At 41.3% G+C, this 141,199-nt stretch overlaps 1 protein-coding gene across 6 annotated transcripts; it reads left to right on the top strand.

The window, feature by feature from the left end:
* The first annotated feature begins 21,264 nt into the window (after positions 1–21,264).
* Positions 21,265–73,118, top strand: RAPTOR1 (Regulatory-associated protein of TOR 1). 6 transcript variants are annotated; one of them, XM_087379069.1, is made up of 25 exons: positions 21,266–21,739; positions 21,978–23,155; positions 34,631–34,733; positions 41,147–41,229; positions 41,316–41,474; positions 41,635–41,751; positions 41,895–42,055; positions 52,607–52,761; positions 52,839–52,983; positions 53,115–53,190; positions 53,534–53,635; positions 57,645–57,728; positions 57,818–57,928; positions 58,026–58,379; positions 58,499–58,688; positions 58,787–59,443; positions 59,668–60,006; positions 60,473–60,596; positions 69,595–69,716; positions 69,861–70,006; positions 70,183–70,284; positions 70,376–70,461; positions 71,491–71,563; positions 72,015–72,355; positions 72,647–73,118. In XM_087379069.1, the coding sequence occupies exons 2-24, from the start codon at positions 22,826–22,828 to the stop codon at positions 72,351–72,353; spliced, it is 4,158 nt and encodes a 1,385-aa protein (XP_087235195.1). In that variant the 5' UTR covers positions 21,266–21,739; positions 21,978–22,825; the 3' UTR covers positions 72,354–72,355; positions 72,647–73,118. The 6 variants fall into 6 exon arrangements, with proteins under 6 accessions (XP_087235197.1, XP_087235195.1, XP_087235194.1 ...); XM_087379068.1 differs by having other exon boundaries at positions 72,622–73,118; XM_087379070.1 differs by having other exon boundaries at positions 57,863–57,928; positions 72,015–73,118.
* Positions 73,119–141,199: the final 68,081 nt, after the last annotated feature.

Here is a 141,199-nt window from a genome sequence, read left to right as displayed (position 1 = left end):
AACAAGCTAGTTCAATTGATGATAACAAGTAGATCAATTATTTGTACTTAGTAGGCTTGCAAACCCATGTGAGCATTATTGGAAACTGGTGGAGGATTTTACTGTACCACGTCGAATATACAATGGAGCATCAAAACTGTCATATTTGGAAGATACTAGATAGAAACAAAAACTCATGGGATTCGATGATGTAACAATGCACATAAAGAGGCAAAGTCAACTAAACTAGTTTTATATTCTTGCTTAGGTCAGCATTATGTAGCATGATCAAGCAAAAAGTAGGACACATATTCTTTGTCTAAACAAAGGTATAATTTATTACCTTATCAAAATGACTCATGAAGCAATATGGCTATAGCATCTTCTAGGTGAACTTGGTGTAGTAGCCCAAGGGGAATCTATTAGAATCTTTTGTGATAACATGAGTGGCAAACCCAAAAGATCATGGAAAGATAATTCCTATCATTTCAATTGGCATCAAACCAACAAGGTAGTTTGACATGTCCATTGTCTCTTTGAAGATCAATCGCTAGACCTATTCACCAAGGCATTGCCACAAATGGAAGTCATGCATATGGAATTCAATTTTAATTTAGAACCCTTGGCTAAATAATAAAGGATGTTACTAGCAAATTTCTCAAAAAATTAATCATATGAAATTCTAACTCTACTATGGGATATTATGTCATGCAAACCTAAATGCAAACAAAAGCTAAGGGACATTGTTAATGGATAGTATAATATAGTTGGGAATTTGTACCAATATCTTTAGAATCATTGTTGATGGATAGTATAGAGTTGGGAATTTGTACCAATGTCATTACAATCATAGTAATTAGAACCACATGCAATCTTCAGAGCTATGCATTTGAGCAAAGTCAAGATAAGTCACAAGACAACAAAGTGGCAGTTAGAGGCTCTCATTTTTTTTGTATGCTAATAATAGGAGTCTACTTCAACATAGCAATTATGATTAAATAAATTTGTGGATTGATTATGTGCTAGTAATCATATGACAAATTGGAGAGAGTATAACTTAGAACTACATCTACACAAAAAATGACAAAGAAAATATTATAATTGACAATGATACACCACATGAATTGAAGAATTTTTTATTAAATATACTTATCTCACTTTGTTAAATGATATAGAATGATTAAGGATCTTCTATTTGACATGTATGGATGCACTCTCAATGAACTTGATAATCTCAACACCATCATTGCAAAAGGTGAACCCTATGAGTGGGTACAATGACCCTAAGGATATGTGGAGCAAGAAGAAATCTCTTATCCCTTTCCCTTTTTCTTGCTCCTTCGTGTTGAGATCCCTTACTATAGCTCACGTCTCACCTTAGGGCTTAATGCTATAATTGAAGAAGCGTGATGCTCAAAGACCAATGAGCAAGGTCCTGAACGATCGAATAGTCTTCTTGCCCTAAGCCGATAGGAAAATCTAAGGGCGACTACTTACTCCTATGAGATCTTTTAACCTTCTCTATTAGTGGGCCTGTCATCTCAGCATCTGGAGGCTCTAAGAAGAACACCTAATGAGGCATGCTAACAACTGAAGGAGTGATGTTATAACAATGTACCAAGATCTATAGGCCTAAACAACCATGTGGGTTGAAAACAATTTTGTGTGTATTGGAATCCACCCTTTATGATTGATTGTACACTATAGGAAGTGTCCGATATGGCTACCCTTGCAAAAGGTGCCACCACCATAGTAGGATGGTGCATATTCATGATGTATAAACCATGGAAATTTGACTCATGCTACACATACTATTTAAAGTGAGATCACTAAAGCTATAGATGACCAATGCACCAGATTTGATAAAGATAACTACCCGTTATGTGCAATGTGTGTATATTCCTATAAAAGGACTCACACAAAACACTCCAAAGTGTGGTAAGTTTGATGAAGATAGCTACCCATTTTGTGCAATGTGTGTATATTCCTATAAAAGGACTCACACAAAACACTCCAAAGTGTGGTAAGCTAACATATGCACAAATAACAAAGAAAGGAGAAAACATATATTTAGATATCCATGAAGTAAGTAGGCCTACCATTCCTTTCATTGCCATGAATATCTAAAATTATCCATGGAGTAAGTAGGCCTATCATCCCTTCAATTATCTTGAATATCTATTATTATTGTAGTGAAATTTGGACTATTTCTTATGAATGTTGGACATTTGAGTGTATTTTGTTGTATGATAATTACAAAAATGATGACTTTGGCTTCAGCTTGTGTCACTTTTACACATGCATCCTCTCAAATCTTCTTGCAAGTACCATACAAACACTTAGCGCCCTATTTTACTCTTAATTCACTCTTAAATATCTACATCAATATGTTTAATTTATGGGCATAGATCTCATACAAATGTGGCTACCTATTGATTTTCTATTGTGTGTTATTCTCCTTGGCTTTTGTGGATTATAATCATGTTTCTAAATTATTGCCCATGAACTATAATCTCTTTGCTCTAACGTACCACCTTTGTAGCATATTTGCCCTTTCTCGGATTTAAGGCTACATTAATTAACCAATTTAATGATAGTAGTTATCAATCACTGACTCCTTCTACATGAAATCCATCCTTGGGCTTCCAGAGAAAGCAATCATGCTCTACATCTTCACACAACTCTTAAACAAATTAGCTTTCATGTCAAAAGAGCCTTAAAATTCTCAAGAAGCCTTATGTATGATCTTTGATGCTCTCTAATCGCTCTCTTGACATAATTTTAAAAAGTTTCTCTTGCACAATACTCATAAGAAAAATAACGCAATCAAATCTTTGGATCAGTATATCTCTAACTCCAAGGATTCGGTCTTAAGAATTTCAAGAGTTGATTGCTCAATATAATTTGTAGTGGAAGACTTTACGTGAGATTTTAACAAGGAATTGATAATATGAAAAAGAAAGGCGTGTGATGGTGAGAGGTCATCCACATCCATACGCAAACATGAGAGGATACACACACACACACACACACACACACACACACACACACATAATAATTTTGATTAGTAAATATATCTCACACACACACACTTATTTCTTTACACACACATGCGTGCATGCGCATGTATACTTCCCCAACTATGAATTATTATTTTATGTATCCCTTGTGAATATCTCCCCTTTATACTCTCTTTTTAACCATCCCACACACCAAGCATAGTAATCCTCCCATACCTCCACCAATCCCTTCTTAGCCCATGCACTCATTTGCTCCTTACTCCACTTGTGACTTAAACTTTTTTTTAAAAATTATCTAAGAATGTCTATATCATAAAGCGATAACAAATCGGGGAAAACAAGCATTACCTGTCTACTTAAATGTAACTATGATGTTATAACACCTAGTTTGTTTGGATGGTGGCAAGTAAGTAGACCTGACCTCAGAACCTAAACCACTTGAGGATTCGACATCTGTTTTTAATATTGTGTTTGTGAAACTCAATATTTTTAAAAATTCTTAATTTTGGTGGAAATTTTTGCAAACTCTAGTTGTTGCATTTTGCAACTCAGATGTCTCAAACATTTTTTTCTTATATGTTCCCCTTTTTTTACTTTTTATTTGATGATGCAATTAATTTTATGGCTCAATTATTGATGGGACTTTTTATTCTACATACACACACACAAGGAGAGAGAGAGAGAGAGAGAGAGAGAGAGAGAGAGAGAGCAAGTGGATGCCCTCACTAAGTTAACTATACATTTTAGTTGTTTAACACTAAAGAATAGGTCAGATTTATGAATCCATATAGGGTTAAGGTCTCATGACCTTATGGTACTGTTAAGAAATAATATTTTGATGCCATCATTTCATATATGGTGCTAATATTAATGTAGTCGATATAACACAACATGCAAGAGGAAATTAAATAAGGAAGTCTCCTACTTATCTTACTTTGGAAATGTCAAACATGGTAATGGTTTGATGTGGGAACACGAGACCGTGAATTTCTTCAAGTCGATGGAAGACAATAATAGCAAGTCAGTTATGGAAGGTAGAAATGGACCTTTTTCATGGGAAGCAAAGCATGAAACAACACACAACAAACGATGTCTTAAAGGGAATATCAAAGGTAGCATAGGGAGTTGTGTGAGAGCTAATAAAAAGAAACAGAAATGAACAACAAAAACTATATGATAAGATGATGATGGATGATGGGGAATAGACATGGCTCAGACAACCAAACATGGATCCATGGTTGAGCTTGTGGGAAGTACTCAAGTTTACAGAGTGGTCATGTAATAATATTAGTCCTCATGGAAGTATATGTTAAAGAGTCCTCATGTGGATACCACCTCAATCATGTGGATAATTTTCATATATCAGGCACATTTGTGGCCTTGAAACATTATCTATAAGGTCATCTTGTGCCTATTAAGAGAGGATGGAGCTAGTTCTCTATTTTTCAATATAATTTGGTCATGTCTAGCATACTCCTCTGTAGTGGCATAGGATGGTTGAGGATCCCATGCACTAGGGAAAGAAGTAGGAGCGACAATAAATAATCCTAATGCCTATATTATGAACCTCATAAACCTTGTGGGATATCATGCTCCACTTATCAGACTTTGGACCATCTAAAGAACAAATCCCTCATTGTAAAGCTACATGGCATTTAATCAATCCAAGAGTCTAGCTGAACAATCAGTATACTATCTTTCCCTTCTCTTTCCTTGACTCTCTCACCTAAAGTGGGTCAGTTATAGATACCCATTGATAGGATCTTCACCATCACTAAAATGCTCTATTAGTGCTATGGACAATAATGACTTGCTCTACCTTACTTATTTTGCTTGATTCTCATACTGAACTTTCGCCAACTATCACTAAGTCTTCAAGGAACATGGGCCCGGTCACCATGTGCTTGGATACTACATATATTGAGCTTCCCAAAACTCAATTAAAGATTCCTCACGTGGATACCACCTCAATTTATTGTGCAAATATTGCTTTGAACGGTTGCTTTTAGATATTTAACAACAATTCTTTAATTTTAGATGATTTAAGGGCTATTCATATGCCACACTAGGGTTTGACAATGTATTTGTGTGGGGATATTGCATTCCATGAAATGATGCACCAATGAGGTTTTAGTTTGCTTTCCACTCTGATGTGGTTATCCAAATAGCTCACACACATACCCATGCACGTAAAAAGATCTCTCTTTAAATGAACAAAAGCAAATACACATGCACAAACATGTATAAAAGGATAAAGATTATTAAGGTGTGAAAGTACAATTGATATCTACGATAGCCACAAGGTCTCTACAAGCATCCATGTCCAACTCTAAGCCCATAGCACCTAGATACACAAATAAACCTAGAGAATCATCCTCCTCAAACACAAGTTTTAGACATATTCCCTCGCAGGGAAAGGGGTAATTTTTTCTTGTCTTTTCCCTAGTTTGTTAATACCATGAGCTTTTGCAAGGGATTCATTGCATCCCATCCAAGGTGTGATTAGAGCAAGAGATCAAGTCCATGGTCAGCTGAGAACTAACCTCAGCTATCCAATCCAGACACATTCAGAATGGGAATATCACAGTCAACTTCCTAGAGGCAAGGATGGTACAGGGGAGGTGTTGGATTATAGGAAACCCCCAACCTCCAATGGTTAGGGAGAATACCCAGAAATCATTATCGAGAAACAACACCTCATCAAGGCACGTCAGCTGGTATGACTGCCACTAAAAGTTTGAGCAATAGCACAAGACCATCAAGGGGCCAAATACAATCCATCCAATCTACTAGATCTTCAATAGAGCCCCCAAAGCATCTTCTATACTTGAAAAAGTGGAAGAGGAAGGATCACGTGGTTCATCAGTGGGGCATTCGCTCCTAAGTCATAAAATGATTAGGGAGAAACTCGCATGGAACCAAGCCATAGGAGAGGACAACATTTTCTTTTATGGCTTCATAGAGCCACAACTGCCAATGAGACGATGAGAACCAATTATATAGCCTGGAGATATGGTTGGATTAGCTGCATTCTTGTCCATGGAGGTTAAAGTTCCCATTACTGCTTTGCTACAAGGAAACCCTCCTCCTTGGAGGGATCTCTTTGATTGGATGAATGGACAAATGATCACCCCTAAGGATACGCCACCTGAGGTAGCAAAACCCCCTATTGGAGCCATATCTTCTCAAAGTACCAATCAATAAGCTAGGCTAGTACTTTTAAAGTGATGATATAAGCATGGTACTCCCTATCAAATACTAGGACAAGAATGCTATGGAAATCTTAGATGGAAGGGCTGGGGTGAGCATAGTCACTAAACAGTGCTGGACCAAGTGGGGATGATCTAAGATGGAAAGTATAAATCTTGCGATAAAGTTAGCCAATGGATTCTATAGCTCAACTGCTAGGAGTAATGGGAGATTTTTAAATCAAGACCTTTGGGCTTACCTATCATGTATGGATTATGGTTATGGATTTCCATGACCAGTCGGCGGCGGATGGCTATAATATTATATTGGGAAGACATTTCTTGCACGTTGTAGGATTGGTCCATCACTGGAGCTTAAACTGAATATATCAACGTAAGGATGAGTAGATAGTGAGGATCAACCATGAAACTTAGAAAGCCGATCCCATGTCTGATAACTCATTTACAATTAAGTCAGACAGATGGCTACAATATTGTATTGAGAAGACATTTCATTCACACCTAGAAGATTAGTCTATGCCTAGAGCTCAAACCAAATATATTAACATAAGGACAAGTGAGGGATGAGTAGCTTGTCAGGATCGACCTTCAAACTTGGAAAGCCCAAGTCTAGTAACTTATTCACAACAACTGAGTTTGTGAATGTGCTCTAGGTCTATAATGAAAATGATGCAGAAGAGGACCGGATGAACATTAGTTTGCTCCATTGCAAGAACCTGAGCTCTCCCACAAATACATGCACATCCTTGCAACCATAGACGTTCCTAAGAAAAGAGGAAGTCCAATGGCTGCTGATGTGAGCGCACAACGAAAACCTACGGGAAGGTAGAGAAGGAGCAAAATAGGAGCCAGTAGTTTTGGTGCATGCAAAACACCCTAATCTTCTATGTCATCCATATATATATGTGTGTTTGAGTATTATACATAGCTGGGGTTAAGATACATGGGCCTTTAACCCCAAAAACCTCCTAGTCAAAGGCCAATGTGCCTTTAAGAGAGAACAACCAATGGACATACTATCCAATGTGCCTTTAAGGGAGAACAACCAATGGACATACTATCCAATGCTCGTCAATACACGACAATACTCAAACCCCTCTCAAACTACTAACTAGGTAGACTCTTCATCAGCATATTTGTAGGGTTATCATCTGTATGAACCTTGACAAGCTCTATGCGCTTGTCCTCAAGTACCTCCTTTATAAAATGGTACCTAACCTCAATGTGTTTTGTCTTTGCATGAAAGACTGGATTTTGTGCTAGCTGAATAGCACTCATGGAATCACTATGCAATGTCGGTATGAATCCCCAAATCTCCCACTAGCCGATCAAGCCATATAGCCTCCTTGCAACCCTCTGTGGCTGCAACATACTTGGCCTCTGTGGTAGACAATGCAACACACTTCTATGTGCAAGACATCCACAACACTGCAAAGGTGAACACATAACTAGAAGTGGATCTCCTACTATCCACATGCCCTACATAGTCTGAATCTGTGTACCCAAGTACATGCATCTCTCCTCTACCAAAGTAGATACTTGGTACCTTTCATGTACATCATGATGCACTTAACTACCTCCCAATGCCTCTTTTTTTTATTAGCCACATACTGGTCATCATGGCCCTCTCCTCATCTGATTTGGGATTATCTACCTGACTCAGTTTCACATATGGAGGCAATGGAGTCCTTACTGCCTTCCCCCCCCTCCATATTGAAATGTTGTAATACTTTTGTAACATACACCTTTTGTGAAAGCCACGCGTGATGCGCATACCAAGAATATGACCTACAGGTCCCAAATCCTTCAAGTCAAAGGCTTCATGCAACTTGGCCTTCAATGCATCCAACTCATAAGTGTTCTTGCTAGCCAATAGCATATCATCCACATAAAGTGCTAGGAGTATCAAGCTATTATCCTTAGCCCTTTTAGTGTAGAGGCAGTGATTAATCACACTTAAAACCCTGGAACCGAATGAAAGCATCAAACTTTTGATACCATTCTCTAAGCGCTTGCTTAAGGCCATAAAGACTCTTTTTCAGCTTGCAAACCAAATGCTCTTTGCCCTTTTCTTCAAAACCTTATGTTTGTACCATGTAAAGTTCCTCATGCAGATCCCTATGCAAGAAAGTTGTCTTAACATCTATCTGCATAAGCTCCATATCCTTTACTGCCACAAGTCCAAGAGGCACCTAAGTGTGGTCATCTTCACAACAGAGAGAAGATCTCATCAAAGTCCACACCCTTCTCTTGCTTGAATCCTTTAGCAACTAAACGGGCCTTGTACTTAGGCACATCATCACTTGTGACCTTCATCTTGTAGACCCATTTACATGGCAATGCTTTCTTTTCATGTGGCAAAGAAACCAAGTCCCAAGTCTTATTATTAATGAGTGAATTCAATTTTGATTGCATAGCATACTCCCACTTATGTTGATCCTTGCACATCATAGCCTCTCTGTAGCAAGAAGGCTTCCTGCAATTAGTATAAGCATCATATAGTCTGCCCTTGGAATAAATCTATCAGGTGGTCTAGACATTCTAGTTGATCTTCTCAATGGAATTTTAGCTTGCTGTCCCACCTGCATATCAGCCACATTTGGCTCATCATTTCACAATAGATGATTCATCATATGCCCTTGATTGTGTACTTGTGGGAGTACCTAATGGCACCATTTCTTGCACATTCGGTGCATGGACAACTTGCTGTCTATCAACATATGCAGGTGGATTCACATCCTGGAAAGTGATTCTCCTCATTTTCCACATCCCTCATGGGTGTCTTATGCATCTTTTTCTCATTGAACACCACATCAGGGCTTCGTATTATCTTCTTTGCTTTTGGATCCCAAAGATGATAGCCCATCTCTCCACTTTCACCATAGCCCAGAAAAACGCATTTCCTAGACTTAGGATCTAGCTTCTTCAGAAGCTCTTTTGACACATGTGCATATGCCTCACACCCAAATAGGCACAAATGAGAGTAAGAAGGCTCTTGCCAATCCATGCCTCTTCAGGAATACCACCATCTAAACTCTTACTAGGTGTTCCTTGTTTTTAACAGCCAATATAATTTAAATCATAACTCGGATGCCAAAACTGTAAACAATAAAATTGTAGGCAATTGATAGCTTTAAAAATTTCTAGTTTATTGCAGATCCAAATTCCTTATCAATTCTCTTATACTAACTGCTGAAAATAACCTCTTGCTCATTTTTTCCAGCGTGTTGTTATAAACTATCGAAACTGTAAATCATGGGCATACAAGGCATCATAACTTTTCTTGAAAATCTCGGATTAAAATTCTTTCAAAAGTAAGATTGTAGCTTTTTTAATGGTCTCAAACTCTCCAATCCAGATCCAGACCAAATTCTTCATAGTTGGAAAGATATTCATGTCTGAAGTAGGCTTCATAGGCTGCAGACTCCAACTTTTTATTGTTTTGCAAGTCTGATAACTTTTGACAGATAATCTAGATCAAAAAACTTCCCAAAACAAAGTTGTAGGCCTTAAAATAGTCTACACTTTCTTTCTTTAACTTAGATTCTGAATCCTCAAGGTTTGAGAGATATTCTCTCCTGAAAGTGACTGTTCGCATAGTTTGCAGCACACAAAAATCATCATAAAATTCCTCTCAATTCACTTTGCAATCTCCCTCTGCCTTAGCCAGTCATGACCATAATGCATCGGTAACCAATGCATAGAAAAATGAGCAACCAATACTCTCCTGCACCCGAGCAAGGATGCACAATATACAAGCACAAATCCTGCAAAATGTCCTGCAAATCAGAGAATGCTCAACTCCCAATGCATAAACACATCACTAGCAACCTCGTGGGCATGAAACCATGAAGTGACAACATTTGGCACTCGTAGTAGCAAAGTTCCCTTAGAAAACAAATCGTTTTTTCTTCCCATGGTTGAAAACCAGTGTAGCACAAGTTGAAACCGATGTATAGCAGGTCGTTTTTGCTCCCAGAGAATGACTATATGACTTCCCCCTCTTAAAACAAGCAACAAATTGTCCGGAAAGATGGGGCAGCCTATTGTATACACCTCAAATAGTAAAAACGACCTAGAATATGTCAAAATAGAGCTCCCACAGGCAACCCACAGGGAGTAGAAGATTCCACGCAACAACTACGGGTGAAGATAACCCTTCTTGGGCTAGAAACAAACTCTAGGAAGTAGGCAACAAGCTGAAAATCACTGCTATAGCAAGAAAAATGAGATCCCCTTCCTCCGTTTTGAAGCCACAAGCGAATAGAAGCTCTCTCACAAGCTTCCAAAGCAATAGGGAAGCAAAGGGTGGTAAGAAGGCAAGGAACGATAGCTATGATACTAGAATGAAAACCTATGGGAAAGGAGAGAAGGAGCAAAATAGGAGCCAGTAGTTTTGGTGGGTGCAAAACACCCTAATCTTCTATGTCATCCATATATATATGTGTGTGTGTTTGAGTAGTGTACATAACCAAGCTTAAGGTACAGTGGCCTTTAACCCCCACAGCTTATGATTCCAAGGTGTTCGGGACTATGGTCCCCTTGAACATGAGCGATATACTGAGGGCACCTAAGGAAGGGATAGGAGTGAGGAAGGATAAGTCCAACCTCCATTGGTTGAGATATGTTGGTGTTGTCACTGGGCACAACGTGTTCTCCTCCAATTGAGGAGCCAAGTTGGATAGAAGCGCCCCCACAAAAGGCTAATTGAAAATTCTTCCTTATAAGCTAAGGCCCCGTCGAGGGACAAGGCCCCAAGGGCCAAGAACAAAAAGACTTCTCCTAAGGAGAAGCAATCCATTTTGATGGTCTTGGATGATGACAAAGAAGAAAATATTGAATTACATCCAAGTCCCGAGGCATTTTAAATCCTACACGAACCAAGATCAAAAAATACTCCTACAGCAAGATAAGAGGATGGTTTAGGAGGGAAATCAACAAGGATATGATGGTTTGAACGAGGTCAAGGAAGTAAACCTTGCACCCTGGGATGAGGACCCTAAACCGGTCTACATCGTTGACATAGGTTAGGAAGAGGCCTTGATTGCCGTCCTCTGAGAATATGAAGATTGCTTTGCCTAGAAGTACATGGATATGAAGGATGTGCCTCTCGAGTTCATTCAACACACCATACCTATTATGGATTATGTTAGGCCGGATATAATTAAATGCTTATATAAGGGTTGAGTAATTTTGGCATAGCTATAAATAAATAATCTATAATAGCCCGTATGCAAACATTTATCAAAGGCAAGCTGAAAATTTGCAAAGCAGACCTCCAAAATGAAAAAAATCACAGGGAGTGCATCCAAAAGAGTCTCAATTAGGCATTGGATTGTGGACAAGAGACATTTAAAAAATAGGTGGAAGCAAAGATGAATCTCAAGGATCTCCAATCAAAATATGAGATGCTACTCAAAGAAAGATCTCCATAGCAATAAACATTTAATAAAAGACTCTCGAATCTCGCCATAGACTATGAGCAAAAGGAAAAGGCACGGCAAGAAGAACATCTTCGGAACATGAATGCCTTCAACAGGAGCTAGAGGAACAAGCAAAGGAGCTGCAAGAAGTCATCCAGGAGCAAGACGAAGCCAAAAGACAAAATCACATACACAAGCCTAGGGAAGTCACATACCAAGAGGTCCTCAACAACAAAGATACCCACCTAGCTAGAGCCGCCCGCAATCTGAACATGGCCATGCAATCCATGGGAACCCTTCTCAACCTTGACCAAGAACTTGAAGATCGAGAATCATGGCCTACCAAGACACATCAAAATGGACTCGATACACTGTTGCTAGTCCCTAAGCACACCGAGCACACAACTCAATTTGTAGCATAAAGCACTCACTCTCACCATTTTAGATCACCACATTCACCTCAATAGGCCCATTCAACCATACCATTTCATTAAAGTTCCATCCCTCATTGATGTAAGTACTTATAATGACAATTTTCTAAGGCAACCTGAACCTTGATGAGGAGAAATGTTTGGACTTGACCACCAAACTACACCCGATCTCCTAAACTACCTCGTAAACCCTCTCCTCATTGAGCAAGCCCTTGATTGGCTCAACGGTGAGGGTAGACTTGTAGTGGAGACCAATAGGAACCAGTCAGCTCAAGTTGACCTCCCTCAATACCACTCCTTAGACGTCGTCATGTTGTATAACAATATAAATAGCTACATCACTGAATCAAGAGAGAGTGGCATCATCACTTTTGATGACTCCCATGTTGCATACCCTGAGGATGAGTTGCAACTTGCGAAGGCAACTTTTGATTCTCTTGGTCCCAATCCTCGAAAGTCCCTCCACAATTTGATGATGAAGGGGACGAGCAGGATGAGCCACCTCAAGCTCATGATAGTGACAATAACAGTTTTGATGATAACCCACCACCACCTTTTGATCCACCATCATCCACACCCACTAGTCCATCTACACATGCACCCACCGCCGCACACATGGGGACAACAGCAAAACTAGATCAAGCTAGCCTACTGAGGCCTTCGGATTGTCAAGGTCTGACAAAGTGGTGCAGCTCCAGGAAAAGCTCTGGGCCCTTCAATGCAAGTATCAAAAAACCAAAGATAAGGCCCATTACTACAAATTGGAAGCAAACGGATGCCTCAAGCTCAACCATGAAAAGCTCCTTCATCTTGAGCAACATCAACGCAACATCAACTTTGGCATTCTTCAAGTCACATGTACTCTCACAAAGAGATTACGTCTTACTTAGGAGTTGCTGAGCCAAAAGGAATAACAGATTGCACTCCACAAGTCTTGCCTGGAGGGCAGCTTGCAGATGTCAACCTCCTCCACACCCTAGGACCCTGCCCCACAATTGCTAAACAAGGACATATGGATTGCTGCTACCAAGGACTTAGCTGTACTCCAGATGGTCCATCGCACACCATTGGACTCTTTATTTTTCCATACTCACAACCTCTTTACTTACGCACAATGTAGTATTTGTTGGAGATAAGTGCACACTAAGTGTACTATTTCCTTAGTCTACATTTGTCTAAATCTAGTCTAGTCTTTGTGTCTTGAGTGTGTGCCATGTGGCACCTCTACAATTATCCCATAAGCACTCTTGCTTTATGTCTTGTAATTTGGCCCATATATTCATGGGTCACATCATTGCAATCCATCTATCTAGCTTGTGTCTTGTCTACACTCTTCTCAAGGTACTTCTTTGTCTTTCAATCTTGTTCTTATTTTACTTCTAGTTTTCTAGTTTCTAGTTCTTGCTTTATATTCCTACATGGTATCAGAACCATGTAGATCCCTCTTCTCTCCCCTCAGTCTGCTGTAGCCATAGCCGCCTCTTCTCAGATTTTTGCTCCGCTCAGCTGGTCGCCATCTCCATCTTCTGCCCGTCTTCTCCACGCTGCTGCCGTTCTTGTTCAGGTTGCCGCTGTAGATCTGCTCGCCTCTTTCTACCCTGCCATCTCTCTGCCAGATCTGTACCACCACATCACGCCACCGCTTCTCTTTGCCAGATCTGCACACCATTGCGCTGCCAGATTTGCTGCGCAGTTCCGCTCTCTGCCAGATCTGTGCGCCAGATTTGCTCTTGTCCCTACTGTCGCTCCCGCTCCTACTGTCGCTCCTGCACCTGCATCAACGAACGAACAATTCGAAGTGCAGCCAAGACTGTCCGTACGACTGTACGGAATCCATACCTGCACATTTGTATCTGCAACAGGCTGTACCTCTCCAGCTGTTGTTCGTGATCTGCACCATCTTCACGGAGATCTGCGCCATCTGTTCATGACTGCACGGAGATCGCCTGAGAGCTACCCACGTCTTCCCTATAGCATTGCTTTGGAGCTCGCACTGCCTGCACCTCCTGGACCGTGCCTCTACCTCTGCCTGGGATTAAGGTACTGTGCATTGCCTCTTTCAGTCTGCTGAGCAGTCTTTTCTTTTGCTAGTTCCTCCTGCTTCGATGTGCTGTCACATGCTATGGCCTTGACAAAGTGGTGAGAGAACCAGCTTCTTGGATCTCTCCTTTCATTTATTTCTGCAATATTGTAAGGGAATAGACACTGCCCTTGCATCTTAGTAAGAGGTAAGACCTTCCCACATGGCATCTTCTACTCACACTCTCATGTCTATTGACAAATTTAATGGGTCCAACTTTCATACTTGGCAAATCAAAATTAAGTGCCATCTTATGAAAGAAGGTCATTGGGACATTGTTCACCGTGCTGCTCCCAAAGATCCCGACATTGAGCAAGTTGTCACTGCCAAGAACGACAAAGCCTATGCTATCATCTTGCTCGGTCTTGGAGATGATTACATTCATCACATCTCCAACATACAGTCTGCTCCTCAAGCACGGATCACTTTGGATACCCTTTTTGGACCCCGATCTAAAAACTCTAAGATTGCACTTATGATCTCATTCTTTGATCTACATATGTAGCTCCTGATCTACATATGTAGGAAGGAGCTACTATAGCCTCTCATGTCAATTATCTTCGCAGTCTTATGGTTCAGCTTGCATCAGTAAAGTCTCCCATCTCCGAAGATATTGCTATTGCTGTGCTTCTCAAAAGCTTACCTGACACCTATGCTACTCTTGTCACTACCTTCAAGTATCACAATAATCCTTCTCTTGAAGGTTTCATCAATGCTCTCCAAGAGGAAGAAAGAACTCAACAACGAAAGGTAACTGACACTGCATTTTTAGCAAAGAAAGGAAGTTCTAAGGTAAGAAAGCCTTGCACCCATTGTGGCAAAACTAATCATATGGAGAAGGACTGTTTCAAGGCTCATCCATGCACCATTTGTGGCCGTGATAATCACCGGGAGAGGGACTGCTACTCTAAACCCTCTACATCAGTCCCTACATCTACCTCAACCCGTGTTGTTGCAACATCTCCATCAGCAGATCCTGCTATTCCTTCCTCATATGATGAGAAGTGTGCTTTCTGATTACTTCTATTTCTTGTCTACCACTTTGACCACCGATGATGTAGGTCAAGGGGTTCTAGTGTCTTGGTCTTTCTGTTTGTCTACAGTCAGTCTTCTGTCTATCTAGTCTTGTCTGTCTGTTTGTTTGTCTATCAATCTGACTGTGTTTTGTTTTACATCCATCTTGTCCATACCCTTGTGGACCCATATGAGGATATCACTTGAGGAGGGGTGTCTCAGGATCTTTGTCTGTCATGTCTTCTATCTTGTCTCTTAGTCTATCAGTCTTTATGTCTGTCTTCTAGTCTTGTCTTTCTGTCTTACTCCTAGTGTCCACTTAAGGAGGGTGTTGGAGATAAGTGCACACTAAGTGTACTATTTCCCTAGTCTACATTTGTCTAAATCTAGTCTAGTCTTTGTGTCTTGAGTGTGTGCCATGTGGCACCTCTACAATTATCCCATAAGCACTCTTGCTTTATGTCTTGTACTTTGGCCCATATATTCATGGGTCACATCATTGCAATCCATCTATCTAGCTTGTGTCTTGTCTACACTCTTCTCAAGGTACTTCTTTGTCTTTCAATCTTGTTCTTATTTTACTGCTAGTTTTCTAGTTTCTAGTTCTTGCTTTTAGATTTCTACAGTATTGACTAATTCTATCTAACACCACCATTTAATTACTCTTTGGCATAACACAACTCCTGACACCCATCCAATTATCCTGATGTGTCCTATTTTGTGGCGGGAAAGATGACTCTAACAGATTATACTTGTATATACAAATTCTTATGCGATCCCTTGGTTCTCAACTTTTGAGGTTGGTGTAGAGTCTAGTTAGAGTCATCCAAATTTGATAGAGAGCCATTTTTGGAATTATAAAAACCTAAACAAGTGCTTGACTTCCCTCCTATTCTAGATTCCCTAACTAAAGGTCTTGGTTGGTTAGTTGGGGAAGGTTGGAAGCTTGCATCTATGGTGCATGACGGACATAAAAGTCAACGTTATTACATGTACCCACCATAGGGCATTCTTTTTCTACACTATAAAATTACAGAAAACCTCCGCTTGGCTCTTGACATGGGCATATGTGATTTTGACACTATTCATGTAGCCTATCGATGACTTAGGAACAAAAGGATTGGGCTGCCAATAGATTTGTTTCCTTTAGAGTAACTGATGCACCAAGCACATCACAACTCTCTCACATAGGTGCACCTACTGACCCACCATAGTCATCTAGAGTACAGTCCGCCTAGTAAGTGGAGCAACGACTCCCCATCTTTCTTGATCTCCTTCAGCAAATACAACAGTTCCCTTGGACATTCCTATGGAGGAGAAGGACGACGAGGTACCTATCGAGCCTGTAGAGTAGATCCGCCACCCATGTTCCGGTTCCTGGACCACCACTGGAACTAGGATGTCTTTTTTACCCGACCATTTCACAAGTGGGTAGACCCGCAAGCCTATCAGAGGCACCTTCAAGCAAAGAAGGATGTACCAGAAAAGTACCAAAGTATATGGTCCCTCAACAGAAACATACGCATGGGATTCAAAGATTGACGAACACGTGACCCATCTGGCACTCGAGGAGGATACAGAAAACCTGATCTAGAACCAGTTCCCACCCTAGCCATGGAGCTAGGACTTCAGCCAAATTGACGCATTCCGTTCCTTCTGTAACTCATGTACTGCGTTATTTATTGCAAAGCCCCATTGGCCCGATGAACTGACCTCATGTACATGGAGGCCCTATTTACAATTTTCCATTCTTTGAGGGCATACATACATGAAGGACTTCATCGAATAGTACCAGATGAGGCAGTCATGGGAGCAAAGAAAATTTTTTGATTGCTCATCATTTTGCTAGAGATGGAGCCTTCACTAGAGGAGCGGCAACAAAGTGTATATACAAAGATTGCATTCGACCTGCATCAAGGGCCAAATCTGAATATCATTGTACGGATCTCTTTCTGGTTACACAATCTGTAGAGTTTCCAATCCCAAACATTCAAAGATATTTTTAGAACCCATTTTTGGAAACCACACGTGGCATTTTGCCCCGTTGGCAACACCACCGCGCACAAAAGAATTGCAGACTGGGTCGCAAGTTACAATCTCTTGTGACTTCCAGACGCCTAAGAGCTCCAGAGGATTGGATCTACTTCATGAAGGGGGGCATGTTAACTCTATTTATGCCACCGCCATATTTTGTACTATTCTACCACTATGTTGTAAGCCATTAAGCATGAGGAGAGGAAGGACTTGTAGCTAAATTGGCCCAAGAAGGGGTAAGAATAAGGACCAAAATAGTGGTAGAAGGGGATTAGGGTTTGTCCCTCCCTTCAAAAGGTGCTATTTATAAAAGGGAAGATCTTTGACTTGGGTCTTCATTGTTGTATGCACACTTTGGAATACAAGCTCTCTTGCTTCCTTGCCTCCACTTGGACTTTTGCATCTTGTGTTCTCATTTACGTTTGCCTTCGTTTGGTTGCCACGCCTATGTCACCGCTATATAAAGCCTCCTATTAAAAAGATGCTCCTCCGTGCACTAACCTACCATGTTACACATTTATGAGTGACCCACTCGTGTTTAGTATGCACTATAACATTGAGACTAAAGGAAACTTGCAAGCCATAAGGATTAAGCATCCTTAGAGCCTCATTGAGGCTCCATAGTTTGAAGTTATTAAAGGCTTTTGCTTGTAAAACATCTTACATATGTGTGTTTCCACACGTATATGGAATTCGATATCCAATTGTGTAAATGCTCATTGGAAGGTTTATGCGACCACCCTAGGGCTCTTTTATGTGACATCCTTTAATCTTATGATGATTTATTGAATTACAACACGTTGTAAAGCTACTTGTTAAGCAACCCCTTAATGCAAACATATTTGCTATTAACACAAGCAATTGTAAGGGTTTCAATTCCAAGCCAACGATTATGCTTATATATGTATATGACAAATAAAAATATTAGATTTAGACTCTTAAAATGCATAGTTAAGTAACATTGGGCTACATGGATATTATGAACATTGTATTATATAATTGATCTTCATTTTGTTTCAAGTTAGAGCATGAGCTCAATGTATAATTACTCTTGCTTTTACACCGTAATGACATTGGTCTAAAAGCTTTCCTCAATTGGAACAGGTTATATAGAAGTCCAACTTCATAGTGGAGAGAAGTTAAGTCTCTTTTGGGTACTATATTCTAAGGGATAAAAGTAACCAAGTTGCCATTTTATAAGCCTTTGGATATTTCGATGCTAGATGTCCACTTGAGGGAAAGTTGAGAATCTTTTTAGATTTTAATTCTACTTTTGAGATGCGAACATGTATATATTTATACAGCTATATAATAGGTAATACATAGGAGAAGAATAGAAATACACACCTCTTGGAAATAAGTTTCAACTACTACAACAAGTTTCTAAATATATGTAGATAAGTGATCATAGGTGATATCTATATATTGGGATTTGAAAGAAGACATACATATGCCAGCTTTAGTACTTAATAATATTAATGATGCATATGTATTAGCATAATTGCAATTGGGATTTGGATGTCTTGCACTAATTAGAATAAATTGTGAAGCTTACATTATAAAAATAGAGCTGACTACTAGATTAAAGACAAACATGTTACATAAAGACACATGTTTGGGTGCTATAAATTAACGAGGTTGTATAAATTACATGTGTAAAGGATGGTAGTAGTCATTCTTGAGAGCCATAACAAAGCAATATGACGGAGTACAATAATCAACAATAAAGGTTCAAAGACTTACTAGATAAGTTACTTTCTAACCAACTTATTAACGAGAAGCTACTTTCTAACCTCCATTCTTGAAGGATTTGCAACAATGCAAAAGTCCCAATTGAAAGATGTTTCTCATAACAAGTAACCTAAATATGCATTGACATCACTTAGGTTTGTAAGAATGGAAGGAGATTAAAAAAATACAAGGTCCATTTCCATCGAATTGGTAAATTCACATCATCATGGATTGTCTTCTAACATTATGAGGGTGATAGGGAAGCTAACTTAAGCAGTGCAAGATCACCCTTTGACCCATGGAGGGGGTTTTCGAACAAAGTGCGAATTTGAATAACCAAATAGGGTAGGTACTATGTTCCATTACATATAGCATATAAGTGAAATTCAATTACCACATGAAAGTAGAGGCTTTAGTCTTCCACCCCTTAGCTCTACATTTGTTTATTTTTTTGTGTACTTAAAAGGAATGTTCAAAAAAAGGCGAGGATTTACTATGAGGACGAACAACTAGGATGTGAAATGAGCGTTGGGTGTGTGGGCATGTCAATGTAATTGAAAATGGACTAGTTCAAATGAGACACTCAATAAGGAGAGAGAGAGAGAGAGAGAGAGAGAGAGAGAGAGAGAGGTCCAATGCTGCATGTGACTATTAAACCATAAACCATACCTATTAATAAGGGTCAACATTATGGTAAGCTACTTGTAGACCTAATTTTGGTGCTTTCAAAAACATCCACTTGTTTTGTCCGTACAACCCATGTGTGTGATTGAGAGAAGACAAAGGAACTTTAAAAGTCACAACGCGCAACCATATTCTTCCATAAGTAAAAGGCTTGTTCTCTACAGAGTTCTCTCTATCCATACAAACTTTTGCTCCTCAATCTTGATGGGAGAAGTGTGGGTTGAATCCGCTTCGATTTTTGTTGTCAATGTTAAAAAGACACGTCTCTCTCTCTCATTCGTGCCACTGCATTTATCATAAGCATCCTCCCTCTCTCTCTCTCTCTCTCTCTCGTTCTCTCCCTCCCTCTTCCTCATAGTTGGTAGTGGTTTATAATGATGTCTCTCTCTCTCTCTCTGTGCGGCCTCTCCCCCTCCTTGTTGCCTCTCTCTTTGCCTCTTGACTCTTACCACGAGTTTAGAAGCGACACCTCTCTCCTTCCCCCTGTCATGCTTACACACCTCTAATATACGTCATTGGTCTTGCAAACTAATTCGCCATGTGCTTGAAAGAGGCCAATCCCCCTCTTCGAGCTCCTTTCTCTCTCTCTTCCTCTCTGTCTTCCGCAATGTCATATGTCATGGCCAATTGGTCTCCCAAACGTGATTCACCATGTGATATAAAAGGGATGTTGAATTATTGCAAGAAGGGGCGTTTGCCGACGTGGAGGGCACGCCCCTTGGGTCAATGCATGCCGCACGTGCGGAAATGACGTGGAGGGGCGGTGGGGCCTGGTATGCGCTGGCACGGCCACGCGGGCGGGCGACGTGGACGTGGGTGAGCTGGCAGGGGCGGAGGGTGGAGGCCAGCTGGCGAGGCGCGTGGCCGACCCACTGAAAAAAAGAAAATAGTAAAAAATTGGCAGGCCCTTTTTTTGGGTTTTTTCTTTTCGGGGGGGGGCTATTTTCCACTCTCTAGAGGGGGTGCCGATTTTCTCTCTCTTCGGGGATGGCTGCTTTTGGGGGTGGCGAAAGGTGGTGGGATGGGGAAGACGAGCAGCCGAATCTGTGATTTTTGGCGATTTGGGTCTGCTTCCGGTGGCGCTGGAATGCTTCCTGCACAAAGGGTTTGATCGAGCTCCGTCATAGCCAGCCCACCGAACTCGATCGGAGCTCCCTCTTCTCCGAGCGTCTGTGTGTTGTCCGTGAGCGAATCTGTGCGAGCCAAAGCGAGAGAGAGAGAGAGAGAGAGAGAGAGAGAGAGAGAGAGAGAGAGGGGTCGTGAGCGAATCTGTGCGAGCCTAAGCGAGACAGGAGGGGGCGGCGGGGGGAGGACAGTTTTCATTCCTGTGAAGCAGCAGTGGCGAGAGAGAGAGAGAGAGAGAGAGAGAGAGCGCTATAGACCCTTGGGCATCATTGCTTGGAGAGAGGGAGATAGAGACGAGACTAGCTTGCTGTCTGCGGAGTGGCGAGCAATCGCGGAAGGGGGAAGAGAGGCTTGGACCTGGAGCATCATTGGCCAGCAATCTCGAGAGAGAGAGAGAGAGAGAGAGAGAGAGAGAGAGAGCAGAGAGAGTCTTGACACCTGTGCAGCACTAGCAACAAGCCAAGGGACATAGGAGAGGGAGGCAGAGAGAGAGAGAGAGAGGGGGGGGGGGGGGGGGGGGGAAACCATGACACCTGTGTAGCAGTAAAAAGGGAGAGAGAGTTGGGATCAGAGTGCTGGAGCAAGCAGAAGGGTGAGCAAGCAAAGCAAGCAAGCAAGCAAGCAAGGAGAAAGAGTCAGAGAGAGAGAAGAGCTCACTGAGAGAGAGAGAGAGAGAGAGAGGGAGAAAGGAGCCTTGGCAGTTGTGCAGCAAGCAAAGCTTTAAGGTCCTGAAGGCCTTAGGAAGGAAGAAGAAGCAAGCAAAGCAAAACCTGAACACCTCCCCCCCCATCTTCTCTTTTGCTAAACCCTCCTCCTCTGCAGCAGCAGCCCTTCTTCTCCCCTGCCTTTGCCACCCCCTCCTAATCCCCTGCTTCAATCCCCTCCCAATCATCCTCATCCCTCTCCTCCTCAGCCCCTCCCTTCCTCCTCCATCACCTTCCGCATCAGCTTCCCCATCCCCCCCCTTCCTCGATCCAATCACCCCCCCCCCCCCTTTGCTTCGCATTTCGTATGTTTCTTCCCTCCCCGCAATTTCTCCCTCTTGGGTTTCTTGATACTTCCAGAGATCGAACCGCCTCAGCGCTTGTCCATCGTGTGCTTGCCAATGCGATGCCTCGTCGTTTGTTGCGGGTCTTCCGTCGTTACTGTCATTGAAAATTTTGGGTCTCGGATATTGCGCAGCGATTAGTGCAACTAGATTGAATACGGTCTTGTGTTCTGAAACCGACATGCATCTTTGGCTCTAGGTACCGTTTCAAGACGCTGAGCCTTCCCCTTCAGCTTCAGAGGTGGCATGGAAGTGGACTCCGACTCTGAAAGTTGTAGCTAGTAAAAGCACTGGGCGTGTGATAAACGCTCCAACGCGTTCTGCGGAGGCCACCTGAGGCCTTTGAGTTGGTAGATTGTTCCTATAAAGGGGATCAAGATCTCGCTCAAAGACGTCACGCCAGGGTCCGTTTCCTCCCTTGTTACTGAAACTTGAAGCTGTTGGCAAATTCAAGTGAACCTTAAAGCGAAACCCTGCTTCCGAAGTTTTCCATACTTAATTTGGTCACTGAGTCTGTGTATCTGGAATTGGAGGACGGTGTCCTAATTTGCGGCACTTTGCCGGCGAATGTTGGTTAAAGATCGATTTGAAAAATTTGGAAGACCACTTACGGCAAGGTTTGAGGATATCTACTCTGTCTGCGGAAAAGTTCAGCTTGTTCATACGCTGGCACGAATGCTCGACTCGTCAGAAATTTCTATACAGGACCTCTATGAGATGCACTTTATTTCCTCGACTGAAGCATGGCGATCTGGAGATTGCAACTGGTTGGAAAGTCGTCTCTGAACAGTCGACAGTGGTTTGTGGGTATGGCTTTCCCGACGTTTCTTTGTAGCTTCAAAGCAGACCAGTACGACTTCTGGCGATTACAGATGATTCTTTCTGAATCTATCCATTTGGGAAAGACGTGAGACTGACAGGTTGAGGTATCCGATATGAGTTTCAATTACTGATTCTCTTTTCTAAGTGTTTGGGCGTGTATGGTGAAACAAAGTCAAATGATTACCGTATCTTTAGGCTCACTTGACTCAAAGAGGAGCAGTCCAGATGGCACTGGGGGATTTTGTGGCAATCAAACAAGGTTATGAGGAGGGGATCATGGCAGGACGGCAGATGGGATTGCAGGCGTCACTGGCCTCAGTGCCGAACAACTTTGAGGATGCTATTAGGAGGGTTCAAGGAGAGGGTGCCGAGGCAGAACAAGACACTGGACGAGAGACAGGTGTTAGTGGACGAGAGACAGGTGCTAACACAAGCATTGCATATTTGCCACAAACTGTCTATCTCAGTGACTTGCGATGGGATGCCTGTGAAGCTTCAATGTCAGCAGGACCTGCCGAGAGCGGTCTGGTGTCAAAATGGAGAATGAAGGATCGTGTAAGTACAATCTCTCATAGTCATCTTCCGCTTTAACCTTGTTTACTGGATATGTTCACGTTAGCAGATGTGGCCTCTTGCCATGAACGTCATTTCTCGCTGCTAACAATCTGTATGCTCTCTCTCTCTCTCTCTCTCTCTCTCTCTCTCTGTCATATGTATGTAGCACACATGCACATATACCCACAGTGCATACACATACGTAAATACATACATGGACATGAATCTATTATATAGTGAAAAGAGAGCAGTTTGACACATCAGTATCAAATCCTTAACATGTGAGTTGTTTGCCCGTGGCTTCTAAGGTCAATCTTGTCATGAGCTATGATTGTTACTTTGCTAGGTAATGAGCTATCGTTGTTATTTTGCTAGGTATCTATCCCGATGCTCATGTGCTTGTGTTGCATGCATGGGCAAGTAACCCTCTCATAGGAATACAGAGCTGAATGGAAGCTCAGCATCTCTTGCCTATATTTCAGTGCCCTGACTTCTGCTATGACTGGAGGGTTGTGGTGTAGGTTTCTGGATTGCTATTTTCACATTTGAACGTTGTGGGTCCAGGAGAGCATCTATTTGCCTTAGTTGGCGCTTTCAGATTCGTAGCTAGTTGATCGCTTGTTTCATCAAAAGATCCCTCTGTTTAGCTTGGAGGCAAACTTCCTAGATTGACCATTGGTTCATGTCTACATGGAAGAATAGAAAGCAACATCTCTCTCTCTCTCTCTCTCTCTCTCTCTCTCTCTCTCTCTCTCTCCCCCCCCCCCTTCACGCGCCCCCCAAAAAAAAAATCCTCCCCCCTGCGGGCACTCCTCTCTCTTATCGTTTGCCCATTAAAAAAAAAAAAAATTCGTAAGATGTGGACAAGTATACATGTCATGTGTGTAGGAAACCAAATGCTATAATTGTGGCCTGCAGTGCCCACTTTTGTGGGACATTTAAAGGAAAAGAACAGAGGCAAAAATATCTTTTGCGTTGTCCTTAATGCTCTGGCGGCTTGGATTTTAGTAGGTGGTATCAGTAGTAGAATGTTAATTGTGGCCTGCAGTGCCCACTTTTGTGGGACATTTTAAGGAAAAGAACACAGGCAAAAAGATCTTATGCGTTGTCCTTATGCTCTGGCGGCTTGGATTTTAGTAGGTGCTATCAGTAGTAGAATGTTTTGTACATCACAGTGGATCAATGTGTTTGTGTGTGGCTTTTAATGTGGTTAGCGAGGCTCATGCAGCACTGATGACGATTGCTAATGGCCGTCCCATGTAAATTAGATGAAAGCCACTCCTGTGAAGCACACAAAAATGTTGGTAGGTTGCTGACAGTTTGATCCTCTCTTTAACCTTCAATTCTCATCTCTCATACAGAGGCCTTCTATGTTGATTTTGTTAGTTTCCTCTTCCTTACTTGTCTGAAGTGTGCCCTGTGCCCTCTTTTTCTAAATCTTTGGGTGTCCCAAAATGAATGGTAGATCTCTGATTGCATGTAATGCATATTTTCAGCCTTTAATTAAAGGCTTAATATTGGGATTTAGCGGTCACCGACCCCACCTGCGAGCCGTGTCCCCAAGTGATAAGGACATGGGGGAGGGTGACCTGTAGCAGAGAAGGGCTTGAGAGAGATGCCACATGGGCAGAGAAGAAAGCTGCCACAGAGGCAGATCTGAGAGAGAAGGGAGGCTGCCAAATGGGCAGCATGCAGGCTGCCATACTATCATGGATGGGCTGTCTTACGTAGCACAAGGCCCTGGATGAGGGCTGAGGTGCTGGCAGCAGCAGGCCCTCCAAGGACAGCACATAGGACAGCCAACAAGGGCTGCCAGGGGCCGTCTATAAGTCTGCAGCAGGTTGGCAGAGACTGGAACTAGGTGGCTGGAACTAGAGCAATCCGCTGTACAGATCAGGATGGGTCTGCTGGGGCAGGAGTCTGGGCGGCAGAAGTCAGATCTAGTCCGGCATGCATACAGACCTATTACTCATGACAGAAAACTTGAGCATGCTAACTAATACCGACTCTGGCAAATCACCACCTGCACAAAGAATGCATCTGAGCCTTAGGGCTGAATACAAGTAGAAGTGATAGTCTTGAAGAGGCTGAAGACTAACTTGATGATCCTCCATAACGAGGCCGAAGGCTGCTGGCACTGATCCTCAATCAAGGGCTTATAGGTTGCTTGCTACTGCTGGCTGGAGGATACTGAAGACAGGAGCTGTGAAGCGATGTGGAAGAAGCTGATGCTGAAGAGGTGAGGGCCGAATTGCTGCAGCAGAATTGCTGATGCTGAAATGAGGGCCTGGAGGGAGGCTTTTATCAGGGCTCAATTTGGGGCCGACCCAGTCTGTAAGTAGCTGACCAGTCTGTAAATGGCAGAGTGGTCTCTTAGGCACATTGCTGTGACCCAGACCTCCTGCGTCCTTAAAAAAGGTTTTTTTGCGGCTGTTGTGACTTCTATGTGGACTGCCTACATGGACTGCTGCTCTCCTAGCTGCAGCCCTTGTAGCTTCTCCAAGTACATTTCCATGGGCCCACAGGTCCTCTGGACAAATATCCAGCTCTTTCATCTACTTTTTGAGCTTCCATAAGTTGGGGATAACTGTCTTCTTTCTACACTTGTAATTTAGTCCTGCGAGAATTCATGCACTGTGCGTTTACCTGTCCAGCTGTGGCCTGGCACCCTTAAAAGACCCTTGAGCTCGATGATATACTCTGAATAGAGCGGTAATGGTCCATTTGATATTTTTCAAAGCCGTTTATAATTTCCACATATGGAAGGGCTGTAGAAAAACAGAGAGAAAGATGTGCTTTAGGAAAAAGAGTCCACAACACAAGCACTTCACACATTCAGCTTCTGCAAATACTCAGAGAGCCAGTGAACTGAACTGTGATTTATTACATATTAGAACAAAATGACCAAAGGCCACCGTAGGGTTCCCACTGTGATGAGGAACCTCTGCTGCATCATAACCCCAGCTCCTTGTGACTCGGAGAGAGGCTTAGGTGGGCTAGGGTAGGCAATGAGGGGGACTGATGGACAAGAGGTGAGAGAGTGGAGGGAGGGCACTGGGCAGGCCTAATGTACCCTGATGGGGTTCACAGGCAGGCTTTGGCCTTAATATTTCAACACCCCCGCTCAGTTCCTGGCTTTGGGCCCAGGCTTTGAAGAAGATCTCCAGGTGCTCCCAAGAAAGTGTCCTTGTCAGAAAGTCAGCTAGATTCTCCTTTGTCGAACAATTAACATGCTCCATCAGGCCATCCTCAATTAGCTTTTGGATGAAATGACAGTCCACCTTCATATGCGTCATGTGATAGTGGAACACGTGATTGTATATAATAGGGATGCAGCATTCGTTGTCACACTGGATCAATGGAGGATCATCTTGAATGTGTCCTGCCGAGAGAGCCACCGTCTGCTGCTTCTTGCTTGATCAAGAAATGAGACGTGATCCAAGTAGGAGCCTTATCCAAGCAAGAAACAATAACTTGTAGTAGAATGTTGTGAATCAATGTCTCATAACCCAGCTGTCCAATGTGATTGGTAAGGTGACTGGGAGAACCTGCTCAATTATAAAGAAGGCATCCCACCAATTATGTATCATCAACCAAGGGGAAAGGATCGCATTTGGAAAGTTCCCCACCTCATACCATCGTGTAGAGGTTGGCCTTGGAAGAACTTCGAGTGAATCCAGTGATGGTGAAGAACTGATAAATTCTGTGGTACTAGGCTCTTTTTGCGCATACAGCGCCTTCCTTAACTTACACACCAATTGCTTTTTCTTAACTTCAAAGCCTAGATCTTTTTCAATGTATACTTCTCCTATATCTGTCCTTTGAGGAAGTAAGTTTATTGATTGAAGAGGAGAGTAGGCAGAAAACGTATGAAGGAGGGGATGAAGCCACATTGGTGGCCCACGGAAAGGGGGTAAGTTCTCAAAGAACAAGCCGAAGAGTTGAAAGCCCACAGGAGAATTATCTTCGAAGGGAAAAAGAAGGATAAGCAGTAGGTGAAGTGCTTCTACTATCACAAGCTCAAGCATTATGTCAAGGCTTCGGAGGAAGCATGCAGACAACGCAGGCAAAGAAGTCAAATTCTACTTCAGTAAAGCCAAAGGACAAGTTACTCTTCACAGAGGTTTGTGAGTTGCGACGTGTATCTACATCGGAAGATCCATGACTCGCCAAATGACCCGACACAAGGAGTGGTTCTCACATCTTGAACCTGCTCCTCGTGAGCTAGTTGTCACCATCAGCGATGACTCTAAAGCAGGTCTTAGTCGAAAAATGGTCACTTTGGTCCCGCATCACTCACCACTTTTGTGGAGATGCTCCATCAAAAGATTAGTGATCAGACTTCCTAGCTTCAGCCACATTTTTCTACTTGCCTTGATTAAGCAACATCGGGAGCCCTTTCCACAGAGCCAAAAACAAATCAATGCACCTTGGAGCTAGTACATTCTCACTTGTGTGGACATATGTCCATGAGATCTTTGGTAGTTGTCTATATTTTTCTTACATTTATAGATGACTACAACCAAATTAACTCCTCCTCCTTTCTTCTTTGTTCCACTTCTTCCTCGCCTTCTATCCTTCTCTTTGGATGTTCTTTCCACATATTTGACCTCTTGTTTCCCTCCTTGTCCTTCTGTCCTTCTAAGTCCATCTCATCCCTGATGTTACTACATACAAGCGTGTTCTATGCCTACTTGGACTCACTACAATAGAGATTGCTCATCTGTTTGATTGCCTTGATTTTTGTTTGTTGTTAGTGCTGATGTTGTTCACGCCTTTATTGGACGACTTTACTTTAGCTTAGCTTTTTCTTGAAGGTGTAAATGATTGCTCACTTGATGATCCTTTGTTGGTTTGAATTGCTCAAGTCTGCAATTCTCCAGTGCGGATGTCACGGGGGCGTGAAATTCTAAGTACTTTAATGTACTACAAGACCGTGGCAACTTTGGTTTTAAAAGTCCAAGCGTGGGCTTAATAATGTGTAATTAAACACGGCATGGTGCCTAGCACATAAGCGTGATTAATCCTTAGGCCCAAAGGCATTCCAAGGAATTAAAAGAGTGGTTGTTGGGAAATGATGATGTGGCATTTTTAATGGGCTCCCTAGAGAGCCATGTACCTTCAGTGGCCCACCTAGAGTTCCAGGTGGCTCTAGTGCCTTCTACATGCTCCTTTGTCATTCCTCGAGCCTTCTCAACTTCACACGTGTGGTTTTCTCTCTCATCTTCTCCCTTTGTTGAGATTTTGGACTGTTTTTCAGCCTCCTTTAGCTGAATTCCGTTTTTCTTCATGACTCCTCACCCGTTTGGATTCCTCGACTTCCGTTTGGCTTGATGGCTTTCCCTCCGCCTCCCCTTCGCAGCGATATGCTTTTCCATCCGTGCGTTTGGTAGAACGGGCAGAGTTGAGCATTTCTTTTGCTGGTCGAATTTGCAAAAGTGGCTTTTTTTGGACCTTTTTGCTTCTACAGCCTCCTGGGCCTCTCCTCTTGCAAAGCTACAGCTTTCTGTTGAATTTTGAGTGGTCCCACGCGTTGGTTGACTGGTTTTTCTTAGTTTTGGAGGACTTTTCGGCAATGAAACTTCTCCAAAACCTTCTCAATGCATTCCTCTCTGAAGCACGCTTCTTTTGAGTCCAAGAACTCTAACTTCGTCGCGACAGAAGTGCTTTTTGCATTTTTTAGTGGAATTCTTGCTGGTCGGCTCTTGTAAATGCTCTTTCTTCATGCCTTTGCACTCCTCTTTGGCTGAGAATGCAATTGGGCATTGGCTTACTATGTCCTCTTGGCGATTGAGGACTTGGTTCGAGTTTTCAGGGCTTGGTGAGTTGTGATTTTGCTGCTGCAATTTCTTTTTGCCATAAGCTATTGGTTGGCCTCGTGTGCCGTCTCTTTCTTGGTTCACAGGTGCCCAAGCAATGCTACATGAGTCATTCTTTGGTTGGGTACTTTGTTGATTTTATTTTGGAGCTTTGAAAAGCTTTGTGAATGCCATCTGGAAACCACTCAAAGAGAGTGTAGCTGGGATGCAGTGTGATTGCATCTGGACAGCCAATGGAATTGCACTCAGGAAAGAGAATTGTTTGGGTTGAGCCTATGGGTTAAGTGCACTTATGTGATGGTGTTCTATGCTTGAAAGCGTTGCGAAGGCTCAGTGAATTGGGGCTGCGTGCTCAGTTGCAGGGAAGGTCTCCCAGATGCAACTTGTAATCATTTCACTGTGAAATATAAAGAAATACCGAAAGGGGCGCCACGGTGTTTGGGGCCAATCGGGTGCACTTGTCTGTTTGTTGAGCAGGGGCATTCTAGCCTCCATCCCTTTTTCAGTGGTTTTGTTTGTGAACAAATGGGTAAATGCCAAATGGTGATCATGCAATGGTTAATGGTTAATGGTGATCATGTAAATAAGTGCTGAAGTGATTAAAGGTTTAGTTCCACTGCCCTCTGAGTGATTAGAGGCTGGTTTCATTGGTTCCATTGCCGGGATACGACACACTCTTTCTCAAGAGGTGGGCCTCGGTAGTTTGGTGGAAGGATATCTTTGCTGCACTTTTTGACAGCTGAATATTACAACCATAAACATGGTGAGTACCCATAAGCAGGAAAGCCTTAATGATCCAGCTAGTGTGTAGCTGCAGGGAGCACAACAAATGCCTTTTGAGCAGGCCACACATGAAGCTACAATTGAGCTCAACGGTGATACTAGTTTTAGCAGTGAGTCATATGATGCTACTATGTTGAATGCACGGCTTGCAAGTGCAGTGACTGCTTTGACTTAGCTGACTCAAAATTTGGCTTAGATTGTGCAAACAAATGCCAAGAAGAAGAAGAAATCAAGAAAGCACAAGCACGGAAAAAGTGAGTACACACATGCATCAGCTTCTCATGGCGGACCGCACACTCATGCATCAGTTTCCCATGAGGGACAGCCATAAAAAATGACTCAGAAAGTGACTTCCAAGAGAGAGGAATCCCCCAAAAGAGCACTTGAGAAAGAGGTACAAAAAGTACAGCCAGTGCAACAGTATGAGCAGCCAGCACAAGGCCTTGGTTTGGGTACTTCTACTCCTCAAAATAATAATGTGCAGTCCATAAATGTGGCTCAGCCACCTCAGCCATATTTAAGGCAGCAACCTGAATATTTTGGTACAGATTCTATCTTTGATGATATTTTGATTTCACCGCCAACTGGGCATAGAAAGCAAGCCATGTATGACAATGTGGGAATGCAGCCAGGCATGCAAGCCACAGCATATGCTCTCGTGCCTAATGTTCAGCGAAGCATGGCTCTCCCTAGTGAAGGGAATGCTGCAAAAATACAGCCCTCTTTGGGACAGCCAATATCAAATGTATATAAAGAATTTAAGGATGGTGGTTCTCATGTCAAGTTTGAGACATATAATGGAGTACAGGACAGGTACAAAGCCCTCACATTCCTTTAACAGTTTGATGCTGCATTTCTTGGGGGTTTGTTTAGAGAAGCATCCAAGATGAGGAAGGTTGCCACATTTTTGAAAGGCAATGCACTTAAGTGGTACACCAACCTTATGCTTCATGGAGATGCACCTGCTACTTGGCTGGAATTTAAAGCAAGTGTTCTCTTCTACTTGGCTTACTCCAACTTTTGAAGTTGAAGTACTTTCACACTGGCATGACTTATCATACAAACTTTGCAAGAATCTTGATGATTACACCCAGAGGTTTTGGGATGTTTTGTTGCCATTGAGCTCTTACAGGCATGTTTCTTTGAAAGAGCAAATAGAGAGGTACTGTTGTGGATTGCCTAGTGAGCTACGTGATTATTGCATCAAAACCAAGGTGGGTTCTATGACTCAATTAATTGAGAATGCAAGGACAGCATATGCATGGATGCAGGAGAAGAATTTGGGCTTTATGGACAGCAAGAAAGAAGACAACAAACGGGCTGCCAAACACCAGGATAAGGACACCAAATCTGGAAATAAAAATTATGGCAAACGACCGTTTCAAAAGGGAGGAAAAGCCCAATTTAAAGTTGGTCAAAGGCGTGGACAGCCTAATAAACAGCCCGTACGAAGTTATCTGATGAAGAGAAAAAGTCACTCATGGAGCAAAACAAATATTTTATATGCAAAGGAGAGGGACACTGCTCTTATGATTGCCCACCATCCAAGAAAAGAGACAGGTCAGATGATGATAAGAATGGTGATAAACAGGCTGATTGGAAGGGCAAAAGACCTAAACCTTCCTCAGGACTTCTTCCAGATGTGATTGGGAGTTTGCCACATGCACATAATGAAGATGAAATGAAAAAGACTGAGATGTACATAGCATGAGGAAAAATCAGAAATCAGAATTGTTTGTTTTTCTTTGATTTTGGGGCAAAGGCGAATTTCATAACTCCTGATATGGCAAGAAGGCTTGGCATCAAGCCTGAGGAAATGGGGCCATCCGGCACGTGTGATATGGCCAATCCTGAACTCAACACACTTGTCACTCCTATTATTGGCAAGTTGAGGATGCATATCCAGGGATATCAGGATGCAGAGGACTTCTACATTATGCCTTTGCCAGAGTGTGATGCTTTGCTTGGGATGCCTTGGATGTACAGGGTGGAGGCTGATGTGCAGATGAGAAACAAGAAGATCTCTTTAACTCATAGAGACAAAAATCATGTACTTGATGTAAATTTGAAAGGGGAGTTCATCCTTGGAGTTTCGGTTTCTTGTATTTCCAATGTAATAAAGCGTCATATTTCAGCGTACTTGATTTTTGTCAAAGAGGACAGCCAACCAGTTCAGGAAGGCTCTACTCTTTCTGCTTTAGATAAAGAAAGGGCTGCTTTTATTTCAGATTTTCAAGATTGTTTCTCAGATGCACTTCCTTAAGAATTACCTCCCAAGAGGTCCGAGGATTATCAAATTGATAGAATTCCAGGAAGCTCATCACCTAATATACCTCCCTATCGTGTCAGTAAGGCACAACAGGAAGAGATAATGTCACAAGTGAAGGAACTCTTGGAAAAGGAATTAATACAGCCAAGTAATTCTCCTTACTGTTCCCCTGTGTTGCTTGTGCAAAAGAAGGATGGCAGTTGGAGAATGTGTATTGATTATAGGGCTTTGAATAAAGTCACACTTAAGAACCGTTTCCAATTCCACGCATTGATGATATATTGGATCGGTTGGAAGGTTCCTCAATGTTTAGTCGTATTGACCTTAAAAGTGGATACCATCAGATAAGAATACGGCCTGAAGATGTCTGCAAGACTGCCTTCCGCACTTCATTTGGCTTATATGAGTTCCTTGTGATGCCTTTTGGTTTGACTAATGCACCTGCCACTTTCAATAGTATGATGGACAGAATTTTTAGAGCACACAGAAAGTTTGTGGGCACTTTCTTCGATGACATCATTGTGCTCTCTAAAAATGAGTAGGAGCAGAAGAAACACCTCACTATTGTGTTTTAAGAGTTGAAAAGACACAAGTTGTTAATAAACACCAAGAAAAGTGAGTTCTTTATGCATGAGATTCATTTTCTCAGTCATATAGTATCAAAGGATGGAGTCAAGATGGATCCTGTAAAAGTTGAGGCCATAAGGAGTTGGCCAATTTTGAAAAATCTGCATGAAGTTAGAAGCTTCCTTGGGTTGTGTTCATACTATCGGAGGTTTATAAAGTACTTTGCAGAAATGGCTTCTCCCTTGCATGCTTTACAGAAGAAAGCTGTACGGTTTCGGTGGGGACCAAAGGAAAATGCAGTTTTTGAAGAGCTGAAGCAAAAGTTGTGTTCTGAACCTGTTATCTTGCCAGATCTTGCAAAACCCTTTGCTGTATTTTGTGATGCATGTGGGAACAGCATAGGAGGCACTTTGATGCAGGATGGCAGAGTGGTTGCATATGAGAGTAGAGTTCTCAAAGATGTTGGATTGTACTTGCAGACATACGAGAAGGAAATGTTAGCAGTGATACATGCTTTGACCACAACCTTCTTGGAGCTGATTTTTATGTGTGGACAGATCATCAATCACTTAGATATTTTCTCACGCAGAGAAAATTATCTGAAAAGCACATGAGATGGGCTAACTTCCTCTCAATGTTCCATTTTCAAATTGTACATGTGCCGTATAACAAAAATACACACATACATACATATAGCATCCATACATACATATATATATACATATACATTTACATGTACATGTAGATATATATATGTATTTATGTATGTATGTACATGTACATATGTACACAGACGTGTGTGTGTGTGTGTGTTATTTCACTGTTTTCAGATGTCACTCATGCAATCTTTTTATCGTTGTCTATGTGTTCGTCAAATACATTTCTCTGTCTACTTGTCCTATATCATCACCTTTTGATATTGTTATTGCATGTTTCCTCTTTGTGGACTGCTTCTTGTAATATAAACATACATGGTTTTCACCAAAGAAAAAGTGTGTGTTATGTATGTATGTAGGTATGTAGGTATATGTGTGCCTGTGTGTATATATGCACGCACAGTGTAGGACTGCATGATCTCCACTGGTGCAGAGAGAGAGAGAGAGAGAGAGAGAGAGAGAGAGACGATGGCCAGCTGGCTGTTGTACGTAGTATAGCTAAGAGTGGAGATGGTTGTACAGCTGGAAGGTTTAGCTTGTATAGATGTGTATGAAACTGTTGTACAAAATATGTCGGAGTCACAGTTGCTTTATGGCTTGTACTGATTGCTATATGAACGGGTTGGCTGTTGGGAAGCTTGGTGGGATCCAACAAGTTAACAATGTGACTTGCAAAGTGTGGACACAACTCACAGTGTTCACCTTATTTTAAAGATTAATGTCCATCACGAGAAAATGTTTAGAAAAGACTAAGTGTTTGAAAAATTTTCCAACATTTTCAAAAAGATAAAAAATCTATCTTGTGGCAAGAATGTGCTCACCTACATCGAGCCCAGAATTTATTGTAGTGTATGTAATATTTTCACCAGTCAAGAACCTTTTGACATTTTTTATTAACGTGAGTGCATCTAAGTGCAGCTTTGGCCGATGGAAGATTGAGCCTCTCTAGGTGTCTAGTATTCTTATCGGAAAAATCGCTTTGGTTTCATCATCATTGTGGTTCACATTCAGTTAACATAGTCTTTTATTTTGCAACTACCTTCTCGCAATAGGATGGCTAACGTATCATGACATTGATACAATGGAATGCATGCCACCATGCTTTTAGCAGCTTGCAAGATTCCATGATTTGCTATAAAAGATGTAGGCATTGCAGATTAGAGCTGAAAGATAGGTAGCGTCTGTATACATGGAAGTTTTTTTGTAGAATGAAGATTCTAAATTTAACACCCCCCTCAGTCCACCTCACTTTACTTCCCCTTTTAGAAAGAGAGAACAAACCTATCGAAGTCCTTGTATTCCTCTTAATCTTTGCAATGATGAGTTATGCACTGCATTTTATGGTCCGGTCTGAGATGCTACTTTGTCTTGACTATTGCAGATGAAGACAGGGTGTGTGGCATTGGTATTGTGCTTGAATATTGGTGTGGATCCCCCAGATGTAATAAAAATATCACCTTGTGCAAGGATGGAATGCTGGATTGGTAGGTGCATTTGCTGCTCTTCAAAATTTCTTAAATCTTCTTCTGGATTATGGGAAGTTATTGGCTTCTATATGTTTTTGAGGAAATTTTTGTTAGTTGTCCTTCTCCCAATTCACAATAATTTATGAGTTTTAAAACTGGGGCTTTTTGATGCCAAATCGCCTCTACTGTCATCAAACTATCCTTGCAAGCTCATTGGTAGTAATAGTAGTTGTGTCCTCGCTTTCTAAGGAATGCTTGACTTGAAATAGACGTTGTAAAATACTTGTAATATGAGGAAGAAAAACATTGTGTAGATTGCATGCGCAAGTGATTTGACAATATGTTGTTGATGGAACTGTGAATTGTTGAAGGCTGCATGCTGTGTGTTAAGAATTGTGACACCTATGCTAATGGCATTCTTAAGTTCAGTTAGACCACACATCAGTTGGCCTACTAATTTTTGGAGAATGCAGTTGCTCTCTCCATGATTATCAGGATGACTTCATATTTAGTGACAACTCATACCAACTTTTTTGTGTTGCTGGCTGCTCACATTTTTGATCCATTTGCTGCTGCAGATGCTATCCATGGAGGCATATTTATGGTTGTTCTTGTCTGCATTTTGTGTGCAACACGGGGCCATCTGTGGCTGCAAAAGTTAGTGTTTTAGGCTGCATATCAGTATCAACCTTTGACACATACATGGGCAGTAGTTCACTGCTCTTGTGCTCTTTCTTATCACCATTTTAGGCTCATGAACTGTCACATGAAAGAATGACTCTGCCATTTGATTGCACTCCTCAGACCACTGCTTGTGGTAGCCTGGTTTCTTGGCTGCATGCCCATGCTCATTTTGGCCTTGAGCTTCTTTGTGCATTTCTAACAATAGTTGCAATTATGCTCTCTTATCTTGGTGCCTCTTGATGCACAAGCTATTCAATTGTGCCTTAAGCTGTAACAACTTACAGGCTTACTCACCTAAACAGTTTCTTGGAGGATCAGCCATGCATCTGCCGATGTCTCTGTGGACATGATATGCGTAATCAATGTGCCCTTGATAGAGTTAGCAATGATGCTCATTGCTTGACCATGCATCTCTGCCGATGTCTCTTTGGACATAATATGTGTATCAATGTGCCCTTGATAGAGTTAGAAATGATGCTCATTGCTTGACTATCACGAGTCTCCCACTGTGCCCTCCTGCCTGCAATGGTAGTGGGTTTGAGCTGAGAGTCCTTTGCGCATCAAAAACATATTGACCCAAATTTCCACACATCCTGGAGTCCTGACCTGGTGGTCAAAACGTGTGTGCGGGTTCGACCACCGCTGTGGACCCTGGCCTACTGCCTCAGGTCCCGGGAAGTTTGCCCATAACTGAACCGCCTTGGCAGGTGAGTGAGTGTTGTGAGCAGGGTTAATAGGGTGGGGTGGTGGGGGGAATTCCACACATTTTAGTTCGAGCCATCAAGTTCTTCCTCCACATGACTGTCCATTGTTCAAGCAAGACCTTACTGACGGTCTGTAAATGATAGACCTACAAACAAGTCTCTGTTCGAGACACGCAAGGAATAATACAAAAGATGAAAATAAATAGAGTAATACAAAGTGTAAGAACAAGCTTACATACACATATTTAGCTTGTATGTTGATACAGAATCACTAGACAGCAAGGCTTTGCGGTTTGGGTGTGCGTGTTGCACAAGGAGAACTGCCTGTGCTTCAATCCAAGTGTTGAACACGCTGGTTGATGGTACTCAAGTACCCAAATCTGTCCTTCAAGTCGGGTTTCAAAATCTTTTTTGGGAGGGTGGAATGAGAGTCTCCTTCTATCCCATTGCAAGAAGGATAAGGAACGGTTTAAGAGTGCATGCATCCTCCATTATGACACTTTTTTCATAGCCAACGAAAAAATATGTCTTACTTCCTCCCTCTCAGTGCGTGCGTATCTCACATGCCACTCTTTCAAATCTGCCTCGAGATTTAAGGATTCACAAGTGTTAGTGGGAGGTGTGCTCTTATACCAAATGTGAAGCAACGAGTGGAGGAAGCTCAAAGCAATATATTCAACAACTCACACAAAAAGTGTGAAAGTACAACATATGTATGAAACTCTAGAACTAACCCTGATAATGTGGCAGGGTGACATGGCACCTCAAATCATCTAGGAGACCTCACCGATGCATGGAGTATTTGTCCTCCATGAGGATCATATCCTACACTAATGAAGAGGCTGAATATGGCTATGTGCTTGGGTAAGAGACAAGGAAATCTACATCATGTGAAGCATATCTTTTGGGAAAGATTCATGAGACGCCTTGTACTAGAGAGCAACTCATGAGAGCAAACAAACCTTTGGGGATAGTATACTACACATTGTGGGTAATATGAACTCTAAAGACAATCAATGGTGCAATTTTTGCTTACTTTCACATATGAATATTTCATGAAGGTGTATGTGTATCTAGCTTAATATATGACCTTCCAGGAGTTCACGTACATTGTTGAGAAAGTGTCATGGGTATGCTATACACCTTGAACATCTGCCTATACTCCAGGTAAGTCAAGGCATGTTAGGGCAACTGAAGGTGTCAATTAATGGAAACCTTTACAAAGCAAAGTTGTATGGCATATTGATTTGGTGACCCCGAAATAGACTAAAAGGTAACCAACGTTTAGAGGCTAGTAGTTTTTTGAATTGGAATCGACCACATGCAATAGCTTGCAATCATCCCATCACCAACATTCACTGTTTGAGCATTGTAAAAAGTGTTGGATTACTACCTCAAAACACGCCCACCATACCAAAGAGGATGTAATTACACGCACAATGGAAGCTATGCTGGAGAGCTCTTTAAAGTAGGAGATATGACCAAAGCAGTGGATTGGATGAACAAAGTAATCGGTCGGTCTGAAAGGTCCTGGAAGAATTGTTGGGGATTAGATGTCACTTGCCCTCACGTGAGCCCCCATATGAGGAGGACATGGGGGAGCATGACCTGCAGTAGGGAAACGAATCAAAGAGAGGCCACATGGGCTGAGGATGAGGGGGCTGGTTGGAAGGAGAGTGCACAAATGAATATCTGTATGAGAACCAAAACATCTGAAAGGGCTGACCATCATAGTGATGGGACCCATGTATGCTCTTGGGAGACCAACTCCGCTGGTCGGTTGAGGATGGGAGACATGATCTCGGCCGACAATGGCTCTGGATCTAATGGTCTGCTGTCACTGCCGTAGCGTCTCGCGCGAAGTCGAATAGCAAAGAGAAGATATCTGTGATTCTCAAGTGTGAGTCAACTCAAGGGTGAGTTTGTTGTGTTGTGGTGTTTGGGTACCTGCGAGGGTGAAAGTCTTCCTCACAGTCAGAGGGGAAGTTTTATCGTGGAGGCCATCATCGCTTGCTGCAAGAATTCTATGGAAAACAGAATGGGGATTGATTTTCAAGGTGGCCAAGGCATACTTGGCAACATATATGTAAGAAATAGAACAATCAGGTTTAGGACCCATCTAGACTATATCTTTGGGTGGGCTGTTTATCTCTCAATGATTTCATTCCAAAGATGATAAGTCGATAAAAACTTGGGTGTATGTGATGGCTCACAGTTCAAATGACTTGTATTTTTTCAAAATTTCAAGGCACAGTTGGATGGAAAGGACCAAAGTCCTTTTTTTAAAAGTGGGAGTAATACAAACTTCAGGTCTTTATTAAAATTTGTTGGCATTAAAAGGTAGTACAAATTGCCCTACACACCTAAGTGAATAGATGCAAGAAACTTGGCTCCTGCAACCAGAATGTTTTTCAGATCCAAAGACATTAATACCACCCAGAGTGCCAGCTCAGCTCATACCTCCCACAGACATTAAAATGGAAAGTCGTATGGCATATTGATTTGGTGACCCCGAAAGACTAAAAGGTAACCAACGTTTAGAGGCTATTAGTTTTTTGAATTGGAATCGACCACATGCAATAGCTTGCAATCATCCCATCACCAACATTCACTGTTTGAGCATTGTAAAAAGTGTTGGATTACTACCTCAAAACACGCCCACCATACCAAAGAGGATGTAATTACACGCACAATGGAAGCTATGCTGGAGAGCTCTTTAAAGTAGGAGATATGACCAAAGCAGTGGATTTGATGAACAAAGTAACTGGTTGGTCTGAAAGGTCCTGGAAGAATTGTTGGGGATTAGATGTCACTCGCCCTCACGTGAGCCCCCATATGAGGAGGACATGGGGGAGCATGACCTGCAGTAGGGAAACGAATCAAAGAGAGGCCACATGGGCTGAGGATGAGGGGGCTGGTTGGAAATATCTGTATGAGAACCAAAACATCTGAAAGAGCTGACCATCATAGTGATGGGACCCATGTATGCTCTTGGGAGACCAACTCTGCTGGTCGGTTGAGGATGGGAGAGATGATCTCGGCTGACAATGGCTCTGGATCTAATGAGGGCGGGCACCATCGAGAAAGGAAATCAATAATAAAGCGCTGTTGGTGCTCAGTTTGATCAGTCTAGGAGGTAGCCTGTTGTCTGCTGTCACTGCCGTAGCGTCTCGCCCGAAGTCGAATAGTAAAGAGGAGATATCTGTGATTCTCATGTGTGAGTCAACTCAAGGGTGAGTTTGTTGTGTCGTGGTGTTTGGGTACCTGCGAGGGTGAAAGTCTTCCTCACAGTCAGAGGGGAAGTTTTATTGTCCATCATCGCTTGCTGCCAGAATTCTATGGAAAACAGAATGGGGATTGATTTTCAAGGTGGCCAAGGCATACCTGGCAACATATATGTAAGAAATGGAACAATCAGATTTAGGACCCATCTAGACTATATCTTTGGGTGGGCTGTTTATCTCTCACTGAATTCATTACAAAGATGACAAGTCGATAAAAACTTGGGTGTACGTGATGGCTCACAGCTCAAATGACTTGTATTTTTTCAAAATTTCAAGGCACAGTTGGATGGAAAGGACCAAAGTCCTTTTAAAAGTGGGAGTAATACAAACTTCAGGTCTTTATTAAAATTTGTTGGCATTAAAAGGTAGTACAAATTGCCCTACACACCTAAGTGAATAGATGCAAGAAACTTGGCTCCTGCAACCAGAATGTTTTTCAGATCCAAAGACATTAATACCACCCAGAGTGCCAGCTCAGCTCATACCTCCCACAGACACTAAGATGGAAATTTCATTAATACATGCCTCTCTGTGTGTAAGTGGGCACACACGTGCGTTTGTGGGTGTTTCAGCTTATTTATTTATTTATCTATTGTTTTATTAGATTGTCTGTTTGTATGGATATAGGAAATGACTAGGGTAGACAAAGGTCTGTTTGACATGGTCCAAGGCACCGTATGTTCAATTCATTTCAAAGGCTCTAAACTAAGCCCTGCTAGCTTCAGCCTGCAGTACTCCAAAACATTCAATCAATAAATTATGCACTCAGCTCTAGCCATAGGTTCACGTGTGACACTACCGTGTTTTTTAAATGTTCTGTACTGCACCTTTCTGGAATTCAAAAGGCTTGCAATTCTCCTCTAAAGACAATTTGAGAACCATGACACATCTTTGAGTCAAAAATACAGCCAGAAATATGATCCTTGGGTCTTTGAAATGGCTCTACAAATTACTTGGGACTATTATACTATGCTACTGATTGCAATAACCTGGATGGACTCTTAGTCCATGTTAGTGCATCATTTTATTGGATAATAGTTGGCCGGTTCAACATTGAATTTATTGCCTATGATATCACTATAAAATTACACACTGTTTGACATGGCCCAAGGCACCTCATGTCCAAATATTTTAAAGGCTCTGCGCTAATCCCTGCTAGTTTTGGCCTGCAGTACTCCAGAACATTAATCAATAAATTATGCACTTAGCCATAGGTCCACATGTGACACACTAGTGTTTTTTCAATGTTCTGTACTGCATCTTTCTGCAAATTTTAGAAGGCTTGTAATATTTGGACATGAGTGCCTTGGGCCATGTTAAACAGACCTTTGTTTTTACCCTATTCAAGGAACTATGGAATCCCGAAAGTTCCTGTATCTGCTGAAGAGCTGATGCCACCTATTGGTGAAAAGTGTTTTAATGACTTCTGCTTACTCGGCTTGTTCGCAGGAGCCCTTGAGTATTGTCTATTCTTTCACTTGTCCATTTGCTATTTAGCTGTATCTCCCAATTCAACAAACCTCATTATGGAGCTAGTGTATTTTATCACTATCCTTCAACTATAAGAGAATGGAAGTGCTTGTGCAAACTATTCCGTTCCTTAGCCCAATATAGAATGTGCTTTGAATTGTCAATATTTTCTGATGGCTAGTCACAGTGCCTGTAGTCGATTTAATTATTGACTTTAGAAACATTATGTAGATAAAGAGATTGAAGAGCTGCATTTGGTATGAAAGCTTTGTACTCTTATTTGTAACAGATCCATTCTCTATGTCAGCACCTAAAGCTTTGGACGCTATTGGAAAGAACTTGCAAGCACAATATGAGCAGTGGCAGCCAAGGGTAATGCTGCTTTTTTCTTATTAACTGAAATATTCGCATGAAATATCAATGTCCTTATGCAGTTTTTTTCCTGATTTGTGCAATAGGCCCGGTACAAACTGCAGCTTGACCCAACTGTCGAGGAGGTAAAGAAGCTCTGCTCACACTGCCGGAAAAGTGCCAAATCAGAGCGCGTACTGTTCCACTACAATGGGCATGGTGTACCAAAGCCAACAACCAATGGGGAAATCTGGCTGTTTAACAAGGTTTGGTTATGTAAATTTTTTGAGCCTCACTGTCTTATTTCAAGGTGTTTAAAACATTTATGCTGTTGTTTGGACTTTACTGAGCCATGCGGTTTTCTTATTGCTTATTTGTTTTCTCACTGGGACGTGTATGGTCTTCAATGGCTTGGTGAAATGGCAGAGCTATACGCAGTACATACCCTTGTCTGTTTATGACCTGGAGTCTTGGTTGGGTACACCATCTATATATGTGTTTGATTGTTCTGCTGCTGGGATGATCTTGAAAGCTTTTTGTGAGGTAAGTTGTCAGATTGCTGCAGTGCATCTATGATGAGGAATGAATGTCTTTGAATATTAGTCTTTGATATTCTGTTTTGAACCTTTCATGGAACATCTAATGCAAATTCAATACAAGGCAGGTGATCGATTCTTGTTTTGCAGAGGCCAGAGTGGGGTGTAGGTGGCTCAGCTGCTTCTGCTATGAAGGATTGCATCATATTAGCAGCTTGTGGATCGCATGAAATCCTACCTCAACATGCAGAGTTACCAGCTGATGTTTTTACTTCTTGCCTGACAACCCCAATAAAGATTGCTTTGAGATGGTAAGGATGGCTTGCATTGATGTTGCTTCCTTAGATGCTGATGTTTTGTTTACACTCTATGTGGAAACATGGACATCAAAAACTTTTTGGCTAGATACAGTTCATTTTTGCGCTATGCCAAAATTCAAAATTGGAGTCATTCCATTTTTCTGTGTAATGACCCTCCGTGGATATAAACATCATTTGCTATTTCTCCTCTTCCTCACCCTGTTCTTTCCTTTGAACTGCTACATAATGTACTACCCTCTAGGAACCAATGGAGACTCAAGTTTTCTTACAGCCACATTCCTGAGTCGAATATCTTTGAACATGTGGATATCATGGTGCCACGATCTGGGCAGATGTATCATAGAGAGAGGGCCTGGGTTGTGGGTCTGCCTGCCCATGTGAGGCTCAGTGAGGGCCATGCTTGTGGGTTTGTCTGCCCAGTTCTAGGCCCGGATCCATGGTGGACTGTCACAGGGGGGTACGGGCCTGTTCTGCCCACCACTGGGCCCTGTTATGGCCCCATTTAGGGCTGCCACCAGGCCGCCTATATGGTGCCTAGGTGGCGCCTCAGTTAGGGGGCCAGTTGGGCCCCTAACCCCATGCAGATCCACCGACCAGCAGGTCAGCCTGGCCCTCTCTGGGTTGGTCCAACTGGTCGGCCAGCCTAGGGCAGGGGGGCCACCCTATATATATAGGGCTCCACTCCCTCCCTCATTTCCTCATCTCAGCAGTCTCCAGCCCCCTCGGTTCGGTAGAGGTTTCCTCCAGCAGTTGAGTTTTTCCTGAGATCCTTGTGCAAGTCTCTCTTGGCTCTCTTGTTTTCAGTTCCTCCTCTGTGAGTGCTTGCTGTTATCTCTCCATTGTTGCTCAGCACCGCTGCACTTCTCGCATTGTATCAGAGCCAAAGTTTGGCTAAGAAGACCTATGCTGTGGAGAGGACCTAGAACCAGCAAGCTACAAAGAATTTTTGGGACCTGTTTGAAGTGGAAGTTGAGAAGGTACGGGCTGTCTTTTGAAGTACAAAGAAGGGCATTTACTTTGAAGGGTGTTTTCAGATTGAAGGAGCGGATTGTGTGAATGCTAGTCTCTTGGAGGTCGAAGGAAGAATCCTCTTCAATCCTCTCAGCCTTGTCTTTTCTCCTTCCTCCTCTCTTTCTTCCCTCATTCCCTTTCTTCTACCCTCCTCCCCGATCTTCCCCGTTTCCATTTCTGTCCCAATGGCTTCTCTGCAGAAAACAAGGTGAAGATTCCCGTGCTACCCACTACCCACGTTCCCTGTCGATCGTCAACTGGATGGGAACAATTATGGCGTGTGGCGTGTCATGATGGAGTCAGTATTACAGTCCTACGACTTGGCGGACTTCATTATGGTAGGTGTCACAAGGCCAAATCCCCTTGATGAAAGTTTAGGTATTCTGGGTCAGAAGGAAGCTGAGAATTTGGCTCAGATTTGGGACCGTGTAAATGCAAGGGTACGCTTGTTCATCTTCTTGAACTGTACTCCTCTGATTATTAATCATGTAAAGCACATGACGGTAGCCAAGAGTATCCGTGAGCATTTGGCCTCCCTCTATAACAGAACTTCCCCTATGAAGAGGGTCTCTCTTGAGGTTCAGATGAGGATAGTGGATCTTGCTAAGTCTTCCTCTAGGCGGGAACATATCAATAAGCTTCAGGAAGTTCAACAGGAGATACTTCAGGTCGGGAAGGAGATATCATATGGAGATATGGCCATTACTTTGCTCTCTCATCTCAATTCCCAGGACTCTGCTTTTCATTCTTCACTGATCACTAGTGGTAGGAGAGTACTCAAGACTTTGTGTCTATGGTGCTGGATCAAGAGGAGCGGTTTCAAAGCTCCTCCCATGGCGGTGGCTCCGATGCTCTGGCAACTCCACAGTTGGGCAAGAATCAAGGTCGTTGAACCCTTGATATGAGGACTGAAGCAGAGAAGGAGGCACTTAAGGCGGAGTGATCTTGTAATCACTATGGCGAGAAAGGCCCCACACAATCAACCGTCACCACTACAACTATGTATTCGACACATTCTCCATGATCTGCAATACAATTCGATTACTACAAGTGTACTCTGGATTTTTATATGGTATTAGAGCCTGTCACGGGTCCAACCCAGCCACGCTATCCGAAACAACATGGTCTCTTCATACGCCTCGAAGGAGGAATGAGGGGCGGCAAACAATTCGATCCTGCGCCAGCCCTCATCAATAGGGCACAATCCAAGAGCAGTCCAAAACGGTCTTCTGATCCCTAATGAAAGGGAAGGTGAAAAGGTTTGTCAAACCTATCTCTTGCCAAAGCAAGGTGAAGGTGGCAACAATTTACCCATAATAATTAGCGGCAATAAAGACCCGCGATGTTAGCCCCGCGGTGACCAAAGTCAAGGCATCCTCTTGCCCACAACAGGAGATGAAGGGCAAATAGTTCTAGAACAAGGCGACCTCTCGCCACAAATAGGAGATGGTGGGCAAAAAGACCCGCAAGAAGGCAGACTTTGGCCAATTACAGGAGAAGATCAGGGCAATTTCCAGCCCAAAGACAAAGTAGCAAATAGAAACTTGCTACCCCACGATGGTCATGACGATCAGGCTGACATCGACGTTTTGCAAGCGCCCAAGATTGATGGGCGAAAGAACCAACAATTTATGCCAACGCATGGATATGCGCCTGACGGTGATAGTAGGTAGGTATATTTGATTTTGCATATTCATGCTTTATTTGACACTTTCCAACGATCATCAGGTCCATTTTCTTGCTATCGTCAAGCACCCATCCATTTGAGGAGTTTTGTGTGACAATGAGCATTCTGCAGGAGTTTGCCAATACCGGCACTACCTTTGAAGCAGGTGTTGTTGAGCGGAAGAATCGCACCGTGGTTGTCTCGAACCATGCTCGCTCATTGGGAGGTTCCTCGGTTTCTTAGGGCTAAGGCCACTGCCACCACAGTACATATCTTGAATTGTTCTCCAATGTTTGCTGTTGCCAAAGCAACTCCTTTTGAGGCCTATTTTAGCTCGAAGCCCAATGTTTCCTATTTCTGTGTGTTTGGCTGTGATGGCTTTGTCCACATTCTGAAGAAGTAGAGGGGGAAGCTAGATGTGAAGTCCACCCAGACGATCTTTGTCGGGTACAATTCTCAATCTACATGGCATCGGCTGTATGATCCTTCCAAAAGGGAGATTATCTTGGCAAGGATGTTATCTTTGATGAGCGAATTCCGTCTTCGATGGTTGATGTCGATCCACCTCATGGATGATGATAGTAGTGATGGATTCTGTTCCTGCAGTACCCCTAGCCCCGACAGTTGTTCGTGATCCTCCACCCGAGAGTGATTCCGACAGTGATCTAGATGATTTTCCACCTCCCAAGGTAGCAGGGGAAAGTTTCAGGTCAAGCTCTTAGAAAGTACCCCGTTGGTTGATTGAAACCCTTCGTGACTCAGGTGTTACCGACATCCCTTCTTCATGGCTTCGAGAGGAGGATGGACCCTGGAGATCCCAACAGAATAAGGAAAAGGTTTTGGAGTTAGTTCCACTTCAGGTCAATTATTCCTTGATGTCTCGCATCCTCAAAGACAAGGAGCCTTGGAATGTTTAGGAAGTATTCTCTCAGACACACTGGAAGCAAGCCATGGAGCTGGAGTGGAATGGGACCTGGGAGTTAGTTCCGTGCCCCAAGCGCCTTTCAGGCATTGGTGCCAAATGGTCTATAAGACCAAGTATGCGTCGGATGGTACTATGGATAAGCATAAGGCCCGACTTGTGGTTAAGGGATACTCACAGCGACCAGGGATTAACCATGAGGACACGTTTGCTACTACCGCCAAGATGGCCACTCTTCAGACAATGCTAGCAGTTGCAGCTCATGAGCAGTGGCCCATTTACTAGATGGATGTTAAATCTGCATTTCTCAATGGTGATTTAAAGAGAGATCTGTGGAGCAACCGCGTGGGTTTACTGGTATGGTCTACAAGTTACGGAAAGCCTATATGGGCTTAAGCAAGCTCCAAGCATGGAATCAAAATATTGATGAGTTTTTGCTTGGAAGCATTTCCACAGGTCACCTGCTGATCCCAATCTGTACATCTTCCGTCAAGGGGGACTTCTTTCCCTTATCATCCTGTATGTCGACGATTTGTTCGTTACATGAAGTCATGCCACTCATATTTCCGAGACCAAGGCAGCTCTTTCCCTGGCCTTTGAGATGACTGATCTCGGTCTCTTGCACTTTTGCCCGGGTTTGCAAATCATAGTTACCAGGGAATGGCATTTTGACATTTGTAACGTCTGCCGTTCCAAGAAGCAAGGTGGAACCGGAATGGCCCCAAAACACCCTTTTTTTTTTGAAAAAGTTTCAAATGGGTATTTTAGAGCTTATATAGAAAGTTTAAAGCTGTAAAATGTTAGTTTCTTTCGTTTTCTAGCATAGTTTTATGTCATATGATGATATGTCGTCTATGACATGGCGTTCCGATTCTCATTCCCCCGTTCCCCCTTCTCGGAACATTTCCGTTGCGACACCTGAATTTTTAGAATGCTCCTGTTCTTCCCCTGGTACCTATATTGGAGATCTCACATGGGCGAGAAGGATATTTTGTGTCTCAGAAACGTTATACTCAGGAGCTTCTGGAGGCTTTTCATATGTTAGAATGTCGTGCCATTTCATCACCCATGGACCCCAGTACCAAATTGTCCAAGTGTGACCCCGTTGATCCGGTGGATGTAAGCATATATTGGCAGTTGATCGGCTCCTTGATTTGGCTCCTCAATACCAGACTGGATCTATGTTACTCTATTGGTATATTGAGCTCCTTCATGCAGACACCTAAGAAGACCCATTGGGACGCTGGTATGAGGATCCTTCCCTATCTTCGAGGGTCTCGCAATTGAGGGTTGTTCTATTAGTCAGGGCATCATTCTAGGATCCAGCTTTTAGGGTCGAGTGATTTCGACTGGGGAGGAGATTCAGACGCTTGTTGTTCCAACACTGGGTATTATTTAACTCTCGGCTCAACAGCCATCACTTGGAGTAGTAAAAGGCCACAAACAGTCAGGGCATCATTCCAGGATCCAGCTTTTAGGGTGGAGTGATTCCGAATGGGGAGGAGATTCAGACACTCATCGTTCCACCACTGGGTCTATTTGACTCTCGGCTCAGCAGCCATCACTTGGAGTAGTAAAAGGCAACCCACAATAGCCTTGTCTTCGACCGAGGTTGAGTATCGTGTGGTGTGTTCCGCTACTAGTGAAATAGTTTGGCTCCGTCGATTACTCGGAGAGATTGGGCTCCCATAAACATCCCTGACAGTCAGCCATAGTGACAATCAGAGTTGTATTACCCTTGCTCAAAACCCCTTGTTCCATGCCTGTACCAAGCATATTGAGATCCAGTACCACTATGTCCAGGAGAATGTGCTCGATGATGTGATCCAGCTTACTTGCTGTAAGGCGGATGACAACAAGGTAGACCTCTTCACCAAGCCCTTGGCACAGCAGCTGCTTGGCGATCATTCTAGCTAATCCATGATCTAGGAGCTGAGAGGGGGTGTTAGATGTCATCTCCTGTATCATAGAGAGAGGGCCTTGGTCGCCGGTCTACCTGCCCATGTGAGGCTGATTGAGGGCCATGCTTGTGGGTTTTCCCGCCGAGGAGAGGTAGAGAGGACTCCTGTGGGAGCTACTGAGATGGAGGGGAGTACAGAGGGGTGTTGTCTTGTTTTGCACCCTCCCCCATGCCCGTTTCTATGCTTGGATCCATGTGATGGGGGGGTACGGGCCTGTTTTGCCCAACCCTGGGCCCTGTTTATTATTGCCACCAGGCCGCCTATATGGTGCATAGGTGGTGCGTCAGTTAGAGGTCGTTGGGTCTCCAACCTATTGCAGATCTTGCAGATCCCCCCCCCCCCCCCCCCCCAATTTCCTCATCTCAGCAGTCTCCAGCCCCCTCGGCTCGGTATAGGCTTTATTTAGCAATAAAGAAGTTTCCCCTGAGATCCTTGTGCAAGTCTCTCTTGGCTCTCGTGTTTCAGTTCTTCCTCTGTTAGTGTTTGCTGTTTTATCTCCATTGTTAGTCAGCAGCACTACACTTCTCACAAGACCGTGTGGGATTGTCTCAAGATCACTCTCAGTGCAACGGTGGCCCCTTCTGTCTATGTACATTTGCTCTAGGCATAGTGGACAATCCCCCATGGGCAACCATCCAGAAGAAATATGAAATCTTCCGAGGCCGACGGCTGGTCCCAAGCGCAACTGAAATTTGGAAATCTCTTGGGGCACGTGCTGCTCGATTGAGTGCTGGTCGCTGGAAAGTATACAGGCAGCCACCTCCAAGAGCATCCAGGTGGCCACCTGCTACTGAAGGCAACGACCAATGTGAGTCTTTTATGGGAAAATTGACTTTTACTGAAGGGAACAATCACACACCTATTCAAGTGCCCTACTCTAGAAGGCAAAAACCACTCACTCGGGTCCTGCCTTTGGGGCCCTCCTTAGTGACTTGGGCAAGATCACTGTCTGCCTGTGTGTGTCTGGTTTGGTTTTTTGGTTTTGTGTGTGTGTGGGGGGGGGGTGGGTTTTGTGCCTGGTCAAAACCTTGGAAAACACATTTTTAAGCACTATTCTAATCTGTACATTGCTAATCTGTACTCCATACACTGTTGGCCGACTTTGGCTGTGGTTGGTCTCAAGGAGGAGGAGGATGGCACAGATGCAGATGATGATGATGATGATGATGAGGATGAGGATGCAGGCTGTAGCTTGAGGCTTGAGCCTCATTGGTTGTGAATCGTTGTGCATTTTTGTTTTCGGGTTGTGGCAGCCTTTTCTTCTATGATGTTTTGCCTTTGATGTTTTGGTGTAGTACCTACGTCCAAGTTTCTACTACCTACTACCTTTGATCATGATGTTTGGTGTAGTCATTGACAGTATGTATGTGAATCCAGATTCTAGATGCCTCTGGTCTCTGGAGGGCCGAGGTTGGACTCTTTGAACTTTCATGAATCATGACTTTAATATTAATACAAGTTTGAATTCTGAAGTTTCAATTTGAAAGTTTGTAGCTCTATGTCAATGTAATGTTTACAATGTATATTTTTCTAAATGTTTTTGAGTAAAATTAGGGTCACGTATGTTTCAGCCCTAGGGGCGGAACCATACTCCAATCATACTTCCATACTCGTATGACGTATGCATATGCGTATGGTAGTGTATGGAAAAAACTATGCCTATAGCCGTTGTCACAAATAGGAAAAGGAAGGGGACGAGGGGGTAGCCTAGACATACATACTGGGAGAGGGATAAGGCCGCAACGGTGTAACCCGAGATGGGATTTGGCCTCCCTAGAGCATCTCAGGGAGGAGGACCTGGCTTCTTAATGGTTTGTAAACCAGGAGAGCATGCGGCTCAAACCTCTAGGACATGAATCAGGGATGAGTTCTCATATCACTCCTCCAAGGTGCTTGGGTCCAACATAGGGGCAAGATGACCTGGCAACTTTTCTGAACCACATGCCCAATCCTTGCAAGACACTTGAGAGATGAGAGCAGACAAATGTACAACAATCCACGAGAGATCCTAGAGATGGCCACAGAATTCTATTGTCATTTGTTTCAATCTAAGGAGTCTCTTCAGTTTTTGCACCTCAAAATGCACCTTCTCCTCCTGTAGCAAAGCATTAAGAATGCAGATCCCTTTTTGCAAGAGTCCAGACGGGGCTGCTCTAGGTGTATCATGATCGGGGAGGAGTGATCTAACATTGTCCTCCTTTGTGCATCGCCCAATCCCCAACGGAAAACCTACCGATTCTCTCAAGCAATCCATCGTGCCACTGCTGGTTGCACGAATAGTGGAGACTACCAAGTATTCTGGAGAGCTCTGCCTCCCTCCAAGGGTCACAGCCATTCTTCTCAAAGATGAACTGCTCCCAAGTGTTGTGGTCGGATGAGGTCATTGCCGTTGAGAAGGAAGCTCCTTCCTCCTTGTCTTTTTCAAACTCTAGATTGTTGAAGTCTCGTCCAACACTCCAAGAGTCGACGTAAAGCTGTCTATGCAAAGAGGGTCATAAAAAAAAAGAGGGGATCAAACTCGCATTTTCCTTTGAAGGATTCGAGGAAATCATTTTGGAATAGAGTAAAACCCAATTCATTAACCATTGGCATTCGGCTTAGGGAATCTGCTATTACATTACATTTTTTCTTCTGATATGTCAATTGAATATCAAATACTTGCATTAATTCAGCCCACCTAGCTTTTCTTCCTTGAAGATCTAGCTGATTGCGAATCCAATTGATACTTCTTGATAAAAAATAGTATCAAATTCACCTCCATATAAATAATCCTCCATTTCTTTAAAGCATAAGCTATAACATGCAGTTCCTTGTATGCCAAGTAATGTCATTGAGTTCAGTCTAACTCTCTGCTTTTAAAAGCTATCGGTGAACCCTTTTGTAATATAGAAAAACCATTGGCATTTGTCTCAACCAGGAATGATTCCCTAGGATCCATTGCCCAGGAGATGTGGCTATAGCTACTTTTAACTTCTAATAATTGTTTCTTTGATTCCCCCCTCCCCCCCTCGATGAAGGTACTTCCCTTCCCTTTAGGCTGATCAATCATCAGAACATCTATGTTACCATATTGTGGGATGATAAAGTCCAAACGTAGAATATCTTCCTTTAGATTTGTAGGATGTGGCCATTCCAATATGGCCCTTACCTTTTTAGGATCCATACGAATCCCTTCTTGGGATATAATATGTCCCAATTACTGTACTTCTTTTGCAAAGAATTCACTCTTAGATTCTTTAGGAAAAGAGATTTGTTTCTAAGCAATTGGAACACTTTTCTCAAATGTTTTATATGCTTTGTTATGGTGTAACTCTAGAAAAGAATATCAGTTAAAAATACTACGCCAAATTTTCCTAAATATGGCCTTTTATAAGTTTCATATCTAGTTTGAAATGATGTTTTAGGTACATCCTCATCTCTGATTTGTACTTTGTGATTAAAGTACTTGATCAAAGAGCTCATCAATGCGAGGCATATGGTATTTATTTTTAATTGTGATTTCATTTAAAGTTGGGTAATTTATCCATAAATGCATAGTACCGTCCTTTTTCTTTACCAGTAATATTGCTGAAGACCAAGTTGAGCTACTTGGTTGAATTTGGCCTTGTCCAAGATATTCAGTTAGCTGTTGTTCGTCTGTTTGACTAAGTATATAAGGGGGTTTACAAGGGGTAAACCATCAATCATCAATAAAAGTAAGTTTGCAAATATATAGTTTGGTGTAGAATCCATCGTACAAACAAGTGGAGAATTAGGTGCATCATGTTCCCCTTGAATCTGGAAGACACTACCATGCTTTTCAAAGATGATGGACTTACTCAAGTAACTTTGCTGCATGCTATGCCCGGGGCAATAAAGCCATTCTCGACCCAGAAGAACATCTGTTGTGTTGAGATGCATGATTTGGAATCCAAAGCATCCTGATAAGCCTTGAATATTGACCTTTACACCATGTATCGTGGTGTACCAGACTTTCTAATCATATGAGGAGCTGGGAGGGGGTCTGTGGGGGCTGAGGGTTAGGGGCTCTAGGGGAGTAGCCGTGAATGTAGTGGGGGTTTGAGAGAACTATGTGATAGAGATGGGGGGCTGGAAGGAGAGCTGCCAGAAGTGGGCTGGGGTGGGGCTGGGTACAATCGTGATTTGGGGGGGGAGATTTGCACGACGGTGGCAGATTTGAAGGGGAGAACAATACCATGTGTGATTTTTATACTATGGTCTACACCCACTGTTGGGCGCTGATGACGTCAGTGGGGATGTCATAGTAGCTAGTCCTTGCTATGCATGATGGAGTGTATGGCTTTCAACCTTGTGAGTGACTATCATGAGATTGAAACTGCACTATGTTGTGTTTTTAGAGGATGAGTTTGGGAATGTTCTGGATTCATCTAGGTATATGTGATTTTGATCGATTGTTGTGTGCTAGATGGCACTCGAAATGCAAACCATCAATGGCTGTCTTTGTATTCAGGAAAGTTGATTTTCACCCTTCTGCTTGCTGTGACTACAGTCAGTCAGTGCAGTGTCAGTTGTAATTGAAAGTTGATCGCTTCTTGAGAACAGAATTGTAGGTTATGATGCAAAATGAATGCAGAATTGTTGCTTGTCAAGGTAATGATGCAAAACATTCATTGAAGAGCTAGAAGGGTCCTCTGGCATTTGAAATTATCGGTGATGTTAGTGATTGTGTACTCCTAAATTGCTTCTTTCATGATTTCCAAAACCCATCGCTGGAAGAATTTATGTTCAGCAATTGTTTTTTGTTTCTATGGATATTTAGTCAATTGACTTAAATGTCAATGTGTACTAGAGCTTTATAATACTGCAATGGTGAGTTGTTTCCCTAAATAAGCAGTTAATGTCTGTTTAAATTGAGCATGCTGTGACTTTGAAGACACCATACATATTTTCTGTTAATAGTGTGGCTTCCCTGGCAAAGGTATTACAGTTTTTTTGGACTTTTTTTTTGGGTGGCTACATAGGTTTTGCCCGAGATCACTGCTTCAAGCTTCTCTGGATCCTGATCTTATTGACAAGATTCCAGGAAGACAAAATGACCGCAAAACTCCTTTAGGAGAGCTGAATTGGATTTTTACAGCAATCACGGATACAATTGCGTGGAATGTTCTTCCTCGAGGTATTACTAATATCACGTAACTAGCTGTCATTACCTCAGTTTCTTTTGTTATTTGAAATTTATTGGTACTGTTGCAGAACTCTTTCAACGGTTGTTTCGGCAAGACCTTCTTGTTGCAAGTTTGTTCCGGAACTTTCTACTTGCTGAAAGGATAATGCGAGCTGCCAATTGTTGTCCTCAATCATATCCCCGCTTACCACCAACTCACCAGCATCCCATGTGGTAAGCATGCAAGTAATAATTGAGTTGCTGCACCAAAAACTTCTGACTGCTGTTTGAGGCATTTTCCACCCTACTTTAGAATACTTGTATTGTACGAAATATGGTGAGCCCTTTTTGTGGTTCTTTTACAGGCATGCTTGGGATATGGCTGCGGAGATTTGCCTTTCTCAGCTTCCTGCATTGCTCAATGAGTCGGCTGAATTCAAAGTACAGAGCTGCTTCTACAATTGAAGTTATTGAGTCTTTTGAACCTTGTGAAAGAGATTCTGATATAATCTGCAGTTTTATGTAGAGAGCTTGATGTGGTCTGCAGATGAATTGTTAGGATAGCTTGCTGTTGTTTGTAAGATGTTTATGGTGATTGGAACAGAAGCTCTAGAAGGATAATCAAGACAGATTTTTATATATAAAAGTTTGCATTTGAAGTTAGGCTGGCAGATCTCCTTTTTGGGGTGATTTATAGTCTTGTTTGGAAAATAGATATGGTCATTTAAAAGTTCCATTTTAAATCAGTAACATTCTGGACGATTGATCATTTTTGTGGGTGCAGCCAAGTCCCTTTTTCACGGAGCAATTGAGAGCTTTTGAAGTGTGGCTTGACCATGGGTCTGAGAGGAAAAAGCCACCAGAACAGCTGCCGATTGTTCTCCAGGTAATATCTGCTGGACATGAATGCTTGATGCAATCAAAGTGCTTTGAAAATCTCCAACTGTTTGCCAACATTTGCTAATATTTGAAATGCAAAGTTTTTGCCAGGTGCCCAACTCTTTTACGCAGTAATGTTTTTAAAACATTTGTTCACCAACCTATGACATACATGAATTGTGACATGCAAATTTTCCCTGCCCTTTTGGTGATCCATTTTTCCTAAGTTTTAACTGTCATTGGAGAATTGACCTTATGAGTTCATGATTGAGATGGAGTTCGGACTTTCTTGTTGAGTGTTGGCCACATATTTTTCCTGAATGCTAGTAAATACTTTCATATTTATCGTCTACATACATGTTTGTCTATCTGAGTCATAAATCATGGATGCAAGTTTCTTAGGGGAGCTTTCAAGAGGATGTCAACCCACTCCTAAAAATAGACGATCTAACAGAGATGTTCCCTGCATGTGCAAGGAGGCACATGCCTAGGTAACATCTATAGTAGCCCTGTGGCTTCATTTCTAGTCCACATAGACATCCATCCCAACTTGGATTGATGCTAAATCCCAAGTCCTCACTAACTTCATTCACCTAGCCACACAACACACATTCACCTTGGGAAGCCAACAGAAGAGTCAGTCCCCCAAACGGGTTTTGAAAGGCTATGATTTCCTCCCATGGTTTCTAAATCAGGAACTAGGCATGGGCGAATACCATCGTCCCTCTTGACAAAGAAAGGGACTCTATTGGCATAGTTTAACTGTACGTTATGGTAGGTTACATGATGGGACAAGGTATATGGTTCAAGAGGCATGAGAGAAATGGGCCAAACAGGTTTAAGACGTACTTTGCATCAAGTTTTCACCCTTGAGAGGGTAGTAGGTTAAGTCTGGACTGCACAGGGGATGTCGGAGGAGGTGAGTAGCACGATTGGGTGAAGCACAAAAGGCAGGCTCATCACTAGTACAGACCTTACTTCCCATTTTCTCCATGACAATGACGTGGTGCTGATTTTTGATAATACAAAGGGCTTGCAGAGACACCTATCAACTCTATAGACATTGTGTGATAGTCCAAACATGAACGTCAATGTTTGCAAAACCAAAGTGATCTTCAATATCACCTTCGACATTTCACTCTGATATTATAGTTAGTTGAGATTGTTAAATCATATGTGTACTTCAGATGCATTTTCATGGGACCCAAATTTAGCATGTAACCAAGAGCTCAAGCGAGGACATGCATCATTGGCTCAATTGGAGAGAGAATGCTTCTAGGCTGGCTTGTACATGCCAACATTAACCCCTCTTGTAAGGCCATGACCATCCAAATGACCTCATCACCACATACCTGATTTGTGAAACCATGGGACGAACTCACAGGCTTTCAACAAAGTATTGTATCTTCTGCTTTCGGTGCCTAGCCTCCTCCACGAGAGCTTATAGAAATGTCTGGAACATACTCTTACCTTTTCTTTCTCTCAAAAAGATCAGTTTGATACTTATTGTCACTGTCCATGCCCAAGTCTGAGACATGCCTTTTAAGTTTTCAGTCATGATTCATCTTGATACTTTAGTCTTTATTATGAATCATGACTCGTAGTACCATAATCTAGTATCTTTTCAGTTTCAAGTTTCAACTTTGATAGTACTAATGAGATACCTTATTTCTGTGAGTTATCCCTTGCGATACTTTGAAGTTCTAAATTCCAATTTGTAAAAATGATTGCAATTTGAGATTTCCTATGTAGTATTTTGTATGTTCTATGAATTGTCAAGTGTGCAATGTTTCTAATGGACCATGGTTAAGGACATGATCTGCATGATGCATCTACAATAATCTATTTAATGTTTGAACATTTCGCATCAATGATCATTTTGCCAATAAGATATATATGATATATGTACATATGTCATATCTATCTATCTATCTATTTTATATCTCTCTCTCTCATTGTCTCTAAATATGTGTGTGTGTGTGGGGGGGGGGGGGGTTGGGTGGGTTCTTAAGTTTAGGTTCTTTGGTACTCAACCCTTAAACGTTGCTAACATTTCGTAGCTGACGTTTTTGACAACCATGTTAGTCATGGATCGCACAACTCGAGTAAGCAAAATTAGAGATACGATGGTCTTTTATTCACGAGCTTGGTTGGTTTTTCATATGACTCCCTGCTGCAGCAGCAGCAGTAGTAGTCATGGCTAGCGGCTCTCATCGTCCTTGGGACTTGCAATAAAGGGTGATGAGAGATGTTGGTATGCACGGGCCACTAGATGGCCTCATTCTCGAGGCATGTCCATTGATCGCTACCTACCGAGATGCACCCACTCTATGTTTGATGTAGCAAGAGATCATCTAGGCCATCGGAGATAGCCCATAGTAGATGTACAATTAGCAGACTCGAGTCTAGAGCATGCTGTAGAGACCATGTAACCCAATGATGCTTTTATTTAGATGTCGAGATACCTATAGATCCCCTAATCACAATGTATAGATAGCTATGGGACAATGTTGAACATCATCCCATGAATTTCACAGTATGTTGGAGGTGAGTTTGAGACTACATAGCAACATTGTGGTTTGAGGCTTTGCGTTTTGTGCAGCATGTATGAGGTGGACACAGGGGGCCACGTATTGATGAGATGTCCTAGATACTATTGAATGCGTGGCAATATTCTCTCTTTGAGCCTTGGTTCTTGGACATGTGTCGAGTCATTGTCTAATCTGACCAGCGTTGTGCCACATTTGTTGTGTGAGGACACGAAACATAGATTGTGGATTGAAGCATCACATATGAGTGTAGGAGACGAGAACTTGAGCTAGATGCCACATCAATAGATGGATGCCTATAGGACCAAAAGGTAGGTACTCTATTCATGGCATTGTGCTTGTTGCATCACAATGTCCGGCTCTCTCACAACATCCGCGATTTCATCTCGTGTAACAGAGCAGAGGATGACAATGATAGGGTTGAGGCATGCCATAGAGACATAAGGTCTTCGAGATTTAGCTGCATGGCATCATTGAGACCTCGAGATGCAGAGCAAAGCCGTCTTGGGCAAGTTGGTGGTATGAGGCTTCACACCTAGTTCTGAGCCTCCGAAGCTCGATTTTTTCTCAGGAACAGCTGCGTACAGGAGGTAAATGGCAGTCATCCCAAAGGTGGATTTTCTTAGAAGCCCCGTCACAAGGAAGGGCTCCTCCCTTATGCGGAGCTTGGCAATGCTTATTTGGAGGCCTCATTAGGGCCAGCCTCTTATTTGGCATTTGGGGGTCATGGATCGGGAGGGGCTGATGCTCGAGCAGATGGACGGGTCTTGTGCGATAGCAGATCAGTTAGGTCCTTTAGAGCTTGGTGCGGCCTTCCCGCAGCAATCCAGGCATGTGTGTAGGCACTTTCGCACTTGAGGGGAGCATGCATTAGGAAGGTGGAGATTGAGGTGGCGATCCCAGAGTCATAGGGGGAGGGCTTGCGCAAGGCAGCAGATCCGCCCTGCTGGTATCGACAATTCTCTAGGACCGGAGTACCCCTCAAGGTTCAGTGGTTTATAAAAAATGTATTTGCTGAGGAGATCTTTGGTAATCCTTTCCTAAAAATTTATAGTGCAGCTGTAAGAAGCGAAACTTCTTCTTGCAGCACTAAGAAAATAACTTTTTTGATGTGTTCATGCAAATCGAGATGGTCACAAGAATTCCTTTGAGACTACTTAGCTATACCACTCCAAACAAGCGTTTTGTAAACTGCTGTATTCTACTTGGCCATGTTTTTTGTTGTCAAATCGAGTGACACATGGTTCTGAAATTATAACATCCTGCAAATATTCTGTGTGCTTGCAGAATTCGCACAAGTGTTACCCGTACTTTAACTTGGATATTCATAACTTTTTGCCTTCTCGCGTGTTGGTTTGATTATGCAATGCAGCTTACGGGGATGCCATTTTCAGCCTTGCTTGGCAGGGGATTCCCTGTTCTTCTCTCAATTTCTACACTCTCTAATTTGAATTCTTGTAAATGTAGGTTTTGTTGAGCCAGTCTCATCGGTTTCGAGCCTTGGTGCTACTTGGGAGATTTCTTGATATGGGAGCATGGGCTGTTGATTTGGTGAGGTCTTTACGAACATTGCCCATATGTGCCTTTCTGAAAATATGCTTAACAAGTGAAGTTGCCCATAACAACTGCTTTTTTTGTAGGCATTGTCTGTTGGAATCTTTCCATATGTATTGAAGCTATTGCAGACTACTGCCACAGAGCTCAGACAGATCCTCGTCTTCATATGGACTAAAATCCTGGCATTGGACAAGGTTATTATAAATGTGTAGTATTGGATTTTGATCTATTTTTATACTGTAACTATTTGCTTGCAAGTTGAGTTCTAATTCAACAGGTTGGTATATTCAGTCCTGCCAGGTTGACTTGGTCAAAGATGGTGGGCATCAGTACTTCATTAAGTTTCTGGATAGCCCAGATGTCTATCCTGAGCAGCGGGCAATGGCTGCATTCGTGTTAGCAGTCATTGTGGATGGTCACCGGAGAGGGCAAGAAGCATGCATTCAGTCTGGGCTTATCAGCATTTGTCTCAAGCATATTCAATGCTCTTCTACGGCAGATGGGCAGCCAGAGCCTCTACTCTTGCAATGGCTCTGCCTGTGCCTCGGTAAACTCTGGGATGGCTTTCCTGATGCACAACACCTAGGTCTCCAAGAGAATGCTCCTGTGATTATAGAGCAACTTTTGACTGAGCCACAGCCTGAGGTATTTTGCACGGTCTAGCCAGAAGAAAAATAATTTATTCTTACTTAAAGTTTTATACATCTGGCTTTCTGATGGGTTATCTTGATTTTAGCCAAATTGTCTTGTTCAACTATGTGCAGGTCCGTGCTTCTGCCACATTTGCATTAGGAACATTGATTGCTGTTCATAGTGAGATGGTGGTGGATAGCTCCTCTTTGGAGGAAGAGTATGAAGATGATGAGAGGCACAAGGCAGAGCAGGAGATAGCTAACATCCTATTGAAAGTTCGTTGTGATGGAAGCCCTTTAGTAAGAGCTGAGCTTGTCATAGGTACTGTACAACAACACAGATATCTTCTGCAAGGGTTAGTGTCAATTTTTCTGATGCAGCTCCTGTTTACTAAGGCTTCTCAAATTTGCAATGCACAGGTCTGTCACGTTTGGCAGTTAGTCATAACAGGCATTTAAAACCCATGGCTGCTGCCTACTTGAAGCCTCCTTCAAATTCTGTTCTTACTTCTCTTCCAGCCCTGACCTCCATCAGAAGCCCAGCTGGAAGCTACACGCACGCTGTACAAATGGTAATTGCTGGAAGTTCTGCAGCTGTGGGCCATGTTTCGGGATTGAGGGTGGGATCTGAAGGTTCCATGCCAGGTCGAGGAGTGCGCACAAATGCAAGTAGCCCTTCTTTAGCATCATCTAGTGCCATGCGAGGTTCTCCAACTTCAGATTGCTCATCTCACCCTTCAGAAGAGACAAAGGTCTTAGGAAATGGGACTACCAGTAATGGAGTTCCCAGGCCAAGAAGGCAACGAGCTGAGGAAAGTGGATTTTATGCTCAGTGTTTTTCAGCTATATATGCTCTTGGAAGGGATCCATCTCCACGAGTGGCAAGCCTTGGGCGTCAAGTCTTGCGGATAATTGGTGTCGAGCCTGTTGTTGTCAATCATGCTAGGGCTGGGGGTGGTCCAAGTCCAAGCTCGGGTCCAAGCCCTGGCCATCATCGGAATTCCTCGGTAGGAGCAGTACCTCCGCCTCCATTGTCTGGGTTACCACGGTCCTTCTCCTGGATTGACTCGACGTCAGGTTCATCTTTTAAATGCCTTTTACCAAATTGGGTTATGAAAAAGGAGTTTTCCAGGGTTTAAATGGCTATCTTATGGAGATTTGCACGAATGGAGTGGGGAATGTTTTCTCCTCAGAATGTGGGGATCTTTTCTATTTTTTAGTTTTGTTTTCTGGAGTTACTTGCCAGTAACATTGTTTGAAGGCTTAGGGCCCTTTAAAATCATTCGACTTTTGTTTGGCAGGAAATCCTACTGTCACATTTCGTACTCCCCCAGCTAGCCCCCCAACAGGACAGAGTGTGTTAGCTGGAAATGGAATGAGAAGAGTATATTCTTTGGAGTTCAGCCCTCACATGCGCATGACTGCAGACACGGGTTTGGCAGATACAGTTCTGGTTGGAGGTGGGCCTTCCCCTAGTTTGGAACCGGGAGCAATACCTCCATCAAACTTATATAATTGGAGTTGTGGTCACTTTTCACGGCCACTTCTTGAGCCTTCCCATGATGATGATGAGGCATTGGTTCGAAGAGAAGAGAGAGAGAGGCTAGCACTTGATGGGATTTCCAAATGCCAGCATTCAAGTAATTGATTGATAACATTTTGAACATTATTCATGCTTGAAATTTTGCTCAGTTTTTTCTTTGTATTGGACTGTATATATGTACTATTGAATGGAAGGGTACAGAGGGAATAAGTGTTCTAATTTCAACCTGCGGTAACCTAAGAAGCAAAAAAATTGGACTTTATATCGAACTGTGTATTGAACTGTATATATGTACTAAAAGAGGAAATTCAACAAGGTTGAACGGAAGGTTGCAGAGGGAATAAGTGTTCTAATTTCAACAAGCGGTAACCTAAGAAGAAAATTGGCTGAAGGCCTGTAAGGAGCTGAAAAGTGGTTATATATTGGAAAGAAAGGGCTGGAAGAAGGCGGTCTTTTCCCAATCAGTGTCAATGATGGAAGCTCAAAATCATTATAATACTCAACAACTGTACAAATTGGATTTTCTGTTATAATTTGTCTAATTGGTGTTATGTTGGATACAGATGTAACTAGGGTGAGTGACCAAATTGCAAGCTGGGACATGGATTCTCGAAACAGTGTCAAAGCTGTTTTGTTGCATCCCTTCATACCAATTGTGTGTTCAGTCGATGAAAATGAGGTTATCAGGTGAGAAAGTGTTTTAATCCCAGATTGCTATCCTTTTCTTACGAGGGTATGCTTATATTGGTAATGTAAGCCATTGGTGACTAAGCATGGTGCCATTCTGGCATGCATAACCTTTGTGATTAGCTTGGGTTGTTAATTTTAAAATTCTACATTTCCATTTGAGAGTGTGGACTTATTTGTAATGCGATCATGCTAGCCTTCATTGTGACTAAGCTTGTGTTGCTCTGTAGTTTATGTGTAGGTTGTATTCTGAGAGTTGATTAAGAAGATTTGCTTTTAATATTTGTAAACCACTATATGGTCAATGACCACTATATGGTCAATGGAAATGCAGAACGGGACAAAATTATATCGCAATCCTCTCTCTTTGAGTCTCATATTGAAAGGTCTCTTGTACTAATAGGTGCAGCCGGTGCAATGTGTCCAAAAAGTAAAGGTAATATTGTTACAAGGAGCAACTAAAAAATTATGACAGCCTATTGTGACTGTCCTGAAAGGTGTAAAACTGTGCTATGTTGGAGAAAGATGAGTAGCTTTCGAAGAGCTAACCTCAGAGCAAAAGCAAATTTCCAGAGGTAAAGCTACAATCAGTAATCCCTGTTTATTCCAGTGCACTGCCCCTGGTTTAGGTCCCATGTGCAATGGGCATATACCATGGCAGTCCATGCTGGACTGATCTGCCCTAATTGGAAGGTCCAGTCAACAAGATGGATCGACATCTGTTGCTCACATGGGCCGCTCTCTTACCTTGTACATGTCACACCTATTATATGACATGTCGCACCTATTATATTTACCCAGATGGACCGCTATTACACCTTTACGTTTGCAAGGTGCCAAGCCCCTTAGTCCTCATATGCGATCTCATGGGTGGGGCATTGACCCTGTTACTCCAACTTCTACTCATTAGTATGTGTCTGCTTGTCTGGGTGATCATAGGTTCCACTACTATGTTTTTCTGTCACCTTTGGCCTTAGATCTGTAAGAGAAATAAATGCTGGTAACGGCTATTGCTGCCTTACTGGAGAAATGCACTTGAGGCTGCTTCATAATCTTGCTAGCCTCTTCCTGCTGTAAGACTGCATGCAATACTGTATGAAGGCAAGTAGCCATTTGTGAAGTTTATGGCACACTCATTCTTCAGGGGGGCCCCATCTTCCTATTCTATGTCTCAACAAGGTGAGCTATTTTTTGATACAGCTTTTATCCCTCTGCAAAAATTGGGTTCGTAAATCTTGATTAGTGTGCATCATCCTGTTGGGACTAACATTACCCTTCCTCTTCAAGAGCTGCCTTGTAAAATATTGCTTCAACGAGGCTCACTTGCTTGCCCCTATCTTTTAAGTCCTTCCTTTCTTTTGGTGTCTGGCAGGGGGGTCGGTTTCTGTTGTATTTGGTTCTCCTCCCAATTTAGGCATACAATATTTTGTTTCATCTGAGTTAATGCATGGTACCCTGGAATTTTCTGAAACTCAATATTTCCTAGGTTAGCACATGATGTATGGGTCAGTGGTGTTAGAGTGAACTCAAATGTCCATCTCTCATGTAAGTATTCTGAGTACCATGCCCGATGTTGTAAGACCTCTATATGAGGAGAAGCCATTATGGGCTGTGGATATTGCGAGGATCCCTAGTCTAGACATTGGAAGGGGTCTTAGTTTGTAGATGAGATGGTTATGAGATGGCCTATGTGGACTTAACATTTAGTCGAGTGGGATAGAGCTGGATACAAGTCTCAAAAGGAAAAAGGAAGGGGTGCGGGGCAAGGGGGTTCGGTGCTCTAAGAAGGCATTTAGTTTCATTTTTAGTAGCCTTTTGTCATGTTTATGGCATAGTGATCTTTGTACCTTATGTCTCAATATTAACATTTTTTTGAGACGGCTGATCATAAAATACTATTTCAACCCTCTGCACAAAATTTCTTTGTTCTTGGTTATTGTGCTTCATGTAATGATCGAATTGGATTGGGACTGACCTTCCCCTTCCTCTCCAAGAGCTGCCTTGTAAAATATTGTTTCAACGAGTTTTTCTTGCTTTCTTTTAGTGCCTCCCAGGGGGGATGGTTTGCCCTGTTGCTGGTTGCCCGTCAAATATTGTTGTTTGTTGAGTCAGTGCAGGTACCCTATAAATTTTCACAACTCCAATATTTTCTATGTCAGCACATGGTTAAGAGTGTTAGGCGCTGTTTATGTATGGGTCATTGCTTTTTCTCCCACTTGTACATAGTGTATATTTGTACGTATGGTGTATTTGTGTATTTGTTTAACCCACATGGACCTTAATTCTAAGTGTAGATATGTTCCGATAGAGTCTATATTGTATCACGCTCAGAATCTAATGTAGGGGTGTGTGGCTAACTCAATCAAAACATGAGAGCTGGAGGTTCAGCCTAGAGTGGATGTGAGGGAGAGCCCATCCCACATCTGGTGAGTGAAGGAGAGACTCCCTTTACTTAAATCAGTCTCCAGTTTTGGGTGAGAGAAATCTCTGTTTTAGAGCGACAGTGAGCAAGCCACCCCTGCCCTCCCAAATTCAATTACCAAACAATTCTTCCCTTATATTTGCTGCACACTCCAAATCTGTTCTTAGACAAAAGAGCAGTAGAGGCTTGAGCTCATGTGATAGCTCATCATCATAGCGCCTATGCTACAATAGCACATGAGGTTATAAACCCCAAATCTCAGAGACAATCCTAGCCCAAAGCACATAATGAGAAGTTAAGAGACAGGCCAGCAGAGCCACTTAGAGGAGCAGCAAGAGAATGCAATGCAAGCAAAGTTAAGTCCGCTGGTCGTTGTGCAAGGTAACTGAAGTGAGGAGTCGCAACAATGCAACAAGCATAACCTTTGTTTTGGAGACACCTAATGCATAGTTGTACGAAATGCCGTTCTGCGTAACTGAAACGTAAAGGGAAATGGGCGCGGTTTCCAAAATGGTGAAACGTCATTTCAAAAACCCAGTTTTTGTAAAAAAACCCTGAGTAGGCTTTCAGCTCTGCTGTGCTTCATTTCGCCTTCTGAATCGTCTGCTCCAGCCTTGCCACTCTCCTGCTCTCCTACCCTAGCCTCTCCGCTCTCCTACCCTAGCCTCTCCACTCTCCTACTATGATCATGGATGCTATTATGGGTGTGCTTTTATTTATCTGACATTGATATGTGCATAGTTGCATCTGTATGCGTACGGTCCTTTTTTTTCGTACGGATTCCGTACAGCTGTACGCACGGATTTTTGTACGTGACTTTTTGGGGGGTGGGGAGGGGATTGGGATGCGTACCTTATAGTATAACTTGGTTCCTATTTTCTAATCCGTACGACGTCCTTGTGAAGGCTCCCGAATCCCAAGAAAGGCCATATGTACTACAGTCTACGCCCATGAACCGACTCTTTGCTTGCACACTGACCTTGCTGCCTCAAGAGCCTATTTAGGCAGCCGTTTGCCCTCTTCTTCAGCACCTTGCTGCCCTCTGTTTAGGCAGCCCTTTGCCCTCTTCTCAAGAGCCTATTTAGGCAGCCCTTTGCCCTCTTCTTGAGTCCCGACTCCCAAGTCCCCTCAGCCCTTCACTCTTCTTCAGTTTCCCCTCTTCTTCAGCACCTTTCTGCCCTCTATTTAGGCAGCCCTTTGCCCTCTTCTACTTGCTTTGGAGGTGAGTGGTCACCGTACAGTTGCAGCTTGCAACCTGCCTCTATGCTCTACCTGCTGCAAGCGTCAAGGTAATTGCAATGGCTGCTCTTTTTTCCCGTTTTGCAGTAAGTGCTCTCTCTTTAGTTGATGCCATCTAACAGGGCAGCCTGCAAGGGCTTCAAGCCCTCTTTGGAAATTGTTCCTTAGCCCAATGCCTTATTTGCCCTCTTTTGCAGATTTGCAGCTTGCAGATCTGCAAATGGGAAGACAAAAAGGACCAAAATGGGAATTTGTAGAGGCCTTAAAGCCTTTGGGAAAAGGCCAATACACTTGTAAATGTAAATATTTCCCTCATTCATGGGATGGAGGACCGACCCGTATAAGGGCACATTTTCTTGGGCTCACAGGCTTGGGGGTTGACAAGTGTACCGCTCCTCACAAAAATGTGAAAGATACTCGTCGAAGGTTGGAGACAAAGGCAGCCTTGAAAAGTGCTGCAAAACAACTTGTTGAAGATGTGGCTGATTTGGGAGAGGCCTCAGTGAGTGGTACTGCAAGTGGAAATGCATCTGGCAGTGCATATGAGCCAAAGCAAAAGAAGTTGAGATGTCAAAGGGAACCCTTGCCAAGGCATGGGAGTCACAGGCACGGAAGGATGCATACATTGCTCTCCGTCGTTTTTTCTTTGCAGAGGATATTCCTCATTGGAAGGTGAGGAGCTCTTATTTTTTGGAGATGGTTCGTGCCATTGGCCAAGTTGGGCCTACCTTCAAGCCTCCATCCCACAATGTTTTGTGCACAACGGAGCTAACTAATGAAGCAGTATGCATAGATAAAACGGCCTATAATCAATATTATGGTCTCATGCATATTTGATTCAGCCTTCTTGAAGTCGGTGGACACAAGTGGGCAGTATAAGTCAAGGGAGTACATCTTTGGGATACTGAAAGATGCCATTCTTGATGTTGGGGCTGAAAATGTGGTGCAGGTGTGTATGAATAATGCATCTAACTGTGTGCGGGTAGGAGAATTGGTGGATGAAGAGTGACCTCACATTTCCTATACTAGATGCACATGCCATTGCCTTGACCTCTTGTTTGAGGACATTGGAAAGCTTGCATGGGTGAAGCCAGTGTTGGTACATGCTAACATGATTGTGACATTTGTTACCGGAAAACACACCGTGTTAGCAATGTATAGAAAAGGAATTGGTGAAGCTAGCATAAACACGGTTTGCTTACATGTTTATTATGTTAGCAAACTTGTTGGATGAGAGGATATACAATGGATTGCGCTGCATGGTTGTCAGTGATGAGTATGCAAGAAGAAGGTGTCACACACTGTGAAAGCACAACATGTGTCTTCTATTATATTGGGTGCTTCATTTTGGCAAGATGCAAGACTCATTGTGAAGCTTTGTGCACCTGTTTTTGAAGATCCTTCGCCTGGCTGATAGGGAAGGGGCTACCATGGGACTTGTATATGAACTCACTGATCGGATGGTCAAGAAGATGGCAACTATTCCTGGGATTGAATTCTCAAAGCTGGCTGATGTTAGAGCCTTTTGTATTGACAGGTGGGATATGATGCATTCTCCATTGCATGCGGCAGCTTTTATTCACCATCCTATTTGGAGAGAGAAAAATCCAGATAGTGACAAGGAGGTGCACGATGGGTGGATGGATGCCACAAAGCGGTACACCAAGTATGATGTTGACAGCCAAGGCACCTTATGTGATGAGTTGGATATTTACAAATCCATGTCAGGCACATTTGCTCGTGCGATTGCAAAGGATGAAAAGAGAATGCACCAAGGGGTGAAATGGTGGGAGACATTTGGGGCTCACACACGAAATTTGCAGCGGTTAGCTCTTTGAGTGCTCTCGCAAGGCACATGTGCTTCTCCTTGTGAGAGGAATTGGAGCACATTCTCTCTTATCCATACTAAAAGAAGGAATAGGTTGCTTTCAAAGAATACCGAGAAATTAGTATACATCCATACTCATTTGCGTCTCATTTCCAAAATCAAGAAAAGGGGATTTGAGAAGATAGAAGTGACCCCAGAAATGATCAACAAGGAGAAGGATGGTGATAGGCTGCTAGTGAGGCAAGCATATACAGAGGGAGAAGACATTGCAGCCCCTATTGTTACACTTACAGGAATGATGGATGTTGCTGCAGCTTCAAGCAGCTCTAGTCTTTGGAGTTCCATGGGGAGGTATATGAGGATGATAGTGATGAGGAGGAGGAGGAGGATGAGGAGGAGGGTGTGGGCATTGATGCAGATGATGATGAGGATGAGGATGAGCAAGAGGATGAGGATGAGGATGAAGATGCAGCTTGAGGCTTGAGCCTCATTGGTTGTGAAATGTCATGCATGCTTTATTTCCGGGCTGTGGCACATTGGCAGCCTTTTCTTTATGATGTTTTGCCTTTCATGTTTTGGTGTAGTTACTAGTAACTACTTCCTTCGATCATGATGTTTTGGTGTAGTATTGATTATTGATCTATGATCTATGATTCCATCATTTGACAGTGGATACTATGTATGATGTATCAAAATCTAGAATTCAGATGACTACGGTCTCTGGAGGCTAGAGTCTTCCATGAATGATGAATCATGATTCATTACTCATGAGTGATGACTTTAAAATTAATACAAGTTTCAAGTTTCAGTTAAATACCTCTATGTCAATTTAATGTGTACAATGATCAATGATCAATCTATATTTTTTTGAATTTTTTTGGGTAAAATTAGGATCACGTATGTTTCAGTCCCAGGGGCTGAACCATACTCCAATCATACTTCCGTACTCGTATGACGTATGTGTATGGTAACATATGGAAAAAACTAAGGATATGTGTCATGTCACATGGTTCATGAATTTGGAATTTGGAAGTAGTAGATACTATGGATGCTTTTTACTTATGCTGTTGCAAATTTTAATGTGTTTGAGATTGTTGTAACTTGTTGATTCTTGAATGATCATTCATTAATGATAGATCATAGAGTCGTAGATGTTGAAGCATCATGCATTCTGCATGAGTCAGGACTTAATGGCAAATGTTAAGTAGCATAATTTGTCACTTTAGGCACTAAATTGATAATTGTATTATGGATTAAAATTTTTTTTCTACACATAAATTGTATCATATTGCCGCTTCTTGTTATGTCGTTTCGGCTCAGGCCAAAAACTCTGTTTTCGGCTTTTCTGTCGTTTCTATTTTCCCGTTCTGTTTCTATTTCGGCATGTAACTATGACCTAATGGCAGCTTGTTCAAAAGAGACCGCACCGGCAATTCGGGCTCGGAACAATGAGGATTGGGGGCACGTAAGGGGAAATTGAGGTCACATGACTCACAAAGTTTGGAGGAGCTTAACTATTTCTTTCTAGCTCTAAGTTCTAGATTAGAGAGCATGACTTCCTCTTCAAGGTGTTTTGCTCAAAGTACATAATTGTGCAAAGTGACAGTGAGCTACCATAACAAATAAGATGTGAATGATTAGGCTTCCGATCTTGCGATTCATCACCCAAGTATCTATTTGTTACTCTAGCAAGATGACTTCAATGGCAGAGGGAAGAGTGTCATTGACTTGTATCGGTTGGCGACAATTTTCACATATGGATACTGCACCAAGAACCTCCTTGTTAGAAAGAAGGTTTGGAGTTTGGCACTGGTGAGAAGCTCATAGTAACGAAGTTGCACATAAAATAAGAAGGGGTGCATATGTTAAGCTAAATGCAAAGACAACTGGCATATTCATAGTATACCTAAAGAACACCTTTTTGCACAAGTGATGCATTTGTCTATTGTAACTAAGGTATGGTAAGCATGATGCTCTAATTGTGAGACTCCTTGATCTTTCTGCAACCTCCTTCATAAGTTTCAAATTTGTGACCATAACCACACTCTATGCCTGACATATTCCTTGATGAATTATCTCTACCTTGAAGGTTTCCTATGTTAATGATTGAATTGATTTCTATTTTATTGCTGATTGTTGTCATAACCTTCTCCAATTCCATTGACTAGAATGATTTGAACTACTACTACAGATTTCATTGTCTCACTTGTTGTTGCAAGTTGAGTATTCATGTCAAAGGTCTCTCCCGGCCCGACATGAGTCATGCTTTTCCATCTTGTAGAAGGCAAAAGTGCTCAAAAGGATATTTGTGAAGTATCTTGACAAATTCTGACTAAGCCTACCCAGAGGTCTTGTCCATTGATGTGCAGACGTCTTGTCCATTGATGTGTACTTTGATGCCAATAAAAGACCCTAATGGCTACTTACCTTTCATTGAATTGTATTTATCATATAGATTTCCAAGGGATTAGATCCATGGCTTGTTGTTTGAGAGTGTACCTCAGTGGTATATAATTGTTTTGATTGATGAGACTCTTATATTGGCTAGCTGGCAGCCATAATTTTGGGATGCATTAATCATGTCCAGTTAGTATCAAGTGTTGAAGTTTGAAACTGTGCAAAAGGTTTGGGAAACTTGCTCTGTGTTTTCTCATATTTGGTATTTTTAATCTAAATATGGACTTGGAAGGCTCCATTGTGTTTGAGAAATAATCACAGATGGAGCCCTATATGTTTTAGGAAGGGGATACTCTAGGAGATTTAACTATGTGGTTCTCTATACATATGGACTTGATAAACTGTGTGGTTTTTGGCAAATAATAAAAAATCTAGCCCCATATGTTTTAGGGAGTTAAGGTACATATCGAGCCCCTCTAGGATCTTTGGGGGTTTCACGTCTTCTCTTGGGGGGAGGTGCACAGAGTTTGGTTGCTTTCTGGGAATGCTTTATTTCTGCTGGCCGCCCACCCACTCCAAAAAAAAAAAAGATAGAAAAAGAAAACCACCACACACACACACACGCACACACACAACATGGGCAATAAAAAGACAGTTAATTAGTATTACTCTCCCAATTGGGGGTGGGGTCAGGAGAAAATGATGAGCTTCATTTGTTGATCTTTGGGGGTTTCATGTCTTTTTTTGGGGGGAGGTGCACAGAGTTTGGTTGCTTTCTGGGAATGCCTTATTTCCGCGGCCCACCCACCCACCCCAAAAAAAAAAAGATAGAAAAGGAAAACCAACACACACACACACACACACACACACACACACACACAACATGGGCAATAAGAAGGCACTTAATTAGTATTACTCTCCCAATTGGGGGTGGGGTTGGGGGAAAATGATGAGCTTCATTTGTTTAGGTGAGTGCTGCCACATCTAAGCTGGATTTTAAAGTTTGGAATCTTTGTGACTACGGATGCTTAGTGCCGGAAGTAAAAAAGCATCATTGGAAGGGTGATATTATTTCCTGACTGTTATGCATTGACTCGTGATTGTTCATCCAGAGTCTGGGATTATGACGGAGTGCTTCTGAATGTATTTGAAAGTCATAGTGCTGCTGACAAGGGAGTTTCAAAGCTTTGCCTTCTGAATGAGCTGGACGATAGCCTCCTCCTTGTTGCTTCAAGTAAGAATTGGGGCAAGGATTATCTGTGGAGCACATTCCAGTAGTATATAGGGCACAGGTTCTTGTTTTTAAGTCCCTTGCATGTTTGATATTCATGTTAACATGGCGCACGCATGGGCTTGTTTATCCATTATTTTTTCCCAGGTGATGGTGCTGTGAGGGTATGGAAGGATTATACACAGAAAACCAAGCAACAGCTGGTGACTGCTTGGCAAACTGTTCAAGGGCATAGACCTGGGGTTCGGAGTATGAATGCTGTTGTAGACTGGCAACAGTTTACAGGATATCTGGTAATCTGCCTTGGACCTACTTACATTTATTGTAGAATTGAAGTTTTATACGCTTCTAAACGAATTCAAAGGTTGCATACCTTCACGAAGCATGCTACTTTGCAGTTCAAATGGTAGGTGTTATGGGGATTGTGTGCGCTTTTTTTGTTGCCTGACTGAAAGGGACATGCTCACAGTATTCATCTGGAGAGATATCTACAATCAATGTCTGGGATTTAAATCAAGAATTGCTGGCATTTAAAGTTGGGTCCCAGTCAGACAGCAGCATCTCGGCTTTGGTCAGTTGCATTATTTTACTTTTGATAGCGATTTATGATCATAATTGCCTCTTGAATGCGGTGGTGCTTAATATTGCCTTGGGTCTTGCAGTCAGCCTCCCAATCGCTCAGCCAGCATGTTGCCGTTGGCTATAGTGATGGCTCTGTCAAAGTATTCGATATTCGATCTCGTGATCTGTAAGCAAATACTTCCCGAGCTGAAAATCTTACCATATGATTTCATGATTAAGGGCTTATCCTGCTGCTCTCATAATGTGTTATTAAGGGTATATCTGTTTCAATTTGAACAGCATTACCTGGTGCTAGGGACTGTCTGCTTGTTTTGATTTCCAAATGTCCATTCTGAATTTCCGAATTACCGTACTTTAAAGATAGGTGAGGACATCACATGTAGTATGAATTGGAATTGATAACTTGCGCATTGTTTTGAAACTTATATATATGTATGTATGTGTATGTGCATGCATGCATGCTTTTTTTGGGGGTGTATCATGCATTCATGTGCGTGTGCGCACGCGCATGCACACGCTCACTTACACTTACAGTTACACTTACAGTTACACTTACAGTTACACTTAACACTTTTTTCGCACGCTCACTTACACTTACACTTACACTTACACTTACAGTTACACTTAACACTTTTTTCGCATGCTCACTTACACTTACACTTAAACACTTCTTTGTGGTGAAATCCCCCCCAGCATACAACACTTTTTTCGCACGCTCACTTACACTTACACTTAAACACTTTTTTGTGGTGAAATCCCCCCCAGCATACACGCACACATACACGTACGTTCGCGTGCATACTTTTTTTGTGGGGGGTGAAGATTTTGTTGCCTCACACTACACAGTAGCTTCCCTCAAAAAGGGAGTTGTTTTACTTTTGGGTTTGTTACTGGGCACTGTGGACTCTATGGAAGGATCGAAATCATAGTGTCTTTGGTGACCCAACTTTTTCCTGTTTTTCAGATGCTCTCTGCAGCAGTCTGTTTTCGATTGTCTGCAGACTCATTACATAGACTATGATGTATACTTGTCATATACTAAGATTCTCCCCTTGCCTCCCCCCGGTGCCCAAACACACACACGTGCATTATGACTTCTTTAAATGCTATAAGGTGATGTGGTTTGATAATAAATGTGATCAATGTAGCTTTAATGTTAAAATCTTGACCTCAAAGATATTTTTTGATTTTGTAGGGTTTGTGGCACAACTCCACATAGACAAAGGGTTGTGGGCATTGATTTCCTACCTGGCATGGATTCAACCAAGGTCTCTCTCTCCCCTCCCTCTGTGTGTGTGTGTATGGCAGTCTTTCTTTGATTGTCTGCTCACATGGGATCTGGATTACCCTGCTTTCCTATCCTACAATGAAATCTTTGGATTTTGTAACTTTTGGTCCCTTCCTTTTCTTAGGGGACAGTTTAAACTTTAATATAATATAATATACATGGTTTTCACCCAAAAAAATAGTGTGTGTGTGTGTGTGTTTGTAGTGTGGGGTCCAATTTGAGTCAAGGGTATGTTTCCCCTTTGTTGGGGTTGTAGTTTCATCAAGTAATCAAAGGTTATGGTGCAGCTTGGGGATGGCTTTGTTAATCTATTCTTTTTCAGCTGCAATGTTCCACTGTCCCCTCCTATCACTGATGAAATGGTCTTTAACGCATTTGCAATGAATAGGCTGCAAATGGCAAAAGAAGCTGACATTTGACCTGTTTTGCAGATAGTGTCAGCATCAATAGCAGGGGATCTGAAGTTTCTTGATGTGAGAAATAGTGCAGCTCCGTACTTAGATGTGGATGCTCATAAAGGTTCGCTGTCAGCTATGGCTGCCCACAGACATGCTCCTTTTATTGCAACTGGTTCGGCCAAGCAGTACATTAAAGTTTTCAATGTACATGGCGAGCAACTAAGCGTTGTTCGATACCACAATAGCTTCCTTGGGCAGAGGATAGGACCTGTCAGCGCTTTGTCTTTCCATCCATACAAAGTATATCTTGCTGCAGGAGCAACAGATTCTATTGTGTCCATTTATTCTGGTGATAATGGTCACTCACGATGATGGTGAGAATCTATTCCTGTGCCTGCTGTATCATGGAGAGGTACTAGGTGTATTGTGCTCCGAAATTCTTTATAAATAATTTGTAGCTAAGGCTGGGGAGTTCTATCTTACAAACAAAGAGACCTTCAGCTTCTTTCAATGCAGTCGTGGCATAGGGATGCATGTTGGGGGAAGGCAGTGGGTGGGGAACAGCATCTTAAAATTTATGTATTTATATTCTTTGCCTCTTGGCAAGCTTCTGCGAAAAGTATTGTTACCATTTTTTCAGGTAAAGCTTTTCGCAAGGCTTAAAGGGAAGCCTGCTTCACAGGAGACACAAACGGGCTGGGACTCTGTAAATAGTTTGTTATCCTGCTGAATGGGCAGATCCTGTTCTGTGCATAAAGATAATTTCGTCATGCAGTTAAACACCACGGTACATTAGCTTTGTTAAAGCATGACAGACAGACTCCAGGTATATGAAGACGATACTGGGATTTCCAGGTCACTCAGCTTGTACAGAAGTCCTCCCCGCACAACAAACCAAACTCCTTCCTCCCACAGTTTCTTAATCCCTTGCCTCTTTTGCCCCAAGCCTGGGGGAAAATGGGGAGGGGCCTTCACTGGGTTTTAGAGATGCCTTAGTCCCTCACTATATTGTTGGGACTAGTTTATGGATTTTGACTGTATACTCTAAAGCTCTGACATGAGGAGCTCTGAACTATGTAACAATGAAAAGCCTACTAGGTGCAAAGTGGCTTTTTCTTATAAAATTCCAGTTTCCTTCTTAGGTCATTGTAAAATTTTTTATTAAAAGGGCTTGTTACAGTTCAGAGTTGGTATGAGCATCATTTTATATCCCGTAATCAGCTATTCAGGAGCGCGTTTTTAAAGTTTAATGCAATGTAGCTGGGTAGGCTGACAGGTCTTGGCTAAATAGTGAATTCATCCCTATTGTTTAGCAATTCGACTTGTTTACAAAAATTGTCTGTTGATCATAGTCATCCGTTTGAAACATCATTCATCTCAGCAAAGCTGACATTGGGTGTGCAGTGACGCACTTGCATGTCAGAATTTTAACATTAAGTCACCAGAAAGGCATTAGAATGTGGCACTCTGGCCAATATATGTTGTAGCTACTATCACAGATGTCACTGTTTCTGAATATAGATACGGACGACTTTGAGCTGCACCAAGAACAGCATGTAATAATTCTCAGTTGGCTAAAATTGAAAATGATCCAAGCTTATCCACTTTGGTGGTACTGGTTTTTGTGTTAGTTGGTCTAATGGGGACTGCATAGGATGCTAAGGTTGCAAACTAAAATTTGTGGATGTTTTTAATGGGATTGTGATGAAGTATACTCATCTTTGAAGCTTGAAAGAAACATCACATGGAATATACTTAATTTTTTTTCCTAGGAATAGCATGGTTTTGTCCTGGAACACAAATCTTGTGAAAGGTATGTTGTCCTTTGCTGGTTTATCAAAGTGTTTTTTTAATGCTTCCCTTCTTATTTTGATTAAAGTGATTTCAGTTATTTTTGAAAGTCGGATTGCTTTCTTTTTATGTTTTGAGTGTAGTGGCTGGTTACGTTTAAGTTTTGTTGCTTATAGTTTGATTGGCGATAATGTCACGTCAATTGTATTACTTGAGTCCTTGCGGTCTTTTGTTAATCTTTTGGTCTAGTGCTCTTTAAGCCAGGTGTTCTATTAAACTAAGACACAATAGCCCAGTAATTTTTTTGCATTAATTCACTGGATGTTCAACTAACACTCAGAAAACCTAATGCTCACAATAAAGCTCACAATTCCAAAAGAGATTTTGGAAAATCATGGTCTACAGAACGTAAACCTTTCATTCGCATTAAAGTATTCTGCCATTAAGGGCTTACAAAATCAAGATTGCTACAAAAAGTTGCAAGCCAAAATGGCTTGCAAAAAAACATTGACTACAACGATTCATGCGGTGTGTACCAGCATGAGACGGTTTCACAAGAAGTGTATCTGAAACTCGAGGTACAGTGTTGTTGGAGTCACTTTACTCAGAGCTCAAGATTTGCCTGCTTTCTCGATCAGTGTGCGCTCATCAATTGCAAACACTTGTTCTTGCTTACCGTCAACAGGCATAATATCATATTCTCAGTCTGCCCTCGCATCTCTTTCCACAGTATAGTCGTAATACCTTGGTGCAAATTTAATCAAACCCTTCATGTGATTGTTCGCTCGGGGCTTGCTTGTACGGGCGTCTTTTTAGAAAAAGATATTGCTGATGTCACTAGGCGTGGGCGCATAGTATTAGAATTATTGCTATATTCTAGGCATTGACCAATGTAATGTAATAAGTGGGTTAGGGGCACTTTTCCCTCTTTAGAGGTTTTTTTCTAACCACAGTTAGGATCCCTAAATACAGTTAGTGATTAGGATAAGGTGTGGTTAGGATAAGCTGTTCTCAATTAGACAAAACCTTCTCCTCTTCTCACTCTCAATTCAACTTTGCTCCCCTCGTTTATTTTCCTTCATTTGGTATTAGAGCTGGCCGTACAGCCCTAATCTCCAATTGTCCATACTAGCTTGCTTACCATTGTATGTAGTTAGATTGTACCATCGTACAATGCAGTTTGTACTTGTAGCTCATCTCGTCAACGTTGTAGGTTTCTCTCAGTAGCGATAGTACGATGTACGGTACTCTATCGTATAGGCATCGTACTTGCATTCGTATAGGCGTTGCACCAGTTTGTATTTGTTTTCGGTCGTACGTTGTACATATTTTGTACAGGTACACTTGAGTCATCAATCTCGTACATCTTTGCCATCAATTTTGTACATCTGCACTAGTCCATTTGCACACTTGCGCAAGTGTTGTACATGTGTATTGTACTATTTTGACATTCGTACACTTGCGTCGTACTTTTGTATTGTCCCGTACAAGATCTATTTGATGGGTCTTTTTGCAAGTTCTTTGCAGGTTTTGCAGTGAGTAGGTGCATTTGGGATTTGACCAATGTTTGGTTGAGATTCAAGCATATTTGGGGACAGAGATTTGTGCACAATTGGTACAATTTTTGTGAATTGGGCATAGCAAAAAATTTGGGGCTTTTCATGGATTTGCCCCAATTTGAGCCCAATTTTCCTTTGCAAATTGGGTTTTTGGTTTTGCACTGCAATTATCTCCAAATTTGGGGCTTTCAGATAATCAGCTTTCCTTTGGATGCAGTTTCCTTGAAGAAATTGGGGCTTTTGGCATTCAGATGTAATTTTGCAGTATACAAGCTGTTTGGCATCTTTGGAGGTAGTTTTGGACTCGGATGGAGTGACATTGCCAACAATTGCCATTTATACTTTTTGGGCAGTTGTAGGGCATTTTGGTTGCATTTTGAGCCTTTGATTGGCTATTTTTTGAGTGGTGGGTAGCTTTCATCTATATCTCGAAAGGGATGTGTGTTGTGCATCTCTAAATCCCAAGAAGGGATATTTCTTGTCACACTTGCTGCATTTTGCTTTCTTTGGTAGTTATGGCTCAAAACAATCCCAATGAAGTGTTTGGCGTCCTCACCTAGGAGGATAAATTGGATGGTGCCAATTACTCTTTATGGAGTTTTATGGTACACAATCTTTTAGAGTTGACAAACATTATGTCACTGGGGATGAGACAAGGCCAGAGAATGTGGTGGCACCTGCCACTCCTCAACAAGGTGGAGGAAGGGGTAGAGGACAAGCTCAAGGTGCAGGGCAAGTGCTAGGTGCAATGGCTGTAGCAGCTATGCCTTCTACACAGGAACAGAAAAGGTAGGATTCATGTGATGCACAAGCACTTTTAGTAATCTCTCTTTTTGCCAAAAGGTTTATTATTCTACACATTTGGTCATGCAGGACCTCAAAGAAGGCAGGTTGGGATATTTTGGAGAGTATGTTTGCAGCCCGTAATGATGCAAGGGTCTCTTTCCTGAAGAGAGAGTTATCGCATACTCACATGGATGAGGGTAACTCAATGTCTAATCACCTCACCAAGCTTCAACTCTTGAGAGAGCAAATGTTGAATATAGTCAATGAGATTATTTTTGATACATAGATGATAACCTCTACTACAAATTATCTTCTTGAGTCATATCTCGGATTTTTCACCTTGCTGAATTTGTCATTGAGGGGGGTGGCAACCCTCTTAGTTTTCACGAGCTAATAGGACTTCTGTTGCAAGAAGAGAAAACCAGGAAGAACAGGGCTTCATAGGTTGGTGAGCATGCCATGCTTTCGAAATTCAAGCCCAAAGGGAAGGGGCAGCATAAGCAACATGCAAATTAGCCTACACATAAGCATAAAGCTGATTTTGGACATCCTTCTCACAAGGCTAAGAGTGATGCAGAGAAGCCCATGAAAAAGGGCATTTGTTATTATTGCAAGAAGCTCGGTCACCACATAGGAGAATGCAAGAAAAGAATTGCCAAGGAAAAGAAGAAGGATTCAAGCATGGCTGTCACATATTCAGCTCCTCATGCACATGGTGGTGGTGATGCTTCAACCAACTTAGTGGAAGAAGACTATGCCTTTTTGACTTGCATTTTGGATTTTTAGGTGGCTCTCTGGATACTACAACCACATCTGACTTGCAGTTATGACCCTTCTAAGGATGCATGCACGTTCAATGTCAATAAGACATTAAATAATTGGTATTTTGATAGTGGTGCCACCAAACATATCACTTCTAGGAAGTGTTTGTTTGATTCTCTGCATCCATCACCTACTAGAAAAAGGGTGTCTTGTGCAAATGATTGTTCTTATTCAGCTCATGGCATTGGTAAGATTATGCTTATAGCCACAAATGGCACAAATTCACAATCCATGATGTGCTTTGTGTGCCTGGAATCAAGAAAAATTTTCTTTTAGTGTCCTCTCTCAATAAAAGAGGATTTCAGGTTGTCTTTGAGGATGAGAAGTGTGCAATTCGTGACGGAAAAAATGATTATGCCTTGAGACTATTTGGCACGCTGTTTCGTGGTCTTTTTCAGCTTGATTTTCTTGAGAAAAGACCTGATCATGCACTTGCAGTTTCTGCTCCCACTGTTGCTATGCAGAATGCGGAGTTATGGCATGCCAGATACGGGTATATGAGTTATAGCAGCTTGATGACACTTCAAATACATGCTATGGTTGATGCTTTGCCTCCCTTGGAGTCAAGTGTCATGCCTGTGAAGGATGCATACTTGGGAAGGTGGATAGGTTTCCCTTCAAAAAGGATGGTGCAGTAAGAGCTGTTCAAAAATTATAGCTCATTCATAGTGATGCTTGTGGTCCCATGAGGACTCCTGCATTTGGTGGTTATCTCTATTATGTCACATTTATTGATGACTACTCAAACTACACTTGTATCTATGGTTTAAAGAAAAAATCAAATGTGTTTAGGCATTTTAGAGACTTTGTGGCAAAGGTTGAGAATGGAACATGACTCAAAGTACAGACACTACGCACAGATAGAGGGGGGGAGTATATGTCTCATGAATTTGAGGCTTATAATCGCACATCAGCTTACAGTGAGGTTGACCCCTAGCAAAATGACAAAGCTGAGTAAAAGAATAGAACTCTTATGGAGATGGATAGATGCATGCTCAGAGCAAGATGTTGCCTCATAGGTTTTGGGTTGAGAGTCTCATGTGTGCCAACTATGCTTTGAATCGGGTTCCCACAAAAGGCTTTGAAGACAAAGACTCTCTATGAAGTTTGGCATGGGAGAAAGCCTTTAGTGGAACATTTTCATGTTTTTGGATGTGTTGCATATGCCCATGAGCCTGCTGAGTTTTGACATAAACTGTTAGACAAGGCACTTAAATGCATATTTGTTGGCTATATTGTGGAGAGCAAAGGTTACCGTCTCTACAATCCTGCAACACATAAGATTTTTGTCAGCAGAGATGTAATATTTTCAAAAAATTCAACACATACACAAGCTGAATTTAATATCCCAGCTTCTTCCACATCATATGATGTTTCTGAGGGACTACTACCCATTGCTTTGGTTTTCACATTTGAAATCCTTGCTGAAAACCAGCATTTATAGCAAGCTCCCCATGTTCCACATGCCCCGATTTAGCCACAGGCTGATTTAGTTCCTCCACAGGGATTGGAAGATGTTGTCAGGCAAGAGATTACAGAAATACATGCAACCAAAAATGTTTCGAAGTGGCTGCTCCAAACTCTTAGGGAGAGTAGGCTTGATGTTCCTTTGCCTGGCAGAACATGTAGTGCAGCAAGGCACGAAGGGGGGCTTTTTTTGCTGAATTAGCTTATGCAGGTACACTTCTTGATGAGGAAGAGCCTGATGCTTTTGAAGAAATACAATGTGCATTGGATGCATGCCATGCAAGATGAGTTACAGTCTATTGAGAAAAATTAGACCTAGGAAGAAATGCCATAGGCACCAGATGGGTTTTGAAAGTCAAAATAAGGCCAAATGGGTCCATTGACAAGTGCAAGGCATGGCTGGTTGCAAAAGGATATGCTTAGAAGAAGGGCATAGATTATGAGGTAACATTTGCTCCTACTTCCAGGATGACAACTATTAGATCAATTATTACTATGGCTACACATTTTGATTGGAATGTTCATCATTTGGACATAAAAACAACCTTGCTCAATGGAGACTTTTTGGAAGAGGTTTATGTCAAGCAACCTCCTGGCTTTGAACTTACGGCTAATGCACATAAAGTTTGCAAGCTAAATAAAGCTTTATATGGGTTGAAACAAGCCCCACGTGCATGGTACTCCAAAATTGATTTTTTTTATGACCAGCAAGGAGCTTCATAACAGTCCAACTAAAAGTACCCTCTACATCAAGAAAAATGGGGGGGATATTTTAGTCATCATTCTTTATGTAGATAACATGCTGCTCACACGGTTACATGAAGAAAAAATTGCAGATTTCAAAGCTGAATTGAAAGCTACATTTGACATGTTAGGGTTGGGCATGTTACATTTTTATTTCGAGATCCAATTCATAGAAGAGAGACGTGGCATCATTATGTATCAATCCAAGTATGCGCAAAAGCTCTTGGATCGATTCAACATGCAAGATTGTAAGCCTATAGCCATTCCCATGGAGCCAAGGTTGAAGCTTACTATGTATGATGCAGGTGAATCAGTAGATGCCACACTCTATAGCTAGGCTACATGATGCCTCATTTATTTATGCAATACACGGCCCAATATTCAGTTTGCAGTATCACATGTGAGTAGATATATGCACACCCTGAAGAGAGCCCAAAGACAACACATTGGTAGGCTGTAAAATGCGTCTTCTGTTACTTGCAAGGCACAAAGTCTTATGGCTTGATGTTTTCTAGGGGGGTGACTTGCAAATGCATGCTTATAGTGACTCAAATTGGGTTGGAGATTATGACACTAGGCAATCCAAAAGTGGTAACTATTTGTTTTTGGGACATGCTTGCATTTCTTGGCTAAGCAAGAAACAATCTACTGTGGCTACTTCCTCATGTGAGACTGAGTATAGGGCAACTTTCATAGCAACAGTTGAATACGTGTGGCTACGCCACTTATTTGTTGACCTTCATCTTTCATTGGAGGGTCCTTCTCCAATTCTCAATGATAATCAGAATGGTGTAGCAGTTGCAAAGAATCTTGTATATCATGCCCACACGAAGCACATTGAGGTTCATTATCATTATGTCAAAGAGAAGTTACATGCAGGGGAGATCAATATGATCTATGAGTCAACACATGACAATGTTGCAGACATCTTCACCGAAGCACTTCCACGTGAAAAGTTTGAGGAATTTCTCAGTGCCCTAAACTTATTCGCTTTTGGTAATTGATCATTTCCTTGTACATCATCACATTGGCACTGCAGGGGGGTGTTAGAATTATTGCCATATTCTAGGCAGTGACCAATGTAATGCAATAAATGGGTTAGGGGAACTTTTCCCTCTTTAGAGGTTTTTTTGCCTAACCATAGTTAGGATCCCTAACGACAGCCAGTGGTTAGGATAAGGTGTGGTTAAGATAAGGTTTTGTCACTTAGTTAAAACCTTCTTCCCTTGTAGTTATTCTCACACTCTCTATTCAACTTTGCTTCCTGCGTTTTTTCCCCTTCACATAGGGCGCGACCAGAGTCTTCCACAAGAATTGGGTTAGTGTGCTATCCATACCCTTATCTTGAAAAGAAATCACTGAGGATGCTGATGGGTAATAATTACCGCTTTGAAGCATTCTTAGCAAGCACTTACTTAGTGTCACAGTAATCCTGCACTTCAATTTGAAGTTCTAGAACATGAACAGCCTATCGAATATATTCGTGCTAGTCAAACAAACACAATTCTTCATTTCATCGGGTCCATATTGTAATGCGTGCCTGCAAATCATCCAAAGTTATTCCCTAACAAACACTCTTGAAGTGAGGCTGTCCAAAATCCTTCATATAGTACCCCAACATCCCTTGGTATGTATGCATATTCTGTTGCTTGAGGGCTCGACACATTATTAATCCACCAACAAGTCGCTCTGCATCCCAACCAATATACTTCTGTATCATGCGATTCACAGTTTGTATAGTCCGCATACTAATTCATATAACCATCTTGAAGTGTAAGTGGTAGAGCACACCACCTCTCTCCACAGTGCAGAAGCCAAACATGCATTCCTCCTCAAGAAATTTCTCCCGCTTCGAAAGTAGACAGTCAACATCTACATCCCAGCCTTCAACACCTACTGCCACACTCAACTCCATTAACTTTGGACCTTCACATTTCTTGCAAACCTTTCTCTCCTCCTCTTTGGCCTGCAACAATTATATGCGATTAATGATATCATGCAAACCAAAACGAATAGCTAAACCAACAAAACTTTACACGTACTACACGATTTCTGTTGCTCCACATCTCTCTACTAGATCCACTCCATCCTCTTTGTCATGGCTTCCATGCAACACTGCTCTCACTCTCACCGTCCTCTTCCCCTTCATCCTCGTGCATCTAGGGCTCCATCTCCACAAACAAACCTTTATCACGTCCATGCATTGCCTTTGCATCATGAGCGGCCTCCTCCGTCTAATAATCACTCATCTAATGTTAAGAAAGAGGCTTAATCATGTTATAGAGGGCTCTTATTAGCCTTCTCAATCCACCAGACATGTGGCCATGCACCAGACACATGTAGAACTATCTAGACCACCCCCACATCCCCCCAATCACCCCCCTCCCCCACTTTTGCCCCTATCAAACACTCCCCCTCCCCTAATGGTATTTTTCACCAACTAGGGGCCCCTATTGGCTTCTTTAATAAATTACATGAGTCTTGAAATTATGGAAATAGGGGTGACATAAGAAACTACACATGTTAATTGTTGTGTGTCAAAAACTACCACATGTCAATTGCCATGTGATTGGGGGCTACACTTGTCAATTACCATGTGTCGATGGGTGGAGAGACTTTGAACGGATTGGCATAGCTCATCGGCAAGCTATGCTAGGAGAGGGAAAAATATTTTTGCTCTCTCCCTCTCTCTCTTTCCTTCTACTTCACCAGCTTGCATTCCCCCCCCTCTTGGCATAGCTCGCTGGCAAGCTATGCCAATACGAGGGGAAAAAAATGCAATTTAATGTTCATATGGGCCTCCAAAAAAGATTTACTGTTCATCTCAATAAAAGATTGAATGGACATTGGATTTAAAACACACAAATTCACGTCTATAAGCTAGGTGCGTGTTGTCAGTATGATTACGATCAAATGAAACTGATTCAAAGTAGCATCAAGCATTGCCATGCTATGCCTTACATTTGAACTCGTGCATCTAAATTTGGTGCTTTACTTTTCTTTGTAAAGCGCTTGACATCACCTATATTACTTTGGAAATATAAGTAATGAAGGTAAGAGACGAAAACAAAATTACCCATTATCCTGCTCATTAGGTTTCCTCAAACACACCCATTCTCCTTCATATGAGAAACGCGTGTTTCCAGTGAAGATCAACTATGAGCAAGAGAGCCCTAGCCTTGAGGGACAATACACAATGCACTATTTGGCGGTTATCTCCATAATGCATAGAGTTTAGTGCAAGTCCTTCAGATGGGAAAACATGGAATTTCATATGCAAACTTTGAGAAGCTCATTAAGTAAAAGGGATGTGGGCAGTGTTTGATTTGGGAAACAAAATTGGATGTTCGGATAGGAGACATTTGGGGGGCAGTGCCATAGCTGGAATGGGAAAAATGGGAAAAACTCCCCCTCCTAGCATAGCTCACCGGTGAGCTATGGCAAAAGGGGGGCAAAAAAGGTTCTCCAAAAGATTTTCAACCCCTCCTGGCATAGCTCAACGACAGGCTATTCCAAGAGAGGGTCAAAATTTTTTCTCCCCATAAAAATTTTTACCCCTCTTGGCACAGCTCGCCAGCGAGCTATGCAAGGCAAAAAAGTTGGCTGCGTTGGGAACATGGCACGATAGGACTTACAAGCTCGCTTTGATTCAGGGTGGCAAGAGCGACCAGCAAGCAAACATCGTGCATTGAGATGGTGAGAGATATCAATTGCTATTGGGAAGCATGCGGAATGAATGGATAGCTTCCATGCATTGGATAGCTTTGGCGTCATAGGTGACAGATCATGATGGCAAGTAGAGAGGCATTGTCGAGGCAGCGGCCAAAAGAGAGGCAGCATAGAGGGAGATCATAGAGATGGCAAGTAGAGAGGCGGTGCAGCAGAAAGCTTAGAGGGAGTGGTGAGTGCAAGCTTAGGGCATTACCACATGGATGGGGCTAGCATGGGTTTAGGATGGGAATCTTTTTGTCATCATTGCACCCATCCTAGAACAAATGGTCTAGGATGGATTTAGAATGGGAGTAGCCACTTTTTCTCCCATCATGGACCCTGGCCTCTAGACCCTAGCAACCAAAATGGGTTCCTTTTTTTTAGGGATTCCAAAACATGGGAGGATGACAAGTGTCCTTGTCCCCACGTGGTCCCCACCTCCTAAACACATGAAATGATGCCATGTGTCCTCTTCTACCTAAATCCATCCCTAGTTCCTTTTTTGTTAGCACATGGTGGGATGGGAATAGGATAGAAATATGCATGGGACCACTTGGGACCACCTTTTTCAATTCCCATCCTATTTCTTTCCATGTGCTAAGCCCCTTGGGTTGGGGCCACTGGTTTATGGAGATGGTTTAGGGTGGGTTTAGGTAGGCATAGTGAGGGGAGGTGGATCGGTTTAGAGAAGAGGGAGGGGTGGTGGTAGAGGGATGGTGGGGTTAGGATGGGTGGTGGTAGAGGGAGGGAGGGGGTGGGTAAGCGGAAAGGAGGGAGGGTAGGTTAGGGTAAGGAAGGGAGAGAGACTCTATGAGGGAATGGGGAAGCAAAGAAGAGAGGATTGAGAGAGAGAGAGAGAGAGAGATTAGGGTTTATTTTCTTCCAATTAGGTTTAGGATTTTTTGATTTAGCTTTTCTTCCATTTTGGGAGCCCTTATTCTCAATCCCTAAAACTCCTCTTTTCATGCTCCCATTAAAATTGTTGGTATGAACTTTTGGCGAAGCAAAGCCTCATAGTTTTCTTTGCAAGGTTCATGCAGGAGCATGGCATAAAGCAGCAATATTCATGCAGTCATACCCCACAGCAAAATGGACTTGCCCATTTCTTGTGGAGGAAATTGATGTTGATCTGTGCTGCTACAGATGGTTCTAAATGGGCTTTCTTCTTTGCTTGTGTCCAATCCATCGCTATTTTTGCTCTTTCTTTTCTATTTATTTAGAGCATTAACGGATTGAAGATATTTTTTATTATTTAGAATGACAACTATAAATAGAGACAATATTTTTGTACAATATTTAAGTTTCATAAGTTTAAAAACATAGTAAATAAACGATTAGTGGCGCAATCCATACTATATGTATTTGATCTAAACAAATTCTCTACGTGTCTTGTAATTGATACTTTCCTTTATTGTAAAGGGGAATGTTGATGTATTATATGCATTTTTATGCTTACATGGTTGATTTCTTATGCGTAACTTGTTGTTGACTCCTTTTTCTTTTTGATGCGGTAGTTGAGAAGATGGATGCATAATTGAGTGAAAGTATATAAGAAAAGATAGCATTTTGACTATCAATAATTTTTCTTTATATATAAAGTAACATTGTTGTTCTTTGAATTTTCAGATAATGATTATGTGATCACAATAAAGTCTTGAAAGAGAAACTAATTTGTTTAGAACTTTGGTTACTAAGTCCATAATTGTAATATTTAATGTAGGCACTTGTAAATTGGAATTTCTTTAAATGTGCAGTATTTCTACATAAGAAAAACAATGGAATACTGCGTTTAAATCTGTAGTATCTTTGTTTGTATGTGGAATTTTCCTTTTTGCCACTACCAATGCCCGATCCAATTGATCCAGATGGATCTAGCGAAGAAGATGAAGATCACAATATGTGCCAATAGAGGAAGATGCACATAATGACATCGTATGGGACGAAGATAAAGATCACGATATTGAGGAAGAAGATGACGATCAAGAATCACCCAACTTTATTAAAGAAGATCAAGTCTTAGGTGAACGTACGATGCCAGCATACGATGATGATATAGGATATCAATTCGAAGAAAGGCCCTTTAAGGTTGTGAAAGAAATCTAGAAGGTCTAAAATAAGATGGAATTTGTTTGTGGGAGCTTTAGGATCTCTTATTTGAGTTCCTGAGATCCTTGTGAGAATTGTGGTTTTGGTCTTTGTGTCTTTTTTTGTGGGAGTTCTAGGTGCTCTTTGTTAAGTACCTTCGATGTCTTGTGAGAAATGTGCCTTTGGTGTTTTTGTGTTTATGAAATTTGTTTTTGGAAGTTCTAGGATCTCCTTGTTGAGTTCCTTAGATCTCTTGTGAGAAATGTGATTTTGTTTTGTGTTTGTCTACGATGTTAAAGTAAATTTGTTTCTTTGTGTCTTAGTTTAGTAGAACACCTAGAGTCTCATTCTCACACTTTCTTTGAATGAATATTTAATATTCTTTCAATAGAATGTGAAATAATACAAAGAGTTTTAAAGGTGCCTATGAATTTAGAGTGTTAAAGGTTATTAGAACACTTGTCTCATTCTTACACTTTCTTTTGAATGAATATTTAATATTTTTTCAATAGAATGTGAATGAATGATTTACAGTTTGAGTATATTCTTTCAACAGAAATGAATCCATGTCTCTCAATTTTCATTACTCATTCTTACACTTTCTTTTGAATGAATATTTAATATTCTTTTAATAGAATGTGAATGAATGATTTATAGTTTGAGTATATTCTTTCAACAGAAATGAATCCATTGTTAGATATCAATGCTCCACTCTCATGTAACTACGCGAGGACCAGCTAACTCTACTTGTAAGCCCCCCATATGAGGCAAAGGCATTTGAGTAGCTTGGTTATCCAGTAGGTCTTGGTTTGGACACCAGATGGGGGCCATATGTGGCCTGATGGCTGGACAACTTTAGATAGAGTTAGCACACCACCAACTAGGCTACATGCAAGTGCGGGAAGGCATCCCTTGACTGACTGCACTGAGGGTAGACGGAGCATTTCCCGAGGCAGCCCACTCTCGGGTTGTGGGGCCTGTTTGGAGCCTCAGATGATCTTGGATGGCTCTGGGCCGAATGGACACCGTAGGTGAGTTGCTCTGTTTTGCGTACCGGCTCTATTGTATGGTCGGTGGCCTATTTCGAAACCGACCCCTAATCGATTGTTTTCGACGGATTGGGTCGATCACCCAATTGAGCCTAACCAACTACAACTGGTGGCTATATAAGAGCAAGCCCGTGAAGCCCATTTCATCACTGGCTACAACAACCCTGATTCCTTAGCATCCAGCCTCCGTCTTCTACTATTTCCAACATGCCATCGAAGCTTCTTTCATAGGAGCGCACGGTTAGGAGGCATCGCCATCTATCGTGTCAGCTCTATAGTAATCAAAATTTTGATTCTCCATACTATCTTGTTTTCTCTCTTGCGTACGAGATCCTGTTATCTATTGAGCACAGACGTATTATTATTTTCTTACATGGTATCAGAGCCTGGACTCTAGCAAGAAGATTTGGTAGTGTGTTTCTGTTTGCGAGCAGATTGTGAGAGATGGCCCAACCTGCAAGACTGCGAATCCCACCATTCAGCGAAAGTGGAAAGTTGGATGGCTCTAACTATCCACTCTAGAAGTTCAAGATGAAGACCATCCTAAGCGCATACGAGCTTTGGGACACTGCTATTGGGGTGGACGTGAGGCCGGTTGTGAGACCAGATCCAGCCAATGCAGGACAACAGATAGTACCAACTGCGAATGAGATTCTCGGGTGGACAAGAAGAAATGCAGATGTGTTGTGTTCTATTGTCTGCACTGTTAGTGATTCCGTCATGGCGTTAATTCAACATGTCACCACAATGGAGGAGGCATGGATGGTCTTGAAAAATCAATACAAGACCACAAATCAGATGGGAATTCAGAATCTGGAGACTCAACTCACGAACAAGAAGTTGTATGAGTCTGAAGTGGCAGAGAAGTTCATCACCAGGGTGAAGAATCTACGCGATCAGATGATTGCGATTGGCATCACCATCACCAGTGAGAATCTAGCACGAAGGTGCATACGGATTCTCCCACCAAAGTGTGACGGTTTTGTTACAGTGCTGAATACGCAGAATAGAAATCCATCCCTCAAATTTGAGGATTTCAGCGCGATGCTTTTGGATGAGATGCGTCAAAAGACGAGGACTAGAGAAGCTTCGGCTTTCTGGACCGGAGCAAAGTAAGGTAAGGGTAAGGACTATGGTAACCCATCTTCTTCTGATGATGAAAAGAGAAAGAAGAAGATAAAGTGCTTCTATTGCAACAAGGCAGGGCACAAGTAGAATGAGTGCCGAAAGAAGATTGCACATGAGAAGAACGGAGTAAAGAAAGAGTCCAGCAACAGCCTGCAATTGAGGAGATTTGCATGGAGGCAGTTCACGTACCTGCGGATGAACCGTGGATAATTGACAGTGGTGCATCGCGCCACACGACTAGTCAGAAGGATTCGTATACCTCTCTATAGCCGGTAGGGAATGACATCCTGGTAGTAGTCGGCAATGATGCAAAATGTCCAACAAAAGGCCCAAGGTACGATTGCTCTCAAGTCAGATGGAGTTGTAAAACAGTTGTCCGATATTCTTTATGTGCCAAATATCAAGAGGAACTTGTTGTCCGTTTCTGTGATCACGGATCGGGACCTCAAAGTTCAATTCGATAAGAATGGTGCATAGATTCTGGATCTTCAAGGGAAGGTCATTGGTAAAGGTACACGGTGCAACAACATTTATGAACTCTCAGCTTTCAGTGCTCGAGCAGATGTGAAGAACACTAAGCTGTGGCATGAGAGGTTTGGTCATCTAAACCTTAGTTCTTTGAAGGAGATGCATCAAAGTGGAATGCTTGTAGACCTACTAGAAATTTCAGATCTGCCCGATGTATGTGAAGCTTGCATGATGGGCAAGCAGCATGGGCAGCCCTTTCCTAAAGAGGCCAGTAGGGCAAAGGCTCCTCTAGAGCTTGTTCACATGGACCTCTGCGAAAGGATGGAGATGGAAGCTTTGGGTGGTTCCTACTACTTCATGACACTGATCGACGACTACAGTAGAAGGATATGGATATACTTCCTGAAGACTAAAGATGAGGCTTTTAGTAGGCTCAAGGAATGGCATGTAATGGTCGAGAAAGAAATGGGGAGGAAGGTGAAGAAGTTGAGATCAGACAGAGGTGGAGAGTTCACATAAATTGAATTCGAAAGTTACTGCAAAAGTCACGGAATCAAGAGGCAGAAACCCCTGCCACATACATCACAGCAAAATGGAGTAGCAGAATGCAAGATGCGCATCATCTACAAAATGGGCCGGAGTATGATGAAAGGGAAAGATTTGCCAAAGACTTTCTGGGTTGAAGCATGTAACACTACAGTTTACATCCTGAATCGTAGCTACATGAAGGCTGTGAACAGGATGACTCCACTACAAGCCTTTTCTGGTAAGAAACCTTCAGCTGCACATTTCAGAGTTTTTGGATGTGACTCTTTTGTGCATGTCCCTGATGCTACCAGGACCAAATGGGAACTGAAGAGCTAAAAGTGTATTTTCTTGGGCTATAGTGAAGAGGCAAAGGGTTACCGTCTATAATCCTGTTACCAAGAAGGTACTTGTAAGTCACGATGTGGTCTCCTTAGAATAGCCACATCAATTGGAGGAGGATGCTTTCTTTCCAGACAACCAGGAGCACAATATCCATCTAGTACCACCACCAATAGCAGATCGAACTCCCCCAATGGTGCTTGGGAGGATTCAAGACAAAGAAGATAAAGAAGAGCCTGCAGAACCACAACGGCAATAGCCATTCTTGAAGTGGGTAAAGCAGCTTTTAGATGGTAGAGAACCTCCAGCCATTGAGGAGGAACCATCCGAACACCGTCGGTCCAAGAGATTAGAGGAGCAAAGAAGGGCGCAGGAACACTTGGTCAACTATGCTTTGATGACAGAAGTGATCCGTGCTAATGAACCCAAGTGTCCTGAAGAGGCACAGGGTGATGATAGGTGGATGGAGGCTATGCAATCGGAGTGTGGCTCCATAATGAAGAACAACACTTGGGACCTTGTGGATCGACCACCAAAATGCAAGGTAATAAGAACCAAGTGGGTGTACAAGACCAAGTACAAGTCCGACGGCATGTTGGATAAGTACAAGGCTTGGCTCTTGGCAAAAGGATTTGCATAGGTACATGGTTTTGATTATCAAGATGCTTTTGCTCCCATAGCTCGACTAACCACGATTCGCAGTGTTTTGGCTTTAGCTGCCCAGGGAAGTTGGCCCATGTTTCAGATGGATGTGAAATCCACCTTTCTGAATGGAGATCTCAAGGAGGAGGTATACGTGGAACAACCACCAGGTTTTGAGATCCTTGGTTCAGAAGGTAAAGTCTGCAAACTGAAGAAGGCACTTTACGGGCTGAAACACGCCCCATGAGTGTCATACCAGCGAATTAATGCCTACTTTTTGCAAAACGGGTTCAGGAGAAGCCCATCTGATGCAAATTTGTATATCTTCAGAGAAGGAGGCAGGTGTATGATCGTGGTCCTTTATGTGGACGACCTTGTCATAACAGGGAACCATGAAGAGAAGATCTCGCAGACGAAGCATTTGCTAGGAAGAGAGTTTGAAATGACAGACCTCGGACTGAAAGTTTGGCAGGAGCCGAAACAGATCTTCATTTCACAGCTGAAGTATGCTGGAGAGATATTGAAGGCATTTGGCATGGCTGAGTGCAAGACAGTTGGTACCCCTATGGAGGTCGACGCGAAGCTCTCAAACGAGGATTCATCACCACTGGTGGATGAAGTGAAGTACAGAAGGCTTGTGGGTAGCTTGATTTACCTATGCAACACACGGCCGGACATCAGTTTTGCGATTGGTGTACTAAGCAGGTTTTCCAATAAGCCTCGGGAGAACCATTGGAGGGCAGGGATGTGGGTGCTGAAATACATTAAAGGCACACTTGATTATGGCATCACCTATACCAAGGGCAACATCTTGACCGGATTCTATGACTTGGATTGGGCAGGAGACGTGGACAGTAGGAGATCAGTGATAGGGTACTGTTTCTCACTTGGATCTAGAGCTATGTCATGGGTCAGCAAGAAGCAACCCACAGTTGCTCTTTCTTCTATCGAGGCTGAGTACAAATCTGCATGCTTTGCTTCTTGCAAGGCAGTGTGGTTGAGGAGGATTTTGGGGGACATGGGTGTAGTGCAGAACAAGCCTACGCAGTTATCATGTGACAATCAGAGCTGCATGGCGATTGCAAAGAACCTGGTGTTCCACGCTCGCACAAAACACATTGAGATTCAATATCACTTTGTACGTGAGCTCATCATGGATGGAGCGGTCGACTTGGTGTACTGTCCGACTACAGAGAATGCTGTGGACATCTTCACGAAGACTCTTGGAAGAGACTTGCTAGAGAGGCATCTTCATCGACTTGGCATTGGGCCAAAAAAGTAAGTTCACTTGCGGGTGGACATTGAGGGGGGGTGTTCGATATCAATGCTCCACTCTCGTGTGTGTAACTACGCGGGAACCAGCTAACTCTACTTGTAAGCCCCCCATATGAGGAGAAGGCATTTGAGTAGCTCAGTGATCCGGTAGGTCCTGGTTTGGATACTAGATTTGGGCCATGTGTGGCCTGATGGCTGGACGGCTTTAGATAGAGTTGGCACACTGCCAACTAGGCTACATGCAAGTGCAGGAATGCATCCTTTGACTAACCGCACTGAGGGTAGATGGAGCATTTCTCAGGGCAGCCCACTCTCGGGTTGTGGGGCCTGTTTGGAGCCTCAGATGATCTCGGATGGCTCTGGGCCGAACGGAGACCGTAGGTTAGTTGCTTTGTTTTGTGCACCGATTCTATCGTATGGTCGGTGGCCTATTTCGGACCCCCAGTCAACCGTTTTGGGTAGACTGGGTCGGTCACCCAATTGAGCGTAACCGACTATGACTGGTGGCTATATAAGAGCAAGCCCGTGAGCCCATTTCATCACTGGCTATAGCAACCTTGATTCCTTAGCATCCAGCCTCCATCTTCTACTGTTTTGAGCACGCCATCGAAGCTTCTTTCACAGGAGCACACAGTTGGGAGGCAGCGCCATCTATTGTATCAGTTCTATAGTAATCAAATTTTTGATTCTCCATACTATCTTGTTTTCTCTCTTGCGTACGAGATCCTGTTATCTATTGAGCACAGACATATTATTTTCTTACATCCATATCTCTCAATTTTTATTACTTATTCTTACACTTTCTTTTGAATGAATATTTAATATTCTTTCAATAGAATGTGAATGAATGATTTACAGTTTGTGTATATTCTTTCAAAAGAATATGAATCCTGGTCCCTCAATTTTCATTACTCATTCTTACACTTTCTTTTGAATTTATATGTAATAGTTTTTCAATAGAATGTGAATGAACCATTTACAATTTGAGTATATTCTTTCAATAGAATATGAGTCCATGTTTGTGAATGAATGAAATACAACTTGCATTTACATTTTTTTTTGAAAGAATATTTTATATTCTTTTAAACAATTGTTAAAAAATGAATTATCATATTCTAGTGAGGATATAATCTAACATGAATGAAATATAATTATTAATGATTGAAAATAATCTTGTTTTTTAATAATGATATTTGAATGAATGACAATTAATATATTGCATTCTTGAAAGTGTTTTTTAAAGTATATGTGTTGCTTTCGACAAAATGTGTATTGTAGTATGCTTCTATTGCATATGCAAATTAATATTTTTGGATTATGTTTTTTTTGCAACTTCAAAAGCATGGTGCATGGCAAGATTTGGTCATATGTGATGGAGATACAAAAAGTGCATGCCTCAGTCTCTTTCGTGCAATGTAAATATTGTGGACACAAGTTCACGAGCGACGGTTCTACTCGCATCAAGCAACATTTTCTTGGAATTGGCAGTGATGTTGAAGCCTCATGCACTCCATCTTATGTTCTTCCGTTATGCAAATCATATTTAGAGAAAGTGAAAAAAGTGGTTTATTTGACCCTGATAAGGAATCGTCCAAGTCCTAATGTGAGCATTGAGGTTGATGAGACTATTGAAGAAGAAGCACCAATAAATGTGAGGGGTGTATCAATGCATGAAGGTGATGTAGATTTGCTAGCAAACGGGTCACAGGTGAGTTTTGACATGACTAATGTCTATCAGGTAAAGAAGAGGAAAAGGGGAGAACAATCATCTATGGAGGATGGTTTTGTTCGACAACAAGTGCATGAAGAGCACTTAAGATGGATAGAAGCATTTGTAGAAAATGGTATACCATTCAATGTCATGAGAGATGAGACGTTTCGTAATGCCTTGAAATCATGTGCTAGACCAAGATTTGTTTTGCCAGATTATAATAAAATGCATACGAATCATCTTGATAAAGTTAAACAGACTGTAGCGGACTGCTTGAAAAAAAAGATATTGGATTTTATTCCTACATATGGGTGCACTCTTGCTTTTGATGGATGGGCTAGCAAGTAGGCTAGACCCTCGATAAATGTAATGTGCATTACTCCCAAGGGAACAATGTTTTTGGAGAGTATTGATACATCTCTGAAAGAAAAAACTTCAACATATATATTGTAAAAATATACAAAAGAGCAATTCATAAAGTTGGTGGCAGTGAAAATGTTATTGCATTAGTAACAGATAATGCATCAAATTATAAGTACGCAGGTGAGATGATCACGGCAAAGCATCCCACTCTAGCATGGGTTCCATGTGGCACTCATAATCTCAACTTATTGTTGAAAGATATTGGACAATTGCCATTTGTGCAACCAATGCTACAAGATGCTAATGATGTAGTGAGTTTTATAAAGATCCATCAATACTTGCATGCAATATTTAGAAAGCACTCTGTGAAGCAACTAAGGCAGTTTTGTCAAACTAGATTTGCCACTTCTTTTCTAGTTCTTGCAAGATTGTTGGAAGTGCACGAAGCTTCAGTCGAGATTGTTGTTGTTGATAGACAATAGACGAATTGGCTCGAGAAAAAGACACAGTACACAATACCAGGTAGTAAATGTGTACATCTTGTACAGTCATTAGTATTCTGGAAAAATGTAGAAAGAATAAAAGGTGTGGAGCCATTTCTAACACTGTTGAGGATGGTCGATGTTGATACCTTTGTTATGGGTAAATTGTATTGGAAGATGTCCAAAGAAATACGATAGGTTAAAGAATTGGTGCGCTTTGCACCTAAGGAAAAGCAATAAGTGATATCTTTGGCCAATAAGAGATGGAAGTAAATGCACACTCCTTTGCATGGAGTTACGTTTGCAATACATCCACAATATCAAATGCATGCTCAATCACAGAATTCAGAAGTCATAAGTAACTTTTGAGAGGTTTGTAAGAACTTGCTTTCGGGTGATCAAGGCAAATTGTCCTACCAACAACGAGTGAGGTATACGAACCGTGAAGGTTCTTTTGGAGATCCCTAGAATCTTGATGCTAATAAGACGACGATTGCACCTACTTGGTGGAAGGAACATGTTGCATCTTGTGTGCTCTCTATTGCTACATCATCGGGTGCATGTGAGCAAAATTGGAGTGCATATGATTTTATTCATTCTAAGAGACACAATCATTTAACGCCATCAAGAGTTGTAGATTTAGTTTTTTGCTTTGGAAATCTACGATTGTTGAAAGGGTTTAATTTTGTGGCTAGGGCAGCAAGGGAAGCTGCTGTAATGTAAATTGCTAGGCAACGATTGACTACATAAATAGTTGCCGAGGGTGCATTTAGCGAAGAAGAAGACAAAGCTTGAGCTACTCAGTGACAACAGTGAAGTCGAAGAGATAGACAATATCGTACTTGTGTTAAATGCAATATAGAGTGTTGTATGTTACACATGAGGGGATGGATGGGAGAATATGTGAGGTGATAGAAGAGCCATATGCCCATATCCATCTCATCTCATTTTGTACTTGGAAGCGGTGGATGAAGCTCTAAATATGTAGGATGGTATGTTGTATAAGAGGGGATGGATGGGAGAATATGTCAAGCAATGGAAGAGCACATATGCTCATATCCATCTCATCTCATTTGGTACTTAAAAGCTAGAACATTATGGGCTACGAGTTATGTTGTTGTGTTGTAATTATTCAGATTGTAGATGATTTGGTATACATAATAGCTAGAGCCAACCTTGTGACTTGCAAATTCTTTGAAGGCAACATCGAAGGCAACATCAAGAAAAAGGGGAGAACAATCAAATATGTGCAATTGAAGTTTATATTTTCAAGTCCCAAGGGCTGATCTAAGTATCATGTGCACTAATTCACATCAATATATTTCAACATTTCAGCATTAACTTTACAAGTCCACCTTATCCACTTAAACCACTTAAATCACTTAATCAATTCTAACCACGTAGCTCACTTAAACCACTTAAACCACTTAGTCCACTTAAACCACTTCATTCACTTATACCACTTAAACTGATTAGCCCACTTAAACCACTTAATCAATTCTAACCACTTAGACTACAGTAATCCACATTATGCACTTAATCCACATTAAACTTTACATTATCTCCACTTAGTCCACTTAATTCACATTAAATATCTTAACCCACTTCAATCACATTAAATCACTTAACCCACTTAGTCCACTTAAACCATTTAATCAATTCTAACCACTTAATCCATATCAATCCACATTATGCACTTAATTCGGATCGTTATATTCGAAGAAGAATATTACAAAGTGTGTATGAAGTTTGCATAGTTATGCCCTAGGTCCCACGTCTGCCATTCCTTGAGTGCTTGGTCCTGCAGCCTATGAATCTATATTGGTAAGGTCCTCAAAATCAAATGTATCAATATCTATAGCGGCGTCCAAGTCTCTAAAAGTATCTCTGTAGCGTGCAAGCTCAACCTCTAGCATGTGTACACATGGTTGCAAGTCCTCAATCTCTTTGGCTTGAATTGCAAGATGAGCTTGTAACTCCTCAGTAGTAACACCTTGTTGATGGCGAGGTATGCCAGATGTTGCCAAGTCAACAAGGTGACTACGTGCTTGGGGAGTAAGCATGCGAGGCCTCAGAGACATGGGCTCTCTATTCTTTGTTCTTGCTTGCTTGTGCTCCACAGGACGTCCCTTTCTTGTTCCTGACAAGTGATGCTTGTCGTTCCAATCCACACGTTGACATAGACGTCGCAGACATACACCTCTTGAATGAAGAACATGGGTATCTGTTGGTTGTTAGGGATGATCCCTTCCACCTCTATGAATCGCTAGAGAAGGATGTGGGCAAGGGTTTTGTGCCGCAAGTCTACCAACTTGGGTTGTGCATATATGTTTCTAGCATTTCTAGATTGAAGAAACAAGGTGTTTCTTACATACTCCAATGGACAGAGTCTTTATACTTGACGAAGAGAGAGCGGGTTGCCTTGCATGGTGTTATCATCCACTGAACTAGTGGGAAAAATACCCAGCCCCTCCCTTCCCAACATCTCTCTTTGTGCCTACAAGATAGCTTAAGCATCGGCGTGATTTAGCAGGTCCACTAAATCAACCTCTTGAGGTACAAATGAGGCCTCTGGACCCTTGTGAAGTGGAGGTTCCTCTAGTTGGGGAGGATCATGTGGGAGAATGTTCTCTACATTCTCTCCATCCATGCTCATACTTAACCTAAAAAATAACAAGATAGAATTATTTTTTAACCCTAAATAATATTAAATAATTAAATTCAACATGGATACTTATCGCATCATTCACTTATACAAACAATAGTTAAATGTTTATTATCGCATCATTTATTATCTCATGAGATTGTACCAATTTCAAATATACAAACTTGAATCATGGAGTGGAGACTTGGATGATATACAAAATAGCAATGTTACAAGTAATCATGTTCAAAAATTCATATTACAAATTGTCGAAGAAAGACTCAGTCATTTGCTAGTCTAAATCCTTGGTGGGGACTGAGCTATATGTCGCATGTAGGAGAAATATTAAGAACCCCACAGAAATCAGCTGTGCTTGGATGTCTTTTCAATTGTGTAGACTTTCCTTGAACCACAAATCATCATAGTCTCCCAATTAGAGCTTCTGTGGGTCCAGTACTAGTCGATGGTGCACAAATGTCTATGATCTTCAAGATGTGATGAGACATTACGCACACATCTTGTGCAACATCAAAAGGTGGGAGATTGGTGCATAGGAACTCCGGAGTGATGTGGCAAAATATTGGATAGGAACTCTGCACAATGTTGGGGCTATCACTGGGTAATGCTGGATAGTGCTTGCTATTGCTTGTCGGTGTCATCATTCCCCAATCACAAATGCCCAAAGACACTTTCCCGGATGAATAAGAGAAATGTAGCATAATGTTTTGCGCATGCAAATCATTATGTAGGACATTGTGTTGGTGCATGTAACGAATAGTGCGAACAAGTGCATTAAAAATTTTAAATACATGCTGTCGGACCCATGGAGCTCTAGTAGGCATTTTTGCATCATCTTTGGGTCCCACTGGAGATCGTTGCTTTTCGTCATGTCCGAGGTAGGCCAGCCATCTTTCCAAATGATTTCCATTCCAGAATGGAAATATTATCATTGGATTATCGTCATGGACTAGACCTATAGCTGGGATGATGCTCGGATGTACGACATCACCCAGGCATGTGGCTTCCTCCAAGGCTCTAGCCTTCAATGCATCAATAGGCATAGAATGCTTCAGCACCTTACATGCATAAATTGTGTGTGGATCAAATGGAGCGACAAGAAGATTGCACATGTTGACAGTTCCACGTGTGCCTGTGCCAACAACTACACTAGGTGTGAATTGAACGTTACGTTGCTGAAGTAGTATGGGTCATATGGGTCTTGCCACTGGTGCATGTTCCTGCAGGCCATGTGATGCAAGTTGTGCTTGTGTAGGCGAGAATGGAAGAGATGGAAATTGGTTAGCTTGTGCAGATAGATTGTGCATTCTTGGTGTAGGCAAGTATGAAGGGGATAGAAATTGGTCAGCGTGTGTGGTAGGAGGCACAAACAAAGATGCAAAAGAAGTTGCAAAATGTGGAGGTGCATGTGATGGGAGACGTGGACCAGGTGGAGGAACTGCTTGTGGGTATGGGAGAACTTGGGGAAAAGGGATACGAGGGAAGATAGGTTGTGGTGGATGCATTGGTGCATATGCGTGGTTGTAGTGATGCTTATGGCTGCAGTGGTGCTTGTGGCTGCAGTGGATGCAATGTGGCTTGTGACTATGGTGGATGCACTGATGCTTGTGGCTACGGTTGTGCTTGGGGGCATGGGTGCATTGATGGAAGGGGTGATGAGGCAACTCCTTTACCTTTGAAACCTTGCCATGCATTCTTAATGTATGTGACCTTGGCTTCTACAACGTGACCCTCCCACTTTGTGTCACAGGAGGTGATGTCTCAATCTATTTGACCGAGGAATCGTCGACTCTCCAAGGTGAACTGGTTCATGAATTGATTTATAGACTCTACTGGAAATACATTTGGATATCGTTCACAAAAGACCATGCTTTGCCATTGTCCTAGCTAAATTTTGTACACTGCTTTTACCATTGTTGAAAGCTGTCTCAACAACATTCAGTAAGAAGTGTACATTCTCATTTTTCAACACCTTCCTCTAAGTGTTACTGAGATCAGGATGTTGAAACTTCCTCTTCTCTCATCGGCATGAGCCATGTAATATGCAATAAGCTGCAACACAGAATTCAAAAAAGAATTCAGTGCTAGGTGCGATAAAAAACTGATTAAGCCATAACAATTAACAATGCAAGTAGTTTAAAAAATGATCTAGGTATAACCTCTCAACTCAAGCTCAACTCATGTAACAGACTACAAAAAATCAAAACACAAAAAATAAATGTGTAACCTTGACTAACCGTGGTCTTCACATCTAACACTAGGCTTCAACACACAACTATCAAGGGATAGTTGAGTGCTAGACTAAGAGTCTATGAGCACATCGCATGATATCAAACTTAGATTGCATCACAAAAATCTCAAGAGAGAGATGATTGCCAGAATATGTGTGCTTGAAAACGTGTCTAAACTTATACTTCAACACACGACTCTGAAGGGAGAGATGAGTGCCAAAATAAGCATCTATGAAAACATCACTAAGCTTAAACTGCAACACACAACTCTATTAAGAGAGATGAGTGCCAGCCCAAGAGTTCCTATAAACAAACATGCCTATACAAACTGAGACTGCAACACACAACTCTCTTAAGAGAGATGAGTGCCAGCCTCAAATAATTTTTTTATATTTATATAAAAAATGAAACTGCAACACACAACTCTCGTAGGAGAGATGAGTTCTAGTCTCAAACATAAATCAAAACAAACATTAAAAAGACGAAAGTACAAAAAAAACATTAATTAACCAAAATAGACTGCAGCACATAACTCTCGTAAGAGAGATGAGTGCTAATCTAGACACTAAAATACAATACAAAACAAACATTAATTAATATAAAAAGACTTCAGCAGACAACTCTCATAAGAGAGATGAGTGCCAGTCTAAAACACAAAACAAAACAAAACAAAACAAAACAAAACAAGCATTAATTAATAACGAAATACTGCAACACACATCTCTCGCAAGAGAGATTTGCGAGAGATGAGTGTCAGTCTCACATACAAGGGTGAAGAAGGTACCTATGAAAGGTGGGTGAGCTGGTAGGTACCGTAAGCAATGAGGAGGTAGCAGGGCTGGCAAGTAAGTAGCTGAGGTTGCAAGGAAGGTAGGTGGTTATATTCATACAAATACAAAAAATGAGAGTGGTTGTTATTTAAATACTACTTTTATTCATACAAATAAACTGTATTCTTCGTACGAATGAAGTTGTTCATATGAATAGCTTATTCGTACGAATAAAATGGGAAAAAACGTTTGAAATGTTTTAAATCGTAAAAAATGCAAATTTACGCGTTTTTTTAAAAATTAAACAAAACGTGCGAATTAATGTAGCTTAGGATGCAAGTAGATTACCTTTTTTAATTGCTTATGTGCTCTTCTTGTGGGTAATGGGGATAACTAGCACTAGCATTCAAACATAAAAGTACTTGAGGCACATTTTAAAAATATAAAGCATTGAATTGAAATTTGGGTAAATATTTAACTAAGGCATTTTAATGAATTGATAAATTATTATCCAAATATTAGAATGGAGAATGATGAATAAAAATATTGTTATAGACTTATTCTTCAAAAGTTCATTAAAAGTTATAGTTGTAAATAAAGTACGTAAAATCTAATCAACGTCCTAATTATTGATGATTTGAAATTGATTTTTTTTGTTAACTTTTTGTGTGTGTTATTGCATGTCTAGGAGAGCATAAATTATAATATATCAACGCAAATAAATAGATGGAGTATTAGGATCGATGAATGAACATGATATGATAACTTTGTAAAACAAGGCTTGTAAATTTATGGAAGAAGAATTCTCATGCAATACTATGTATGTACAATAATGTGTGTACGGTATCATGGCTTAGAATGGGAGGACACAAGGACAAATAAAAAAGAAGCATGAAGAAAATACTCACCCATAGAGTACACTATTTATAAATAAAGAGATCAAGAGATTGCATCCATTGAACAATTGCAAGGCTTCCTTGCCATGCCCATTATGAGTACAACCAACAATTATGACACTCTCGGAGACCACTTTCCAAGATATGATAAGTTTGTAAAGCAAGGCTTAAAAGTAAGGCTTATGAAGTAATCAAAGAATTCTCATGCAATGCTATGTGTGTACGATAATGTGTGAATGGAATTTGTAAAAAAATTTCTTTCAAATCAGAATGAAGTTATTGTGGCTTAGAATGGGAGGAGATGAGGAGAAATCGGAAAGAAACATGAAGAAAAATCCCATCCACACAGTACACTATTAACAAATAAAGAGATCAGGAGAACTTTTTTTCACCTACATTCCACTGAAGAATTGCAGGGCTGCCATTCCATGTCCATTTTGAGCACAACCAACAATTATGGCATATCTATAAACACTAACCTTGCATCAACTAGGTTCACACACTTACCATACATATTGACGAGGGCATTCCCAATAGTATCATTTGACTCCCCTCCATTGTAAGTAATAGTAGCATGGGTGCACAACCCTCTTCTAGGGTAGGTAATTTGTGATTATTTAGCCTACATTATGAAGATGGGGCTACCTTACATCTGACATAGTAAGGCCATTAGCTGATTTGTGAACCTCATGAAGGAGTACAAAGGAATATTTTGGTAGGAAGAGATTATCCCGTTCTTCCACTCCTTGAAACTACCTAAAGATTGCACCACAGTGCAGTAGTGCTATATTGAAGTTTCGAAGGGGGTCAAGGATAAGGTAAATCTCCTTGATCCATATTTCGGGAAGTTGGCAAAAGCCATGGTTACGTGGATTGACTCATGGGGGGAAGTAAACACTTTAGCTTAGGGAGCCAAGGCAAATGGAGATGTTGAACATGCATGACGTGAGTCCAGTCTGCATCATGGAGAGCTTTTGAGTTCAAATGGACTTGTACCTTGTGTGACAACATTCTTGTCTCTCACCTGCTACCTAAGAATGGGAGAATTGATGGTTCTAAGCAGAAGATATCAAATGAGTTAATTTGTGGACTTATAATTCCACAATAGTTTCCAAAAGCTATTAGATAATTTGCTTCTCTTTGTAGTGAAGTCAAAATTTTTATTTTTTACTGAGCTATGGGCTATGGTTCACTGCAGCTTTAGTGCTAAAGTGACTGCTCAAAATCATAAGCTATTTTACTAGAATGTCTAGGCCATTAAATGGCCAATTTAGCACTCCATTGTAGGCACTTTAATGGGCCCTCTTTACCCCAAATCTTGCCCTTTAACAAGGCACCCAACCCACATAGTTGAGTCTTCCATGCATCCCATGTTACAAAGATGTTGCTGCCCACATGGTTGCTTACCATTGACACAACAAAATGATACACATAAGTAGCTAATCACCACTCTAGATCTACCCATGTATGACCTATATGATGTTTGTACATGACAATTGTCTCAAGCCCATTAGTGTGGGTGACTTGCCCCTCCTTCCTTATTATTTTGGGGCTCACAAGTGGGACAGTGGCTAACAGAACCCAACAATGATAGAATCCACCCCTACGAAAGCTCAGTTTTGAAACACAAACCTAGAATGTTTAGCAGTAGCAAGGATAGGACACAGCAAGCATAAGGTGCTCTGCCACGTGGAAGGTTAGCCAACAAGGTGTGGGCTGGTCCAACAATTAGTCCATAAGACTGGCATCTGCCTAGCCTTGAAAACATTGGACAGGGGTTAAACCACCCCTTAAACTTACTCAAGCATGAGCCTTCAAGGTAGCAGGAAGGAGAATCATCATGAAGCCAATTAGAGACAGCCATATAACCAACTATTGACCCTGGATTGTCACTTAAAGCTATGAATTGTGTAGAATATTTTCCACCATGCTCGATAATCTGATTCTCTTGGTTTCTTTGTAGCTATGACCTGTTCAGCATGCATTTCAGGAAGGATTTGGTATCTCAAGCAGCAAATGAAGGTGCAACATGGCACCTTGGGACATGCCATGGCACACCATATGAGCACTCTCAAGATGCTGTGTTGATCATTTCAGGAACTAAGATGTTGGATATATGAAAAAGCAAGCAATGCTCCCCATGTGGACAAAAGTGGACAGCAAAACACAATGCATTGTGCACATCATTTTAGCCTTGTAAAGCCTCTCGGCTATCCCGACATCATTTGCCACAAGCCTTGTAAAGAGCCCTCCTAATTGCCTCCAGGCTCTCTGCAGAGCCCTCCAAATAAAGTGTTATGCCATTTGCAAACTTTGAGTCTAGCAAGTAGGAAATATGCAAAAATAGGACGTCTTGAGAAAGGAAGGGCCATCCATTTCCTAGTAGTAAAAAATTGTGATAAAATGCTAGGATTCAAGTTCAATTTCAAATTGATACTTAAGTGATGGACCATAGAAAGGCTTTACAACTCTAGTTAAATTAAAGCATGGAATTAGCTTATGTGAAATAGAGCCATAGCTTTTGCATCTTGCATCGAAATACCCTCACGTTGGGTCTTAAAATACTTGGAAGTAGGCCTGGTCTCCAAGACAACGCAGGTGAATTTGGCAAAAAGCAGCCAACAAACATTCCGATTGTGCAAGGAGAAGAGACGAGATGGTGAACGGTTATTGAAACAAGATCGTCTTCAAAGTAATCGAAAATCACTTCGATTGCGAAAGCGAACGGTTGAACGAGAATTAGAGACATGAGTAGCATGACCCATCTACGACGGCTACCTCCATCAGGTCTTAAGCTTGGAATCACAATTTGCCTTTAATTTTGAGAAATTAAAATTAATGTTTTATCTATAAATCTCAATATTTGGATGCATTTTAGGGAATTTTTAAATTGGATCTCGATTAGGCCTTAGCATTGCTTTTAGTTGAGAAAAATATTTTTGGTAGCATTGCATGATTGTGTATGTATGTCACATATATTCTATGTGTGTGTTTGCCTTTAATTTTTTCAAAGCATAATTTTAAGACATACATTTTTTATAAACACATTTATGTCTAAGAAATGTGTGTGTGTGTGTGTGGAGAGAGAGAGAGAGAGAGAGACAGAGAGAGAGAGAGAGAGAGAGAGAGAGAGAAAGAGAGAGAATACTACAAATATATTCCAATCTTAGGAGTACCATGCCACTCCTCAAGGGTGAACGTTAAGAGTTTCATTTTTAAGTTGTCAAATTGTTATGTTATTTAAGATTAAATGCTTTGCACCTTTCTATTTTTCTTTCTTCTCTTTTGTTTTTCCTGATGATCTAGGCTTCAAATCCAAGGTTTTGCAAGGAAATTTTAGATATACGAATTGATGATTCATCTCCATGGATAGCATTGTTGTTATCAATATCTCTTGCTTCTATGTTGTAAAGGTAGGTGAATCTCGCTAGCTATATGAAATATTGTTTGTGATTTGAAAAGATGGGAAACATATCTTGTGGAGGCTGAACATGCTTTGCATTAAGTGACTTCGCAATTTTCTACTCGCACCATTGATAAATCAGGCTTAAATAGCTAATTAAAGAAGCTAACGCATTAGGGGTCCAATAAAGAGGCGGGCGCCTTTAAAATGTCCATATCCCTCCCATAGCGAGGCAAGTGCCACCTAGTACTTCTTATAGAAAAAGAAGATGTGTCAAGCTCTCTTTTCACAATTTGTTGGAGGAGTGGTGCCTTAGTAGTGGCCCTCATCTCACCTAAAAATTCTCTTTTAGAGTTTTCAATATTCCACTTTAGCTTTTTGAAAAGTTAAAAGTAAAACATTAGCTTCCTATTACCACCCAATGACCACACTAACTTCAAATTTGAATTCCAAAATCATGAAGGCAATAGAGTACTAGTCCAAAAACGTTTGCCCTCTATAGTAGTGGCCCCATTACTCTACCTAAAACTTGAGCCTCAATCTACAACATCAAAAAATGCTTGGATTAGATCAATCTAGCAAAGCTCATGAGGCATGCAAAGGCAGGTGTAGTAAGCTTCCCCAAAGTCCCAATGCTCTTGGAATTTCAGAGCCCTACAACTTCTTTAGTGTTCATGCAAGTTTTGATGGTATCTAGATCCAATTGGTCTTCCACCCAATCAGAGATAATCTGTCATCACAATATATTGTTTTGACTCTGGCTACTTTGATAATGCACTCTCCAAGCAGCTGCATGGTTCTTGATATTGCTTGAGACCACACAAAGCCCTTCCCTTTCTGTATAAACTCTTGGGATGCTCTTTGTCAATTACCAAGGTAGCTTGGTAGTTAGCTAGTGCTTGATTTGAATTATGCATCTTCATTTATGCTTCCATTGGATTGGAGGAATCCAAAACAATATATTGCAATGATGGATTGCCTCTGTTAACATCGATCCATGCTCTTCCCTACCTATGTTGCTGCTAAGGAATCTGTGTAGCAATGGAGCTCTCACCTCTTTTTTATCGACGTAGAGCCATGCTCTTCTTTGCGTGTGCTCTTGCCATATAATTTGTTTAGCATTGAGTTGCCTCTCTCGAGTCTCTCTCTCCAAACATACGATTCCCTTCACTCCACATTTGATGAGAGAGCGGGGAAGAGGATTAGGAGAGGGTGTCGGGGGAGGAGCTGAGCTTTGTATTGTACATTTCCATGGAAAGGAAGAGGCAATGTTAGGCAGACCTCTTCCTATTGCCCCATTCCTTTAGCTTGCTGATCTCATTCCCACTTTTTGGTAAAACCATCCACTTTCCATCCACTCGAAATCTGGGGGGGGTCACTATGTATAAACTATCTATATCATGTGTGTTCAAGGCTTATTTGTAAAATCCCTTATCCGTAGTTTTTTCATTAATAAAATGTACCCTTTTTCTATCCAAATCTGTAATTTTTTTCTAAAATCATTTTAAATACTCCCTTATGTAAGTTAAATTCTGTAAATTTTAGAAATTAAAAATGTCCTTCTATTGAACTCACGTGATAGGGTTACATATGATGAGTGACCCCACCGAGCTCGGAATGTTGTCCTTCTACTTGTCTGCTCTAATATGCAACAATGCCTCTGAATTCCTCCTTGCTATGATAAAATTTTTCAAGCCCTCCATGTTTATGTATTCCTAGATGATATCCAGCTGCATTGTTTTGGTTTATTGCAGACGGGCTCACTTAGCTTCACTTGTTCCACACCTCTCACCACTTCTATGACCTCGGTGTTTCAGGTTCTTTGTCCCGCCATTGGAAAAACATATGCATTCTAGTCCACTAAGTCTCTGATTGTTCAATGGATTGGCTCCCAATTGTGCCATGATTGATGATCTTTCTTGCAATAGCTCACTTTTTTTATCCCTTCTCCATTCCAATTTTTCCATGCAAGTGACATGATTTCCCATCAGCTTACTCCACCCTCCCTAGTGCACGTTGCATCAGATATCTTCCTGCATCTCTACCCACATCCTTTTTATTCATTCTTGTTGTGGTAATCTCACTGCAAAAATAGAGAAAGGTCGTCAATCACTACTGGTGGCCGGCATTGCAAATGAACATCCTAGTTAGGAAGATAGGAAGATTAACACCTAAATATAGATGACAGTTTCCATTTCTCGCGATTGATCATTGTACAATAGTGGTTGTATCATAAATGGATTTGACTTGAATAGCTTTAAATTTGAATTCCAAATTCATGATGGCAATAGTGTAGTGCGAAAACATTTGCCCTCTATAGTAGTGGCCTTGTTTCCTACCTAAAACTTGAGCCTTAGTTTGCTACATCCAAAAATTCTTGGATTAGATCAATCTAGCAAAGCTCATGAGGCATGCAAAGGAAGCTGTAGATAAGCTTCCCAAAAGTTCCAATACTCTTGGAATTTCAGAGCCCTATAACTTCTTTAGAGTTCATGCAAGTTCTGATGGTATCTAGATCCAATTGTTCTTCCACCCGAGTAGAGAAAATCTATCATCACAATATATTGTTTTGACTCTAGCTACTTTGATAATGCACTCTCCAAGCAACTGCATGGTTCTTGATACTACTTAAGACCACACAAAGCCCTTCCCTTCCTGTTTAAACTCTCGGCACACACTTTGTCAATTACCAAGGTAGCTTGGTAGTTAGCTAGTACTTGATTCTAATTATGCACCTTCATCCATGCTTCCGCTAGATTGGAGGAAGCGAAAACAATATATTACAATTGCCTCTGTCAACATAGATCCATGCTCTTCTCTACCAATGCTATTGCGAAGGAATCTGTGCAGCAATGGAGCTCTCACCCCTTTTTTATCGACGTAGAGCCATGCTCTTCTTTGTGCGTGCTCCTGCCATAGAATTTGTGTAGCATTCAGTTGCCTCTCTCGAGTCTCTCTCTCCAAACATACAATTCCCTTTACTCCACATTTGATGAGAGAGCGGAGAAGAGGATTAGGAGATGGTGTCGGAGGAGGGTCTGAGCTTTGTATTGTACATTTCGATGGAAGGGAAGAGGCAAGGTTAGACATACCTCTTCCTCTGTTGCCCCAATCCTTTAGCCTATTGATCTCATTCCCACTTTTTGGTAAAGCATTCTCACTATTACCATCCACTTCCCATCCACTCGGAATGTTGTCCTTCTACTTGTCTCCTCGAATATGCAACAGCGCCTCTGAATTCCTCCTTGCTATGATAAATTTTTTCAAGGCCTTCATGTTTATGTATTCCTAGATGATATCCAGCTGCATTGTTTTGGTTTATTGCAGACGGGCTCACTTAGCTTCACCTGTTCCACACCTCTCACCACTTCTATTACCTCCGAGACGCGGTCTTTCAGCCTCTCTGTCCGGCCATTGTAAAAACATCTGCATTCTAGTCCACTAAGTCTCTGATCATTCAATTGATTGTCTCCCAACTGGCACATGATTGATGATCTTTTTTGCAATAGGTCAATGTTTTTCTCCATTCCAATTGTTCCATGCAAATGACACGATTTCCCAACAGCTTACTCCGCCCTCCCTAGTGCACGTTGCATCGGATGTCTTCTTGCATCTCTACCCACATCCTTTTTATTCGTTCTTGCTGTGGTAATCTCACTGCAAAAATAGAGAAAGGCTGCCAATCACTACTCGTGGCTGAGCAAGAGAAAGTGAGACAACCCTCAGCGTCATAACAATTCCTAAAGTATGGGCGAAAGGTTTGCAATGGCAGAGAGCGCGATACAATCGTCCTCACGAGTGCATCACCGGCTTCCAATTATCTTCCACCAACGCCATCCCAGCGCAACTCCTTGCATTATCACCCCCACCGTCGCCACCTCTCCTGCCTCTGCAGCATTTGCCACCGAGTGTCGTAGCTGCGCCGTAATCGCCGCCATCTCCAGCAGTGCCAGCACCACCTCTGCCGACTTCGTCGTTGTGGATTGCCCCAGAGAGATGGATCAGCGAAAGAGAGTTTCCGTTCTTGTATCGAGAATGGCGACTAGAGGGTAGTGCATCGTCAACGACGCTCGAATCCGACAGTCTTGGCCAGTGGAGCATTCAACATTTCCAACAGTTTCTACATTGGCAGTCCTGAGGCAGATCTGATTCCGCTGCCGCTCATTCTGGATGCTGCGGGCGTCCTCCATGGCCACCAAGATGAAGAAAATGGAACTTCCCCATAAGAAGAGATATTTAGTGAAATTGTCAAAAGTCCTATAGATGCACTCATGGATGCAGATAATGTGGAAAATAAACGATGGAATTTGATGGATTCAAGGATGGGGGGAGAGCAAAATGACCTCCATGATGAAGGTGAACGCAAGAAGGTGGTTATCTCGCGGTTATTCAAGTGGGATGGCCACATTGCATCAAATGGTAAGGAGAAGAGAGGAGCCCATTGATAGACAAGTGGCAAAGCCTTTGATCGCCAGCTCAAACTCTAAAATAATTTATATGAGTAGCATAGCATGACCCGTTTACGATTGGATATATTAGGTCTCATCGTGCAAAATTTCTCAAGTTTGAGCTCCATCTACCTACATAGGAGAACCAAATGGGTTGATCATAATAGCCCATTCCATCATCATGCATTACAAGATCTTTGCAAAAACACATTTTCTCACCTAGGGTCCAAGGTTTACTCTTTCCTAGAATGAATCTTCCATTACCTGAGCTTTGGCTCGTTTGGTAGATCTCTACTTGGGCTCTTGTTTATTTAATAGATCTCTCCACTTGAGCTTTGGCTCATTTAATAAATCTCTCCACAAATACATCATAAAAGCCCTCTTGCACATAGACATTGGATTTTGCAAACATAACCCAGAGAGCCTTGGTTAGAAAAAGAAATCAACTTGTGTTGCATCAAGAAATTGTACTAATCATATAATATATGCACATGATGTTAAGGGCGAATAATGACAACTTAATTTATGAATCCTCCAATATGAGAGATCTTAATAGCCAATGGCCAGGTTAAGGTATGCATCCTTGAAAATTATTAATTGTGACTTGCCACCTAGCTCCAGGGTACCTTCTTAAAATTGCTTTTGGAAGATGCTTAGGCCCCTATGCTTTACCTACATTCTACTTCCTCCTCTACTCACCAAAAGTCAAGCCAAAGTCGTCATAACTTCCCAACACATACCCCTCCCATTAGAGTCAATTAAACTATAAGAACTCTTCCCTAATTTTTGCATCTACTTCCCCCTCATTTTTTCTCAGCTACCTGACTGCCTCCTATCTCTTCTTTAGTTATAACTTCCAAGACATTATTGGGATTCTTCTCAAGTCCAAACCTTCTTTTGATGTGCCCACTACCTTTGTAGGATCTTCTTCCTTCCTTCCTTCTTTCTTTATTTCTTTCTTTGTTAGTAGCAAACATCCCCTTCAGTCTCACAATTCCTTTGATCCATGAAATATCAAGACCATAGTTCCATAGCCATTAGGAAGCCTCATGTAACGCTCAAGCCTCATTTGAGCAATTAGTAGTCACTAGAGATCCTCTTTGGTTAGTGTTGTAAACATATCATGGTGCTTAGTTTTGATCAGTTTGAAGGGTTCCTTGACCTCGGCGGCCCACCATTATATAGGGAGTTCCTGTCAACTATCTTTTGTCTATAAAATTTTCCTAAGCTTGTAGCACACCTTCATGATTTCATTGTTTGCAACAACCAAGGGGGAAAACTTACCTGGACCAAGGTCCACATGAGCTTTGATTCTAAATAGACGTTGAGATGTATGATGTCGACACCCTTATCTCTCTAGCCGACACTAAATCAAATTATTTATTGTGTTTCTCTTTCGCAAATCTGGACTGCAATATAGCATTGGCTCTATGATTGTGTCTTCGCTCACTATGCTCAGCCTAATGCAAATTTTGGAAGCCATTGAATAGCCAAGTAGCCATACTCGTAGTCCTTGGTCCTTCAGCTAATGTGAGCCCCATCTTCCAGAATGACTTTCTAGGCTTCAAGCATGCGACTAGTGGTAGGATCAAGTGCCACCTTTAGGTTGGCACCATAAGGGTATTGCGAGATGACTTTTGTGTTTTGAAGGGAGTTTTATATCAACCTTTGTCTATTGCTCCCCCCATTCTCTCATCCTTCCTCTATGCTTGGATTTTAATTCTTTGCATTCAACCTCTCGTTAATTCTTTGAATGCAGGTTGGCTCTTCTTACTTTTCATAGTTTTGATTTGTGAGAAAGACAGTTTGTCGGTGAACCTTCTCAGGAGAATTGAGAACAACAATACTCAGTGCAAGCTACAATACAAATGGACAATAAGCACACAGGATGCTATTGAACAAAAGAGAATTGCATACTTATCAATACTTTGAAAAGTTTAAAGGATAGAAGTCCAAGATGGTTTGATGAAGCATAGTCGAGATGGGTTGTCATCATTGAAGCCGTTGTTTTAGCAGCAAGTTCAGATATCTGAGACTTCTTGTCTGATCCAATACATATCGAGTCCGAACATCATCTATATCCAAACACACACAAAAAAGGGTCACTCTTGGATGATCGAAGAAATGCGCATGGACTAATATTAAATCGCATGGATGATAGTTACGTTCGTTAGGAAAACGATTGAATTGGAGCAATGGTAACTCCTCTCCCTATCACCGTCCCTCCCGCTCAAGCTTCCTCTCTGTCTCTCATCGCCTATGAACCAACAAAGAAATGGATTTTGTTTCACATACCGTATTATTGCTTTTGTAATGTTGAATTCTCTTTGATTACCAAAGTCCATGCGTAGAAATTTGTAAAAAGAGCGGCAAGGAATGCAGGAGAAGCGAGATGGAAATCAGGCGACGCGAGAAGTGACAAGGAATGCAGGAGAAGCGAAATGCCAAAATGCCAAACGCCAAATTTGCATGCAAACTGCATGTTAACTACCAATATGAATGAATGAAGGGGTGTGAAAACTATAAGGAAAGATATATATAAAAGAAGATCGAGCGAAACAAGCACGAATCCTTCAGCACTATCGGGATGACTAAGAAACAGATTTTGGCGACGATTGAGAGCACAGTTGTCATCGAATTCTTGAGGCATAATCGTCAAGGAAGCATCTGGGTTGGGTTCGGGCAAAGAATCCGAGGAAATCGTGAATGAAGATCTTTTTCTTCTCTTCATCATCATCATCATCTTCCTTCTTCTTCTTCATCTGTGCTTCCAAAATTTTCTCTGTTTTTGGGTTGACGATCTCCCACCACAACAACAACAGGACGAGTGGGAGAGGAGGAGACGTCGAACAGGTTCTAGGATAGATCATCGTTCGCGTTCGAGGAAAGAATCAGACGAGGTTGGCAACGAATCAGGCAGACTGGCGGGGAGAAATTTGAAGGAGAGGAGGATAATCGAAAGCGCCATGGCTGGAGAAGAAAATGGATGATGAGGAAGAATCACAACGTTGTTGCCCCTGCTTCATCTGCATTTTATCGATCCTTATTCCAGGGATCATCCTCTTCGTTCTCCGACCTCCAGGTTGCCCGATTCTCCCTCTACAACGACCCTGTCAATTATTCGCTCGTCTACCTCTGGCTCAACGCCTCCTTGCATTACCTCAGCTACAATCCTAGTCGCCTTACCTTGGATTACACCTCCATCGGCTTTGATTGCGCTTCAGGGCAGATCACCTTGGGTATGGCCACTTTTCCTGCTTTTCGTCATCTCGGCCTCACCAACGCTACTATGCAGACTCGGCTCGTGGCAGATAGACTTGTTGTGGAGAAGCTGTCTCTCAGAAGGTACCTCTTCGACAATGTTGCAAGGAAGGACGTCTTCCCGATTCAAATCAGCGGCCGAATCGTGTTCTTGTTCTGGTTATTGGGAGGTATTGCCCTTCCAGAGCTAAAGGTGAGGTTTACCTTTGAGAATCGACTCTGCTACTGCTTCGAATCACCTCTTTCGTTTACTTTCAAGCTTCGAAATTAGAATTCTGGCAACAGAGGAGCGCTTCCAAGCAACAGCTCGATTTGTTTACATTGCCCATCCTTCCAGACGTAAATGTTGCACAAACACTTAAGTAGGTTGTTCGAAAATTTATAGCTATTACGGACAGATGACAGGATCAGTAGCTGCATCTGAACAAATCCTGAATTGATTTGTACCAAGTCTTTGTCATCTCAGGTTCTCCAGAGTGAAATTAGTAAGGGTGAGGCAATTGATTTGCATCTGTTTCATTGTCATTCTCCAGATAAACGCAGAATGCAAAGTGATGCTGAATGCTACCAACAGTGTCGTCAAGAGCAAGACTTGTTGAAGCAGAGGAAGCACTTTTCAGCCTCTAAAATTCTTGTTTTATACAGACAAAGAAGTTGCAGCATTGTATCCGAGTCTCACATGTGCACAAAATTGCAGTATTGTATCCACGTCTCTCATGTGTGTATTCCTTTAAAAGGGATTTCCTCAAAGTAATGAAGCATCATAACCATCTTTTTATAACATGATTTGATGTTGCCACCATCTTTCATCTCTGGTTGAACGACTCTTGTTTGTCAGTTATTGTTAGCATGTGAAGGCATTGCTACTTGAAGGGTGAGTTATTGTTAACTTGTGAAGGCAGTCCTACTTTGAAGGACTCTTGTTTGTGGATTATAGTTAGCTTGTGAAGGCTGTCTAGTTTGGAGAGCTTCCACAAAGGGAGGAGTGCTAGCTAGCTAGTCATACCATTTGTTGCCAACGAGCTTCCACAAAGGGAGGAGTGCTAGCTAGCTAGTCATACCATTTGTTGCCAACGATACTTGTTAAATTCTTGAACAACAAGAGAGTCTTATTGTGGGGGTTAAAGGCCACTGTGCCTAAACCCCGGTTATGTACAATACTCAAACACATATATAAATGAATGAAAAAGAAGATAAGGGTGTTCTGCACCCACCAAAAACTTGTGTGGCTCTCTGTTTCTCTCTCTCTCCCTCTTCCGTTCTGCTTCCGTTGAGAGCACTCTCAACTAGTATCAGAGCCCGAGTGATCTAGCTGAGCGTGCGTGAATGCTTGGAAGCTCAGCAGCTTTGTGGGAGAAAGGAGAAGCTCTGTGGAAAGCTTTGTGGGTGACTTTACTTGCATCCGAGTGTGCAAAGACCTTGAAGGAACCTTTGGAAAAGTCACTTTGGTTTTGTGAAGTGGTTTTGAGAGTCTGTTAAGTGTTTTCAAAGAAAAAGTCATTTTTTTAGTTTTTCCCTGTTCCGTTCAAAGAAAAAGTCCTAAAACTTCTATGTTGCTCATCATTCGCACTCCGTTCCGTTCGATGACAGAGACTCCATATTGACTTGTAGAGGTAACTATTGCCTGCTTTTGGTATCCATTTCACTTCAGAAGCTTGGAAACACCTTCATTCTTGAATTTGGGATCATTTCGTTGGATTCCTGATTCACTGTGTCAGTTTCAACGTTTTTCTGCCCGGGTATTGGAACTCAAGTTTGGAGCAAAACCATTTGTAGATCTGTCAGTTTTGGTGGACTCAGGAGGTCCTAAAACTTCTATGTTGCTCATCATTCGCACTCCGTTCCGTTCGATGACAGAGACTCCATATTGACTTGTAGAGGTAACTATTGCCTGCTTTTGGTATCCATTTCACTTCAGAAGCTTGGAAACACCTTCATTCTTGAATTTGGGATCATTTCGTTGGATTTCTGATTCACTGTGTCAGTTTCAACGTTTTTCTGCCCGGGTATTAGAACTCAAGTTTGGAGCAAAACCATTTGCAGATCTGTCAGTTTTGGTGGACTCAGGAGGTCCTAAAACTTCTATGTTGCTCATCATTCGCACTCCGTTCCGTTCGATGACAGAGACTCCATATTGACTTGTAGAGGTAACTATTGCCTGCTTTTGGTATCCATTTCACTTCAGAAGCTTGGAAACACCTTCATTCTTGAATTTGGGATCATTTCGTTGGATTTCTGACTCACTGTGTCAGTTTCAACGTTTTTTTGCCCGTGTATTAGAACTCAAGTTTGGAGCAAAACCATTTGCAGATCTGTCAGTTTTGGTGGACTCACGAGGTTCTAAAACTTCTATGTTGCTCATCATTCGCACTCCGGTGGAGTTTACAAACAGATCAGTTTTCAAAAACGTTTTTCAGTCTGTGTGTTGGACCCAGTGATTGGGACCACGGTTTCCAAAACCGTCTGTTCCATTATGTTCCGAACGCTTAAAAACTCCTACTTGTAAGTTCTTATGTGATTCGGTAGAGTATTTTTAGAGTTATAGATCTCTGTGTATTTGATTTCGTCTCTCTATTATGCATTTTTCATTCTAAGGTTTTGAAACCTTAGATTTATGCCACATGAGGTACAGGAAGGGTACCAAGGAGATGTGCATCTCCTTTGGTAGAGGAGACATGCGTGTACTTGGGTACATAGATTCAGACTATGCAGGGCATGTGGATAGTAGGAGATCCACTTCTGGTTATGTGTTCATCTTTGCAGGTGGTGTAGTGTCGTGGATGTCTCGTACACAAAAGTGCATTGCTTTGTCCCATAGAGGCTCTGTATGTTGCATCCATAGAGGGTTGTAAGGAGGCTATATGGCTTGATTGGCTAGTGGGAGATTTGGGGATTCATACAAGTGTACCGACATTGGATAGTGATTCCATGAGTGCTATTCACCTAGCACAGAATCCGGTCTTTCATGCAAAGACCAAACACATTAAGGTCACGTACCATTTCATCAGGGAGGTACTTGAGGACAAGCGCATAGAGCTTGTCAAGTTTCATACAGATGATAACCCTGCAGATATGCTGACGAAGAGTCTACCTAGTCAGCGGTTTGAGTATTATCATGCATTGATGGACATTGGATAGTATGCTCACTGGTTGTTCTTTCTTAAAGGCACATTGTCCTTTAAGTGGGAGGTTGTGGGGGTTAAAGATCACTGTGCCTTTACCCCGGTTATGTACAATACTCAAACACATATATAAATGAATGAAAAAAAAGATTAGGGTGTTCTGTACCCACCAAAAACTTATGTGGCTCTTTGTATCTCTCTCTCTCCCTCTTCCATTCTGCTTCCGTTGAGAGTACTCTCACTTATAAGTATGTGAGATCTACAAGTTTGTATAGCAATTATACTTAACAAAGATGGGAACTATCTTAAAACAAAAAGAGCTTATGTAAAAAGAAAAATCCAGACTTTAATTCAATCTATGAAGATGGGTACCCCACATAAAACAATACATGTTCTCTACCTTTGGGATGAGCTATTCTATGTGGAGTTAAACTTTCACTATGTGTGGACTAAGCATAATTGTAATTTCATAATTTTAGGAGTAGCCCAATGTATTTTCCTTATACACATGGAAATAGTGGAGGGGAAGTTTTTTTAAACTAGAAGACTTATATGCTATTTACTTACATGAGTGGACTAAATAAGTACTTGTCTAGTGTAATTAATTTATGTGGACATATGGAGGGACTATCAAATTCTAACATACAAACATGTATACATACACAATGAGGTAAACAATTGTGTAAAAATGTATACAAATTTTAAATATAGGAGTACTTTCTTACTCCTAGATGCTATACCATTAATGAGATGATATCCCCACCTCATCACAGATGATAGTGCCTAGGAGACATTTGCTAGCATCGCTATCTTGCACATCTATGTCGCTCACTGCCGTATTGTCACGGGTGGGCACAAGACTTGGCCAATGGCCACCCTTATGCATGACATCATCTATACAAGTTTGCGGACTATGTAGGAGTGAGATATGAAGGATTTCAAGAAGAAAGCCAAAAGGCACGAGTGGTTTTGTAAGGCTTGGCTTGTAAACACCTTCTACTTTCATGGATCAAGCTATGTGTTGGTTGTATACCCAATCATCTGTTGGCACTCGCTTTTAAGAAACTCTAGATAGTAAGCTGAGATCCCGAGAGGTAGGCTGCGGGACAGCTGACATGTCTTCATTTCACTGCCTTTTTGGAGTGATGAATTTGTATCCTCAAAAGTTTCTAATAGAAGGTTCCTTAAAAAAAAGAGGAAAAATATAGACCTAAATTAGAAGGCAATCGAACCTAAATTAGAAGGCAATCTAATCTAAAGGAGAAGCTTAGTAAGAACTTGAGAAGCTCAATGGCTAGCTAAGAGAAGAGTAGTTGCAAAGCCTCATGAATGGCTTGCTTGTGAGAAGGTAGAACATAGGAATTGCAATAGGCTATTGAGGTGGAGAAGAAGGAGAAAGGTGAAGGTTCGAGTATAGGCAGACACAAAATTTTTAAACCCTAAAATGCTCCTTCCGTCCACTTGTTATCCTCTAAAGAAAGGACATTATGTTCTTATAAGGAACCTCTTCATTTAAATCGAGAATCCCATTTGAGGTTTTGTAGTTCGGGTAAGATTTTTTCATGGAAGAGGTCATAGCTCAATTCCCCTCAATGTCCTTTGAAGCAAATCTTGAAGAGACTCTCCATGGTGATGTCATTTTGATGAAATTTTCACCTAGTGCAAATGCTCCAGAGGTGGTCAAGTTCAATATTACAGTACACTAATTCCCCCAAAGGTAGCATCCCCCTTAAGAAAATGTACTTTTGGCAACTTTTATAATTTTGAAAAGGACAAAAGTATATTACACCTTGTTCTTCATATTTGGCATAAAAAGGAATCACTATATTCGAAGGGGAATAAATTTTTTCTTAGAACTCCAAAAACAAAGCTTTCTAAACAAAATAGGAGAGCACATCTTACTCTTCATTGTGCTTTTCTCAATTAGGACTTTTGAGTAGCTTGGTAAAAAGTGGAATTACAAGACCACCTATTAAGCATGCACACAACATATTTGTGCACTTTAAGTGCTTGAGTCAACATTAGGATGACATTAGTGGGCAAAATTTCATGTGCCAATCAAATAACTTCCACATTTGGAAATATTGCATAAAGAATCTCTTCATGGGATATAAGTTATAGAAAAGTGCATGCTCTAGCATAGAATGCCACATAAGTAGAGAAGAAGCCCATGATGTAGGTCTAAAGAATGTGGTCACTTATCCAAGTGATGCATTTGACACAAGCATCGCATGTATGGACCACAAAGATGTCCATTTAGAAGAGCAAGACATTAGTCACACATCTCAATCTCTGTAGCCACAATTGTCAAATCTTAGAATGAGAGATAGTGATGCAGTGATGGACTATCTCAACAAGATGAAGGTTCTCAAAGATAGATTCACTAAGAATAACTTTGATGTGAAAGACTTAGAGTTTGTCAAATGGATACTCCAAAGTCTACCCCCATACTTTAAGGGCTCTAGGGTGGCAATGATTTCTTGAGGTATGGTTATCAAGCTTGATGAATTGATAAGCCTCTTGATCCAAGAGAAGGATCAAACAAATGCATGCAGGACGCATACTCAAAGGAAAAGATGCTTCACATATAGTTCAAGAGGCAAGAAGCCTCATAAGGCACAACAAAGTGGAAGTTCTTAGTCTAAGCTTGGATAGAATAAGAACAATCAAAGTTGATAAAGAGATAAGTATTATGCCAAGTACAAAGTAAAGCATAATGATTGTGGCAATCTAGGCGACATTGCTATAGATTGCATAAACAAGCATATTGCTTGGCATGACAACCATGGCAAGAAATATTTTAGGGTAAAGCCTTATATAAGATGTGTTTTGCGGTGGCGAGAATTGCCAATTATGGTAGATAGACCATGTAGAGACCTGGGACATCCCAAGGCATCAAACTATGCATAGCTTTGATTTCATCAAAGAAATCTAATTAAAATATTAGGATAGTGGCCTCCAATGCATCATAACATGTGTATTGTAGACAAGGTTGGTTTGACAGTCATTCTAGTCTCTAGTCACGTTGGAGTTCCAGATGTTCATGTTGGAGGAAATCATCCACTTCTAGCTCAAGGAATGTGTGATATATTAGTTCATCTTCCAAATGGTAAGATCAAACCCATTTTTGATACTTTATCTACTACTACTTCTTTTCATGAAGCTACTACTAAATTATACTTTGTCTACTACTAGTACTTTCATATGAATCTACCATCATCTCTACAATGTGCTAATACTTTATGAAGCTACTACTAATACTTTATCCACTACTAGTACTTTCATGTGAATCTACCATCATCTCTACAATGTGCTAATTAGAAGATGAAGGTTCACTTCATGACATGAATGTGCTCTTATTCACTTAGGATCACACCTTGGATAGAGAGCATGCAAGGTTTGTGAACATTGATTGTCAATTGTATAATGGACATCTTCACTTCAGACCCATGCAATTGCTTGAACACAAGAACATGGTCAATGGAATCTCAAGGATTTATGTAACATGGCACTAGAGGAATCATGGAGTGGACATAAGCCAAGTGTCTAACATCTTAGAATTTTTTGATCAATTACCATACTCTTGTGTCAAAGGACATCATTGTTGGCTATGCAAAGGAACATAAAGCTTATGATTTATACAATCCTATGACTCACTAAATGTTTACTTCTCATGATGTGGTATTTGATGTGAAGGTAAAGTAAGCTCTTGCCATCATGATTATGAAGTATTAGGATGGAGGAGCAGACAAGAAAGTGGTTGATAATGGAAGAGAAGACAAGTACCTGGTTGATAATGTTAGAGATGCAAACTTGCAAAGATCCATAAAATGTGGAATATTTGATGACATGCTACCTACCATGAGTAGTAGTAAATGGAATGGGGAGCATCCCCTAGGCATTTTACCAATTCTTAGCAAGAGAATACATCCAATCGCTAGCATGACCAAGAAGCCAATCATCCAGAATGAAGCAAAGCACATTCTCAAGGACATGGAGCCTAGGAGAATATGAGTAGCGTTTAGCTTGGCCAAAGAGCTTATCAACTTTCCACAACCAATAGACTACAAGGAATGGTTGATTACATCCAATGGCTAGGATGACCAAGAAGAAAAATCATCTAGACAAATGCCAAGATGGGTAAAGAATTTGGTGGATGAAGCAGAGTGCATTCAATACAATGGCATTCTTTTAAAAAAAAATATGGAGTTGGTGGGACCAATCAAGGGAAACAATGTCATTGAGGGTAAACGGGTCTACAAAGTTAAGAACAAAGCTATGGGATTGTAGATAAATATAAGATAATATTGGTGGCAAAAGTATATGCTCAAAAGGGCATTTACTATGAGGAGAATTTTGTAGAGCTGTCACAAGTATATGCTCAATAGATGGGCATTCACTATGATGAGAAATTTTCATTGGTCACAAAGATGAAGTTGATTTGTCTTCTTCTTTCTTTTTCATTGAGTGTAGGGTTTCACTTGCATTAGATGAATTAATGGAAAACTACAAAGGTGTATGTGGAGCAGCCAAAACGTTTTATGGAAAAAGGATATGAGCACTTAGTGTGCAGATTGAAGAGAGCACTTTTACAGTCTCAAGCGACCACCATGGGCTTGGTATAGCAAACATATTTTAGCCAAAAAGGGATATACATGACATAGAAGATTAGAGTGTTCTGCACCCACCAAAACTTGTATGGCTCTCTTCTGGATTCCCCTCTCTCCCACCCTCTTCCATTCTACTTCTGTTGAGAGCACTCTCAATGTGTCTCGTGCTGAGGGCTTACAAAAAGATGGGGATGATCTATGCTAACATGTGAAGCATATGCATCTGATCTCTCAAGGTCGATGAGGCTCAAGTCTGCATCATACATTGGTACATACCCTATGGCAATGAATGGTCAAAGAAGGTTCTCTTTCCACTCACGAATCTCATCCGGAGTCATGACTTGTGTATCATCAATTGCATCATGTGAATAACCCCATGCTAGAGGCAGTCTGGTGCTCTGTGTAAGAGGCTTACCTGTGTATCGGGGCGAGAGTGTCTATCCATGAAAAGAGTTACCATTGGGGGCTTACGTTGGACTGTCAAAACCAAGTCATGTGATGGAGGAACAACCGTGTTCTAAGGATCAAGCCTATAACATAATGCTGGCACTTGCATGTCGGGAGTAGCCAAGAGGCCGTACAAGGCTAATGTGTATGCGTTGCATGAACCAATGCCAGAAAATAGTCAACAATGTGTGACTTTACATGGGTGGCATGTGTGTGTGAAAGAAGAATGCAAACAATCCTAAATCTAAGAAGGAGAACTCTGCCAAGTATCACACTATGTGGTGAGCTACCGAATGCCAAGAGTACTGAGTTGGTGTCAGATGTGTTAAAGTGTATACTGATGATAGATCTGATGGGACTGACTTCTGTGGGAACTAATTAGGTAATGTGGCAATGGCTTGCTTGGCTTTGTGGAATTTGATCTCCTCTATAGTTGAGCTAAATCTTGGAGCTTGCGGGTCAATGGAGGCTGCACTCCCACCATTCAAGTCGATGCAAGAGTCGAGGTTTCTGTGGTGCTATAGATGGAGGGTGGCTAGAGTTCGTGGGAGCCAAGTCACTCTGCGAGGAGCTCATTGTGGAGGTCATGTGTTTGAGCTAGGCGTTGGAGCTTATCTTGTTTGAGGGCATTGGATTGTCCATTGGAGCTCGTGGAGAGTCGAGAAAGGAGCCCTATTTGGTGCACCTGTTATAGAGGTTGTGCCACCATATGAGCCACCTAGGCTTTGGAACCATGTAGAATCATTCGTTGTAGGTCATCCGTGAGGTTGGACATCATTGATCGAAGGTGAAGGCCTATGGCAACATTGAGACTATGCTGCTAGGTTGTTGGAGGTTCTTCATTGGAGTTGGCGGTGGTTGTCAAGTCACTGTTGGAGTTTGGTGGTCGTGGAGCTTGTTGCTGGGGCATTGAAGACACTGAGAGGGCTATCAATTCGTTTGCCTGCACTGTCGTCTCGTTGGAGCTTCATTGGAGCCAAGTAGCTCATGGTAGCCAGCAACTGTTAGAGCTTGCAGGACTTGAAGTCAAGGGCATGTAGTCCGTTGTTAGTGTAGCTAAGCCACCTTGCCTATGCTATAGTGGGTGGATGGAGGTGGTGCTTATATATGGAAGAGCCACTATTGGAAGAGCTGCTGTGTGGGCTGTTTGGCTAACCGTAGCTTGTTGCTAAGGAAGGCAGTCACAAGCTTGTTGGAGATGTTTCGAACCTCAGCTGGTGGGAGAGATTAGTAGAGGCTTCCATAGCTTAGTAGTGAAGCCGAGTCAGTGAGAGGCGTTGTCTTTGTGCTATAGTGGGGCTTCTCTTTGTCTAGAGCTTTGGACTTCTCCATAAACATAACTCTTTCTTTCTTTCTCTCCCATAATTGATGTACAGACTACCTCTCACACTCTACAGACTATCTCTCACACTCCGCATTTCTCTCATCTCTCACATAATCCTCTCAAAGGAACCTTACCATGAAAAAACTCATAATGCTGAAGGATAACTCAAATTGAGATAGAAGAAGCTCTTAATGACGGAATTGATAGCTTTGTGAGCTGAAACAAAGAGTGAATTGAGCTCTATAAGGAGATCTAGTGAGGATGAAGAAAATGCTTCAAATGGAGGGCTTATTGCCTCGATGGAGCGAGGGCTTGCATGCCTTGATGGATCAAGGTCTTACGCTCTCTCTCAAATGGAAACTCTCTCAATGGAAGATGCCTCATGGAAGGAGGGCTTGACACTCATGAAGGGAGTGGAAGCACCTGGTGCTCTGATATCATGATAACAGAAGTGAGAAAGGGAGAGAGAGAGAGGAGTGCACACAATATAGCTACATGTACCTAAGTTGTATTGAACATAAACATGAAGATATACATGTGAACCCCTTAGGGTTAGGGATAGCCCCTATGCCTAGAGGTATGGTGCAATTTACACCATCCTCAACACACCTGTGTCATGGTCCATAGCACTAAGTGTGCTTGCTACACACACACACACACACACACACACACACACATGTGATTGCTACTAGATGCACACATGTACCTTAGAGAAAGCCCTTGATCACAAATATCCCAGCACCAACATGTGGCAACGTGGAGAATAAAGAAATAGAGGCCTTCATTGACAACATACATTTCTTAGTTCACATTGGAGAATAAGCAAATACAAACCCACAAGCATAGGGCTATTTGCAAGAAAAGAGGCAGCACTTGTCGCTTCCATTTTCCATGGCCTCATATGAGAGAAACAAGAATTCTAGTTTCCTTTAAATATCTTGGCTCACCCATTGTTAGCAAAGAAAGCTACAAATGCGTAACCCAGTTCATGCAAGAGGGTTGCATGGAAGTACCAAATTTTAGCAATGTTCTACAAACATTGCAGCTAACAGACACCGAATACATAGGTACAACACATCACACCCAAGAGTGTTCTTGAAGAGACACCCAAAGAAAATTTACATCAATAACTTCAATGTCAAACTATCCACTTTGTGGGCAGCAAATATCGACTTCCAATTCATTCTGAACCCTCTCATCGCAGCTGCTTATTGCACTTTGAACATGACAAAGGGAGATAAAGCAACAAATGAAGCTGTGGAACATGCTTTCGAGAAATGTCTAAAAACAAAATTTCCCTCTAACGAGTGTGTCTATAGGGTGGGAAAAGCTATCTTGAACACCCAACACATTATTGCATAGCAGGTAGTGTACAAAGCTCATGAAATTTCCCCACTGTGCTTATTTTTGTTAGGAAATGTGTTCACACTACTTCTTCTTGTTCAAGCCCTTCTGTGTTGCTATTCTCATCAAGAAGTCTCAAAGGTGGAGTTGACCAAGGCAATGCTCCTTGCATACACTAGCAAGACAACCTACAACATGGGTGGCAATACCATACATTCAACTCTTCACTTGCCTTTTCGAACAACAACATACAAATGCATTTTAGTGGACAATCTCCAAGAACTTTTGCTAGTGTATGAAGACCTCAGGGCTCTGTTTGTTTTTGATGAGATGTCCTTGGTTGGGCAAAACACCTTTATTGCAATGAACATGCAAATGCTTGAAATCAGACACAACCATCATTAGCCCTTCAACGGGCTTGACGTACTGTTTTGTGGTGACCTATGCCAAGCAAACCCCACAAAAGACAGTTGGATTTTCTCTTCTAAGACCATGACACTAGCAATGGCCCCTATAGTCTGGGCACATAACATTATGTACTACAAGCTCACAAATCCTATGCAACAAGAGAACACTATTTTCTTGGGTCAACTCAATTGTATATGCACTAGCAACAACCAAACCTTGCAAGACATTGAAAACATCAACCACACGTATTGTCGACTACATGCTTGCAAAGAGACTATCCCTCATCTGTTCTACATGAACACAGCCAATGACAAGCACAACTAAGAAGTATTTAAGAATCTCAATACAAAGCCACATCATTTCAAATCACACTATGTTTGGCGTCCGACATGTAGCAAGACAATAAAGATACCATGTGACCCAAACTCCATTGAAGGCTTAATGAAGGTAGCATCGTCAAAATTTGCTTTGGAAATCTAAATGTTCATAATGGTCTTGTTAACACTGTGAATGCCATCTTTCAGGGAGAAAACATGAACAAGAGGCCTCCAATTGTGTGGGTACAATTAAATAATCCCAACGTGGGGAGGAGAACATGACTTGAGCACACATGCCTTTACACACGTGAGTCCATCAACCTAGATCCCTATCTTCCAAATTGCACGTGCATTCCAAGTAGGGAGAAACCACTTGAACACTATATGCCAGTACCTGGTTTCTAATACAAGGTGCCATAGTAAGAACAATACATCATGCCTTGGGACTACTATCCATGGAAACACTTGGCTTTGACCCTACCCACATCAAATCACATGGTCTTGTGTACACAACACTAAAGGGTATACACAACCCTGCTCACTTGTACATAACTTGCCCATTAGAATATAAACACATAAAGGTTGATCCTACAATTCCACAATAAATCAACCACCTTGCAAGTACATATGCATGGGTGCCCAAGAAAATAACCTTCAAACTCACAAACCCAAACAAGTTCTACATGCAATCTCTCAATACAAGATCATTGCACGTGCATGGACAAGACATGCGTGCATGCAAAACCTTATTTTCGACCACTTTTATTTTCTTGCAAGAGCTTTGCATGACATCTACACAAGCCACCACCCTTGAGGGCTACCAATGCAGGTGCAATAACAAAGGACTCGGCGTGGCCACATACTACCAAAGAAACATCATCATTCAAGTTGTATAATTCATTCACAAAGATGATGTGGAATGCTTACTCACAACATTGGACCCCTCACCCAACATGATACAAGTAATAGACCAACCAATGACAACTACTGGGTCCATACTCAACCACAATTGGGTGCGGCAATAAGGAATTGCAAAAATTACTCAAGGAACAAACTACTGGTCAGACCATTCTGTAGTCTACATTAAACTTATTAAACTTTATTGTAGACAGGCATCTTGAATGAAATTCATCTTGTTCAAGGCAGTTAAAGGGTTGGTTGTGGTTCCCTTTGTTGGTTGTTCACTTCTTTATTTTTCTTGCACGTTTTCTTCATTGAGGGACTTGTGAAAGTGGTAAACATAGGAAATTTCTTTTGGGCATATCAAACCATTTGATGGGGAAGGGTTTCATACTTGGTAAACCCAAGTAAGTAAAGTACCTCTTAATGCACAAAGATTTGTGGACCTATGTCAAGGGCATGAAGCAAATCAACATCACTGCCGCGACGAAGAGGACATTGAAGAGAAAGAATTGGCCATTATTGCTCTTAACCTTTATCCCAAGCTCATTCATTTGGTAGCTAGTGCTATGTCATAAAAGTAGCTTGGAATGAGTTGGATCAACTCTATGGAGCGAGTGGAAACTGCTCTCATGTTGTACTCAAAGTCAAATTATTTGATTCACGTCTTTTTTAAAATGAAAACTTGAGTGATTTTATTATTGAGATCCATAGTATCACAATACAATTGTCCACCATAGGTGCTAAGTTCAAAGGGGAGGATGTGATTCCCGCACTCTTGAAGGGCATGCCGAAAACTTATGAGAACCTCAACACAACCTGTATTGTTCTCTTGTCTCTCCACATTTTCTTTGAGATCCCTCTTGCATTGTGAGGTTCCACCACTTTCTTCTTGTTCCCATTTTTCCCTACAACAAGAAGCAATAGAAGTCTTTTACACCTTGTCTATAACCTTGCGGGGGTTAAAGGCCATTGTACCTCGGTTATGTACAATACTTAAACACATATATATATGGGATGATATAGAAGATTAGGGTGTTCTGCACCCACCAAAACTTGTGTGGCTCTCTCTTTTGGATCTCCCTCTCTCTCACCTCTTCCATTCTGCTTCCACTGTTGAGATCTCTCAACTGGTATCAGAGCACTGGTGTTCTAGTTGAGCCTGGGTGTGAGCTTGGAGCCTAAAGTCGGCTACTTTAGCTCTAAGGGAGGAAGGAGAAGCTCTGTTGTGTAATTTTACCTACATCCTGGTGTGCAGAGACCTTGCAAAAAACTTTGGAAAGTTCCCTGAGTGGTTTTTTGCAAGCCTACAGGTGGTTTTGGAGGAAAAATACATTTTTTGATGATTCCCTTGTTCCTTTTGATGCGACTAAGAGTTCGGAATGACCTGTAGAGGCAATCATTGCCTGATTTTGGTGTCCATTGCACTTTAGGAGTTTGAAAACCCCTTCATTCTTGAATTTGGGATCATTTCATTAGATTTCTGACTCATTGTCTCTGCTTAAATGTTTTCCTGCCCCAGTGTTGGAACTCAAGTTTGAAGCAACCATTCACAGATCTGTCAGTTCTGGCGGACTTAGGAGGTCCTAAAACTTTTGTGTTACTCATCATTTGCACTCTAGTGGTGTTTACAAATAGGTGTGTTTGCAAAAACGGTTTTTGGTCCGTGTGTTGGACTCGGTGATTAGGACCACAGTTTCTAAATCCGTTTGTTCCATTGCATTATGGAGGCTTAAAAACCCCTACTTGTCAGCTCTTCTATGATTTTGTGGAGATTTGGAGAAGTTATGTCTCTCTGAGACGCCGAATCATCTGTTTCTCTATCAAAAATCCATTCAAAGGTTCAAACCTTTGATTTTTTGATTATAGGTCAATTTCAAGGGTTGACTCCCCATTTCCCATTCATCAATTGGGATTTTGGAGTTCCAGCAGAAGAGAGATATTTGCATATTGTCTTTTTGAGTTTGATTATGTAGTGACACCCATGTTTTGAGGCATATTAAGTTATATTTTCACTAGCAATCATTACCGTGGGGCCGTGGATTTTTTGATATACCTTTTGTGGATCACTCTGGTTGCAGTTTGAGCCGTGTACACTCATTCATAGTTTGCATTAGGTTGCAGTGGATGCTTTATAGGCCATTTGGATGCATTGTGATCCTTATTAGATCCGCTGATAGGCCAAGATTGCATTGTGGGATGCTTTATTGATGGACGTTTAGCACATAGATGCTATTTTATGCTGAGGGACAGATTTGACATATTGCAATGGATGCACAGGTTGTGCTATGATCTCTTAGATGATATTTTGTTGATGCATATGCTCATGTATGCTTGAGGCATTTTGGCACTTATTGGCATTGGGATTGCCATTGTTTTGCCATTGCAGTTGGCATTTTTTTGGGGGCCAGATTTATTCATATGGATGCATAGTATATGCGCATCAGCCAGAAGCATTTTGATGCTTTGAGCCTTGAGTTTTGGTGACACTATCCTTCATTAAGGCATACATATTTGGCTGCACTTGGTATTTGGTGTGATTTCTCTCCTACAGGTACTAGCATTTGGGATTTTGTTTCATTTGCATCATGGCATCCTCTTCCATGTCTGAAAATGAATTTTTCAGCATTAAAAAGTTTGATGGGACAAACTTTTCTTTGTGGAAAGAATAGATAAGGGATCTCTAAGGGATGTGCTTATTCAAAAGAAGCAAATTAAACCCTTGGTTGGGATTGAAGCTAAGCCTGCAAATATGTTTGAGGATGATTGGAATGAGTTGGATGCATTAGCAAAGTCTACTATTAAACTTCATCTTGCAGAGTCAGTCTATTTCATAGTAGTAAATGAGCAGACTATGTAAGATTTGTGGAAGAAATTATGTGCCACTTATGAGAAGGAAACTGCCTCTAATAAAGTTTACCTCATGAAGAGGTTGTTTGTGTTGTAGATGAAGGAATGGGTCTCCATTGCTTCTCACTTGAATGAATTTAATATTATTTTCAGCCAGCTTTAGGCTTAGAAGCTGAATTTTGATGTGAAGACTAAGGCAATATTCCTCTTATGTTCATTGCCATCCTCATGGGATACCTTTCGTACAACTGTTAGTAACTCTGCACTTGGTGAAGTATTGAAGTTTTATGATGTTTTGGGTAGCTTGTTGGCCGAGGAGATTAGAAGGAAGTCTATAGATGTCAACAAGTAGGATGCAGCCTTAAATGTGAAAAGGGGTAGATCATAGCTCAGGGGGAAGTCCTAAGAAAGAGGGAAGTCTTGTAGCAAATCCAGGGCATGGAACATTGAGTGTTACTATTGTGGCAAGAACGGCCACATGAAAAAGGATTGTTACAAGCTGAAAAGAGAGCAAAAATATAAGAAAAAGAATGCAAATTGGCATGCAAATAAGAAGGAAGAGAGTCCTAGGGAGGACAAAGCAAAAGTGAAGATTGAGGAGATCAATGATGTAGTCATCACTGATGATAGTGACAATGGCATTCTCTTCATGTCTAGTCTACCTGCAGACTTGCTTACCATTTTAGATGATGCATGTTTCCAGGATTGGATTTTGGATTCTCGACCCTGGTGCTTCATTCCATGTTACTCCCCATAGGGAATGGTTCTCCCCACTTATAACAGTGGAAAGACAGGTTGTGTGCATCTTGGAAATAACTATGCATGTGACATAGTGAGAGCAGGTGACATAAAGTTTTCTTTTGCAAATGGCTCTACATTTTTTCGGAAAAATGTGAGACATGTGCCTAAGGTGACCAAGAGTCTCATTTCAGCGGGTCAGCTAGATGATGTTGGTTTTCATACCACCTTTGGCTTTCAGAGTTGGAAAATTCAGAAGGGCTCTATGGTTTTGGTAAGAGGTGCCAAGTGTGGTACATTGTATCCCTTACATGTATCAGGGGTGTCTAATCATGTTGTTGCTATAACCAAGAAGCCAAGTACTTCTTTGTGGCATTGCTGGTTGGGGCACATGAGCCATAATGGAATGAAACTCTTATGGTGTTTGGGTTATGTACTGCATTTGAGTTTTTCTGACCTTGAGTTTTGTGAGCATTGTCTTTATGGGAAGTAGACAAAATCAGCCCATAAAATAAGGGGAAAGAAAGAGCTTGAAAAGCTTGATCTGGTGCATTTAGATGTACATGGTCCCATGCCTACACAGTTATTAGGTGGGGCTGAATACTATGCGACATTCATTGATGATGCAACTAAAAAAGTATGGGCTTATGCTATAGCTCGAAAGAGCGATGTTTAACTGGTATTATAGTAATGGCTGGATTTGGTTGAAAATTAGTCAGGTAGAATGCTTAAATGCCTTTGGACTGACAATGGTGAAGAGTATCTCTCATGAATTTTAGCATTTCTATGATACACGTGGGATCAAGAGGGAGCTCACATCCCCTTGTACTCTAGAGCAAAATCCAATTACAAAACAGATGAACCGCACCATTCAGGAAAGGTTTGCAATGTATGCTTTCCAATGAAAATCTTTTTGGTGGTTTCTGGACTGAGGCAATGAAGACTGCAGTGCATGTGATCAATAGATCACCTATTTTGGATGGGGGTATTCCTAAAGACGCATGCAGTGGCAAGAAGCCCTCTTACTCTCATTTGCATATATTTGGGTGTGAGGCATACACACATGCACCATAAGATCTGCGAAAGAAGCTGGGTCCTAAGTCTAGGAAATGCATCTTTCTGGGTTATGGTGAAAGTGGAGAGATGGGCTATAGTGTCTGGGATCTAGAAGCAAAGAAGATCATATGAAGCCATGATGTGGTATTCAATGAGAAGAAGATGCATGAGACACCCACCATGAGGGATGTGGAAATGAGGAGAATCTCTTTCGAGGATGTGAATCCACCCACATATGTTGATAGGAAGCAAGTTGTCCATGCACCGAATGTGTCAAAAATGGTGCCAGTAGGTACTCCTATAGGTACACAATCAAGGATAGATGATGGATCATTTATTAGTGGAAATGATGAGCCAAATGTGGTTGATATGTAGGCGGGACAGCAAGATGAAATGCCCTTGAGAAGATCAGCTAGAGTATCTAGACCGTCTGAGAGATTTGTTCCAGGTGCAGACTATGTGATGCTTGGTGATTGCGGGGAGCTTTCTTGCTATAGGGAGGCAATGATGCACGAGGATCAACGCAAATGGGAGTATGCTATGCAGTGAATTTACTCATGAAAAATAAGACTTGGAACTTGGTTTCTTTTGCCACATGGAAAGAAACCATTGCCATGTAAATGGGTCTACAAGATGAAGGTCATAGGTGGTGTTGTGCCTATGTACAAGGCCCATTTGGTTGCTAAAAAATTCAAGCAAGAGAACTTTGATGAGATATTCTCTCTCTGGTTGTGAAGATGACCACACTTAGATGCCTACTTGGACTTGTGGTAGTAGAGGATATGGAGCTTATGCAGATGGATGTCAAGATAGCTTTCTTGCATGGGGATCTTCGTGAGGAGATTTACATGGTACAACCGAAAGGCTTTGAAGAAAAGGGAAAAGAACATTTGGTTTGCAAGATGAAAAATAGTCTCTATGGCTAGCCTTAAGCAAGTGACTAGAGAATGGTATCAAAAGTTTGATGCTTTCATTTGGTCCCAGAGTTAAGAAGAAGTGAGATTGATCACTGCCTCTACACTAAAAGGGCTAAGGATAATAGCCTATTACTCTTGGCACGCTATGTGGATGATATGCTATTGGCTAGCATGAACACTTATGAGCTAGATGCATTGAAGGCCAAGTTGCATGAGGCCTTTGACATGAAGGATTTGTGATGTGCAGGTCATATTCTTGGTATGCACATCACGTGTGACTGGAGTAGGAAACTCCTTTGGTGTTCACAGAAGGAGTATGTTACAAAAGTGTTGTATCGTTTCAATATGGAGGGGGGGAAGGAAGCAAGTACTCCATTGCCTCCATATGTGAAACTGAGTCAGGAAGATAGTCCCAAATCAGATGAGGAGAGGGCCATGATGGCCAACGTTCCTTATGCATCAGCGGTTGGGAGCCTTATGTATGCTATGATAGCTACTAGAGATAGGACATCACATTTGTAGTGGGAGTTGTTAGCCACTAGTATATGGCTAATCCAAGAAAGAGACATTGGGAGGCAGTTAAGTGCATCATGAGGTACATGAAGGGTACCAAGGATATGTGTATCTACTTTGGCAGAGGAGAGATGCATGTACTTGGATACATAGATTCAACCTATGTAGGGCATGTGGATAGCAAGAGATCCACTCTTGGTTATGTGTTCACCTTTGCAGGTGGTGCAGCATCATGGATGTCTTGCATACCAAAGTGCATTGCTTTGCCTACCAAAGAGGCCGAGTATGTTGCAGCCATAGAGGGTTGCAAGGAGGCTATATGACTTGATCGGCTACTAGGAGATTTGGGGATGCAAACAGGTGTACTGACATTGCATAGTGATTCCATGAGTGCTATTCAGCTAGCACGAAATCCGGTCTTTCATGCAAAGACCAAACACATTGAGGTCAGGTACCATTTTATCAGGGAGATACTTGAGGACAAGCACATAGAGCTTGTCAAGGTCCATATAGATGATAACTCTATAGATATGCTGATGAAGAGTCTACCTAGATGCAGTTTGAGTATTGTCATGTATTGATGGGCATCGGATAGTATTTCCACTGGTTGTTCTATCTTAAAGGCACATTGGCCTTTAAGTGGGAGGTTGTGGGGGTTAAAGGCCATTGTACCTTAACCCCGGCTATGTACAATACTCACACACATATATATGGATGAGATAGAAGATTAGGCTCTCCCTTCTCGCTCTCTCTTCTGGCTCTGCCTCTCTCTCTCACCTTCTTCCATTCCTCTTCCATTGTTAATATCTCTCATAACCTTGCTTGTAAAATACCCTTGCCTCTCGAGCTATGCCTTCTCATCAAACAATGCATTGCACTTGATGGCTAGAAATCACTTTTTTGGTATTCAACAATTTGAATGTCTTGGTCACTTTTTTTTAGTTGATTTGGACTATTCATCCACTCGCCATGAAGGACTACAATGTGGGTATAAATGAGTCAATTGGCTCCCTCTCCAACTCATGGTCATAGACATTTGTCCATGGCAACAATGAGTGAAAGCTATATATAGCCATTTTCAACCACTTGACTGTAGGCTAGGGACAATTGTTCTCTTCTTATGGCCCTAAATATGTATATCCCCATCTTCGTCAGCCACTCAACCTCGGGTTGGTGCTAATCATGCTACTGTGGGGACTATAGCACTAATCTTATATGTTTCAGCTTTCATCTCTTTGTCTTGTATGATGATGCATCAAGATTTTGCCTTTGTTTCTCTCCATCAATCACCAGGATCTATATAGCTAAAGATTTAGTTAATGGGTCTGTCTTTTTGGCTTTGGAGAAGAAGGATGTTGAGAATTATAGCATTACTAAGCATTTGTACTCAAAAAGGACCTAACACAAAGTCACAAAAGAGGGAGAATATGCCATGATATGATTCTGGACCCCATATGCAAAGAGGTAGCCAAGTTTACAGGAGAGAAAAAATTACATGACAGTAAAAACTATTACATTCCTTGGCAGGGAAAAAGTACAAGACTGGCCTTAACACTTATCCTTGCTGCTAACCAATTATGCATCCACTACACATAATGGCAAACGCTACATTGCCCATCTCTTGGACATTATAATTGGGTTTGCAATATAGCAAGAGGAAGCCTCTACACCCCTCTCAACACAAGATATAGAAGATTTTGTAAACTTGATATTATCTCCCAAATGGGAACTAGAGCCTCAATCTACTCTCAATGTAGATGACATGGATGGATGACAATCTGAGCAGATTCCAGAGTACATGCTCTAGAATCTGCTCGGACTATTGTCCATCCATGTCATCTACATTGAGAGTAGATGAGGAATGTAGTTTCCATTCTAGAGAGATAATATCAACGTTTTAAAGTCTTCTATTTCTTATGTTGAGAGGGGTGTAGAGGCTTTCTCTTGGTGTATTGCAAATCCAATTATAACAGCCAATAGATGGGTGATGTAGCTTTTGCCTTTATGGGTAGTGGGTACATAATTTGTTAGCACAGCAAGGATATGTGTTGAGCCCAATCCTATGGCCTAAACTATGATAGCAAACTTGTGAATGCATGAGTTATCACAAGAGCATGTGAGGTGTAAACCCAGGGAATAGAAGTGGTTTTATTATTTTATGGAGTCACATAAAATATACATACATAGGGGGGTTTTTAATTCAAAAAGTGAAAATTTGAGATACTTTTATTATCTCAAAGTTTACAAAAGGGATGTCTATATTATAAAAATCCATGGGTAGGGGGTATTTCTTTTAATACCCCTTAATTTCACATGCTATATAGGTTTTTTACATAGTTATTCCCTAGGTGATATCAAATGCTAATATAACATAAGGGAATGATGTTTTGCCAAACTTATAATCTTGGATGATACCACCAATCTGCATCAGGTATGAACTATGAAAAATAATCTCATCAATTTACACTGAAAACACTATCGTTTTGCAATATGCTCTACGACAAATATTGATAATAATAGGTACATGAAAGCAAGATTGAATTGATATTGAAATGTCCTCATGCTAAGAATTTATCTATTGATCTGAAGTAGCAGTGACACAGCTGAAGCCAAGTGTGATGGACTGTGGGACAATTTTGTAGTGTACTAATGACTGACCTATTGATTTGAACCTCATAATATGCTCTATGAAAAAGTCTGATAATAATAGCTGCATTGTGGCAATATTGATTTGATGTTGAAACGTCCTCATGCTAAGGATTGATCTATTTATTTGAAGTTGTGGTGACAGCTAAATCCAAGTGTGATGGGCTGTGGCATAATGTTGTAGTGTCCTGATGACTTATCTATTGATTTGAACATCATTTGGAGTAGCACAAATAGAGTTTAAGGACATAATATGCTCCATGTTAGAGATGAAAGCATCAATGATGGATGCTAGATTGAAATAAATTGAGAAGCTACATCACTAAGTCATGTATCCTCTGCATGCTACTGGAGATGTGAGAGCCTCACATTGAGGGCTTACCTACAAATGACATGGTCACTATAGAATGTTGGTTGTGTATATGCATCATTTACTATGACAATAAATGGAGTCAGACCATGCATGATTATGATGCCTAGTATATCATATAAGTAATCAAATTGAGCTCATGTAGATGGAAGAGACTCATTTGAGAGCTTATCCACAAATGTGCATGATTGTCAAGGGGTGCACTATTAAGAAACCCTAGATAAAATGTGCATTCAAGAGATATTTGAAAAACCCCTCATCTATAAATTTTGTATAGATCAAAAGAACCTCTTTTTCTATAGAAACTTATGGCTTTTTTTTCAAAATTCAATTGAAAAATCCCATATGATTTATATAAATGTGCCTTAAATTTTTGAATTGAAAAACCCCTCCATTTGAACCCACATGGTATCCTTATATATTTCTATCTAAGCTCCCAGTGTGATCTGCACGTGAAAAGCTCCATGCTAGAGACTGTATGAACTTGCTCTGTGCTAGAAGTTATTCATCTACTATCAAGGTGTCTACCCTTGAGAACACTATGATGTTTACTATGGAAAATCGTTGACTGTGGAAGTAGAAATAGTGATTTGTAAGCATCCATAGATGTGAATGTGGATATCTGAGCTATGATTATGGGGCTTATGCTTTGAGCTGCTACTGGGGGCTTATGCTCAATTACCTCAATCTATAATAATCCATCTCAAAACCAAGTGTTTTGTAAAATTTTCATGGATGTAAGAGGAGTTCTCAACACTTGTGTGATCTAAGTCATGATGGAACAAAAGGTTTGTAAATGTTCGAATCTATAATAAGATAATGGCAATAATGTGCCGAAAGGTGGGTTGACGAGGCTTCAAGGGATTAGGAGGTGGCTTTGATGATAGGAATTGATGATTTTGAATTGTGGGAAAGTCAGAACTCAATCTAGTCAAAGCATATGTTGTTGATCATTTTGCCTTTTTACAACAATTAAAAACTGGCCGGAATGATGATATGGCATGCTTGGTATGTGAAACTATGTGTGTGTATGCTACATGAAAATGTGTGCCTATGTAGCACTGTTTATAAGTGGTACATGATGACATGGTAGTATGGCATGTGATTGTTGATGTGGTAGCTACATGTCCATGCTAAGATGGCATTGCATATGTGCTGATGATGTGGAATATGTTGATTTGGCACTATTGACGTTAACATTGATGTGGAATTTGACATTGCATTGCTAACAGATTAATGAACATGAGTTCTATTTTACACCTGTTAGGCTAATGTGGCACCACCCTAAACCTATCTCCTACATGATACTATGGTGGTGCTATGAAGAACAAGATGAAGTGAAACGATGAAGATGGATGAGGCTATGGCCGAGGATGAATGATGATGTTGTTTGTAATTGCATGTTCTTTGCCATAGTTATAGGCCATTGCTTGTGGTTGGCTTCTTATTGTAGCCTTGGTGCTGTTTTTTCTTTGTACTACTGGTTGCTTTGGTTTATCATTGTATTGAGCTATTTTCTTGTAACATTGTTATTGGGTCCTTGTAGCTTGCGCCTTGTTGTTGTGTTTTGTCTATTTTTCCTTTCTATTAGTCATTGTTGTCATTATTGCTTGTCACTTCTACCATCGTTTGCATGGATGATTTTTTCAAGTTAGTTTCATTAAGAATCTAAACATTTATATTGGTGTCAAATGTTTGTATGCCATAATAAAAATAAATGTTTGAAACATTTTCCAGGATTTGAAACTTTTATGCAAAAAAAAATTAAGTTTTGCAAGATTTACATATTTTCCTTGCTATTAGTCATCATTGTCATTGTTTCTTATCACTTTTGCCATCATTGCCTTTTGCCTTTATTGTTGTTATTGTAGTTTGTTTTGCGATAGCTTTGCATAGTCATTTTGATTATGGAATGCTAGCTTCATGCTTGTTGGGTTTTGTTGATGCTTGCTTTGAAGTTTTTGCTTATTTTTGTATTGACTTGCTAGAGTCGCTTTTTCTCTATAGAAATCGTTGGTATTGATATCACTCTAAATCATTGTAGGATTTTGGCTATTATTGTGTTCTGCCTTTGTGTTGCACTGCATATTGTGTGCTATGTCTTTTGTTGTAGAAGTGTTTTTTATTTTGTTATTGTGTTGCTACTTTGTATAGGTTGATTTTGCTTGTATTGTAGCTTGGTTTTCTATGTTATGTGTCCCATGTAGCTAGGCCTCTTTTTGGAGAATTCGAAGTCACGAGTGGCCCAAGACCCATAGTTGTAAGGATTGCAAGGCTCGAAGGCCTAGCTGAAGGCATATAGGCCTAGTACATGGTTTCAAACCTAACATTTTGCCTCTGTATTTCTTTCAAAATCTTAGAAAATAAAAAAATACAAAGAATCTATTTCTCATAGAACACTCAATGAGAAGGCTTAAAAAACCCAAAACCTCAAAGAAAGATAAGTGGAGCTCTAAATGATGGAATAAAAAGTTTTCTAATGCAAATTTGAAGGATAAGAAGCTCTGTAAGGTGAGATAGACAAAGAAAAAAAGACACCTCAAGGAGTAGGGCATGTGCCTTGATAGGAGTATGGGTGTACACTATCTTTATAAGGATGGATCACATGAGGCTCTAATACCATGTTGGAGGATTGGCAGGAGAGATATCGGGGTGCAGAAGAGAGAAAAAGGAGGGTGGAATGCCTTAATTTAATTGACATTGGATTTTAGATAATAGACCAAGTAACCTAGTGATGATTAAGATAAAAATATAATTGAAATTATCACACAAAACTAGAACACTGTCCCAATATGTCCCTCTTAACACAAAATTATCAAAACACTTAAACTTAAAGAGACTAAGATCACTAAGTTCTTATAGGTGTCATATGCATTGTAGGTAGTACAATATCGATGATTTTGCGATTCAATCAAAAGCCTTGGGTCATTTATAGACGAAGAAATGACATCTACATGCGAGGTTCGTGAAACGTAGCTTGAATGATATAGTTTTAATAGGTGGAAAGGTTGAAAATATGTTATTTCCCAAAAGTAAATGGAAAGGGGAGATTGGAAAATATGTGAGGGTAGGCAAGCCCTAAGAAGGTTCTAGAAGACTTATAAAGAAGTCTCCATATGGTTTTCCCCACTTGCAAGGATATTGCTAGTCAAGCAAGTATTTATTTACCTCTTAGAAGTTTCTTCAGTTATGTCTACACCATGTGGAGCTACTTGCTTGGCTTGGACTAACATCTCTTGATTGAATCTTTCTACCAAGAATGAAGAAGAATGCTTCTAAAATTTAACTTGCATCAACAATATTTCCTCCTGTCAACTTTAGCTGCTTTGTTTCTTATTTCATCTTGTATACAGTTGGATGATGGTTGGTGAGAGACAAACAGCTTGAATTTGGTATCATTGCTTGAAGGCACTTTTGAGACAAGACATATCATTTTTTGATAGAGGAAACTCATCGAGTGAAATCTTGTCCATTGACACTATTCTACTAAAACTAGTCGACCTCATTTTTTATATTGTTGATTTCTCTGAAGCATGATTCAAAGCATTCATACAATGTCATTCAAAATAGGCCATCTTCTAGCAATCCGATGTTAAAATGTCCAGTCAGCTAGACATTCCAACCGAAGAAAATCAACAAACTTGTGTCAACTCTTGTGCACTTTCAAAAAGTAAACAAATCGATCCATGCTCTTCAAAGTACTATATTATGTTCTAATCTATTCGATACACCACTATGGGTCTTGTGTGATAAGGAACCAAAGAGTAGTGTTGACAAGCGATTCAAACAAAGGTTCTTTTAGCCACTCTGGTATTAATGATTGAAGTTGACTTGAGGAAATGGAGATCCTTAGATCATTGAAGGTTTTGAAGGAAGGATTTGTTGGGCATTGAAATACACAAAGGATGTTACAATGGCTTGTTTAAAAGCTAGATTTAGTTGAATGCTATATACCAGCAAGTTTTAGCATTTGGTGGCACTATATTTGGTTTATAAGAGTTCAATTCTTTGGTTGAGTGCAATTCTAAATGCTTATATGAAAGGCATCCCAACTTTCAAGCATGGGTAGAAAACTAATGGACATTTATTCCAATTCACAAGTTCTTGGCTGCGCACCCTTCTATTAGGCTGCAACACAGATCTTTTGCATTTCAATGTACTTTAGGGGGAACTAGGTAGTTGATTGCGGTAACATTTTATGTTGTGTAGAGATCACATTCATCAGCAAGACAGTCAAATGATAATTTATCTTCCTCTCAAGTCACTAAAGACCTCATCATAGAGGCACATAACATTAAGGAGAGAGAAATAGATATGGTGGCAACTTGAAACCTTAGATATGGCACCGTGGACAGCACCAACTATCCATGTGGCATAGGTTGCAAGGTTACCTTCTTTTATCCTATTCTTGGCCACATTTCTACATGCTATTGGTTGCATATCTATGTCTATCTTTAGATCTATGGGTGAATCAACACTTGTGTGCACAAATTAAGTAGAACATTCTGAGATCTCAAGGGCTATTATATCTTCCAATGCATATTTTTGTTCATGTTGTTGGTTGTTCATGCTGAAGACCTGAGAAAAGGATTCCATTTTATAGGTTAATATCCTCCCTCTTGTTAAACCAGCTTTGCAACTCATGACTATTGTAATTTTCTTGGGCCTCTATGATTGTAGGTACATGCTAAATGTTGACAATGCATTGCTATTCTTTGCTATTTTTCTTCACATGGAACCCTATATGGATGCTTATGTGGGAATTACTCCTTTTTTTTGGTAGCTCTTTATGATTGTCATAACCTTTGAAGCCAGCCAAATGGCCATGGCACAAAGAATGATGTGATGATTTCAGTCCCATCATATTATTTAGGCAGTTGTATGAAGTGGGGTTACCTATAATTTTTATATAAATGTGCCATTGAGGATGAATTTATATAAGAATTTATACAAGAAGTGATGCTCCATAATCCTATCATTATTCTAAATTAAATTGTAGAAGTATTGTTTTTACCATTGGCATGGGAAAGGAACAATTACTTGTTGGTAATCCAAGTTGGCATACTAAATGCTTGTTTATCCTCTAGGAGCATTTTTCACAAGAAACTAAGCCTATTTTTAGAACCAATTATGCAAATTTAGAAATTTGGACTAGTACAAAATTTCATTTTTGAAACCGATTCAAAAATTTTCAATACTAGAAGAAGGAAAGATTTTTTTGAATAGATATTGCATGCCATGGATGTTGTTTGGGAACCAAAAAAACTTACATGTTACGAAGCCAAAAGATGCATATATTTTCCGTTTAGCTTTGATGAGTTCATAGGTATTTTCAGCCTTCCCATTTAGAACTTTGTAGGTGAATATGGGGAATATTCTTCAAGCCATTATAATTTCTTTCCGAAAGTACACCATATGGAGCTTCAACTCATCCCAAATATGTCAATTCTCTCTAGAGTCTATACAATGAAATAGAGATGTACCTAGATCTACTTGATTATGGTTGTTTTCTCTTACTTCTAGATGAGTCTGGACAATCCATGGATGGATCAGTTGGTATTTACATTGACGGATTGAGTCCAAAATTATTTTACAATGTTAAATGTAAAGATTGACAATATGAGCTTAAGGGATATGTCTATCGAAATTATAGTGGTCCCTCTCTCTCCTCTTTGTAATCCTTCTATACTGACTTCATAGGTGAATATGGAGTTTCTATTTCATTTGTTTACTATTACTTGCTGGAACTAGAGTGTTATATTAGGATGCTATCTTATCTCCCATACTAGCATTAGCTTGGAAGATTTTACGTTTTGAAGTAAGAAGTAATTCATTACATGGATTTGAGCATTTTATTGTTTTGTTTTCATGGTTTCAGTCATAATGGTCTTGGATATGAGATAAGTCATAGATGGTGGCCACTACTTTATGAAAATATGATTTTGATTAGGAAAACCTTATGCACTCTCAATTTGATGATCACTTATTGCATAATATGGAAACATTAAAGGAAAAGTTGATTCCAAGAGGTCTCATTTGTTGTTTTCTATGTATTTTTGATAGGGATAAGATAAGTGGGTCGGTCTTGAAGCTCGGCTTCCACAACAAGTTTGAGTTGTTCTAACAATCACCTTATTGTGATGGTGCCAGGTGAGTCGACTTACTTTCAATAGATGGATGACATGGGATGGTATCGGAGTAGCTTTTGCAACTACTTATCATGAGATCTCTAAGATTCTAGAATTTTATTGCACATATTTACATGAGTATATTGGACGTCAATGAAAATTGTATTAGAATAGCATAGGGTTCTTCATCCATTGTTGAAACATATGGAATGAAATGACTATCTTTTTCTTTGACTAGGGGGGTTAAAACCAGAATGCTTACTCAAGTTACTTTGATGCAAATCTCAAGTTCAATAAGAATACTCTTTATAACTGAATCATTATGGATTGCACTTATACACATGGTGAATGAATTGGCATCAAAATGGTGTTACCCTTTGGATATTTGACCAGGGTTGAAGCTTTTTTGTGAAAAAGCTTTAAAAGATTATATTTTTGGAAGAAGGAAGAGAGGCATATTTTATTATGATTGTTTGTCCTTGTATTTAGCTTGACTAGGAAATGGTGGATCTTGTTCTACATACTTATAAGACTAGTTAGCCTAAAAAATGCAGTGACAGTTATGGTTGGATGTATGATTCTATATGGACTACTATAGAATGGTTGGATATATGATTCTGTATGGACTACTATAGAATGGTATAGAATAAGAAGCTAGGATAGAATCTTCATAGGAAATAAATGCATGCACGCATGAATGCACCCATACACACATGTGCACATGTACACAAGCATGCATGCGGTGCACGCGTGCACACACACACACACACACACACACACATCCATTTGATTCGATACACTCCCTTGCTTAGCCACACAAATCGCCCACTCCTCCCTCCCCCCTTCCTTCATGTCTCTCACACTCTCACTACCCTGCATAACTCCCCTTGGCTAATCTCGCTCGTTAACCCCTCCTCCCCCCTTATTTTAATGTTTTTAAACCTCTAAATTTAATTTCTTTTTACTTGCCCTTAGTACACTTTTTAACCAATCTTGGGTTTTTTTTGCTATCTAAATTTTCAATTTTGTGGTATTTTTTGCAAACTCTACATAAAGAAAAACTGTCAATGTGTTACAATTTTGTCAAAATATTCAATTTAGTTTTCTCAAAAATTTATGTCCTTGTCTCATGTAGAATTGCTTTATCCAAATAATGGAATTAATTTTATGGTTCATTTATTGATGGCACTATTAAATCTACACACACGCACATGCACACACACATGCATGCATGCGTTCACACGCACACGCACATGCACACGCACACACATGCACATGCACATGCACGTGCGCACACACACACAAAAGCACACCCCCACACACACACACACCCACCCACACACACACACACATGCACACACACACACACACACACACACACAAATTTGAGAAGCAACATATTTTTAGCTTTAGGAACACCATTATGATGTGATACACCATCCATTTACTCCATTATAATCCATAAATCACAAAGGTGTCCCTTTGTGATCAAATTTGAGGACTTAATTAAATGAAGCTATCATTTTTTGTTTTGTTTTGGATAGGGGTTATATCAAATCTGGCACATTATTGTAGAGGCGATAAGACCTCTCATGCAAGAGGGGAGAGTATCGTGAGTGGTATAGGAAACCTCTAGTCCAGGAGTCCTCAAAATAAACTTTTATTGGGCCTCATCCTCTAGGAACAAGGGGTTACACAAAGTAGAGAAGGTACCCCTTTGTTTTCTTTGTTAGGGAGAATAAAAACTTTGGAGGGAATGGCTTGAATCCTATTCAATTCTGTGTGCTAATAATTCCATAGCAGGGAGTCTCAAATGCTATGGAGTATCAATAAAAGGGAGGTATGGAGTAGTCAAATGGAGAAGGGATGCAAAGTGTCAAAGGGTGAGAATTCCATAGTAGGGAGTCTCAAATGCTATAGACTAGCATTAGCAAAAGGGAGATATGGAGTAGTCAAACAAAGAGAGGATGAAAAATGTTCAAGGGTGTCAAAGGATTATAGTTCACCTTGTTGGATGTGCCTCATCAAGAGTCTTAAGCCAATTATGCTGGCCTGTGACAAAATATGAAGAGGGGAGAGGAGAAGAGTGGAGATGAGGAGAGAGGGCACAGCTAGAGAGCACACCACAAATGACTAACTGTACCAAGGATTAGTTGAAAAAATAGAATATATACAAACCCTTTTAGGGTTAGGGTTAGGGGATCTAACCCTTTCCTTTATAGCACTCTATAAGGTTAGTGCTATGCACATATGATCACGTGATGGTGCTATGCACACATGATCACATGATGTTGAGCGTGAACTCTCAACACCTTCCCTCAAGATCAACATCATGAAGTAGGCCTTCCCTCAAGATGATGATTCTGGGGAATCGAAGAAGGACTGAGCATTACATTCCATCACACCCCTTTAATGGGAATGTCCTTCCTCTGCATCAAACCAAGAGCTAGTCGGTGTTTCTCGAATAGCTCTTTACCGAGTGGTTTGGTAAAGATGTCTGCAACATTTTCTTTGCTATCACAATGCTGCAGTGTGATGTCACCAAGTAACACTCTTTCTCTGATGAAGTGCTCTCTGACATCAATGTGCTTTGTTCTGGAGTGATATACTGGATTTTTGGCCAATGCTTGAGCCGATTGATTATCACAGTATATTGTTGTTGGCTTTGACTCATCAAAGTAATCTGTTTCTGACAATAGTCTTCTGAGCCATATAGCCTCACATGCACCTGTAGTGAGTGCTCTATATTCTGCTTCAGTTGAAGACAAAGAAACAGTTGGCTGTTTGTTTGACAACCATGATATAGCACCGTGACCAAGGAAAAATGCATATCCCTGTGTCGATCTCCTGGTCTCATGATCTCCAGCATAGTCACTGTCACAGTATCCATGCAACCGTGGATGACTT

The sequence above is a fragment of the Dipteris shenzhenensis genome, chromosome 9 (assembly GCF_047967505.1).
Source record: "Dipteris shenzhenensis isolate YYH24624 ecotype China chromosome 9, Dip_SZ_1.0, whole genome shotgun sequence".
In the NCBI taxonomy this organism is placed as follows: domain Eukaryota; kingdom Viridiplantae; phylum Streptophyta; class Polypodiopsida; order Gleicheniales; family Dipteridaceae; genus Dipteris; species Dipteris shenzhenensis.
The sequence above is the reverse complement of the archived record's forward strand: the minus strand, read 5'-3'. Positions and strand labels throughout refer to the sequence as shown.

Coding starts and splice junctions, on each gene's coding strand:
- RAPTOR1 (XM_087379069.1), top strand. CDS start 22,826: ATGGCACTGGGGGATTTTGTGGCAATCAAACAAGGTTATGAGGAGGGG. Junction 53,636..57,644: donor AGCTGCCGATTGTTCTCCAG/GTAATATCTGCT, acceptor TTGTAAATGTAG/GTTTTGTTGAGCCAGTCTCA. Junction 59,444..59,667: donor CTGGATTGACTCGACGTCAG/GTTCATCTTTTA, acceptor TTTGTTTGGCAG/GAAATCCTACTGTCACATTT.